The sequence below is a fragment of the Macaca mulatta genome, chromosome 1, assembly GCF_049350105.2.
Source record: "Macaca mulatta isolate MMU2019108-1 chromosome 1, T2T-MMU8v2.0, whole genome shotgun sequence".
In the NCBI taxonomy this organism is placed as follows: domain Eukaryota; kingdom Metazoa; phylum Chordata; class Mammalia; order Primates; family Cercopithecidae; genus Macaca; species Macaca mulatta.
In genome coordinates, this window is record NC_133406.1 from 102,216,519 (window position 1) to 102,360,697 (window position 144,179).

The window sequence follows — 144,179 nt, forward strand, 5'->3', positions numbered from 1 at the left end:
GTGGAATTGGCAAAGTGATATTTGGAAGCCCATAGAGGGCTATGGTGAAAAAGGAAATATCCTCAGATGAAATCTGGAAAGAAGCTTTCTGAGAAACTGCTTAGTGTTCTTTTAATTCATCTCACAGAGTTACATCTGTATTTCGTGGATCTCTTTGCTAGCCTTATTTCTGTGGAATCTGAGAACAGATATTTCGGATCCCTTTGAAGACTATAGGGCCAAAGGAAATATCCTCCGATAACAAAGAGAAAGAAGCTTTCTGAGAAACTTCTTTGTGTTCTGTGAAATCATCTCACAGAGTTACAGCTTTCCCCTCAAGAAGCCTTTCGCTAAGACAGTTCTTGTGGAATTGGCAAAGTGATATTTGGAAGCCCATAGAGGGCTCTGGTGAAAAAGGAAATATCCTCAGATGAAATCTGGAAAGAAGCTTTCTGAGAAACTGCTCTGTGATGTGTGACTTCCACTCAGAGAGTTACATGTGTATTTCGTGGATCTCTTTGCTAGCCTTCTTTCTGTGGAATCTGAGAACAGATATTTCGGATCCCTTTGAAGACTATAGGGCCAAAGGAAATATCCTCCGATAACAAAGAGAAAGAAGCTTTCTGAGAAAGTTCCTTGTGTTCTGTGAAATCATCTCACAGAGTTACAGCTTTCCCCTCAAGAAGCCTTTCGCTAAGACAGTTCTTGTGGAAGTGGCAAAGTGATATTTGGAAGCCCATAGAGGGCTATGGTGAAAAAGGAAATATCCTCAGATGAAATCTGGAAAGAAGCTTTCTGAGAAGCTGCTCTGTGATATGTGACTTCCACTCACAGAGTTACATCGGTATTTCGTGGATCTCTTTGCTAGCCTTATTTCTGTGGAATCTGAGAACAGATATTTCGGATCCCTTTGAAGACTATAGGGCCAAAGGAAATATCCTCCGATAACAAAGAGAAAGAAGCTTTCTCAGAAACTTCTTTGTGTTCTGTGAAATCATCTCACAGAGTTACAGCTTTCCCTTCAAGAAGCCTTTCGCTAAGACAGTTCTTGTGGAATTGGCAAAGTGATATTTGGAAGCCCATAGAGGGCTATGGTGAAAAAGGAAATATCCTCAGATGAAATCTGGAAAGAAGCTTTCTGAGAAACTGCTTAGTGTTCTGTTAATTCATCTCACAGAGTTACATCTGTATTTCGTGGATCTCTTTGCTAGCCTTATTTCTGTGGAATCTGAGAACAGATATTTCGGATCCCTTTGAAGACTATAGGGCCAAAGGAAATATCCTCCGATAACAAAGAGAAAGAAGCTTTCTGAGAAACTTCTTTGTGTTCTGTGAAATCATCTCACAGAGTTACAGCTTTCCCCTCAAAAAGCCTTTCGCTAAGACAGTCTTGTGGAATTGGCAAAGTGATATTTGGAAGCACATAGTGGGCTATGTTGAAAACGGAAATATCCTCAGAAGAAATCTGGAAAGAAGCTTTCTGAGAAACTGCTCGGTGATGTGTGACTTCCACTCACAGAGTTACATCTGTATTTCGTGGATCTCTTTGCTAGCCTTATTTCTGTGGAATCTGAGAACAGATATTTCGGATCCCTTTGAAGACTATAGGGCCAAAGGAAATATCCTCCGATAACAAAGGGAAAGAAGCTTTCTGAGAAACTTCTTTGTGTTCTGTGAAATCATCTCACAGAGTTACAGCTTTCCCCTCAAGAAGCCTTTCGCTAAGACAGTTCTTGTGGAATTGGCAAAGTGATATTTGGAAGCCCATAGAGGGCTATGGTGAAAAAGGAAATATCCTCAGATGAAATCTGTAAAGAAGCTTTCTGAGAAACTGCTTAGTGTTCTGTAAATTCATCTCACAGAGTTACATCTGTATTTCGTGGATCTCTTTGCTAGCCTTATTTCTGTGGAATCTGAGAACAGATATTTCGGATCCCTTTGAAGTCTATAGTGCCAAAGGAAATATCCTCCGATAACAAAGAGAAAGAAGCTTTCTGAGAAACTTCTTTGTGTTCTGTGAAATCATCTCACAGAATTTCAGCTTTCCCCTGAAGAAGCCTTTCGCTAAGACAGTCTTGTGCAATTGGCAAAGTGATATTTGGAACCCCATAGAGGGCTATGGAGAAAAAGGAAATATCCTCAGATGATATCTGGAAAAAAGCTTTCTGAGAAACTGCTTAGTGTTCTGTTAATTCATCTCACAGAGTTACATCTGTATTTCGTGGATCTCTTTGCTAGCCTTATTTCTGTGGAATCTGAGAACAGATATTTCGGATCCCTTTGAAGACTATAGGGCCAAAGGAAATATCCTCCGATAACAAAGAGAAAGAAGCTTTCTGAGAAACTTCTTTGTGTTCTGTGAAATCATCTCACAGAGTTACAGCTTTCCCCTCAAGAAGCCTTTCGCTAAGACAGTTCTTGTGGAATTGGCAAAGTGATATTTGGAAGCCCGTAGAGGACTATGGTGAAAAAGGAAATATTGTCAGATGAAATCTAGAAAGAAGCTTTCTGAGAAGCTGCTCTGTGATATGTGACTTCCACTCACAGAGTTACATGTGTATTTCGTGGATCTCTTTGCTAGCCTTATTTCTGTGGAATCTGAGAACAGATATTTCGGATCCCTTTGAAGACTATAGGGCCAAAGGAAATATCCTCCGATAACAAAGGGAAAGAAGCTTTCTGAGAAACTTCTTTGTGTTCTGTGAAATCATCTCACAGAGTTACAGCTTTCCCCTCAAGAAGCCTTTCGCTAAGACAGTTCTTGTGGAATTGGCAAAGTGATATTTGGAAGCCCATAGAGGGCTATGGTGAAAAAGGAAATATCCTCAGATGAAATCTGGAAAGAAGCTTTCTGAGAAACTGCTTAGTGTTCTGTTAATTCATCTCACAGAGTTACATCTGTATTTCGTGGATCTCTTTGCTAGCCTTATTTCTGTGGAATCTGAGAACAGATATTTCGGATCCCTTTGAAGACTATAGGGCCAAAGGAAATATCCTCCGATAACAAAGAGAAAGAAGCTTTCTGAGAAACTTCTTTGTGTTCTGTGAAATCATCTCACAGAGTTACAGCTTTCCCCTCAAGAAGCCTTTCGCTAAGACAGTTCTTGTGGAATTGGCAAAGTGATATTTGGAAGCCCATAGAGGGCTATGGTGAAAAAGGAAATATCCTCAGATGAAATCTGGAAAGAAGCTTTCTGAGAAACTGCTTAGTGTTCTGTAAATTCATCTCACAGAGTTACATCTGTATTTCGTGGATCTCTTTGCTAGCCTAATTTCTGTGGAATCTGAGAACAGATATTTCGGATCCCTTTGAAGACTATAGTGCCAAAGGAAATATCCTCCGATAACAAAGAGAAAGAAGCTTTCTGAGAAACTTCTTTGTGTTCTGTGAAATCATCTCACAGAATTTCAGCTTTCCCCTGAAGAAGCCTTTCGCTAAGACAGTCTTGTGCAATTGGCAAAGTGATATTTGGAACCCCATAGAGGGCTATGGAGAAAAAGGAAATATCCTCAGATGAAATCTGGAAAGAAGCTTTCTGAGAAACTGCTTAGTGTTCTGTTAATTCATCTCACAGAGTTACATCTGTATTTCGTGGATCTGTTTGCTAGCCTTATTTCTGTGGAATCTGAGAACAGATATTTCGGATCCCTTTGAAGACTATAGGGCCAAAGGAAATATCCTCCGATAACAAAGAGAAAGAAGCTTTCTGAGAAACTTCTTTGTGTTCTGTGAAATCATCTCACAGAGTTACAGCTTTCCCCTCAAGAAGCCTTTCGCTAAGACAGTTCTTGTGGAATTGGCAAAGTGATATTTGGAAGCCCGTAGAGGGCTATGGTGAAAAAGGAAATATTGTCAGATGAAATCTAGAAAGAAGCTTTCTGAGAAGCTGCTCTGTGATATGTGACTTCCACTCACAGAGTTACATCGGTATTTCGTGGATCTCTTTGCTAGCCTTATTTCTGTGGAATCTGAGAACAGATATTTCGGATCCCTTTGAAGACTATAGGGCCAAAGGAAATATCCTCCTATAACAAAGGGAAAGAAGCTTTCTGAGAAACTTCTTTGTGTTCTGTGAAATCATCTCACAGAGTTACAGCTTTCCCCTCAAGAAGCCTTTCGCTAAGACAGTTCTTGTGGAATTGGCAAAGTGATATTTGGAAGCCCATAGAGGGCTATGGTGAAAAAGGAAATATCCTCAGATGAAATCTGGAAAGAAGCTTTCTGAGAAACTGCTTAGTGTTCTGTTAATTCATCTCACAGAGTTACATCTGTATTTCGTGGATATCTTTGCTAGCCTTATTTCTGTGGAATCTGAGAACAGATATTTCTGATCCCTTTGAAGACTATAGGGCCAAAGGAAATATCCTCCGATAACAAAGAGAAAGAAGCTTTCTGAGAAACTTCTTTGTGTTCTGTGAAATCATCTCACAGAGTTACAGCTTTCCCCTCAAGAAGCCTTTCGCTAAGACAGTTCTTGTGGAATTGGCAAAGTGATATTTGGAAGCCCATAGAGGGCTATGGTGAAAAAGGAAATATCCTCAGATGAAATCTGGAAAGAAGCTTTCTGAGAAACTGCTTAGTGTTCTGTTAATTCATCTCACAGAGTTACATGTGTATTTCGTGGATCTCTTTGCTAGCCTTCTTTCTGTGGAATCTGAGAACAGATATTTCGGATCCCTTTGAAGACTATACGGCCAAAGGAAATATCCTCCGATAACAAAGAGAAAGAAGCTTTCTGAGAAAGTTCTTTGTGTTCTGTGAAATCATCTCACAGAGTTACAGCTTTCCCCTCAAGAAGCCTTTCGCTAAGACAGTTCTTGTGGAAGTGGCAAAGTGATATTTGGAAGCCCATAGAGGGCTATGGTGAAAAAGGAAATATCCTCAGATGAAATCTGGAAAGAAGCTTTCTGAGAAGCTGCTCTGTGATATGTGACTTCCACTCACAGAGTTACATCGGTATTTCGTGGATCTCTTTGCTAGCCTTATTTCTGTGGAATCTGAGAACAGATATTTCGGATCCCTTTGAAGACTATAGGGCCAAAGGAAATATCCTCCGATAACAAAGAGAAAGAAGCTTTCTCAGAAACTTCTTTGTGTTCTGTGAAATCATCTCACAGAGTTACAGCTTTCCCTTCAAGAAGCCTTTCGCTAAGACAGTTCTTGTGGAATTGGCAAAGTGATATTTGGAAGCCCATAGAGGGCTATGGTGAAAAAGGAAATATCCTCAGATGAAATCTGGAAAGAAGCTTTCTGAGAAACTGCTTAGTGTTCTGTTAATTCATCTCACAGAGTTACATCTGTATTTCGTGGATCTCTTTGTTAACCTTATTTCTGTGGAATCTGAGAACAGATATTTCGGATCCCTTTGAAGACTATAGGGCCAAAGGAAATATCCTCCGATAACAAAGAGAAAGAAGCTTTCTGAGAAACTTCTTTGTGTTCTGTGAAATCATCTCACAGAGAAACAGCTTTCCCCTCAAGAAGCCTTTCGCTAAGACAGTTCTTGTGGAATTGGCAAAGTGATATTTGGAAGCCCATAGAGGGCTATGGTGAAAAAGGAAATATCCTCAGATGAAATCTGGAAAGAAGCTTTCTGAGAAACTGCTTAGTGTTCTGTAAATTCACCTCACAGAGTTACATCTGTATTTCGTGGATCTCTTTGCTAGCCTTATTTTTGTGGAATCTGAGAACAGATATTTCGAATCCCTTTGAAGACTATAGGGCCAAAGGAAATATCCTCCGATAACAAAGGGAAAGAAGCTTTCTGAGAAACTTCTTTGTGTTCTGTGAAATCATCTCACAGAGTTACAGCTTTCCCCTCAAGAAACCTTTCGCTAAGACAGTCTTGTGGAATTGGCAAAGTGATATTTGGAAGCACATAGTGGGCTATGTTGAAAACGGAAATATCCTCAGAAGAAATCTGGAAAGAAGCTTTCTGAGAAACTGCTCGGTGATGTGTGACTTCCACTCACAGAGTTACATCTGTATTTCGTGGATCTCTTTGCTAGCCTTATTTTGTGGAATCTGAGAACAGATATTTCGGATCCCTTTGAAGACTTTAGGGCCAAAGGAAATATCCTCCGATAACAAAGGGAAAGAAGCTTTCTGAGAAACTTCTTTGTGTTCTGTGAAATCATCTCACAGAGTTACAGCTTTCCCCTCAAGAAGCCTTTCGCTAAGACAGTTCTTGTGGAATTGGCAAAGTGATATTTGGAAGCCCATAGAGGGCTATGGTGATAAAGGAAATATCCTCAGATGAAATCTGGAAAGAAGCTTTCTGAGAAACTGCTTAGTGTTCTGTTAATTCATCTCACAGAGTTACATCTGTATTTCGTGGATCTCTTTGCTAGCCTTATTTCTGTGGAATCTGAGAACAGATATTTCGGATCCCTTTGAAGACTATAGGGCCAAAGGAAATATCCTCCGATAACAAAGAGAAAGAAGCTTTCTGAGAAACTTCTTTGTGTTCTGTGAAATCATCTCACAGAGTTACAGCTTTCCCCTCAAGAAGCCTTTCGCTAAGACAGTTCTTGTGGAATTGGCAAAGTGATATTTGGAAGCCCATAGAGGGCTATGGTGAAAAAGGAAATATCCTCAGATTAAATCTGGAAAGAAGCTTTCTGAGAAACTGCTCTGTGATGTGTGACTTCCACTCACAGAGTTACATGTGTATTTCGTGGATCTCTTTGCTAGCCTTCTTTCTGTGGAATCTGAGAGCAGATATTTCGGATCCCTTTGAAGACTATAGGGCCAAAGGAAATATCCTCCGATAACAAAGAGAAAGAAGCTTTCTGAGAAACTTCTTTGTGTTCTGTGAAATCATCTCACAGAGTTACAGCTTTCCCCTCAAGAAGCCTTTCGCTAAGACAGTTCTTGTGGAATTGGCAAAGTGATATTTGGAAGCCCATAGAGGGCTATGGTGAAAAAGGAAATATCCTCAGATGAAATCTGGAAAGAAGCTTTCTGAGAAACTGCTTAGTGTTCTGTAAATTCATCTCACAGAGTTACATCTGTATTTCGTGGATCTCTTTGCTAGCCTTATTTCTGTGGAATCTGAGAACAGATATTTCGGATCCCTTTGAAGACTATAGTGCCAAAGGAAATATCCTCCGATAACAAAGAGAAAGAAGCTTTCTGAGAAACTTCTTTGTGTTCTGTGAAATCATCTCACAGAATTACAGCTTTCCCGTGAAGAAGACTTTCGCTAAGACAGTCTTGTGCAATTGGCAAAGTGATATTTGGAACCCCATAGAGGGCTATGGAGAAAAAGGAAATATCCTCAGATGAAATCTGGAAAGAAGCTTTCTGAGAAACTGCTTAGTGTTCTGTTAATTCATCTCACAGAGTTACATCTGTATTTCGTGGATCTCTTTGCTAGCCTTATTTCTGTGGAATCTGAGAACAGATATTTCGGATCCCTTTGAAGACTATAGGGCCAAAGGAAATATCCTCCGATAACAAAGAGAAAGAAGCTTTCTGAGAAACTTCTTTGTGTTCTGTGAAATCATCTCACAGAGTTACAGCTTTCCCCTCAAGAAGCCTTTCGCTAAGACAGTTCTTGTGGAATTGGCAAAGTGATATTTGGAAGCCCGTAGAGGGCTATGGTGAAAAAGGAAATATTCTCAGATGAAATCTAGAAAGAAGCTTTCTGAGAAGCTGCTCTGTGATATGTGACTTCCACTCACAGAGTTACATCTGTATTTCGTGGATCTCTTTGCTAGCCTTATTTCTGTGGAATCTGAGAACAGATATTTCGGATCCCTTTGAAGACTATAGGGCCAAAGGAAATATCCTCCGATAACAAAGAGAAAGAAGCTTTCTGAGAAACTTCTTTGTGTTCTGTGAAATCATCTCACAGAGTTACAGCTTTCCCCTCAAGAAGCCTTTCGCTAAGACAGTTCTTGTGGAATTGGCAAAGTGATATTTGGAAGCCCATAGAGGGCTATGGTGAAAAAGGAAATATCCTCAGATGAAATCTGGAAAGAAGCTTTCTGAGAAACTGCTTAGTGTTCTGTTAATTCATCTCACAGAGTTACATCTGTATTTCGTGGATCTCTTTGCTAGCCTTATTTCTGTGGAATCTGAGAACAGATATTTCGGATCCCTTTGAGGACTATAGGGCCAAAGGAAATATACTCCGATAACAAAGAGAAAGAAGCTTTCTGAGAAACTTCTTTGTGTTCTGTGAAATCATCTCACAGAGTTACAGCTTTCCCCTCCAGAAGCCTTTCGCTACGACAGTTCTTGAGGAATTGACAAAGTGATATTTGGAAGCCCTTAGAGGGCTATGGTGAAAAAGGAAATATCCTCAGATGAAATCTGGAAAGAAGCTTTCTGAGAAACTGCTTAGTGTTCTGATAATTCATCTCACAGAGTTACATCGGTATTTCGTGGATCTCTTTGCTAGCCTTATTTCTGTGGAATCTGAGAACAGATATTTCGGATCCCTTTGAAGACTATAGGGCCAAAGGAAATATCCTCCGATAACAAAGAGAAAGAACCTTGCTGAGAAAGTTCTTTGTGTTCTGTGAAATCATCTCACACAGTTACAGCTTTCCCCTCAAGAAGCCTTTCGCTAAGACAGTTCTTGTGGAATTGGCAAAGTGATATTTGGAAGCCCATAGAGGGCTATGGTGAAGAAGTAAATATCCTCAGATGAAATCTGGAAAGAAGCTTTCTGAGAAACTGCTTAGTGTTCTGTAAATTCATCTCACAGAGTTACATCTGTATTTCGTGGATCTCTTTGCTAGCCTTATTTCTGTGGAATCTGAGAACAGATATTTCGGATCCCTTTGAAGACTATAGGGCCAAAGGAAATATCCTCCGATAACAAAGAGAAAGAAGCTTTCTGAGAAACTTCTTTGTGTTCTGTGAAATCATCTCACAGAGTTACAGCTTTCCCCTCAAGAAGTCTTTCGCTAAGACACTTCTTGTGGAATTGGCAAAGTGATATTTGGAAGCCCATAGAGGGCTATGGTGAAAAAGGAAATATCCTCAGATGAAATCTGGAAAGAAGCTTTCTGAGAAACTGCTTAGTGTTCTGTAAATTCATCTCACAGAGTTACAACTGTATTTCGTGGATCTCTTTGCTAGCCTTATTTCTGTGGAATCTGAGAACAGATATTTCGGATCCCTTTGAAGACTATAGTGCCAAAGGAAATATCCTCCGATAACAAAGAGAAAGAAGCTTTCTGAGAATCTTCTTTGTGTTCTGTGAAATCATCTCACAGAGTTACAGCTTTCCCCTCAAGAAGCCTTTCGCTAAGACAGTTCTTGTGGAATTGGCAAAGTGATATTTGGAAGCCCTTAGAGGGCTAAGGTGAAAAAGGAAATATCCTCAGATGAAATCTGGAAAGAAGCTTTCTGAGAAACTGCTTAGTGTTCTGTTAATTCATCTCACAGAGTTACATCTGTATTTCGTGGATCTCTTTGCTAGCCTTATTTCTGTGGAATCTGAGAACAGATATTTCGGATCCCTTTGAAGACTATAGGGCCACAGGAAATATCCTCCGATAACAAAGAGAAAGAAGCTTTCTGAGAAACTTCTTTGTGTTCTGTGAAATCATCTCACAGAGTTACAGCTTTCCCCTCAAGAAGCCTTTCGCTAAGACAGTTCTTGTGGAATTGGCAAAGTGATATTTGGAAGCCCATAGAGGGCTATGGTGAAAAAGGAAATATCCTCAGATGAAATCTGGAAAGAAGCTTTCTGAGAAACTGCTCTGTGATGTGTGACTTCCACTCACAGAGTTATATGTGTATTTCGTGGATCTCTTTGCTAGCCTTATTTCTGTGGAATCTGAGAACAGATATTTCGGATCCCTTTGAAGACTATAGGGCCAAAGGAATTATCCTCCGATAACAAAGAGAAAGAAGCTTTCTGAGAAACTTCTTTGTGTTCTGTGAAATCATCTCACAGAGTTACAGCTTTCCCCTCAAGAAGCCTTTCGCTAAGACAGTTCTTGTGGAATTGGCAAAGTGATATTTGGAAGCCCATAGAGGGCTATGGTGAAAAAGGAAATATCCTCAGTTGAAATCTGGAAAGAAGCTTTCTGAGAAACTGCTTAGTGTTCTGTAAATTCATCTCACAGAGTTACAACTGTATTTCGTGGATCGCTTTGCTAGCCTTATTTCTGTGGAATCTGAGAACAGATATTTCGGATCCCTTTGAAGACTATAGGGCCAAAGGAAATATCCTCCGATAACAAAGAGAAAGAAGCTTTCTGAGAAACGTCTTTGTTTTCTGTGAAATCATCTCACAGAGTTACAGCTTTCCCCTCAAGAAGCCTTTCGCTAAGACAGTTCTTGTGGAATTGGCAAAGTGATATTTGGAAGCCCTTAGAGGGCTATGTTGAAAAAGGAAATATCCTCAGATGAAATCTGGAAAGAAGCTTTCTGAGAAACTGCTTAGTGTTCTGTTAATTCATCTCACAGAGTTACATCTGTATTTCGTGGATATCTTTGCTAGCCTTATTTCTGTGGAATCTGAGAACAGATATTTCTGATCCCTTTGAAGACTATAGGGCCAAAGGAAATATCCTCCGATAACAAAGAGAAAGAAGCTTTCTGAGAAACTTCTTTGTGTTCTGTGAAATCATCTCACAGAGTTACAGCTTTCCCCTCAAGAAGCCTTTCGCTAAGACAGTTCTTGTGGAATTGGCAAAGTGATATTTGGAAGCCCATAGAGGGCTATGGTGAAAAAGGAAATATCCTCAGATGAAATCTGGAAAGAAGCTTTCTGAGAAATTGCTTAGTGTTCTGTTAATTCATCTCACAGAGTTACATGTGTATTTCGTGGATCTCTTTGCTAGCCTTCTTTCTGTGGAATCTGAGAACAGATATTTCGGATCCCTTTGAAGACTATACGGCCAAAGGAAATATCCTCCGATAACAAAGAAAAAGAAGCTTTCTGAGAAAGTTCTTTGTGTTCTGTGAAATCATCTCACAGCGTTACAGCTTTCCCCTCAAGAAGCCTTTCGCTAAGACAGTTCTTGTGGAAGTGGCAATGTGATATTTGGAAGCCCATAGAGGGCTATGGTGAAAAAGGAAATATCCTCAGATGAAATCTGGAAAGAAGCTTTCTGAGAAGCTGCTCTGTGATATGTGACTTCCACTCACAGAGTTACATCGGAATTTCGTGGATCTCTTTGCTAGCCTTATTTCTGTGGAATCTGAGAACAGATATTTCGGATCCCTTTGAAGACTATAGGGCCAAAGGAAATATCCTCCGATAACAAAGAGAAAGAAACTTTCTCAGAAACTTCTTTGTGTTCTGTGAAATCATCTCACAGAGTTACAGCTTTCCCTTCAAGAAGCCTTTCGCTAAGACAGTTCTTGTGGAATTGGCAAAGTGATATTTGGAAGCCCATAGAGGGCTATGGTGAAAAAGTAAATATCCTCAGATGAAATCTGGAAAGAAGCTTTCTGAGAAACTGCTTAGTGTTCTGTTAATTCATCTCACAGAGTTACATCTGTATTTCGTGGATCTCTTTGTTAACCTTATTTCTGTGGAATCTGAGAACAGATATTTCGGATCCCTTTGAAGACTATAGGGCCAAAGGAAATATCCTCCGATAACAAAGAGAAAGAAGCTTTCTGAGAAACTTCTTTGTGTTCTGTGAAATCATCTCACAGAGTAACAGCTTTCCCCTCAAGAAGCCTTTCGCTAAGACAGTTCTTGTGGAATTGGCAAAGTGATATTTGGAAGCCCATAGAGGGCTATGGTGAAAAAGGAAATATCCTCAGATGAAATCTGGAAAGAAGCTTTCTGAGAAACTGCTTAGTGTTCTGTAAATTCACCTCACAGAGTTACATCTGTATTTCGTGGATCTCTGTGCTAGCCTTATTTCTGTGGAATCTGAGAACAGATATTTCGGATCCCTTTGAAGACTATAGTGCCAAAGGAAATATCCTCCGATAACAAAGAGAAAGAAGCTTTCTGAGAAACTTCTTCGTGTTCTGTGAAATCATCTCACAGAGTTACAGCTTTCCCCTCAAGAAGCCTTTCGCTAAGACAGTCTTGTGGAATTGGCAAAGTGATATTTGGAAGCACATAGAGGGCTATGGTGAAAACGGAAATATCCTCAGAAGAAATCTGGAAAGAAGCTTTCTGAGAAACTGCTCTGTGATGTGTGACTTCCACTCACAGAGTTACATCTGTATTTCGTGGATCTCTTTGCTAGCCTTATTTTTGTGGAATCTGAGAACAGATATTTCGAATCACTTTGAAGACTATAGGGCCAAAGGAAATATCCTCCGATAACAAAGGGAAAGAAGCTTTCTGAGAAACTTCTTTGTGTTCTGTGAAATCATCTCACAGAGTTACAGCTTTCCCCTCAAGAAGCCTTTCGCTAAGACAGTCTTGTGGAATTGGCAAAGTGATATTTGGAAGCACATAGTGGGCTATGTTGAAAACGGAAATATCCTCAGAAGAAATCTGGAAAGAAGCTTTCTGAGAAACTGCTCGGTGATGTGTGACTTCCACTCACAGAGTTACATCTGTATTTCGTGGATCTCTTTGCTAGCCTTATTTTGTGGAATCTGAGAACAGATATTTCGGATCCCTTTGAAGACTTTAGGGCCAAAGGAAATATCCTCCGATAACAAAGGGAAAGAAGCTTTCTGAGAAACTTCTTTGTGTTCTGTGAAATCATCTCACAGAGTTACAGCTTTCCCCTCAAGAAGCCTTTCGCTAAGACAGTTCTTGTGGAATTGGCAAAGTGATATTTGGAAGCCCATAGAGGGCTATGGTGAAAAAGGAAATATCCTCAGATGAAATCTGGAAAGAAGCTTTCTGAGAAACTGCTTAGTGTTCTGTTAATTCATCTCACAGAGTTACATCTGTATTTCGTGGATCTCTTTGCTAGCCTTATTTCTGTGGAATCTGAGAACAGAGATTTCGGATCCCTTTGAAGACTATAGGGCCAAAGGAAATATCCTCCGATAACAAAGAGAAAGAAGCTTTCTGAGAAACTTCTTTGTGTTCTGTGAAATCATCTCACAGAGTTACAGCTTTCCCCTCAAGAAGCCTTTCGCTAAGACAGTTCTTGTGGAATTGGCAAAGTGATATTTGGAAGCCCATAGAGGGCTATGGTGAAAAAGGAAATATCCTCAGATTAAATCTGGAAAGAAGCTTTCTGAGAAACTGCTCTGTGATGTGTGACTTCCACTCACAGAGTTACATGTGTATTTCGTGGATCTCTTTGCTAGCCTTCTTTCTGTGGAATCTGAGAGCAGATATTTCGGATCCCTTTGAAGACTATAGGGCCAAAGGAAATATCCTCCGATAACAAAGAGAAAGAAGCTTTCTGAGAAACTTCTTTGTGTTCTGTGAAATCATCTCACAGAGTTACAGCTTTCCCCTCAAGAAGCCTTTCGCTAAGACAGTTCTTGTGGAATTGGCAAAGTGATATTTGGAAGCCCATAGAGGGCTATGGTGAAAAAGGAAATATCCTCAGATGAAATCTGGAAAGAAGCTTTCTGAGAAACTGCTTAGTGTTCTGTAAATTCATCTCACAGAGTTACATCTGTATTTCGTGGATCTCTTTGCTAGCCTTATTTCTGTGGAATCTGAGAACAGATATTTCGGATCCCTTTGAAGACTATAGTGCCAAAGGAAATATCCTCCGATAACAAAGAGAAAGAAGCTTTCTGAGAAACTTCTTTGTGTTCTGTGAAATCATCTCACAGAATTACAGCTTTCCCGTGAAGAAGACTTTCGCTAAGACAGTCTTGTGCAATTGGCAAAGTGATATTTGGAACCCCATAGAGGGCTATGGAGAAAAAGGAAATATCCTCAGATGAAATCTGGAAAGAAGCTTTCTGAGAAACTGCTTAGTGTTCTGTTAATTCATCTCACAGAGTTACATCTGTATTTCGTGGATCTCTTTGCTAGCCTTATTTCTGTGGAATCTGAGAACAGATATTTCGGATCCCTTTGAAGACTATAGGGCCAAAGGAAATATCCTCCGATAACAAAGAGAAAGAAGCTTTCTGAGAAACTTCTTTGTGTTCTGTGAAATCATCTCACAGAGTTACAGCTTTCCCCTCAAGAAGCCTTTCGCTAAGACAGTTCTTGTGGAATTGGCAAAGTGATATTTGGAAGCCCGTAGAGGGCTATGGTGAAAAAGGAAATATTCTCAGATGAAATCTAGAAAGAAGCTTTCTGAGAAGCTGCTCTGTGATATGTGACTTCCACTCACAGAGTTACATCTGTATTTCGTGGATCTCTTTGCTAGCCTTATTTCTGTGGAATCTGAGAACAGATATTTCGGATCCCTTTGAAGACTATAGGGCCAAAGGAAATATCCTCCGATAACAAAGAGAAAGAAGCTTTCTGAGAAACTTCTTTGTGTTCTGTGAAATCATCTCACAGAGTTACAGCTTTCCCCTCAAGAAGCCTTTCGCTAAGACAGTTCTTGTGGAATTGGCAAAGTGATATTTGGAAGCCCATAGAGGGCTATGGTGAAAAAGGAAATATCCTCAGATGAAATCTGGAAAGAAGCTTTCTGAGAAACTGCTTAGTGTTCTGTTAATTCATCTCACAGAGTTACATCTGTATTTCGTGGATCTCTTTGCTAGCCTTATTTCTGTGGAATCTGAGAACAGATATTTCGGATCCCTTTGAGGACTATAGGGCCAAAGGAAATATACTCCGATAACAAAGAGAAAGAAGCTTTCTGAGAAACTTCTTTGTGTTCTGTGAAATCATCTCACAGAGTTACAGCTTTCCCCTCAAGAAGCCTTTCGCTACGACAGTTCTTGAGGAATTGACAAAGTGATATTTGGAAGCCCTTAGAGGGCTATGGTGAAAAAGGAAATATCCTCAGATGAAATCTGGAAAGAAGCTTTCTGAGAAACTGCTTAGTGTTCTGATAATTCATCTCACAGAGTTACATGTGTATTTCGTGGATCTCTTTGCTAGCCTTACTTCTGTGGAATCTGAGAACAGATATTTCGGATCCCTTTGAAGACTATAGGACCAAAGGAAATATCCTCCGATAACAAAGAGAAAGAACCTTGCTGAGAAAGTTCTTTGTGTTCTGTGAAATCATCTCACACAGTTACAGCTTTCCCCTCAAGAAGCCTTTCGCTAAGACAGTTCTTGTGGAATTGGCAAAGTGATATTTGGAAGCCCATAGAGGGCTATGGTGAAGAAGTAAATATCCTCAGATGAAATCTGGAAAGAAGCTTTCTGAGAAACTGCTTAGTGTTCTGTAAATTCATCTCACAGAGTTACATCTGTATTTCGTGGATCTCTTTGCTAGCCTTATTTCTGTGGAATCTGAGAACAGATATTTCGGATCCCTTTGAGGACTATAGGGCCAAAGGAAATATACTCCGATAACAAAGAGAAAGAAGCTTTCTGAGAAACTTCTTTGTGTTCTGTGAAATCATCTCACAGAGTTACAGCTTTCCCCTCAAGAAGCCTTTCGCTAAGACAGTTCTTGAGGAATTGACAAAGTGATAATTGGAAGCCCTTAGAGGGCTATGGTGAAAAAGGAAATATCCTCAGATGAAATCTGGAAAGAAGCTTTCTGAGAAACTGCTTAGTGTTCTGATAATTCATCTCACAGAGTTACATCGGTATTTCGTGGATCTCTTTGCTAGCCTTATTTCTGTGGAATCTGAGAACAGATATTTCGGATCCCTTTGAAGACTATAGGGCCAAAGGAAATATCCTCCGATAACAAAGAGAAAGAACCTTGCTGAGAAAGTTCTTTGTGTTCTGTGAAATCATCTCACACAGTTACAGCTTTCCCCTCAAGAAGCCTTTCGCTAAGACAGTTCTTGTGGAATTGGCAAAGTGATATTTGGAAGCCCATAGAGGGCTATGGTGAAGAAGTAAATATCCTCAGATGAAATCTGGAAAGAAGCTTTCTGAGAAACTGCTTAGTGTTCTGTAAATTCATCTCACAGAGTTACATCTGTATTTCGTGGATCTCTTTGCTAGCCTTATTTCTGTGGAATCTGAGAACAGATATTTCGGATCCCTTTGAAGACTATAGGGCCAAAGGAAATATCCTCCGATAACAAAGAGAAAGAAGCTTTCTGAGAAACTTCTTTGTGTTCTGTGAAATCATCTCACAGAGTTACAGCATTCCCCTCAAGAAGTCTTTCGCTAAGACACTTCTTGTGGAATTGGCAAAGTGATATTTGGAAGCCCATAGAGGGCTATGGTGAAAAAGGAAATATCCTCAGATGAAATCTGGAAAGAAGCTTTCTGAGAAACTGCTTAGTGGTCTGTAAATTCATCTCACAGAGTTACAAGTGTATTTCGTGGATCTCTTTGCTAGCCTTATTTCTGTGGAATCTGAGAACAGATATTTCGGATCCCTTTGAAGACTATAGGGACAAAGGAAATATCCTCCGATAACAAAGAGAAAGAAGCTTTCTGAGAAACTTCTTTGTGTTCTGTGAAATCATCTCACAGAGTTACAGCTTTCCCCTCAAGAAGCCTTTCGCTAAGACAGTTCTTGTGGAATTGGCAAAGTGATATTTGGAAGCCCTTAGAGGGCTAAGGTGAAAAAGGAAATATCCTCAGATGAAATCTGGAAAGAAGCTTTCTGAGAAACTGCTTAGTGTTCTGTTAATTCATCTCACAGAGTTACATCTGTATTTCGTGGATCTCTTTGCTAGCCTTATTTCTGTGGAATCTGAGAACAGATATTTCGGATCCCTTTGAAGACTATAGGGCCAAAGGAAATATCCTCCGATAACAAAGAGAAAGAAGCTTTCTGAGAAACTTCTTTGTGTTCTGTGAAATCATCTCACAGAGTTACAGCTTTCCCCTCAAGAAGCCTTTCGCTAAGACAGTTCTTGTGGAATTGGCAAAGTGATATTTGGAAGCCCATAGAGGGCTATGGTGAAAAAGGAAATATCCTCAGATGAAATCTGGAAAGAAGCTTTCTGAGAAACTGCTCTGTGATGTGTGACTTCCACTCACAGAGTTATATGTGTATTTCGTGGATCTCTTTGCTAGCCTTATTTCTGTGGAATCTGAGAACAGATATTTCGGATCCCTTTGAAGACTATAGGGCCAAAGGAAATATCCTCCGATAACAAAGAGAAAGAAGCTTTCTGAGAAACTTCTTTGTGTTCTGTGAAATCATCTCACAGAGTTACAGCTTTCCCCTCAAGAAGCCTTTCGCTAAGACAGTTCTTGTGGAATTGGCAAAGTGATATTTGGAAGCCCTTAGAGGGCTATGGTGAAAAAGGAAATATCCTCAGTTGAAATCTGGAAAGAAGCTTTCTGAGAACCTGCTTAGTGTTCTGTAAATTCATCTCACAGAGTTACAACTGTATTTCGTGGATCGCTTTGCTAGCCTTATTTCTGTGGAATCTGAGAACAGATATTTCGGATCCCTTTGAAGACTATAGGGCCAAAGGAAATATCCTCCGATAACAAAGAGAAAGAAGCTTTCTGAGAAACTTCTTTGTTTTCTGTGAAATCATCTCACAGAGTTACAGCTTTCCCCTCAAGAAGCCTTTCGCTAAGACAGTTCTTGTGGAATTGGCAAAGTGATATTTGGAAGCCCTTAGAGGGCTATATTGAAAAAGGAAATATCCTCAGATGAAATCTGGAAAGAAGGTTTCTGAGAAACTGCTTAGTGTTTTGTTAATTCATCTCACAGAGTTACATCTGTATTTCGTGGATCTCTTTGCTAGCCTTATTTCTGTGGAATCTGAGAACAGATATTTCGGATCCCTTGGAAGACTATAGGGCCAAAGGAAATATCCTCCGATAACAAAGAGAAAGAAGCTTTCTGAGAAACTTCTTTGTGTTCTGTGAAATCATCTCACAGAGTTACAGCTTTCCCCTCAAGAAGCCTTTCGCTAAGACAGTTCTTGTGGAATTGGCAAAGTGATATTTGGAAGCCCATAGAGGGCTATGGTGAAAAAGGAAATATCCTCAGATGAAATCTGGAAAGAAGCTTTCTGAGAAACTGCTCTGTGATGTGTGACTTCCACTCACAGAGTTACATGTGTATTTCGTGGATCTCTTTGCTAGCCTTATTTCTGTGGAATCTGAGAACAGATATTTCGGATCCCTTTGAAGACTATAGGGCCAAAGGAAATATCCTCCGATAACAAAGAGAAAGAAGCTTTCTGAGAAAGTTCTTTGTGTTCTGTGAAATCATCTCACAGAGTTACAGCTTTCCCCTCAAGAAGCCTTTCGCTAAGACAGTTCTTGTGGAATTGGCAAAGTGATATTTGGAAGCCCACAGAGGGCTATGGTGAAAAAGGAAATATCCTCAGATGAAATCTGGAAAGAAGCTTTCTGAGAAACTGCTTAGTGTTCTGTAAATTCATCTCACAGAGTTACATCTGTATTTCGTGGATCTCTTTGCTAGCCTTATTTCTGTGGAATCTGAGAACAGATATTTCGGATCCCTTTGAAGACTATAGGGCCAAAGGAAATATCCTCCGATAACAAAGAGAAAGAAGCTTTCTGAGAAACTTCTTTGTGTTCTGTGAAATCATCTCACAGAGTTACAGCTTTCCCCTCAAGAAGCCTTTCGCTAAGACAGTTCTTGTGGAATTGGCAAAGTGATATTTGGAAGCCCATAGAGGGCTATGGTGAAAAAGGAAATATCCTCAGATGAAATCTGGAAAGAAGCTTTCTGAGAAACTGCTTAGTGTTCTGTTAATTCATCTCACAGAGTTACATCTGTATTTCGTGGATCTCTTTGCTAGCCTTATTTCTGTGGAATCTGAGAACAGATATTTCGGATCCCTTTGAAGACTATAGGGCCAAAGGAAATATCCTCCGATAACAAAGAGAAAGAAGCTTTCTGAGAAAGATCTTTGTGTTCTGTGAAATCATCTCACAGAGTTTCAGCTTTCCCCTCAAGAAGCCTTTCGCTAAGACAGTTCTTGTGGAATTGGCAAAGTGATATTTGGAAGCCCAAAGAGGGCTATGGTGAAAAAGGAAATATCCTCAGATGAAATCTGGAAAGAAGCTTTCTGAGAAACTGCTTAGTGTTCTGTTAATTCATCTCACAGAGTTACATCTGTATTTCGTGGATCTCTTTGCTAGCCTTATTTCTGTGGAATCTCAGAACAGATATTTCGGATCCCTTTGAAGACTATAGGGCCAAAGGAAATATCCTCCGATAACAAAGAGAAAGAAGCTTTCTGAGAAACTTCTTTGTGTTCTGTGAAATCATCTCACAGAGTTACAGCTTTCCCCTCAAGAAGCCTTTCGCTAAGACAGTTCTTGTGGAATTGGCAAAGTGATATTTGGAAGCCCATAGAGGGCTATGGTGAAAAAGGAAATATCATCAGATGAAATCTGGAAAGAAGCTTTCTGAGAAACTGCTTAGTGTTCTGTTAATTCATCTCACAGAGTTACATCTGTATTTCGTGGATCTCTTTGCTAGCCTTATTTCTGTGGAATCTGAGAACAGATATTTCGGATCCCTTTGAAGACTATAGGGCCAAAGGAAATATCCTCCGATAACAAAGAGAAAGAAGCTTTCTGAGAAACTTCTTTGTGTTCTGTGAAATCATCTCACAGAGTTACAGCTTTCCCCTCAAGAAGCCTTTCGCTAAGACAGTCTTGTGGAATTGGCAAAGTGATATTTGGAAGTACATAGTGGGCTATGTTGAAAACGGAAATATCCTCAGAAGAAATCTGGAAAGAAGCTTTCTGAGAAACTGCTCGGTGATGTGTGACTTCCACTCACAGAGTTACATCTGTATTTCGTGGATATCTTTGCTAGCCTTATTTCTGTGGAATCTGAGAACAGATATTTCGGATCCCTTTGAAGACTATAGGGCCAAAGGAAATATCCTCCGATAAAAAAGGGAAAGAAGCTTTCTGAGAAACTTCTTTGTGTTCTGTGAAATCATCTCACAGAGTTACAGCTTTCCCCTCAAGAAGCCTTTCGCTAAGACAGTTCTTGTGGAATTGGCAAAGTGATATTTGGAAGCCCATAGAGGGCTATGGTGAAAAAGGAAATATCCTCAGATGAAATCTGGAAAGAAGCTTTCTGAGAAACTGCTTAGTGTTCTGTTAATTCATCTCACAGAGTTACATCTGTATTTCGTGGATCTCTTTGCTAGCCTTATTTCTGTGGAATCTGAGAACAGATATTTCGGATCCCTTTGAAGACTATAGGGACAAAGGAAATATCCTCCGATAACAAAGAGAAAGAAGCTTTCTGAGAAACTTCTTTGTTTTCTGTGAAATCATCTCACAGAGTTACAGCTTTCCCCTCAAGAAGCCTTTCGCTAAGACAGTTCTTGTGGAATTGGCAAAGTGATATTTGGAAGCCCATAGAGGGCTATGGTGAAAAAGGAAATATCCTCAGATGAAATCTGGAAAGAAGCTTTCTGAGAAACTGCTTAGTGTTCTGTAAATTCATCTCACAGAGTTACATCTGTATTTCGTGGATCTCTTTGCTAGCCTTATTTCTGTGGAATCTGAGAACAGATATTTCGGATCCCTTTGAAGACTATAGTGCCAAAGGAAATATCCTCCGATAACAAAGAGAAAGAAGCTTTCTGAGAAACTTCTTTGTGTTCTGTGAAATCATCTCACAGAATTTCAGCTTTCCCCTGAAGAAGCCTTTCGCTAAGACAGTCTTGTGCAATTGGCAAAGTGATATTTGGAACCCCATAGAGGGCTATGGAGAAAAAGGAAATATCCTCAGATGAAATCTGGAAAGAAGCTTTCTGAGAAACTGCTTAGTGTTCTGTTAATTCATCTCACAGAGTTACATCTGTATTTCGTGGATCTCTTTGCTAGCCTTATTTCTGTGGAATCTGAGAACAGATATTTCGGATCCCTTTGAAGACTATAGGGCCAAAGGAAATATCCTCCGATAACAAAGAGAAAGAAGCTTTCTCAGAAACTTCTTTGTGTTCTGTGAAATCATCTCACAGAGTTACAGCTTTCCCTTCAAGAAGCCTTTCGCTAAGACAGTTCTTGTGGAATTGGCAAAGTGATATTTGGAAGCCCTTAGAGGGCTATGGTGAAAAAGGAAATATCCTCAGATGAAATCTGGAAAGAAGCTTTCTGAAAAACTGCTTAGTGTTCTGTTAATTCATCTCACAGAGTTACATCTGTATTTCGTGGATCTCTTTGCTAGCCTTATTTCTGTGGAATCTGAGAACAGATATTTCGGATCCCTTTGAAGACTATAGGGCCAAAGGAAATATCCTCCGATAACAAAGAGAAAGAAGCTTTCTGAGAAACTTCTTTGTGTTCTGTGAAATCATCTCACAGAGTTACAGCTTTCCCCTCAAGAAGCCTTTCGCTAAGACAGTCTTGTGGAATTGGCAAAGTGATATTTGGAAGCACATAGTGGGCTATGTTGAAAACGGAAATATCCTCAGAAGAAATCTGGAAAGAAGCTTTCTGAGAAACTGCTCGGTGATGTGTGACTTCCACTCACAGAGTTACATCTGTATTTCGTGGATCTCTTTGCTAGCCTTATTTCTGTGGAATCTGAGAACAGATATTTCGGATCCCTTTGAAGACTATAGGGCCAAAGGAAATATCCTCCGATAACAAAGGGAAAGAAGCTTTCTGAGAAACTTCTTTGTGTTCTGTGAAATCATCTCACAGAGTTACAGCTTTCCCCTCAAGAAGCCTTTCGCTAAGACAGTTCTTGTGGAATTGGCAAAGTGATATTTGGAAGCCCATAGAGGGCTATGGTGAAAAAGGAAATATCCTCAGATGAAATCTGGAAAGAAGCTTTCTGAGAAACTGCTTAGTGTTCTGTTAATTCATCTCACAGAGTTACATCTGTATTTCGTGGATCTCTTTGCTAGCCTTATTTCTGTGGAATCTGAGAACAGATATTTCGGATCCCTTTGAAGACTATAGGGCCAAAGGAAATATCCTCCGATAACAAAGAGAAAGAAGCTTTCTGAGAAACTTCTTTGTGTTCTGTGAAATCATCTCACAGAGTTACAGCTTTCCCCTCAAGAAGCCTTTCGCTAAGACAGTTCTTGTGGAATTGGCAAAGTGATATTTGGAAGCCCATAGAGGGCTATGGTGAAAAAGGAAATATCCTCAGATGAAATCTGGAAAGAAGCTTTCTGAGAAACTGCTTAGTGTTCTGTAAATTCATCTCACAGAGTTACATCTGTATTTCGTGGATCTCTTTGCTAGCCTTATTTCTGTGGAATCTGAGAACAGATATTTCGGATCCCTTTGAAGACTATAGTGCCAAAGGAAATATCCTCCGATAACAAAGAGAAAGAAGCTTTCTGAGAAACTTCTTTGTGTTCTGTGAAATCATCTCACAGAATTTCAGCTTTCCCCTGAAGAAGCCTTTCGCTAAGACAGTGTTGTACAATTGGCAAAGTGATATTTGGAACCCCATAGAGGGCTATGGAGAAAAAGGAAATATCCTCAGATGAAATCTGGAAAGAAGCTTTCTGAGAAACTGCTTAGTGTTCTGTTAATTCATCTCACAGAGTTACATCTGTATTTCGTGGATCTCTTTGCTAGCCTTATTTCTGTGGAATCTGAGAACAGATATTTCGGATCCCTTTGAAGACTATAGGGCCAAAGGAAATATCCTCCGATAACAAAGAGAAAGAAGCTTTCTGAGAAACTTCTTTGTGTTCTGTGAAATCATCTCACAGAGTTACAGCTTTCCCCTCAAGAAGCCTTTCGCTAAGACAGTTCTTGTGGAATTGGCAAAGTGATATTTGGAAGCCCGTAGAGGGCTATGGTGAAAAAGGAAATATTGTCAGATGAAATCTAGAAAGAAGCTTTCTGAGAAGCTGTTCTGTGATATGTGACTTCCACTCACAGAGTTACATCTGTATTTCGTGGATCTCTTTGCTAGCCTTATTTCTGTGGAATCTGAGAACAGATATTTCGGATCCCTTTGAAGACTATAGGGCCAAAGGAAATATCCTCCGATAACAAAGGGAAAGAAGCTTTCTGAGAAACTTCTTTGTGTTCTGTGAAATCATCTCACAGAGTTACAGCTTTCCCCTCAAGAAGCCTTTCGCTAAGACAGTTCTTGTGGAATTGGCAAAGTGATATTTGGAAGCCCATAGAGGGCTATGGTGAAAAAGGAAATATCCTCAGATGAAATCTGGAAAGAAGCTTTCTGAGAAACTGCTTAGTGTTCTGTTAATTCATCTCACAGAGTTACATCTGTATTTCGTGGATCTCTTTGCTAGCCTTATTTCTGTGGAATCTGAGAACAGATATTTCTGATCCCTTTGAAGACTATAGGGCCAAAGGAAATATCCTCCGATAACAAAGAGAAAGAAGCTTTCTGAGAAACTTCTTTGTGTTCTGTGAAATCATCTCACAGAGTAACAGCTTTCCCCTCAAGAAGCCTTTCGCTAAGACAGTTCTTGTGGAATTGGCAAAGTGATATTTGGAAGCCCATAGAGGGCTAGGGTGAAAAAGGAAATATCCTCAGATGAAATCTGGAAAGAAGCTTTCTGAGAAACTGCTTAGTGTTCTGTAAATTCACCTCACAGAGTTACATCTGTATTTCGTGTATCTCTGTGCTAGCCTTATTTCTGTGGAATCTGAGAACAGATATTTCGGATCCCTTTGAAGACTATAGTGCCAAAGGAAATATCCTCCGATAACAAAGAGAAAGAAGCTTTCTGAGAAACTTCTTCGTGTTCTGTGAAATCATCTCACAGAGTTACAGCTTTCCCCTCAAGAAGCCTTTCGCTAAGACAGTCTTGTGGAATTGGCAAAGTGATATTTGGAAGCACCTAGAGGGCTATGGTGAAAACGGAAATATCCTCGGAAGAAATCTGGAAAGAAGCTTTCTGAGAAACTGCTCTGTGATGTGTGACTTCCACTCACAGAGTTACATCTGTATTTCGTGGATCTCTTTGCTAGCCTTATTTTTGTGGAATCTGAGAACAGATATTTCGAATCCCTTTGAAGACTATAGGGCCAAAGGAAATATCCACCGATAACAAAGGGAAAGAAGCTTTCTGAGAAACTTCTTTGTGTTCTGTGAAATCATCTCACAGAGTTACAGCTTTCCCCTCAAGAAGCCTTTCGCTAAGACAGTCTTGTGGAATTGGCAAAGTGATATTTGGAAGCACATAGTGGGCTATGTTGAAAACGGAAATATCCTCAGAAGAAATCTGGAAAGAAGCTTTCTGAGAAACTGCTCGGTGATGTGTGACTTCCACTCACAGAGTTACATCTGTATTTCGTGGATCTCTTTGCTAGCCTTATTTTGTGGAATCTGAGAACAGATATTTCGGATCCCTTTGAAGACTTTAGGGCCAAAGGAAATATCCTCCGATAACAAAGGGAAAGAAGCTTTCTGAGAAACTTCTTTGTGTTCTGTGAAATCATCTCACAGAGTTACAGCTTTCCCCTCAAGAAGCCTTTCGCTAAGACAGTTCTTGTGGAATTGGCAAAGTGATATTTGGAAGCCCATAGAGGGCTATGGTGAAAAAGGAAATATCCTCAGATGAAATCTGGAAAGAAGCTTTCTGAGAAACTGCTTAGTGTTCTGTTAATTCATCTCACAGAGTTACATCTGTATTTCGTGGATCTCTTTGCTAGCCTTATTTCTGTGGAATCTGAGAACAGATATTTCGGATCCCTTTGAAGACTATAGGGCCAAAGGAAATATCCTCCGATAACAAAGAGAAAGAAGCTTTCTGAGAAACTTCTTTGTGTTCTGTGAAATCATCTCACAGAGTTACAGCTTTCCCCTCAAGAAGCCTTTCGCTAAGACAGTTCTTGTGGAATTGGCAAAGTGATATTTGGAAGCCCATAGAGGGCTATGGTGAAAAAGGAAATATCCTGAGATTAAATCTGGAAAGAAGCTTTCTGAGAAACTGCTCAGTGATGTGTGACTTCCACTCACAGAGTTACATGTGTATTTCGTGGATCTCTTTGCTAGCCTTCTTTCTGTGGAATCTGAGAGCAGATATTTCGGATCCCTTTGAAGACTATAGGGCCAAAGGAAATATCCTCCGATAACAAAGAGAAAGAAGCTTTCTGAGAAACTTCTTTGTGTTCTGTGAAATCATCTCACAGAGTTACAGCTTTCCCCTCAAGAAGCCTTTCGCTAAGACAGTTCTTGTGGAATTGGCAAAGTGATATTTGGAAGCCCATAGAGGGCTATGGTGAAAAAGGAAATATCCTCAGATGAAATCTGGAAAGAAGCTTTCTGAGAAACTGCTTAGTGTTCTGTAAATTCATCTCACAGAGTTACATCTGTATTTCGTGGATCTCTTTGCTAGCCTTATTTCTGTGGAATCTGAGAACAGATATTTCGGATCCCTTTGAAGACTATAGTGCCAAAGGAAATATCCTCCGATAACAAAGAGAAAGAAGCTTTCTGAGAAACTTCTTTGTGTTCTGTGAAATCATCTCACAGAATTACAGCTTTCCCCTGAAGAAGACTTTCGCTAAGACAGTCTTGTGCAATTGGCAAAGTGATATTTGGAACCCCATAGAGGGCTATGGAGAAAAAGGAAATATCCTCAGATGAAATCTGGAAAGAAGCTTTCTGAGAAACTGCTTAGTGTTCTGTTAATTCATCTCACAGAGTTACATCTGTATTTCGTGGATCTCTTTGCTAGCCTTATTTCTGTGGAATCTGAGAACAGATATTTCGGATCCCTTTGAAGACTATGGGGCCAAAGGAAATATCCTCTGATAACAAAGAGAAAGAAGCTTTCTGAGAAACTTCTTTGTGTTCTGTGAAATCATCTCACAGAGTTACAGCTTTCCCCTCAAGAAGCCTTTCGCTAAGACAGTTCTTGTGGAATTGGCAAAGTGATATTTGGAAGCCCGTAGAGGGCTATGGTGAAAAAGGAAATATTGTCAGATGAAATCTAGAAAGAAGCTTTCTGAGAAGCTGTTCTGTGATATGTGACTTCCACTCACAGAGTTACATCTGTATTTCGTGGATCTCTTTGCTAGCCTTATTTCTGTGGAATCTGAGAACAGATATTTCGGATCCCTTTGAAGACTATAGGGCCAAAGGAAATATCCTCCGATAACAAAGGGAAAGAAGCTTTCTGAGAAACTTCTTTGTGTTCTGTGAAATCATCTCACAGAGTTACAGCTTTCCCCTCAAGAAGCCTTTCGCTAAGACAGTTCTTGTGGAATTGGCAAAGTGATATTTGGAAGCCCATAGAGGGCTATGGTGAAAAAGGAAATATCCTCAGATGAAATCTGGAAAGAAGCTTTCTGAGAAACTGCTTAGTGTTCTGTTAATTCATCTCACAGAGTTACATCTGTATTTCGTGGATCTCTTTGCTAGCCTTATTTCTGTGGAATCTGAGAACAGATATTTCTGATCCCTTTGAAGACTATAGGGCCAAAGGAAATATCCTCCGATAACAAAGAGAAAGAAGCTTTCTGAGAAACTTCTTTGTGTTCTGTGAAATCATCTCACAGAGTAACAGCTTTCCCCTCAAGAAGCCTTTCGCTAAGACAGTTCTTGTGGAATTGGCAAAGTGATATTTGGAAGCCCATAGAGGGCTAGGGTGAAAAAGGAAATATCCTCAGATGAAATCTGGAAAGAAGCTTTCTGAGAAACTGCTTAGTGTTCTGTAAATTCACCTCACAGAGTTACATCTGTATTTCGTGTATCTCTGTGCTAGCCTTATTTCTGTGGAATCTGAGAACAGATATTTCGGATCCCTTTGAAGACTATAGTGCCAAAGGAAATATCCTCCGATAACAAAGAGAAAGAAGCTTTCTGAGAAACTTCTTCGTGTTCTGTGAAATCATCTCACAGAGTTACAGCTTTCCCCTCAAGAAGCCTTTCGCTAAGACAGTCTTGTGGAATTGGCAAAGTGATATTTGGAAGCACCTAGAGGGCTATGGTGAAAACGGAAATATCCTCGGAAGAAATCTCGAAAGAAGCTTTCTGAGAAACTGCTCTGTGATGTGTGACTTCCACTCACAGAGTTACATCTGTATTTCGTGGATCTCTTTGCTAGCCTTATTTTTGTGGAATCTGAGAACAGATATTTCGAATCCCTTTGAAGACTATAGGGCCAAAGGAAATATCCACCGATAACAAAGGGAAAGAAGCTTTCTGAGAAACTTCTTTGTGTTCTGTGAAATCATCTCACAGAGTTACAGCTTTCCCCTCAAGAAGCCTTTCGCTAAGACAGTCTTGTGGAATTGGCAAAGTGATATTTGGAAGCACATAGTGGGCTATGTTGAAAACGGAAATATCCTCAGAAGAAATCTGGAAAGAAGCTTTCTGAGAAACTGCTCGGTGATGTGTGACTTCCACTCACAGAGTTACATCTGTATTTCGTGGATCTCTTTGCTAGCCTTATTTTGTGGAATCTGAGAACAGATATTTCGGATCCCTTTGAAGACTTTAGGGCCAAAGGAAATATCCTCCGATAACAAAGGGAAAGAAGCTTTCTGAGAAACTTCTTTGTGTTCTGTGAAATCATCTCACAGAGTTACAGCTTTCCCCTCAAGAAGCCTTTCGCTAAGACAGTTCTTGTGGAATTGGCAAAGTGATATTTGGAAGCCCATAGAGGGCTATGGTGAAAAAGGAAATATCCTCAGATGAAATCTGGAAAGAAGCTTTCTGAGAAACTGCTTAGTGTTCTGTTAATTCATCTCACAGAGTTACATCTGTATTTCGTGGATCTCTTTGCTAGCCTTATTTCTGTGGAATCTGAGAACAGATATTTCGGATCCCTTTGAAGACTATAGGGCCAAAGGAAATATCCTCCGATAACAAAGAGAAAGAAGCTTTCTGAGAAACTTCTTTGTGTTCTGTGAAATCATCTCACAGAGTTACAGCTTTCCCCTCAAGAAGCCTTTCGCTAAGACAGTTCTTGTGGAATTGGCAAAGTGATATTTGGAAGCCCATAGAGGGCTATGGTGAAAAAGGAAATATCCTGAGATTAAATCTGGAAAGAAGCTTTCTGAGAAACTGCTCAGTGATGTGTGACTTCCACTCACAGAGTTACATGTGTATTTCGTGGATCTCTTTGCTAGCCTTCTTTCTGTGGAATCTGAGAGCAGATATTTCGGATCCCTTTGAAGACTATAGGGCCAAAGGAAATATCCTCCGATAACAAAGAGAAAGAAGCTTTCTGAGAAACTTCTTTGTGTTCTGTGAAATCATCTCACAGAGTTACAGCTTTCCCCTCAAGAAGCCTTTCGCTAAGACAGTTCTTGTGGAATTGGCAAAGTGATATTTGGAAGCCCATAGAGGGCTATGGTGAAAAAGGAAATATCCTCAGATGAAATCTGGAAAGAAGCTTTCTGAGAAACTGCTTAGTGTTCTGTAAATTCATCTCACAGAGTTACATCTGTATTTCGTGGATCTCTTTGCTAGCCTTATTTCTGTGGAATCTGAGAACAGATATTTCGGATCCCTTTGAAGACTATAGTGCCAAAGGAAATATCCTCCGATAACAAAGAGAAAGAAGCTTTCTGAGAAACTTCTTTGTGTTCTGTGAAATCATCTCACAGAATTACAGCTTTCCCCTGAAGAAGACTTTCGCTAAGACAGTCTTGTGCAATTGGCAAAGTGATATTTGGAACCCCATAGAGGGCTATGGAGAAAAAGGAAATATCCTCAGATGAAATCTGGAAAGAAGCTTTCTGAGAAACTGCTTAGTGTTCTGTTAATTCATCTCACAGAGTTACATCTGTATTTCGTGGATCTCTTTGCTAGCCTTATTTCTGTGGAATCTGAGAACAGATATTTCGGATCCCTTTGAAGACTATGGGGCCAAAGGAAATATCCTCTGATAACAAAGAGAAAGAAGCTTTCTGAGAAACTTCTTTGTGTTCTGTGAAATCATCTCACAGAGTTACAGCTTTCCCCTCAAGAAGCCTTTCGCTAAGACAGTTCTTGTGGAATTGGCAAAGTGATATTTGGAAGCCCGTAGAGGGCTATGGTGAAAAAGGAAATATTCTCAGATGAAATCTAGAAAGAAGCTTTCTGAGAAGCTGCTCTGTGATATGTGACTTCCACTCACAGAGTTACATCTGTATTTCGTGGATCTCTTTGCTAGCCTTATTTCTGTGGAATCTGAGAACAGATATTTCGGATCCCTTTGAAGACTATAGGGCCAAAGGAAATATCCTCCGATAACAAAGAGAAAGAAGCTTTCTGAGAAACTTCTTTGTGTTCTGTGAAATCATCTCACAGAGTTACAGCTTTCCCCTCAAGAAGCCTTTCGCTAAGACAGTTCTTGTGGAATTGGCAAAGTGATATTTGGAAGCCCATAGAGGGCTATGGTGAAAAAGGAAATATCCTCAGATGAAATCTGGAAAGAAGCTTTCTGAGAAACTGCTCTGTGATGTGTGACTTCCACTCACAGAGTTACATGTGTATTTCGTGGAACTCTTTGCTAGCCTTCTTTCTGTGGAATCTGAGAACAGATATTTCGGATCCCTTTGAAGACTATAGGGCCAAAGGAAATATCCTCCGATAACAAAGAGAAAGAAGCTTTCTAAGAAAGTTCTTTGTGTTCTGTGAAATCATCTCACAGAGTTACAGCTTTCCCCTCAAGAAGCCTTTCGCTAAGACAGTTCTTGTGGAAGTGGCAAAGTGATATTTGGAAGCCCATAGAGGGCTATGGTGAAAAAGGAAATATCCTCAGATGAAATCTGGAAAGAAGCTTTCTGAGAAACTGCTTAGTGTTCTGTTAATTCATCTCACAGAGTTACATGTGTATTTCGTGGATCTCTTTGCTAGCCTTATTTCTGTGGAATCTGAGAACAGATATTTCGGATCCCTTTGAAGACTATAGGGCCAAAGGAAATATCCTCCGATAACAAAGAGAAAGAAGCTTTCTGAGAAACTTCTTTGTGTTCTGTGAAATCATCTCACAGAGTTACAGCTTTCCCCTCAAGAAGCCTTTCGCTAAGACAGTTCTTGTGGAATTGGCAAAGTGATATTTGGAAGCCCATAGAGGGCTATGGTGAAAAAGGAAATATTCTCAGATGAAATCTGGAAAGAAGCTTTCTGAGAAGCTGCTCTGTGATATGTGACTTCTACTCACAGAGTTACATCGGTATTTCGTGGATCTCTTTGCTAGCCTTATTTCTGTGGAATCTGAGAACAGATATTTCGGATCCCTTTGAAGACTATAGGGACAAAGGAAATATCCTCCGATAACAAAGGGAAAGAAGCTTTCTGAGAAACTTCTTTGTGTTCTGTGAAATCATCTCACAGAGTTACAGCTTTCCCCTCAAGAAGCCTTTCGCTAAGACAGTTCTTGTGGAATTGGCAAAGTGATATTTGGAACCCCATAGAGGGCTATGGTGAAAAAGGAAATATCCTCAGATGAAATCTGGAAAGAAGCTTTCTGAGAAACTGCTTAGTGTTCTGTTAATTCATCTCACAGAGTTACATCTGTATTTCGTGGATCTCTTTGCTAGCCTTATTTCTGTGGAATCTGAGAACAGATATTTCGGATCCCTTTGAAGACTATAGGGCCAAAGGAAATATCCTCCGATAACAAAGAGAAAGAAGCTTTCTGAGAAACTTCTTTGTGTTCTGTGAAATCATCTCACAGAGTTACAGCTTTCCCCTCAAGAAGCCTTTCGCTAAGACAGTCTTGTGGAATTGGCAAAGTGATATTTGGAAGCACATAGTGGGCTATGTTGAAAACGGAAATATCCTCAGAAGAAATCTGGAAAGAAGCTTTCTGAGAAACTGCTCGGTGATGTGTGCCTTCCACTCACAGAATTTCATCTGTATTTCGTGGATCTCTTTGCTAGCCTTATTTCTGTGGAATCTGAGAACAGATATTTCGGATCCCTTTGAAGACTATAGGGCCAAAGGAAATATCCTCCGATAACAAAGGGAAAGAAGCTTTCTGAGAAACTTCTTTGTGTTCTGTGAAATCATCTCACAGAGTTACAGCTTTCCCCTCAAGAAGCCTTTCGCTAAGACAGTTCTTGTGGAATTGGCAAAGTGATATTTGGAAGCCCATAGAGGGCTATGGTGAAAAAGGAAATATCCTCAGATGAAATCTGGAAAGAAGCTTTCTGAGAAACTGCTTAGTGTTCTGTTAATTCATCTCACAGAGTTACATCTGTATTTCGTGGATCTCTTTGCTAGCCTTATTTCTGTGGAATCTGAGAACAGATATTTCGGATCCCTTTGAAGACTATAGGGCCAAAGGAAATATCCTCCGATAACAAAGAGAAAGAAGCTTTCTGAGAAACTTCTTTGTGTTCTGTGAAATCATCTCACAGAGTTACAGCTTTCCCCTCAAGAAGCCTTTCGCTAAGACAGTTCTTGTGGAATTGGCAAAGTGATATTTGGAAGCCCATAGAGGGCTATGGTGAAAAAGGAAATATCCTCAGATGAAATCTGGAAAGAAGCTTTCTGAGAAACTGCTCTGTGATGTGTGACTTCCACTCACAGAATTACATGTGTATTTCGTGGATCTCTTTGCTAGCCTTCTTTCTGTGGAATCTGAGAGCAGATATTTCGGATCCCTTTGAAGACTATAGGGCCAAAGGAAATATCCTCCGATAACAAAGAGAAAGAAGCTTTCTGAGAAACTTCTTTGTGTTCTGTGAAATCATCTCACAGAGTTACAGCTTTCCCCTCAAGAAGCCTTTCGCTAAGACAGTTCTTGTGGAATTGGCAAAGTGATATTTGGAAACCCATAGAGGGCTATGGTGAAAAAGGAAATATCCTCAGATGAAATCTGGAAAGAAGCTTTCTGAGAAACTGCTTAGTGTTCTGTAAATTCATCTCACAGAGTTACATCTGTATTTCGTGGATCTCTTTGCTAGCCTTATTTCTGTGGAATCTGAGAACAGATATTTCGGATCTCTTTGAAGACTATAGGGCCAAAGGAAATATCCTCCGATAACAAAGAGAAAGAAGCTTTCTGAGAAACTTCTTTGTGTTCTGTGAAATCATCTCACAGAGTTACAGCTTTCCCCTCAAGAAGCCTTTCGCTAAGACAGTTCTTGTGGAATTGGCAAAGTGATATTTGGAAGCCCGTAGAGGGCTATGGTGAAAAAGGAAATATTCTCAGATGAAATCTAGAAAGAAGCTTTCTGAGAAGCTGCTCTGTGATATGTGACTTCCACTCACAGAGTTACATCTGTATTTCGTGGATCTCTTTGCTAGCCTTATTTCTGTGGAATCTGAGAACAGATATTTCGGATCCCTTTGAAGACTATAGGGCCAAAGGAAATATCCTCCGATAACAAAGGGAAAGAAGCTTTCTGAGAAACTTCTTTGTGTTCTGTGAAATCATCTCACAGAGTTACAGCTTTCCCCTCAAGAAGCCTTTCGCTAAGACAGTTCTTGTGGAATTGGCAAAGTGATATTTGGAAGCCCATAGAGGGCTATGGTGAAAAAGGAAATATCCACAGATGAAATCTGGAAAGAAGCTTTCTGAGAAACTGCTTAGTGTTCTGTTAATTCATCTCACAGAGTTACATCTGTATTTCGTGGATATCTTTGCTAGCCTTATTTCTGTGGAATCTGAGAACAGATATTTCGGATCCCTTTGAATACTATACGGCCAAAGGAAATATCCTCCGATAACAAAGAGAAAGAAGCTTTCTGAGAAAGTTCTTTGTGTTCTGTGAAATCATCTCACAGAGTTACAGCTTTCCCCTCAAGAAGCCTTTCGCTAAGACAGTTCTTGTGGAAGTGGCAAAGTGATATTTGGAAGCCCATAGAGGGCTATGGTGAAAAAGGAAATATCCTCAGATGAAATCTGGAAAGAAGCTTTCTGAGAAGCTGCTCTGTGATATGTGACTTCCACTCACAGAGTTACATCGGTATTTCGTGGATCTCTTTGCTAGCCTTATTTCTGTGGAATCTGAGAACAGATATTTCGGATCCCTTTGAAGACTATAGGGCCAAAGGAAATATCCTCCGATAACAAAGAGAAGGAAGCTTTCTCAGAAACTTCTTTGTGTTCTGTGAAATCATCTCACAGAGTTACAGGTTTCCCTTCAAGAAGCCTTTCGCTAAGACAGTTCTTGTGGAATTGGCAAAGTGATATTTGGAAGCCCATAGAGGGCTATGGTGAAAAAGGAAATATCCTCAGATGAAATCTGGAAAGAAGCTTTCTGAGAAACTGCTTAGTGTTCTGTTAATTCATCTCACAGAGTTACATCTGTATTTCGTGGATCTCTTTGTTAACCTTATTTCTGTGGAATCTGAGAACAGATATTTCGGATCCCTTTGAAGACTATAGGGCCAAAGGAAATATCCTCCGATAACAAAGAGAAAGAAGCTTTCTGAGAAACTTCTTTGTGTTCTGTGAAATCATCTCACAGAGTAACAGCTTTCCCCTCAAGAAGCCTTTCGCTAAGACAGTTCTTGTGGAATTGGCAAAGTGATATTTGGAAGCCCATAGAGGGCTATGGTGAAAAAGGAAATATCCTCAGATGAAATCTGGAAAGAAGCTTTCTGAGAAACTGCTTAGTGTTCTGTAAATTCACCTCACAGAGTTACATCTGTATTTCGTGGATCTCTGTGCTAGCCTTATTTCTGTGGAATCTGAGAACAGATATTTCGGATCCCTTTGAAGACTATAGTGCCAAAGGAAATATCCTCCGATAACAAAGAGAAAGAAGCTTTCTGAGAAACTTCTTCGTGTTCTGTGAAATCATCTCACAGAGTTACAGCTTTCCCCTCAAGAAGCCTTTCGCTAAGACAGTCTTGTGGAATTGGCAAAGTGATATTTGGAAGCACATAGAGGGCTATGGTGAAAACGGAAATATCCTCAGAAGAAATCTGGAAAGAAGCTTTCTGAGAAACTGCTCTGTGATGTGTGACTTCCACTCACAGAGTTACATCTGTATTTCGTGGATCTCTTTGCTAGCCTTATTTTTGTGGAATCTGAGAACAGATATTTCGAATCCCTTTGAAGACTATAGGGCCAAAGGAAATATCCTCCGATAACAAAGGGAAAGAAGCTTTCTGAGAAACTTCTTTGTGTTCTGTGAAATCATCTCACAGAGTTACAGCTTTCCCCTCAAGAAGCCTTTCGCTAAGACAGTCTTGTGGAATTGGCAAAGTGATATTTGGAAGCACATAGTGGGCTATGTTGAAAACGGAAATATCCTCAGAAGAAATCTGGAAAGAAGCTTTCTGAGAAACTGCTCGGTGATGTGTGACTTCCACTCACAGAGTTACATCTGTATTTCGTGGATCTCTTTGCTAGCCTTATTTCTGTGGAATCTGAGAACAGATATTTCGGATCCCTTTGAAGACTATAGGGCCAAAGGAAATATCCTCCGATAACAAAGGGAAAGAAGCTTTCTGAGAAACTTCTTTGTGTTCTGTGAAATCATCTCACAGAGTTACAGCTTTCCCCTCAAGAAGCCTTTCGCTAAGACAGTTCTTGTGGAATTGGCAAAGTGATATTTGGAAGCCCATAGAGGGCTATGGTGAAAAAGGAAATATCCTCAGATGAAATCTGGAAAGAAGCTTTCTGAGAAACTGCTTAGTGTTCTGTTAATTCATCTCACAGAGTTACATCTGTATTTCGTGGATATCTTTGCTAGCCTTATTTCTGTGGAATCTGAGAACAGATATTTCTGATCCCTTTGAAGACTATAGGGCCAAAGGAAATATCCTCCGATAACAAAGAGAAAGAAGCTTTCTGAGAAACTTCTTTGTGTTCTGTGAAATCATCTCACAGAGTTACAGCTTTCCCCTCAAGAAGCCTTTCGCTAAGACAGTTCTTGTGGAATTGGCAAAGTGATATTTGGAAGCCCATAGAGGGCTATGGTGAAAAAGGAAATATCCTCAGATGAAATCTGGAAAGAAGCTTTCTGAGAAACTGCTTAGTGTTCTGTTAATTCATCTCACAGAGTTACATGTGTATTTCGTGGATCTCTTTGCTAGCCTTCTTTCTGTGGAATCTGAGAACAGATATTTCGGATCCCTTTGAAGACTATACGGCCAAAGGAAATATCCTCCGATAACAAAGAGAAAGAAGCTTTCTGAGAAAGTTCTTTGTGTTCTGTGAAATCATCTCACAGAGTTACAGCTTTCCCCTCAAGAAGCCTTTCGCTAAGACAGTTCTTGTGGAAGTGGCAAAGTGATATTTGGAAGCCCATAGAGGGCTATGGTGAAAAAGGAAATATCCTCAGATGAAATCTGGAAAGAAGCTTTCTGAGAAGCTGCTCTGTGATATGTGACTTCCACTCACAGAGTTACATCGGTATTTCGTGGATCTCTTTGCTAGCCTTATTTCTGTGGAATCTGAGAACAGATATTTCGGATCCCTTTGAAGACTATAGGGCCAAAGGAAATATCCTCCGATAACAAAGAGAAAGAAGCTTTCTCAGAAACTTCTTTGTGTTCTGTGAAATCATCTCACAGAGTTACAGCTTTCCCTTCAAGAAGCCTTTCGCTAAGACAGTTCTTGTGGAATTGGCAAAGTGATATTTGGAAGCCCATAGAGGGCTATGGTGAAAAAGGAAATATCCTCAGATGAAATCTGGAAAGAAGCTTTCTGAGAAACTGCTTAGTGTTCTGTTAATTCATCTCACAGAGTTACATCTGTATTTCGTGGATCTCTTTGTTAACCTTATTTCTGTGGAATCTGAGAACAGATATTTCGGATCCCTTTGAAGACTATAGGGCCAAAGGAAATATCCTCCGATAACAAAGAGAAAGAAGCTTTCTGAGAAACTTCTTTGTGTTCTGTGAAATCATCTCACAGAGTAACAGCTTTCCCCTCAAGAAGCCTTTCGCTGAGACAGTTCTTGTGGAATTGGCAAAGTGATATTTGGAAGCCCATAGAGGGCTATGGTGAAAAAGGAAATATCCTCAGATGAAATCTGGAAAGAAGCTTTCTGAGAAACTGCTTAGTGTTCTGTAAATTCACCTCACAGACTTACATCTGTATTTCGTGGATCTCTGTGCTAGCCTTATTTCTGTGGAATCTGAGAACAGATATTTCGGATCCCTTTGAAGACTATAGTGCCAAAGGAAATATCCTCCGATAACAAAGAGAAAGAAGCTTTCTGAGAAACTTCTTCGTGTTCTGTGAAATCATCTCACAGAGTTACAGCTTTCCCATCAAGAAGCCTTTCGCTAAGACAGTCTTGTGGAATTGGCAAAGTGATATTTGGAAGCACATAGAGGGCTATGGTGAAAACGGAAATATCCTCAGAAGAAATCTGGAAAGAAGCTTTCTGAGAAACTGCTCTGTGATGTGTGACTTCCACTCACAGAGTTACATCTGTATTTCGTGGATCTCTTTGCTAGCCTTATTTTTGTGGAATCTGAGAACAGATATTTCGAATCCCTTTGAAGACTATAGGGCCAAAGGAAATATCCTCCGATAACAAAGGGAAAGAAGCTTTCTGAGAAACTTCTTTGTGTTCTGTGAAATCATCTCACAGAGTTACAGCTTTCCCCTCAAGAAGCCTTTCGCTAAGACAGTCTTGTGGAATTGGCAAAGTGATATTTGGAAGCACATAGTGGGCTATGTTGAAAACGGAAATATCCTCAGAAGAAATCTGGAAAGAAGCTTTCTGAGAAACTGCTCGGTGATGTGTGACTTCCACTCACAGAGTTACATCTGTATTTCGTGGATCTCTTTGCTAGCCTTATTTTGTGAAATCTGAGAACAGATATTTCGGATCCCTTTGAAGACTTTAGGGCCAAAGGAAATATCCTCCGATAACAAAGGGAAAGAAGCTTTCTCAGAAACTTCTTTGTGTTCTGTGAAATCATCTCACAGAGTTACAGCTTTCCCCTCAAGAAGCCTTTCGCTAAGACAGTTCTTGTGGAATTGGCAAAGTGATATTTGGAAGCCCATAGAGGGCTATGGTGAAAAAGGAAATATCCTCAGATGAAATCTGGAAAGAAGCTTTCTGAGAAACTGCTTAGTGTTCTGTTAATTCATCTCACAGAGTTACATCTGTATTTCGTGGATCTCTTTGCTAGCCTTATTTCTGTGGAATCTGAGAACAGATATTTCGGATCCCTTTGAAGACTATAGGGCCAAAGGAAATATCCTCCGATAACAAAGAGAAAGAAGCTTTCTGAGAAACTTCTTTGTGTTCTGTGAAATCATCTCACAGAGTTACAGCTTTCCCCTCAAGAAGCCTTTCGCTAAGACAGTTCTTGTGGAATTGGCAAAGTGATATTTGGAAGCCCATAGAGGGCTATGGTGAAAAAGGAAATATCCTCAGATTAAATCTGGAAAGAAGCTTTCTGAGAAACTGCTCTGTGATGTGTGACTTCCACTCACAGAGTTACATGTGTATTTCGTGGATCTCTTTGCTAGCCTTCTTTCTGTGGAATCTGAGAGCAGATATTTCGGATCCCTTTGAAGACTATAGGGCCAAAGGAAATATCCTCCGATAACAAAGAGAAAGAAGCTTTCTGAGAAACTTCTTTGTGTTCTGTGAAATCATCTCACAGAGTTACAGCTTTCCCCTCAAGAAGCCTTTCGCTAAGACAGTTCTTGTGGAATTGGCAAAGTGATATTTGGAAACCCATAGAGGGCTATGGTGAAAAAGGAAATATCCTCAGATGAAATCTGGAAAGAAGCTTTCTGAGAAACTGCTTAGTGTTCTGTAAATTCATCTCACAGAGTTACATCTGTATTTCGTGGATCTCTTTGCTAGCCTTATTTCTGTGGAATCTGAGAACAGATATTTCGGATCCCTTTGAAGACTATAGTGCCAAAGGAAATATCCTCCGATAACAAAGAGAAAGAAGCTTTCTGAGAAACTTCTTTGTGTTCTGTGAAATCATCTCACAGAATTACAGCTTTCCCCTGAAGAAGACTTTCGCTAAGACAGTCTTGTGCAATTGGCAAAGTGATATTTGGAACCCCATAGAGGGCTATGGAGAAAAAGGAAATATCCTCAGATGAAATCTGGAAAGAAGCTTTCTGAGAAACTGCTTAGTGTTCTGTTAATTCATCTCACAGAGTTACATCTGTATTTCGTGGATCTCTTTGCTAGCCTTATTTCTGTGGAATCTGAGAACAGATATTTCGGATCCCTTTGAAGACTATAGGGCCAAAGGAAATATCCTCCGATAACAAAGAGAAAGAAGCTTTCTGAGAAAGTTCTTTGTGTTCTGTGAAATCATCTCACAGAGTTACAGCTTTCCCCTCAAGAAGCCTTTCGCTAAGACAGTTCTTGTGGAATTGGCAAAGTGATATTTGGAAGCCCGTAGAGGGCTATGGTGAAAAAGGAAATATTCTCAGATGAAATCTAGAAAGAAGCTTTCTGAGAAGCTGCTCTGTGATATGTGACTTCCACTCACAGAGTTACATCTGTATTTCGTGGATCTCTTTGCTAGCCTTATTTCTGTGGAATCTGAGAACAGATATTTCGGATCCCTTTGAAGACTATAGGGCCAAAGGAAATATCCTCCGATAACAAAGAGAAAGAAGCTTTCTGAGAAACTTCTTTGTGTTCTGTGAAATCATCTCACAGAGTTACAGCTTTCCCCTCAAGAAGCCTTTCGCTAAGACAGTTCTTGTGGAATTGGCAAAGTGATATTTGGAAGCCCATAGAGGGCTATGGTGAAAAAGGAAATATCCTCAGATCAAATCTGGAAAGAAGCTTTCTGAGAAACTGCTTAGTGTTCTGATAATTCATCTCACAGAGTTACATCGGTATTTCGTGGATCTCTTTGCTAGCCTTATTTCTGTGGAATCTGAGAACAGATATTTCGGATCCCTTTGAAGACTATAGGGCCAAAGGAAATATCCTCCGATAACAAAGAGAAAGAACCTTGCTGAGAAAGTTCTTTGTGTTCTGTGAAATCATCTCACACAGTTACAGCTTTCCCCTCAAGAAGCCTTTCGCTAAGACAGTTCTTGTGGAATTGGCAAAGTGATATTTGGAAGCCCATAGAGGGCTATGGTGAAGAAGTAAATATCCTCAGATGAAATCTGGAAAGAAGCTTTCTGAGAAACTGCTTAGTGTTCTGTAAATTCATCTCACAGAGTTACATCTGTATTTCGTGGATCTCTTTGCTAGCCTTATTTCTGTGGAATCTGAGAACAGATATTTCGGATCCCTTTGAGGACTATAGGGCCAAAGGAAATATACTCCGATAACAAAGAGAAAGAAGCTTTCTGAGAAACTTCTTTGTGTTCTGTGAAATCATCTCACAGAGTTACAGCTTTCCCCTCAAGAAGCCTTTCGCTAAGACAGTTCTTGAGGAATTGACAAAGTGATATTTGGAAGCCCTTAGAGGGCTATGGTGAAAAAGGAAATATCCTCAGATGAAATCTGGAAAGAAGCTTTCTGAGAAACTGCTTAGTGTTCTGATAATTCATCTCACAGAGTTACATCGGTATTTCGTGGATCTCTTTGCTAGCCTTATTTCTGTGGAATCTGAGAACAGATATTTCGGATCCCTTTGAAGACTATAGGGCCAAAGGAAATATCCTCCGATAACAAAGAGAAAGAACCTTGCTGAGAAAGTTCTTTGTGTTCTGTGAAATCATCTCACACAGTTACAGCTTTCCCCTCAAGAAGCCTTTCGCTAAGACAGTTCTTGTGGAATTGGCAAAGTGATATTTGGAAGCCCATAGAGGGCTATGGTGAAGAAGTAAATATCCTCAGATGAAATCTGGAAAGAAGCTTTCTGAGAAACTGCTTAGTGTTCTGTAAATTCATCTCACAGAGTTACATCTGTATTTCGTGGATCTCTTTGCTAGCCTTATTTCTGTGGAATCTGAGAACAGATATTTCGGATCCCTTTGAAGACTATAGGGCCAAAGGAAATATCCTCCGATAACAAAGAGAAAGAAGCTTTCTGAGAAACTTCTTTGTGTTCTGTGAAATCATCTCACAGAGTTACAGCTTTCCCCTCAAGAAGTCTTTCGCTAAGACACTTCTTGTGGAATTGGCAAAGTGATATTTGGAAGCCCATAGAGGGCTATGGTGAAAAAGGAAATATCCTCAGATGAAATCTGGAAAGAAGCTTTCTGAGAAACTGTTTAGTGTTCCGTAAATTCATCTCACAGAGTTACAATTGTATTTCGTGGATCTCTTTGCTAGCCTTATTTCTGTGGAATCTGAGAACAGATATTTCGGATCCCTTTGAAGACTATAGGGCCAAAGGAAATATCCTCCGATAACAAAGAGAAAGAAGCTTTCTGAGAAACTTCTTTGTGTTCTGTGAAATCATCTCACAGAGTTACAGCTTTCCCCTCAAGAAGCCTTTCGCTAAGACAGTTCTTGTGGAATTGGCAAAGTGATATTTGGAAGCCCTTAGAGGGCTAAGGTGAAAAAGGAAATATCCTCAGATGAAATCTGGAAAGAAGCTTTCTGAGAAACTGCTTAGTGTTCTGTTAATTCATCTCACAGAGTTACATCTGTATTTCGTGGATCTCTTTGCTAGCCTTATTTCTGTGGAATCTGAGAACAGATATTTCGGATCCCTTTGAAGACTATAGGGCCAAAGGAAATATCCTCCGATAACAAAGAGAAAGAAGCTTTCTGAGAAACTTCTTTGTGTTCTGTGAAATCATCTCACAGAGTTACAGCTTTCCCCTCAAGAAGCCTTTCGCTAAGACAGTTCTTGTGGAATTGGCAAAGTGATATTTGGAAGCCCTTAGAGGGCTAAGGTGAAAAAGGAAATATCCTCAGATGAAATCTGGAAAGAAGCTTTCTGAGAAACTGCTCTGTGATGTGTGACTTCCACTCACAGAGTTATATGTGTATTTCGTGGATCTCTTTGCTAGCCTTATTTCTGTGGAATCTGAGAACAGATATTTCGGATCCCTTTGAAGACTATAGGGCCAAAGGAAATATCCTCCGATAACAAAGAGAAAGAAGCTTTCTGAGAAACTTCTTTGTGTTCTGTGAAATCATCTCACAGAGTTACAGCTTTCCCCTCAAGAAGCCTTTCGCTAAGACAGTTCTTGTGGAATTGGCAAAGTGATATTTGGAAGCCCATAGAGGGCTATGGTGAAAAAGGAAATATCCTCAGTTGAAATCTGGAAAGAAGCTTTCTGAGAAACTGCTTAGTGTTCTGTAAATTCATCTCACAGAGTTACAACTGTATTTCGTGGATCGCTTTGCTAGCCTTATTTCTGTGGAATCTGAGAACAGATATTTCGGATCCCTTTGAAGACTATAGGGCCAAAGGAAATATCCTCCGATAACAAAGAGAAAGAAGCTTTCTGAGAAACTTCTTTGTTTTCTGTGAAATCATCTCACAGAGTTACAGCTTTCCCCTCAAGAAGCCTTTCGCTAAGACAGTTCTTGTGGAATTGGCAAAGTGATATTTGGAAGCCCTTAGAGGGCTATGTTGAAAAAGGAAATATCCTCAGATGAAATCTGGAAAGAAGCTTTCTGAGAAACTGCTTAGTGTTCTGTTAATTCATCTCACAGAGTTACATCTGTATTTCGTGGATCTCTTTGCTAGCCTTATTTCTGTGGAATCTGAGAACAGATATTTCGGATCCCTTTGAAGACTATAGGGCCAAAGGAAATATCCTCCGATAACAAAGAGAAAGAAGCTTTCTGAGAAACTTCTTTGTGTTCTGTGAAATCATCTCACAGAGTTACAGCTTTCCCCTCAAGAAGCCTTTCGCTAAGACAGTTCTTGTGGAATTGGCAAAGTGATATTTGGAAGCCCATAGAGGGCTATGGTGAAAAAGGAAATATCCTCAGATGAAATCTGGAAAGAAGCTTTCTGAGAAACTGCTCTGTGATGTGTGACTTCCACTCACAGAGTTACATGTGTATTTCGTGGATCTCTTTGCTAGCCTTATTTCTGTGGAATCTGAGAACAGATATTTCGGATCCCTTTGAAGACTATAGGGCCAAAGGAAATATCCTCCGATAACAAAGAGAAAGAAGCTTTCTGAGAAAGTTCTTTGTGTTCTGTGAAATCATCTCACAGAGTTACAGCTTTCCCCTCAAGAAGCCTTTCGCTAAGACAGTTCTTGTGGAATTGGCAAAGTGATATTTGGAAGCCCATAGAGGGCTATGGTGAAAAAGGAAATATCCTCAGATGAAATCTGGAAAGAAGCTTTCTGAGAAACTGCTTAGTGTTCTGTAAATTCATCTCACAGAGTTACATCTGTATTTCGTGGATCTCTTTGCTAGCCTTATTTCTGTGGAATCTGAGAACAGATATTTCGGATCCCTTTGAAGACTATAGGGCCAAAGGAAATATCCTCCGATAACAAAGAGAAAGAAGCTTTCTGAGAAACTTCTTTGTGTTCTGTGAAATCATCTCACAGAGTTACAGCTTTCCCCTCAAGAAGCCTTTCGCTAAGACAGTTCTTGTGGAATTGGCAAAGTGATATTTGGAAGCCCATAGAGGGCTATGGTGAAAAAGGAAATATCCTCAGATGAAATCTGGAAAGAAGCTTTCTGAGAAACTGCTTAGTGTTCTGTTAATTCATCTCACAGAGTTACATCTGTATTTCGTGGATCTCTTTGCTAGCCTTATTTCTGTGGAATCTGAGAACAGATATTTCGGATCCCTTTGAAGACTATAGGGCCAAAGGAAATATCCTCCGATAACAAAGAGAAAGAAGCTTTCTGAGAAAGTTCTTTGTGTTCTGTGAAATCATCTCACAGAGTTTCAGCTTTTCCCTCAAGAAGCCTTTCGCTAAGACAGTTCTTGTGGAATTGGCAAAGTGATATTTGGAAGCCCAAAGAGGGCTATGGTGAAAAAGGAAATATCCTCAGATGAAATCTGGAAAGAAGCTTTCTGAGAAACTGCTTAGTGTTCTGTTAATTCATCTCACAGAGTTACATCTGTATTTCGTGGATCTCTTTGCTAGCCTTATTTCTGTGGAATCTGAGAACAGATATTTCGGATCCCTTTGAAGACTATAGGGCCAAAGGAAATATCCTCCGATAACAAAGAGAAAGAAGCTTTCTGAGAAACTTCTTTGTGTTCTGTGAAATCATCTCACAGAGTTACAGCTTTCCCCTCAAGAAGCCTTTCGCTAAGACAGTTCTTGTGGAATTGGCAAAGTGATATTTGGAAGCCCATAGAGGGCTATGGTGAAAAAGGAAATATCATCAGATGAAATCTGGAAAGAAGCTTTCTGAGAAACTGCTTAGTGTTCTGTTAATTCATCTCACAGAGTTACATCTGTATTTCGTGGATCTCTTTGCTAGCCTTATTTCTGTGGAATCTGAGAACAGATATTTCGGATCCCTTTGAAGACTATAGGGCCAAAGGAAATATCCTCCGATAACAAAGAGAAAGAAGCTTTCTGAGAAACTTCTTTGTGTTCTGTGAAATCATCTCACAGAGTTACAGCTTTCCCCTCAAGAAGCCTTTCGCTAAGACAGTCTTGTGGAATTGGCAAAGTGATATTTGGAAGCACATAGTGGGCTATGTTGAAAACGGAAATATCCTGAGAAGAAATCTGGAAAGAAGCTTTCTGAGAAACTGCTCGGTGATGTGTGACTTCCACTCACAGAGTTACATCTGTATTTCGTGGATATCTTTGCTAGCCTTATTTCTGTGGAATCTGAGAACAGATATTTCGGATCCCTTTGAAGACTATAGGGCCAAAGGAAATATCCTCCGATAACAAAGGGAAAGAAGCTTTCTGAGAAACTTCTTTGTGTTCTGTGAAATCATCTCACAGAGTTACAGCTTTCCCCTCAAGAAGCCTTTCGCTAAGACAGTTCTTGTGGAGTTGGCAAAGTGATATTTGGAAGCCCATAGAGGGCTATGGTGAAAAAGGAAATATCCTCAGATGAAATCTGGAAAGAAGCTTTCTGAGAAACTGCTTAGTGTTCTGTTAATTCATCTCACAGAGTTACATCTGTATTTCGTGGATCTCTTTGCTAGCCTTATTTCTGTGGAATCTGAGAACAGATATTTCGGATCCCTTTGAAGACTATAGTGCCAAAGGAAATATCCTCCGATAACAAAGAGAAAGAAGCTTTCTGAGAAACTTCTTTGTGTTCTGTGAAATCATCTCACAGAATTTCAGCTTTCCCCTGAAGAAGCCTTTCGCTAAGACAGTCTTGTGCAATTGGCAAAGTGATATTTGGAACCCCATAGAGGGCTATGGAGAAAAAGGAAATATCCTCAGATGAAATCTGGAAAGAAGCTTTCTGAGAAACTGCTTAGTGTTCTGTTAATTCATCTCACAGAGTTACATCTGTATTTCGTGGATCTCTTTGCTAGCCTTATTTCTGTGGAATCTGAGAACAGATATTTCGGATCCCTTTGAAGACTATAGGGCCAAAGGAAATATCCTCCGATAACAAAGAGAAAGAAGCTTTCTGAGAAACTTCTTTGTGTTCTGTGAAATCATCTCACAGAGTTACAGCTTTCCCCTCAAGAAGCCTTTCGCTAAGACAGTTCTTGTGGAATTGGCAAAGTGATATTTGGAAGCCCGTAGAGGGCTATGGTGAAAAAGGAAATATTCTCAGATGAAATCTAGAAAGAAGCTTTCTGAGAAGCTGCTCTGTGATATGTGACTTCCACAAACAGAGTTACATCTGTATTTCGTGGATCTCTTTGCTAGCCTTATTTCTGTGGAATCTGAGAACAGATATTTCGGATCCCTTTGAAGACTATAGGGCCAAAGGAAATATCCTCCGATAACAAAGGGAAAGAAGCTTTCTGAGAAACTTCTTTGTGTTCTGTGAAATCATCTCACAGAGTTACAGCTTTCCCCTCAAGAAGCCTTTCGCTAAGACAGTTCTTGTGGAATTGGCAAAGTGATATTTGGAAGCCCATAGAGGGCTCTGGTGAAAAAGGAAATATCCTCAGATGAAATCTGGAAAGAAGCTTTCTGAGAAACTGCTCTGTGATGTGTGACTTCCACTCACAGAGTTACATGTGTATTTCGTGGATCTCTTTGCTAGCCTTCTTTCTGTGGAATCTGAGAACAGATATTTCGGATCCCTTTGAAGACTATAGGGCCAAAGGAAATATCCTCCGATAACAAAGAGAAAGAAGCTTTCTGAGAAAGTTCCTTGTGTTCTGTGAAATCATCTCACAGAGTTACAGCTTTCCCCTCAAGAAGCCTTTCGCTAAGACAGTTCTTGTGGAAGTGGCAAAGTGATATTTGGAAGCCCATAGAGGGCTATGGTGAAAAAGGAAATATCCTCAGATGAAATCTGGAAAGAAGCTTTCTGAGAAGCTGCTCTGTGATATGTGACTTCCACTCACAGAGTTACATCGGTATTTCGTGGATCTCTTTGCTAGCCTTATTTCTGTGGAATCTGAGAACAGATATTTCGGATCCCTTTGAAGACTATAGGGCCAAAGGAAATATCCTCCGATAACAAAGAGAAAGAAGATTTCTCAGAAACTTCTTTGTGTTCTGTGAAATCATCTCACAGAGTTACAGCTTTCCCTTCAAGAAGCCTTTCGCTAAGACAGTTCTTGTGGAATTGGCAAAGTGATATTTGGAAGCCCATAGAGGGCTATGGTGAAAAAGGAAATATCCTCAGATGAAATCTGGAAGGAAGCTTTCTGAGAAACTGCTTAGTGTTCTGTTAATTCATCTCACAGAGTTACATCTGTATTTCGTGGATCTCTTTGCTAGCCTTATTTCTGTGGAATCTGAGAACAGATATTTCGGATCCCTTTGAAGACTATAGGGCCAAAGGAAATATCCTCCGATAACAAAGAGAAAGAAGCTTTCTGAGAAACTTCTTTGTGTTCTGTGAAATCATCTCACAGAGTTACAGCTTTCCCCTCAAGAAGCCTTTCGCTAAGACAGTCTTGTGGAATTGGCAAAATGATATTTGGAAGCACATAGTGGGCTATGTTGAAAACGGAAATATCCTCAGAAGAAATCTGGAAAGAAGCTTTCTGAGAAACTGCTCGGTGATGTGTGACTTCCACTCACAGAGTTACATCTGTATTTCGTGGATCTCTTTGCTAGTCTTATTTCTGTGGAATCTGAGAACAGAGATTTCGGATCCCTTTGAAGACTATAGGGCCAAAGGAAATATCCTCCGATAACAAAGGGAAAGAAGCTTTCTGAGAAACTTCTTTGTGTTCTGTGAAATCATCTCACAGAGTTACAGCTTTCCCCTCAAGAAGCCTTTCGCTAAGACAGTTCTTGTGGAATTGGCAAAGTGATATTTGGAAGCCCATAGAGAGCTATGGTGAAAAATGAAATATCCTCAGATGAAATCTGGAAAGAAGCTTTCTGAGAAACTGCTTAGTGTTCTGTTAATTCATCTCACAGAGTTACATCTGTATTTCGTGGATCTCTTTGCTAGCCTTATTTCTGTGGAATCTGAGAACAGATATTTCGGATCCCTTTGAAGACTATAGGGCCAAAGGAAATATCCTCCGATAACAAAGAGAAAGAAGCTTTCTGAGAAACTTCTTTGTGTTCTGTGAAATCATCTCACAGAGTTACAGCTTTCCCCTCAAGAAGCCTTTCGCTAAGACAGTTCTTTTGGAATTGGCAAAGTGATATTTGGAAGCCCATAGAGGGCTATGGTGAAAAAGGAAATATCCTCAGATGAAATCTGGAAAGAAGCTTTCTGAGAAACTGCTTAGTGTTCTGTAAATTCATCTCACAGAGTTACATCTGTATTTCGTGGATCTCTTTGCTAGCCTTATTTCTGTGGAATCTGAGAACAGATATTTCGGATCCCTTTGAAGACTATAGTGCCAAAGGAAATATCCTCCGATAACAAAGAGAAAGATGCTTTCTGAGAAACTTCTTTGTGTTCTGTGAAATCATCTCACAGAATTTCAGCTTTCCCCTGAAGAAGCCTTTCGCTAATACAGTCTTGTGCAATTGGCAAAGTGATATTTGGAACCCCATAGAGGGCTATGGAGAAAAAGGAAATATCCTCAGATGAAATCTGGAAAGAAGCTTTCTGAGAAACTGCTTAGTGTTCTGTTAATTCATCTCACAGAGTTACATCTGTATTTCGTGGATCTCTTTGCTAGCCTTATTTCTGTGGAATCTGAGAACAGATATTTCGGATCCCTTTGAAGACTATAGGGCCAAAGGAAATATCCTCCGATAACAAAGAGAAAGAAGCTTTCTGAGAAACTTCTTTGTGTTCTGTGAAATCATCTCACAGAGTTACAGCTTTCCCCTCAAGAAGCCTTTCGCTAAGACAGTTCTTGTGGAATTGGCAAAGTGATATTTGGAAGCCCGTAGAGGGCTATGGTGAAAAAGGAAATATTGTCAGATGAAATCTGGAAAGAAGCTTTCTGAGAAGCTGCTCTGTGATATGTGACTTCCACTCACAGAGTTACATCTGTATTTCGTGGATCTCTTTGCTAGCCTTATTTCTGTGGAATCTGAGAACAGATATTTCTGATCCCTTTGAAGACTATAGGGCCAAAGGAAATATCCTCCGATAACAAAGAGAAAGAAGCTTTCTGAGAAACTTCTTTGTGTTCTGTGAAATCATCTCACAGAGTTACAGCTTTCCCCTCAAGAAGCCTTTCGCTAAGACAGTTCTTGTGGAATTGGCAAAGTGATATTTGGAAGCACATAGAGGGCTATGGTGAAAAAGGAAATATCCTCAGATGAAATCTGGAAAGAAGCTTTCTGAGAAACTGCTTAGTGTTCTGTTAATTCATCTCACAGAGTTACATGTGTATTTCGTGGATCTCTTTGCTAGCCTTCTTTCTGTGGAATCTGAGAACAGATATTTCGGATCCCTTTGAAGACTATACGGCTAAAGGAAATATCCTCCGATAACAAAGAGAAAGAAGCTTTCTGAGAAAGTTCTTTGTGTTCTGTGAAATCATCTCACAGAGTTACAGCTTTCCCCTCAAGAAGCCTTTCGCTACGACAGTTCTTGTGGAATTGGCAAAGTGATATTTGGAAGCCCATAGAGGGCTATGGTGAAAAAGGAAATATCCTCTGATGAAATCTGGAAAGAAGCTTTCTGAGAAGCTGCTCTGTGATATGTGACTTCCACTCACAGAGTTACATCGGTATTTCGTGGATCTCTTTGCTAGCCTTATTTCTGTGGAATCTGAGAACAGATATTTCGGATCCCTTTGAAGACTATAGGGCCAAAGGAAATATCCTCCGATAACAAAGAGAAAGAAGCTTTCTGAGAAACTTCTTTGTGTTCTGTGAAATCATCTCACAGAGTAACAGCTTTCCCCTCAAGAAGCCTTTCGCTAAGACAGTTCTTGTGGAATTGGCAAAGTGATATTTGGAAGCCCATAGAGGGCTAGGGTGAAAAAGGAAATATCCTCAGATGAAATCTGGAAAGAAGCTTTCTGAGAAACTGCTTAGTGTTCTGTAAATTCACCTCACAGAGTTACATCTGTATTTCGTGGATCTCTGTGCTAGCCTTATTTCTGTGGAATCTGAGAACAGATATTTCGGATCCCTTTGAAGACTATAGTGCCAAAGGAAATATCCTCCGATAACAAAGAGAAAGAAGCTTTCTGAGAAACTTCTTCGTGTTCTGTGAAATCATCTCACAGAGTTACAGCTTTCCCCTCAAGAAGCCTTTCGCTAAGACAGTCTTGTGGAATTGGCAAAGTGATATTTGGAAGCACATAGAGGGCTATGGTGAAAACGGAAATATCCTCAGAAGAAATCTGGAAAGAAGCTTTCTGAGAAACTGCTCTGTGATGTGTGACTTCCACTCACAGAGTTACATCTGTATTTCGTGGATCTCTTTGCTAGCCTTATTTTTGTGGAATCTGAGAACAGATATTTCGAATCCCTTTGAAGACTATAGGGCCAAAGGAAATATCCTCCGAAAACAAAGGGAAAGAAGCTTTCTGAGAAACTTCTTTGTGTTCTGTGAAATCATCTCACAGAGTTACAGCTTTCCCCTCAAGAAGCCTTTCGCTAAGACAGTTCTTGTGGAATTGGCAAAGTGATATTTGGAAGCCCATAGAGGGCTATGGTGAAAAAGGAAATATCCTCAGATGAAATCTGGAAAGAAGCTTTCTGAGAAACTGCTTAGTGTTCTGTTAATTCATCTCACAGAGTTACATCTGTATTTCGTGGATCTCTTTGCTAGCCTTATTTCTGTGGAATCTGAGAACAGATATTTCGGATCCCTTTGAAGACTATAGGGCCAAAGGAAATATCCTCCGATAACAAAGAGAAAGAAGCTTTCTGAGAAACTTCTTTGTGTTCTGTGAAATCATCTCACAGAGTTACAGCTTTCCCCTCAAGAAGCCTTTCGCTAAGACAGTTCTTGTGGAATTGGCAAAGTGATATTTGGAAGCCCATAGAGGGCTATGGTGAAAAAGGAAATATCCTCAGATTAAATCTGGAAAGAAGCTTTCTGAGAAACTGCTCTGTGATGTGTGACTTCCACTCACAGAGTTACATGTGTATTTCGTGGATCTCTTTGCTAGCCTTCTTTCTGTGGAATCTGAGAGCAGATATTTCGGATCCCTTTGAAGACTATAGGGCCAAAGGAAATATCCTCCGATAACAAAGAGAAAGAAGCTTTCTGAGAAACTTCTTTGTGTTCTGTGAAATCATCTCACAGAGTTACAGCTTTCCCCTCAAGAAGCCTTTCGCTAAGACAGTTCTTGTGGAATTGGCAAGGTGATATTTGGAAGCCCATAGAGGGCTATGGTGAAAAAGGAAATATCCTCAGATGAAATCTGGAAAGAAGCTTTCTGAGAAACTGCTTAGTGTTCTGTAAATTCATCTCACAGAGTTACATCTGTATTTCGTGGATCTCTTTGCTAGCCTTATTTCTGTGGAATCTGAGAACAGATATTTCGGATCCCTTTGAAGACTATAGTGCCAAAGGAAATATCCTCCGATAACAAAGAGAAAGAAGCTTTCTGAGAAACTTCTTTGTGTTCTGTGAAATCATCTCACAGAATTACAGCTTTCCCCTGAAGAAGACTTTCGCTAAGACAGTCTTGTGCAATTGGCAAAGTGATATTTGGAACCCCATAGAGGGCTATGGAGAAAAAGGAAATATCCTCAGATGAAATCTGGAAAGAAGCTTTCTGAGAAACTGCTTAGTGTTCTGTTAATTCATCTCACAGAGTTACATCTGTATTTCGTGGATCTCTTTGCTAGCCTTATTTCTGTGGAATCTGAGAACAGATATTTCGGATCCCTTTGAAGACTATAGGGCCAAAGGAAATATCCTCCGATAACAAAGAGAAAGAAGCTTTCTGAGAAACTTCTTTGTGTTCTGTGAAATCATCTCACAGAGTTACAGCTTTCCCCTCAAGAAGCCTTTCGCTAAGACAGTTCTTGTGGAATTGGCAAAGTGATATTTGGAAGCCCGTAGAGGGCTATGGTGAAAAAGGAAATATTCTCAGATGAAATCTAGAAAGAAGCTTTCTGAGAAGCTGCTCTGTGATATGTGACTTACACTCACAGAGTTACATCTGTATTTCGTGGATCTCTTTGCTAGCCTTATTTCTGTGGAATCTGAGAACAGATATTTCGGATCCCTTTGAAGACTATAGGGCCAAAGGAAATATCCTCCGATAACAAAGAGAAAGAAGCTTTCTGAGAAACTTCTTTGTGTTCTGTGAAATCATCTCACAGAGTTACAGCTTTCCCCTCAAGAAGCCTTTCGCTAAGACAGTTCTTGTGGAATTGGCAAAGTGATATTTGGAAGCCCATAGAGGGCTATGGTGAAAAAGGAAATATCCTCAGATGAAATCTGGAAAGAAGCTTTCTGAGAAACTGCTCTGTGATGTGTGACTTCCACTCACAGAGTTACATGTGTATTTCGTGGATCTCTTTGCTAGCCTTCTTTCTGTGGAATCTGAGAACAGATATTTCGGATCCCTTTGAAGACTATAGGGCCAAAGGAAATATCCTCCGATAACAAAGAGAAAGAAGCTTTCTAAGAAAGTTCTTTGTGTTCTGTGAAATCATCTCACAGAGTTACAGCTTTCCCCTCAAGAAGCCTTTCGCTAAGACAGTTCTTGTGGAAGTAGCAAAGTGATATTTGGAAGCCCATAGAGGGCTATGGTGAAAAAGGAAATATCCTCAGATGAAATCTGGAAAGAAGCTTTCTGAGAAACTGCTTAGTGTTCTGTTAATTCATCTCACAGAGTTACATGTGTATTTCGTGGATCTCTTTGCTAGCCTTATTTCTGTGGAATCTGAGAACAGATATTTCGGATCCCTTTGAAGACTATAGGGCCAAAGGAAATATCCTCCGATAACAAAGAGAAAGAAGCTTTCTGAGAAACTTCTTTGTGTTCTGTGAAATCATCTCACAGAGTTACAGCTTTCCCCTCAAGAAGCCTTTCGCTAAGACAGTTCTTGTGGAATTGGCAAAGTGATATTTGGAAGCCCATAGAGGGCTATGGTGAAAAAGGAAATATTCTCAGATGAAATCTGGAAAGAAGCTTTCTGAGAAGCTGCTCTGTGATATGTGACTTCCACTCACAGAGTTACATCGGTATTTCGTGGATCTCTTTGCTAGCCTTATTTCTGTGGAATCTGAGAACAGATATTTCGGATCCCTTTGAAGACTATAGGGACAAAGGAAATATCCTCCGATAACAAAGGGAAAGAAGCTTTCTGAGAAACTTCTTTTTGTTCTGTGAAATCATCTCACAGAGTTACAGCTTTCCCCTCAAGAAGCCTTTCGCTAAGACAGTTCTTGTGGAATTGGCAAAGTGATATTTGGAAGCCCATAGAGGGCTATGGTGAAAAAGGAAATATCCTCAGATGAAATCTGGAAAGAAGCTTTCTGAGAAACTGCTTAGTGTTCTGTTAATTCATCTCACAGAGTTACATCTGTATTTCGTGGATCTCTTTGCTAGCCTTATTTCTGTGGAATCTGAGAACAGATATTTCGGATCCCTTTGAAGACTATAGGGCCAAAGGAAATATCCTCCGATAACAAAGAGAAAGAAGCTTTCTGAGAAACTTCTTTGTGTTCTGTGAAATCATCTCACAGAGTTACAGCTTTCCCCTCAAGAAGCCTTTCGCTAAGACAGTCTTGTGGAATTGGCAAGGTGATATTTGGAAGCACATAGAGGGCTATGGTGAAAACGGAAATATCCTCAGAAGAAATCTGGAAAGAAGCTTTCTGAGAAACTGCTCTGTGATGTGTGACTTCCACTCACAGAGTTACATCTGTATTTCGTGGATCTCTTTGCTAGGCTTATTTTTGTGGAATCTGAGAACAGATATTTCGGATCCCTTTGAAGACTATAGGGCCAAAGGAAATATCCTCCGATAACAAAGGGAAAGAAGCTTTCTGAGAAACTTCTTTGTGTTCTGTGAAATCATCTCACAGAGTTACAGCTTTCCCCTCAAGAAGCCTTTCTCTAAGGCAGTCTTGTGGAATTGGCAAAGTGATATTTGGAAGCACATAGTGGGCTATGTTGAAAACGGAAATATCCTCAGAAGATCTGGAAAGAAGCTTTCTGAGAAACTGCTCGGTGATGTGTGACTTCCACTCACAGAGTTACATCTGTATTTCGTGGATCTCTTTGCTAGGCTTATTTCTGTGGAATCTGAGAACAGATATTTCGGATCCCTTTGAAGACTATAGGGCCAAAGGAAATATCCTCCGATAACAAAGGGAAAGAAGCTTTCTGAGAAACTTCTTTGTGTTCTGTGAAATCATCTCACAGAGTTACAGCTTTCCCCTCAAGAAGCCTTTCGCTAAGACAGTTCTTGTGGAATTGGCAAAGTGATATTTGGAAGCCCATAGAGGGCTATGGTGAAAAAGGAAATATCCTCAGATGAAATCTGGAAAGAAGCTTTCTGAGAAACTGCTTAGTGTTCTGTTAATTCATCTCACAGAGTTACATCTGTATTTCGTGGATCTCTTTGCTAGCCTTATTTCTGTGGAATCTGAGAACAGATATTTCGGATCCCTTTGAAGACTATAGGGCCAAAGGAAATATCCTCCGATAACAAAGAGAAAGAAGCTTTCTGAGAAACTTCTTTGTGTTCTGTGAAATCATCTCACAGAGTTACAGCTTTCCCCTCAAGAAGCCTTTCGCTAAGACAGTTCTTGTGGAATTGGCAAAGTGATATTTGGAAGCCCATAGAGGGCTATGGTGAAAAAGGAAATATCCTCAGATGAAATCTGGAAAGAAGCTTTCTGAGAAACTGCTTAGTGTTCTGTAAATTCATCTCACAGAGTTACATCTGTATTTCGTGGATCTCTTTGCTAGCCTTATTTCTGTGGAATCTGAGAACAGATATTTCGGATCCCTTTGAAGACTATAGTGCCAAAGGAAATATCCTCCGATAACAAAGAGAAAGAAGCTTTCTGAGAAACTTCTTTGTGTTCTGTGAAATCATCTCACAGAATTTCAGCTTTCCCCTGAAGAAGCCTTTCGCTAAGACAGTCTTGTGCAATTGGCAAAGTGATATTTGGAACCCCATAGAGGGCTATGGAGAAAAAGGAAATATCCTCAGATGAAATCTGGAAAGAAGCTTTCTGAGAAACTGCTTAGTGTTCTGTTAATTCATCTCACAGAGTTACATCTGTATTTCGTGGATCTCTTTGCTAGCCTTATTTCTGTGGAATCTGAGAACAGATATTTCGGATCCCTTTGAAGACTATAGGGCCAAAGGAAATATCCTCCGATAACAAAGAGAAAGAAGCTTTCTGAGAAACTTCTTTGTGTTCTGTGAAATCATCTCACAGAGTTACAGCTTTCCCCTCAAGAAGCCTTTCGCTAAGACAGTTCTTGTGGAATTGGCAAAGTGATATTTGGAAGCCCGTAGAGGGCTACGGTGAAAAAGGAAATATTCTCAGATGAAATCTAGAAAGAAGCTTTCTGAGAAGCTGCTCTGTGATATGTGACTTCCACTCACAGAGTTACATCTGTATTTCGTGGATCTCTTTGCTAGCCTTATTTCTGTGGAATCTGAGAACAGATATTTCGGATCCCTTTGAAGACTATAGGGCCAAAGGAAATATCCTCCGATAACAAAGGGAAAGAAGCTTTCTGAGAAACTTCTTTGTGTTCTGTGAAATCATCTCACAGAGTTACAGCTTTCCCCTCAAGAAGCCTTTCGCTAAGACAGTTCTTGTGGAATTGGCAAAGTGATATTTGGAAGCCCATAGAGGGCTATGGTGAAAAAGGAAATATCCTCAGATGAAATCTGGAAAGAAGCTTTCTGAGAAACTGCTTAGTGTTCTGTTAATTCATCTCACAGAGTTACATCTGTATTTCGTGGATCTCTTTGCTAGCCTTATTTCTGTGGAATCTGAGAACAGATATTTCGGATCCCTTTGAAGACTATAGGGCCAAAGGAAATATCCTCCGATAACAAAGAGAAAGAAGCTTTCTGAGAAACTTCTTTGTGTTCTGTGAAATCATCTCACAGAGTTACAGCTTTCCCATCAAGAAGCCTTTCGCTAAGACAGTCTTGTGGAATTGGCAAAGTGATATTTGGAAGCACATAGAGGGCTATGGTGAAAACGGAAATATCCTCAGAAGAAATCTGGAAAGAAGCTTTCTGAGAAACTGCTCTGTGATGTGTGACTTCCACTCACAGAGTTACATCTGTATTTCGTGGATCTCTTTGCTAGCCTTATTTCTGTGGAATCTGAGAACAGATATTTCGGATCCCTTTGAAGACTATAGGGCCAAAGGAAATATCCTCCGATAACAAAGGGAAAGAAGCTTTCTGAGAAACTTCTTTGTGTTCTGTGAAATCATCTCACAGAGTTACAGCTTTCCCCTCAAGAAGCCTTTCGCTAAGACAGTCTTGTGGAATTGGCAAAGTGATATTTGGAATCACATAATGGGCTATGTTGAAAACGGAAATATCCTCAGAAGAAATCTGGAAAGAAGCTTTCTGAGAAACTGCTCGGTGATGTGTGACTTCCACTCACAGAGTTACATCTGTATTTCGTGGATCTGTTTGCTAGCCTTATTTCTGTGGAATCTGAGAACAGATATTTCGGATCCCTTTGAAGACTATAGGGCCAAAGGAAATATCCTCCGATAACAAAGGGAAAGAAGCTTTCTGAGAAACTTCTTTGTGTTCTGTGAAATCATCTCACAGAGTTACAGCTTTCCCCTCAAGAAGCCTTTCGCTAAGACAGTTCTTGTGGAATTGGCAAAGTGATATTTGGAAGCCCATAGAGGGCTATGGTGAAAAAGGAAATATCCTCAGATGAAATCTGGAAAGAAGCTTTCTGAGAAACTGCTTAATGTTCTGTTAATTCATCTCACAGAGTTACATCTGTATTTCCTGGATCTCTTTGCTAGCCTTATTTTTGTGGAATCTGAGAACAGATATTTCGGATCCCTTTGAAGACTATAGGGCCAAAGGAAATATCCTCCGATAACAAAGAGAAAGAAGCTTTCTGAGAAACTTCTTTGTGTTCTGTGAAATCATCTCACAGAGTTACAGCTTTCCCCTCAAGAAGCCTTTCGCTAAGACAGTTCTTGTGGAATTGGCAAAGTGATATTTGGAAGCCCATAGAGGGCTATGGTGAAAAAGGAAATATCCTCAGATGAAATCTGGAAAGAAGCTTTCTGAGAAACTGCTCTGTGATGTGTGACTTCCACTCACAGAGTTACATGTGTATTTCGTGGATCTCTTTGCTAGCCTTCTTTCTGTGGAATCTGAGAACAGATATTTCGGATCCCTTTGAAGACTATAGGGCCAAAGGAAATATCCTCCGATAACAAAGAGAAAGAAGCTTTCTGAGAAAGTTCTTTGTGTTCTGTGAAATCATCTCACAGAGTTACAGCTTTCCCCTCAAGAAGCCTTTCGCTAAGACAGTTCTTGTGGAAGTGGCAAAGTGATATTTGGAAGCCCATAGAGGGCTATGGTGAAAAAGGAAATATCCTCAGATGAAATCTGGAAAGAAGCTTTCTGAGAAACTGCTTAGTGTTCTGTTAATTCATCTCACAGAGTTACATCTGTATTTCGTGGATCTCTTTGCTAGCCTTATTTCTGTGGAATCTGAGAACAGATATTTCGGATCCCTTTGAAGACTATAGGGCCAAAGGAAATATCCTCCGATAACAAAGAGAAAGAAGCTTTCTGAGAAACTTCTTTGTGTTCTGTGAAATCATCTCACAGAGTTACAGCTTTCCCCTCAAGAAGCCTTTCGCTAAGACAGTTCTTGTGGAATTGGCAAAGTGATATTTGGAAGCCCATAGAGAGCGATGGTGAAAAAGGAAATATTCTCAGATGAAATCTGGAAAGAAGCTTTCTGAGAAGCTGCTCTGTGATATGTGACTTCCACTCACAGAGTTACATCGGTATTTCGTGGATCTCTTTGCTAGCCTTATTTCTGTGGAATCTGAGAACAGATATTTCGGATCCCTTTGAAGACTATAGGGCCAAAGGAAATATCCTCCGATAACAAAGCGAAAGAAGCTTTCTCAGAAACTTCTTTGTGTTCTGTGAAATCATCTCACAGAGTTACAGCTTTCCCTTCAAGAAGCCTTTCGCTAAGACAGTTCTTGTGGAATTGGCAAAGTGATATTTGGAAGCCAATAGAGGGCTATGGTGAAAAAGGAAATATCCTCAGATGAAATCTGGAAAGAAGCTTTCTGAGAAACTGCTTAGTGTTCTGTTAATTCATCTCACAGAGTTACATCTGTATTTCGTGGATCTCTTTGCTAACCTTATTTCTGTGGAATCTGAGAACAGATATTTCGGATCCCTTTGAAGACTATAGGGCCAAAGGAAATATCCTCCGATAACAAAGAGAAAGAAGCTTTCTGAGAAACTTCTTTGTGTTCTGTGAAATCATCTCACAGAGTTACAGCTTTCCCCTCAAGAAGCCTTTCGCTAAGACAGTTCTTGTGGAATTGGCAAAGTGATATTTGGAAGCCCATAGAGGGCTATGGTGAAAAAGGAAATATCCTCAGATGAAATCTGGAAAGAAGCTTTCTGAGAAACTGCTTAGTGTTCTGTTAATTCATCTCACAGAGTTACATCTGTATTTCGTGGATCTCTTTGCTAGCCTTATTTCTGTGGAATCTGAGAACAGATATTTCGGATCCCTTTGAAGACTATAGGGCCAAAGGAAATATCCTCCGATAACAAAGAGAAAGAAGCTTTCTGAGAAACTTCTTTGTGTTCTGTGAAATCATCTCACAGAGTTACAGCTTTCCCATCAAGAAGCCTTTCGCTAAGACAGTCTTGTGGAATTGGCAAAGTGATATTTGGAAGCACATAGAGGGCTATGGTGAAAACGGAAATATCCTCAGAAGAAATCTGGAAAGAAGCTTTCTGAGAAACTGCTCTGTGATGTGTGACTTCCACTCACAGAGTTACATCTGTATTTCGTGGATCTCTTTGCTAGCCTTATTTCTGTGGAATCTGAGAACAGATATTTCGGATCCCTTTGAAGACTATAGGGCCAAAGGAAATATCCTCCGATAACAAAGGGAAAGAAGCTTTCTGAGAAACTTCTTTGTGTTCTGTGAAATCATCTCACAGAGTTACAGCTTTCCCCTCAAGAAGCCTTTCGCTAAGACAGTCTTGTGGAATTGGCAAAGTGATATTTGGAATCACATAATGGGCTATGTTGAAAACGGAAATATCCTCAGAAGAAATCTGGAAAGAAGCTTTCTGAGAAACTGCTCGGTGATGTGTGACTTCCACTCACAGAGTTACATCTGTATTTCGTGGATCTGTTTGCTAGCCTTATTTCTGTGGAATCTGAGAACAGATATTTCGGATCCCTTTGAAGACTATAGGGCCAAAGGAAATATCCTCCGATAACAAAGGGAAAGAAGCTTTCTGAGAAACTTCTTTGTGTTCTGTGAAATCATCTCACAGAGTTACAGCATTCCCCTCAAGAAGCCTTTCGCTAAGACAGTTCTTGTGGAATTGGCAAAGTGATATTTGGAAGCCCATAGAGGGCTATGGTGAAAAAGGAAATATCCTCAGATGAAATCTGGAAAGAAGCTTTCTGAGAAACTGCTTAATGTTCTGTTAATTCATCTCACAGAGTTACATCTGTATTTCCTGGATCTCTTTGCTAGCCTTATTTTTGTGGAATCTGAGAACAGATATTTCGGATCCCTTTGAAGACTATAGGGCCAAAGGAAATATCCTCCGATAACAAAGAGAAAGAAGCTTTCTGAGAAACTTCTTTGTGTTCTGTGAAATCATCTCACAGAGTTACAGCTTTCCCCTCAAGAAGCCTTTCGCTAAGACAGTTCTTGTGGAATTGGCAAAGTGATATTTGGAAGCCCATAGAGGGCTATGGTGAAAAAGGAAATATCCTCAGATGAAATCTGGAAAGAAGCTTTCTGAGAAACTGCTCTGTGATGTGTGACTTCCACTCACAGAGTTACATGTGTATTTCGTGGATCTCTTTGCTAGCCTTCTTTCTGTGGAATCTGAGAACAGATATTTCGGATCCCTTTGAAGACTATAGGGCCAAAGGAAATATCCTCCGATAACAAAGAGAAAGAAGCTTTCTGAGAAAGTTCTTTGTGTTCTGTGAAATCATCTCACAGAGTTACAGCTTTCCCCTCAAGAAGCCTTTCGCTAAGACAGTTCTTGTGGAAGTGGCAAAGTGATATTTGGAAGCCCATAGAGGGCTATGGTGAAAAAGGAAATATCCTCAGATGAAATCTGGAAAGAAGCTTTCTGAGAAACTGCTTAGTGTTCTGTTAATTCATCTCACAGAGTTACATCTGTATTTCGTGGATCTCTTTGCTAGCCTTATTTCTGTGGAATCTGAGAACAGATATTTCGGATCCCTTTGAAGACTATAGGGCCAAAGGAAATATCCTCCGATAACAAAGAGAAAGAAGCTTTCTGAGAAACTTCTTTGTGTTCTGTGAAATCATCTCACAGAGTTACAGCTTTCCCCTCAAGAAGCCTTTCGCTAAGACAGTTCTTGTGGAATTGGCAAAGTGATATTTGGAAGCCCATAGAGAGCGATGGTGAAAAAGGAAATATTCTCAGATGAAATCTGGAAAGAAGCTTTCTGAGAAGCTGCTCTGTGATATGTGACTTCCACTCACAGAGTTACATCGGTATTTCGTGGATCTCTTTGCTAGCCTAATTTCTGTGGAATCTGAGAACAGATATTTCGGATCCCTTTGAAGACTATAGGGCCAAAGGAAATATCCTCCGATAACAAAGCGAAAGAAGCTTTCTCAGAAACTTCTTTGTGTTCTGTGAAATCATCTCACAGAGTTACAGCTTTCCCTTCAAGAAGCCTTTCGCTAAGACAGTTCTTGTGGAATTGGCAAAGTGATATTTGGAAGCCCATAGAGGGCTATGGTGAAAAAGGAAATATCCTCAGATGAAATCTGGAAAGAAGCTTTCTGAGAAACTGCTTAGTGTTCTGTTAATTCATCTCACAGAGTTACATCTGTATTTCGTGGATCTCTTTGCTAACCTTATTTCTGTGGAATCTGAGAACAGATATTTCGGATCCCTTTGAAGACTATAGGGCCAAAGGAAATATCCTCCGATAACAAAGAGAAAGAAGCTTTCTGAGAAACTTCTTTGTGTTCTGTGAAATCATCTCACAGAGTAACAGCTTTCCCCTCAAGAAGCCTTTCGCTAAGACAGTTCTTGTGGAATTGGCAAAGTGAAATTTGGAAGCCCATAGAGGGCTATGGTGAAAAAGGAAATATCCTCAGATGAAATCTGGAAAGAAGCTTTCTGAGAAACTGCTTAGTGTTCTGTAAATTCACGTGACAGAGTTACATCTGTATTTCGTGGATCTCTTTGCTAGCCTTATTTCTGTGGAATCTGAGAACAGATATTTCGGATCCCTTTGAAGACTATAGTGCCAAAGGAAATATCCTCCGATAACAAAGAGAAAGAAGCTTTCTGAGAAACTTCTTCGTGTTCTGTGAAATCACCTCACAGAGTTACAGCTTTCTCCTCAAGAAGCCTTTCGCTAAGACAGTCTTGTGGAATTGGCAAAGTGATATTTGGAAGCACATAGTGGGCTATGTTGAAAACGGAAATATCCTCAGAAGAAATCTGGAAAGAAGCTTTCTGAGAAACTGCTCTGTGATGTGTGTCTTCAACTCACAGAGTTACATCTGTATTTCGTGGATCTCTTTGCTAGCCTTATTTTTGTGGAATCTGAGAACAGATATTTCGGATCCCTTTGAAGACTATAGGGCCAAAGGAAATATCCTCCGATAACAAAGGGAAAGAAGCTTTCTGAGAAACTTCTTTGTGTTCTGTGAAATCATCTCACAGAGTTACAGCTTTCCCCTCAAGAAGCCTTTCGCTAAGACAGTCTTGTGGAATTGGCAAAGTGATATTTGGAAGCACATAGTGGGCTATGTTGAAAACGGAAATATCCTCAGAAGAAATCTGGAAAGAAGCTTTCTGAGAAACTGCTCGGTGATGTGTGACTTCCTCTCACAGAATTACATCTGTATTTCGTGGATCTCTTTGCTAGCCTTATTTCTGTGGAATCTGAGAACAGATATTTCGGATCCCTTTGAAGACTATAGGGCCAAAGGAAATATCCTCCGATAACAAAGGGAAAGAAGCTTTCTGAGAAACTTCTTTGTGTTCTGTGAAATCATCTCACAGAGTTACAGCTTTCCCCTCAAGAAGCCTTTCGCTAAGACAGTTCTTGTGGAATTGGCAAAGTGATATTTGGAAGCCCATAGAGGGCTATGGTGAAAAAGGAAATATCCTCAGATGAAATCTGGAAAGAAGCTTTCTGAGAAACTGCTTAGTGTTCTGTTAATTCATCTCACAGAGTTACATCTGTATTTCGTGGATCTCTTTGCTAGTCTTATTTCTGTGGAATCTGAGAACAGATATTTCGGATCCCTTTGAAGACTATAGGGCCAAAGGAAATATCCTCCGATAACAAAGAGAAAGAAGCTTTCTGAGAAACTTCTTTGTGTTCTGTGAAATCATCTCACAGAGTTACAGCTTTCCCCTAAAGAAGCCTTTCGCTAAGACAGTTATTGTGGAATTGGCAAAGTGATATTTGGAAGCCCATAGAGGGCTATGGTGAAAAAGGAAATATCCTCAGGAGAAATCTGGAAAGAAGCTTTCTGAGAAACTGCTTAGTGTTCTGTAAATTCATCTCACAGAGTTACATCTGTATTTCGTGGATCTCTTTGCTAGCCTTATTTCTGTGGAATCTGAGAACAGATATTTCGGATCCCTTTGAAGACTATAGTGCCAAAAGAAATATCCTCCGATAACAAAGAGAAAGAAGCTTTCTGAGAAACTTCTTTGTGTTCTGTGAAATCATCTCACAGAATTACAGCTTTCCCCTGAAGAAGACTTTCGCTAAGACAGTCTTGTGCAATTGGCAAAGTGATATTTGGAACCCCATAGAGGGCTATGGAGAAAAAGGAAATATCCTCAGATGAAATCTGGAAAGAAGCTTTCTGAGAAACTGCTTAGTGTTCTGTTAATTCATCTCACAGAGTTACATCTGTATTTCGTGGATCTCTTTGCTAGCCTTATTTCTGTGGAATCTGAGAACATATATTTCGGATCCCTTTGAAGACTATAGGGCCAAAGGAAATATCCTCCGATAACAAAGAGAAAGAAGCTTTCTGAGAAACTTCTTTGTGTTCTGTGAAATCATCTCACAGAGTTACAGCTTTCCCCTCAAGAAGCCTTTCGCTAAGACAGTTCTTGTGGAATTGGCAAAGTGATATTTGGAAGCCCGTAGAGGGCTACGGTGAAAAAGGAAATATTCTCAGATGAAAACTAGAAAGAAGCTTTCTGAGAAGCTGCTCTGTGATATGTGACTTCCACTCACAGAGTTACATCTGTATTTCGTGGATCTCTTTGCTAGCCTTATTTCTGTGGAATCTGAGAACAGATATTTCGGATCCCTTTGAAGACTATAGGGCCAAAGGAAATATCCTCCGATAACAAAGAGAAAGAAGCTTTCTGAGAAACTTCTTTGTGTTCTGTGAAATCATCTCACAGAGTTACAGCTTTCCCCTCAAGAAGCCTTTCGCTAAGACAGTTCTTGTGGAATTGGCAAAGTGATATTTGGAAGCCCATAGAGGGCTATGGTGAAAAAGGAAATATCCTCAGATGAAATCTGGAAAGAAGCTTTCTGAGAAACTGCTCTGTGATGTGTGACTTCCACTCACAGAGTTACATGTGTATTTCGTGGATCTCTTTGCTAGCCTTCTTTCTGTGGAATCTGAGAACAGATATTTCGGATCCCTTTGAAGACTATAGGGCCAAAGGAAATATCCTCCGATAACAAAGAGAAAGAAGCTTTCTGAGAAAGTTCTTTGTGTTCTGTGAAATCATCTCACAGAGTTACAGCTTTCCCCTCAAGAAGCCTTTCGCTAAGACAGTTCTTGTGGAAGTGGCAAAGTGATATTTGGAAGCCCATAGAGGGCTATGGTGAAAAAGGAATTATTCTCAGATGAAATCTGGAAAGAAGCTTTCTGAGAAGCTGCTCTGTGATATGTGACTTCCACTCACAGAGTTACATCGGTATTTCGTGGATCTCTTTGCTAGCCTTATTTCTGTGGAATCTGAGAACAGATATTTCGGATCCCTTTGAAGACTATAGGGACAAAGGAAATATCCTCCGATAACAAAGGGAAAGAAGCTTTCTGAGAAACTTCTCTGTGTTCTGTGAAATCATCTCACAGAGTTACAGCTTTCCCCTCAAGAAGCCTTTCGCTAAGACAGTTCTTGTGGAATTGGCAAAGTGATATTTGGAAGCACATAGAGGGCTATGGTGAAAAAGGAAATATCCTCAGATGAAATCTGGAAAGAAGCTTTCTGAGAAACTGCTTAGTGTTCTGTTAATTCATCTCACAGAGTTACATCTGTATTTCGTGGATCTCTTTGCTAGCCTTATTTCTGTGGAATCTGAGAACAGATATTTCGGATCCCTTTGAAGACTATAGGGCCAAAGGAAATATCCTCCGATAACAAAGAGAAAGAAGCTTTCTGAGAAACTTCTTTGTGTTCTGTGAAATCATCTCACAGAGTTACAGCTTTCCCCTCAAGAAGCCTTTCGCTAAGACAGTCTTGTGGAATTGGCAAAGTGATATTTGGAAGCACATAGTGGGCTATGTTGAAAACGGAAATATCCTCAGAAGAAATCTGGAAAGAAGCTTTCTGAGAAACTGCTCGGTGATGTGTGACTTCCACTCACAGAGTTACATCTGTATTTCGTGGATCTCTTTGCTAGCCTTATTTCTGTGGAATCTGAGAACAGATATTTCGGATACCTTTGAAGACTATAGGGCCAAAGGAAATATCCTCCGATAACAAAGGGAAAGAAGCTTTCTGAGAAACTTCTTTGTGTTCTGTGAAATCATCTCACAGAGTTACAGCTTTCCCCTCAAGAAGCCTTTCGCTAAGACAGTTCTTGTGGAATTGGCAAAGTGATATTTGGAAGCCCATAGAGGGCTATGGTGAAAAAGGAAATATCCTCAGATGAAATCTGGAAAGAAGCTTTCTGAGAAACTGCTTAGTATTCTGTTAATTCATCTCACAGAGTTACATCTGTATTTCGTGGATCTCTTTGCTAGCCTTATTTCTGTGGAATCTGAGAACAGATATTTCGGATCCCTTTGAAGACTATAGGGCCAAAGGAAATATCCTCCGATAACAAAGAGAAAGAAGCTTTCTGAGAAACTTCTTTGTGTTCTGTGAAATCATCTCACAGAGTTACAGCTTTCCCCTCAAGAAGCCTTTCGCTAAGACAGTTCTTGTGGAATTGGCAAAGTGATATTTGGAAGCCCATAGAGGGCTATGTTGAAAAAGGAAATATCCTCAGATGAAATCTGGAAAGAAGCTTTCTGAGAAACTGCTTAGTGTTCTGTAAATTCATCTCACAGAGTTACATCTGTATTTCGTGGATCTCTTTGCTAGCCTTATTTCTGTGGAATCTGAGAACAGATATTTCGGATCCCTTTGAAGACTATAGTGCCAAAGGAAATATCCTCCGATAACAAAGAGAAAGAAGCCTTCTGAGAAACTTCTTTGTGTTCTGTGAAATCATCTCACAGAATTTCAGCTTTCCCCTGAAGAAGCCTTTCGCTAAGACAGTCTTGTGCAATTGGCAAAGTGATATTTGGAACCCCATAGAGGGCTATGGAGAAAAAGGAAATATCCTCAGATGAAATCTGGAAAGAAGCTTTCTGAGAAACTGCTTAGTGTTCTGTTAATTCATCTCACAGAGTTACATCTGTATTTCGTGGATCTCTTTGCTAGCCTTATTTCTGTGGAATCTGAGAACAGATATTTCGGATCCCTTTGAAGACTATAGGGCCAAAGGAAATATCCTCCGATAACAAAGAGAAAGAAGCTTTCTGAGAAACTTCTTTGTGTTCTGTGAAATCATCTCACAGAGTTACAGCTTTCCCCTCAAGAAGCCTTTCGCTAAGACAGTTCTTGTGGAATTGGCAAAGTGATATTTGGAAGCCCATAGAGGGCTATGTTGAAAAAGGAAATATCCTCAGATGAAATCTGGAAAGAAGCTTTCTGAGAAACTGCTTAGTGTTCTGTAAATTCATCTCACAGAGTTACATCTGTATTTCGTGAATCTCTTTGCTAGCCTTATTTCTGTGGAATCTGAGAACAGATATTTCGGATCCCTTTGAAGACTATAGTGCCAAAGGAAATATCCTCCGATAACAAAGAGAAAGAAGCCTTCTGAGAAACTTCTTTGTGTTCTGTGAAATCATCTCACAGAATTTCAGCTTTCCCCTGAAGAAGCCTTTCGCTAAGACAGTCTTGTGCAATTGGCAAAGTGATACTTGGAACCCCATAGAGGGCTATGGAGAAAAAGGAAATATCCTCAGATGAAATCTGGAAAGAAGCTTTCTGAGAAACTGCTTAGTGTTCTGTTAATTCATCTCACAGAGTTACATCTGTATTTCGTGGATCTCTTTGCTAGCCTTATTTCTGTGGAATCTGAGAACAGATATTTCGGATCCCTTTGAAGACTATAGGGCCAAAGGAAATATCCTCTGATAACAAAGAGAAAGAAGCTTTCTGAGAAATTTCTTTGTGTTCTGTGAAATCATCTCACAGAGTTACAGCTTTCCCCTCAAGAAGCCTTTCGCTAAGACAGTTCTTGTGGAATTGGCAAAGTGATATTTGGAAGCCCGTAGAGGGCTATGGTGAAAAAGGAAATATTCTCAGATGAAATCTAGAAAGAAGCTTTCTGAGAAGCTGCTCTGTGATATGTGACTTCCACTCACAGAGTTTCATCTGTATTTCGTGGATCTCTTTGCTAGCCTTATTTCTGTGGAATCTGAGAACAGATATTTCGGATCCCTTTGAAGACTATAGGGCCAAAGGAAATATCCTCCGATAACAAAGAGAAAGAAGCTTTCTCAGAAACTTCTTTGTGTTCTGTGAAATCATCTCACAGAGTTACAGCTTTCCCCTCAAGAAGCCTTTCGCTAAGACAGTTCTTGTGGAATTGGCAAAGTGATATTTGGAAGCCCATAGAGGGCTATGGTGAAAAAGGAAATATTCTCAGATGAAATCTGGAAAGAAGCTTTCTGAGAAGCTGCTCTGTGATATGTGACTTCCACTCACAGAGTTACATCGGTATTTCGTGGATCTCTTTGCTAGCCTTATTTCTGTGGAATCTGAGAACAGATATTTCGGATCCCTTTGAAGACTATAGGGACAAAGGAAATATCCTCCGATAACAAAGAGAAAGAAGCTTTCTCAGAAACTTCTTTGTGTTCTGTGAAATCATCTCACAGAGTTACAGCTTTCCCTTCAAGAAGCCTTTCGCTAAGACAGTTCTTGTGGAATTGGCAAAGTGATATTTGGAAGCCCATAGAGTGCTATGGTGAAAAAGGAAATATCCTCAGATGAAATGTGGAAAGAAGCTTTCTGAGAAACTGCTTAGTGTTCTGTTAATTCATCTCACAGAGTTACATCTGTATTTCGTGGATCTCTTTGCTAACCTTATTTCTGTGGAATCTGAGAACAGATATTTCGGATCCCTTTGAAGACTATAGGGCCAAAGGAAATATCCTCCGATGACAAAGAGAAAGAAGCTTTCTGAGAAACTTCTTTGTGTTCTGTGAAATCATCTCACAGAGTAACAGCTTTCCCCTCAAGAAGCCTTTCGCTAAGACAGTTCTTGTGGAATTGGCAAAGTGATATTTGGAAGCCCATAGAGGGCTATGGTGAAAAAGGAAATATCCTCAGATGAAATCTGGAAAGAAGCTTTCTGAGAAACTGCTTAGTGTTCTGTAAATTCACCTCACAGAGTTACATCTGTATTTCGTGGATCTCTTTGCTAGCCTTATTTCTGTGGAATCTGAGAACAGATATTTCGGATCCCTTTGAAGACTATAGTGCCAAAGGAAATATCCTCGGATAACAAAGAGAAAGAAGCTTTCTGAGAAACTTCTTCGTGTTCTGTGAAATCATCTCACAGAGTTACAGCTTTCCACTGAAGAAGACTTTCGCTAAGACAGTCTTGTGGAATTGGCAAAGTGATATTTGGAAGCACATAGAGGTCTATGGTGAAAACGGAAATATCCTCAGAAGAAATCTGGAAAGAAGCTTTCTGAGAAACTGCTCTGTGATGTGTGACTTCCACTCACAGAGTTACATCTGTATTTCGTGGATCTCTTTGCTAGCCTTATTTTTGTGGAATCTGAGAACAGATATTTCGGATCCCTTTGAAGACTATAGGGCCAAAGAAAATATCCTCCGATAACAAAGGGAAAGAAGCTTTCTGAGAAACTTCTTTGTGTTCTGTGAAATCATCTCAGAGTTACAGCTTTCCCCTCAAGAAGCCTTTCGCTAAGACAGTTCTTGTGGAATTGGCAAAGTGATATTTGGAAGCCCATAGAGGGCTATGGTGAAAAAGGAAATATCCTCAGATGAAATCTGGAAAGAAGCTTTCTGAGAAACTGCTTAGTGTTCTGTTAATTCATCTCACAGAGTTACATCTGTATTTCGTGGATCTCTTTGCTAGCCTTATTTCTGTGGAATCTGAGAACAGATATTTCGGATCCCTTTGAAGACTATAGGGCCAAAGGAAATATCCTCCGATAACAAAGAGAAAGAAGCTTTCTCAGAAACTTCTTTGTGTTCTGTGAAATCATCTCACAGAGTTACAGCTTTCCCCTCAAGAAGCCTTTCGCTAAGACAGTCTTGTGGAATTGGCAAAGTGATATTTGGAATCACATAATGGGCTATGTTGAAAACGGAAATATCCTCAGAAGAAATCTGGAAAGAAGCTTTCTGAGAAACTGCTCGGTGATGTGTGACTTCCACTCACAGAGTTACATCTGTATTTCGTGGATCTCTTTGCTAGCCTTATTTCTGTGGAATCTGAGAACAGATATTTCGGATCCCTTTGAAGACTATAGGGCCAAAGGAAATATCCTCCGATAACAAAGGGAAAGAAGCTTTCTGAGAAACTTCTTTGTGTTCTGTGAAATCATCTCACAGAGTTACAGCTTTCCCCTCAAGAAGCCTTTCGCTAAGACAGTTCTTGTGGAATTGGCAAAGTGATATTTGGAAGCCCATAGAGGGCTATGGTGAAAAAGGAAATATCCTCAGATGAAATCTGGAAAGAAGCTTTCTGAGAAACTGCTTAATGTTCTGTTAATTCATCTCACAGAGTTACATCTGTATTTCCTGGATCTCTTTGCTAGCCTTATTTCTGTGGAATCTGAGAACAGATATTTCGGATCCCTTTGAAGACTATAGGGCCAAAGGAAATATCCTCCGATAACAAATAGAAAGAAGCTTTCTGAGAAACTTCTTTGTGTTCTGTGAAATCATCTCACAGAGTTACAGCTTTCCCCTCAAGAAGCCTTTCGCTAAGACAGTTCTTGTGGAATTGGCAAAGTGATATTTGGAAGCCCATAGAGGGCTATGGTGAAAAAGGAAATATCCTCAGATGAAATCTGGAAAGAAGCTTTCTGAGAAACTGCTCTGTGATGTGTGACTTCCACTCACAGAGTTACATGTGTATTTCGTGGATCTCTTTGCTAGCCTTCTTTCTGTGGAATCTGAGAACAGATATTTCGGATCCCTTTGAAGACTATAGGGCCAAAGGAAATATCCTCCGATAACAAAGAGAAAGAAGCTTTCTGAGAAACTTCTTTGTGTTCTGTGAAATCATCTCACACAGTTACAGCTTTCCCCTCAAGAAGCCTTTCGCTAAGACAGTTCTTGTGGAAGTGGCAAAGTGATATTTGGAAGCCCATAGAGGGCTATGGCGAAAAAGGAAATATCCTCAGATGAAATCTGGAAAGAAGCTTTCTGAGAAACTGCTTAGTGTTCTGTTAATTCATCTCACAGAGTTACATCTGTATTTCGTGGATCTCTTTGCTAGCCTTATTTCTGTGGAATCTGAGAACAGATATTTCGGATCCCTTTGAAGACTATAGGGCCAAAGGAAATATCCTCCGATAACAAAGAGAAAGAAGCTTTCTCAGAAACTTCTTTGTGTTCTGTGAAATCATCTCACAGAGTTACAGCTTTCCCCTCAAGAAGCCTTTCGCTAAGACAGTCTTGTGGAATTGGCAAAGTGATATTTGGAATCACATAATGGGCTATGTTGAAAACGGAAATATCCTCAGAAGAAATCTGGAAAGAAGCTTTCTGAGAAACTGCTCGGTGATGTGTGACTTCCACTCACAGAGTTACATCTGTATTTCGTGGATCTCTTTGCTAGCCTTATTTCTGTGGAATCTGAGAACAGATATTTCGGATCCCTTTGAAGACTATAGGGCCAAAGGAAATATCCTCCGATAACAAAGGGAAAGAAGCTTTCTGAGAAACTTCTTTGTGTTCTGTGAAATCATCTCACAGAGTTACAGCTTTCCCCTCAAGAAGCCTTTCGCTAAGACAGTTCCTGTGGAATTGGCAAAGTGATATTTGGAAGCCCATAGAGGGCTATGGTGAAAAAGGAAATATCCTCAGATGAAATCTGGAAAGAAGCTTTCTGAGAAACTGCTTAATGTTCTGTTAATTCATCTCACAGAGTTACATCTGTATTTCGTGGATCTCTTTGCTAGCCTTATTTCTGTGGAATCTGAGAACAGATATTTCGGATCCCTTTGAAGACTATAGGGCCAAAGGAAATATCCTCCGATAACAAAGAGAAAGAAGCTTTCTGAGAAACTTCTTTGTGTTCTGTGAAATCATCTCACAGAGTTACAGCTTTCCCCTCAAGAAGCCTTTCGCTAAGACAGTTCTTGTGGAATTGGCAAAGTGATATTTGGAAGCCCATAGAGGGCTATGGTGAAAAAGGAAATATCCTCAGATGAAATCTGGAAAGAAGCTTTCTCAGAAACTGCTCTGTGATGTGTGACTTCCACTCACAGAGTTACATGTGTATTTCGTGGATCTCTTTGCTAGCCTTCTTTCTGTGGAATCTGAGAACAGATATTTCGGATCCCTTTGAAGACTATAGGGCCAAAGGAAATATCCTCCGATAACAAAGAGAAAGAAGCTTTCTGAGAAAGTTCTTTGTGTTCTGTGAAATCATCTCACAGAGTTACAGCTTTCCCCTCAAGAAGCCTTTCGCTAAGACAGTTCTTTTGGAAGTGGCAAAGTGATATTTGGAAGCCCATAGAGGGCTATGGTGAAAAAGGAAATATCCTCAGATGAAATCTGGAAAGAAGCTTTCTGAGAAACTGCTTAGTTTTCTGTTAATTCATCTCACAGAGTTACATCTGTATTTCGTGGATCTCTTTGCTAGCCTTATTTCTGTGGAATCTGAGAACAGATATTTCGGATCCCTTTGAAGACTATAGGGCCAAAGGAAATATCCTCCGATAACAAAGAGAAAGAAGCTTTCTGAGAAACTTCTTTGTGTTCTGTGAAATCATCTCACAGAGTTACAGCTTTCCCCTCAAGAAGCCTTTCGCTAAGACAGTTCTTGTGGAATTGGCAAAGTGATATTTGGAAGCCCATAGAGGGCTATGGTGAAAAAGGAAATATTCTCAGATGAAATCTGGAAAGAAGCTTTCTGAGAAGCTGCTCTGTGATATGTGACTTCCACTCACAGAGTTACATCGGTATTTCGTGGATCTCTTTGCTAGCCTTATTTCTGTGGAATCTGAGAACAGATATTTCGGATCCCTTTGAAGACTATAGGGCCAAAGGAAATATCCTCCGATAACAAAGAGAAAGAAGCTTTCTCAGAAACTTCTTTGTGTTCTGTGAAATCATCTCACAGAGTTACAGCTTTCCCTTCAAGAAGCCTTTCGCTAAGACAGTTCTTGTGGAATTGGCAAAGTGATATTTGGAAGCCCATAGAGGGCTATGGTGAAAAAGGAAATATCCTCAGATGAAATCTGGAAAGAAGCTTTCTGAGAAACTGCTTAGTGTTCTGTTAATTCATCTCACAGAGTTACATCTGTATTTCGTGGATCTCTTTGCTAACCTTATTTCTGTGGAATCTGAGAACAGATATTTCGGATCCCTTTGAAGACTATAGGGCCAAAGGAAATATCCTCCGATAACAAAGAGAAAGAAGCTTTCTGAGAAACTTCTTTGTGTTCTGTGAAATCATCTCACAGAGTAACAGCTTTCCCCTCAAGAAGCCTTTCGCTAAGACAGTTCTTGTGGAATTGGCAAAGTGATATTTGGAAGCCCATAGAGGGCTATGGTGAAAAAGGAAATATCCTCAGATGAAATCTGGAAAGAAGCTTTCTGAGAAACTGCTTAGTGTTCTGTAAATTCACCTCACAGAGTTACATCTGTATTTCGTGGATCTCTTTGCTAGCCTTATTTCTGTGGAATCTGAGAACAGATATTTCGGATCCCTTTGAAGACTATAGTGCCAAAGGAAATATCCTCCGATAACAAAGAGAAAGAAGCTTTCTGAGAAACTTCTTCGTGTTCTGTGAAATCATCTCACAGAGTTACAGCTTTCTCCTCAAGAAGCCTTTCGCTAAGACAGTCTTGTGGAATTGGCAAAGTGATATTTGGAAGCACATAGAGGGCTATGGTGAAAACGGAAATATCCTCAGAAGAAATCTGGAAAGAAGCTTTCTGAGAAACTGCTCTGTGATGTGTGACTTCCACTCACAGAGTTACATCTGTATTTCGTGGATCTCTTTGCTAGCCTTATTTTTGTGGAATCTGAGAACAGATATTTCGGATCCCTTTGAAGACTATAGGGCCAAAGGAAATATCCTCCGATAACAAAGGGAAAGAAGCTTTGTGAGAAACTTCTTTGTGTTCTGTGAAATCATCTCACAGAGTTACAGCTTTCCCCTCAAGAAGCCTTTCGCTAAGACAGTCTTGTGGAATTGGCAAAGTGATATTTGGAAGCACATAGTGGGCTATGTTGAAAACGGAAATATCCTCAGAAGAAATCTGGAAAGAAGCTTTCTGAGAAACTGCTCGGTGATGTGTGACTTCCACTCACAGAATTACATCTGTATTTCGTGGATCTCTTTGCTAGCCTTATTTCTGTGGAATCTGAGAACAGATATTTCGGATCCCTTTGAAGACTATAGGGCCAAAGGAAATATCCTCCGATAACAAAGGGAAAGAAGCTTTCTGAGAAACTTCTTTGTGTTCTGTGAAATCATCTCACAGAGTTACAGCTTTCCCCTCAAGAAGCCTTTCGCTAAGACAGTTCTTGTGGAATTGGCAAAGTGATATTTGGAAGCCCATAGAGGGCTATGGTGAAAAAGGAAATATCCTCAGATGAAATCTGGAAAGAAGCTTTCTGAGAAACTGCTTAGTGTTCTGTTAATTCATCTCACAGAGTTACATCTGTATTTCGTGGATCTCTTTGCTAGTCTTATTTCTGTGGAATCTGAGAACAGATATTTCGGATCCCTTTGAAGACTATAGGGCCAAAGGAAATATCCTCCGATAACAAAGAGAAAGAAGCTTTCTGAGAAACTTCTTTGTGTTCTGTGAAATCATCTCACAGAGTTACAGCTTTCCCCTCAAGAAGCCTTTCGCTAAGACAGTTCTTGTGGAATTGGCAAAGTGATATTTGGAAGCCCATAGAGGGCTATGGTGAAAAAGGAAATATCCTCAGATGAAATCTGGAAAGAAGCTTTCTGAGAAACTGCTTAGTGTTCTGTAAATTCATCTCACAGAGTTACATCTGTATTTCGTGGATCTCTTTGCTAGCCTTATTTCTGTGGAATCTGAGAACAGATATTTCGGATCCCTTTGAAGACTATAGTGCCAAAAGAAATATCCTCTGATAACAAAGAGAAAGAAGCTTTCTGAGAAACTTCTTTGTGTTCTGTGAAATCATCTCACAGAATTACAGCTTTCCCCTGAAGAAGACTTTCGCTAAGACAGTCTTGTGCAATTGGCAAAGTGATATTTGGAACCCCATAGAGGGCTATGGAGAAAAAGGAAATATCCTCAGATGAAATCTGGAAAGAAGCTTTCTGAGAAACTGCTTAGTGTTCTGTTAATTCATCTCACAGAGTTACATCTGTATTTCGTGGATCTCTTTGCTAGCCTTATTTCTGTGGAATCTGAGAACATATATTTCGGATCCCTTTGAAGACTATAGGGCCAAAGGAAATATCCTCCGATAACAAAGAGAAAGAAGCTTTCTGAGAAACTTCTTTGTGTTCTGTGAAATCATCTCACAGAGTTACAGCTTTCCCCTCAAGAAGCCTTTCGCTAAGACAGTTCTTGTGGAATTGGCAAAGTGATATTTGGAAGCCCGTAGAGGGCTATGGTGAAAAAGGAAATATTCTCAGATGAAAACTAGAAAGAAGCTTTCTGAGAAGCTGCTCTGTGATATGTGACTTCCACTCACAGAGTTACATCTGTATTTCGTGGATCTCTTTGCTAGCCTTATTTCTGTGGAATCTGAGAACAGATATTTCGGATCCCTTTGAAGACTATAGGGCCAAAGGAAATATCCTCCGATAACAAAGAGAAAGAAGCTTTCTGAGAAACTTCTTTGTGTTCTGTGAAATCATCTCACAGAGTTACAGCTTTCCCCTCAAGAAGCCTTTCGCTAAGACAGTTCTTGTGGAATTGGCAAAGTGATATTTGGAAGCCCATAGAGGGCTATGGTGAAAAAGGAAATATCCTCAGATGAAATCTGAAAGAAGCTTTCTAAGAAACTGCTTAGTGTTCTGTAAATTCACCTCACAGAGTTACATCTGTATTTCGTGGATCTCTTTGCTAGCCTTATTTCTGTGGAATCTGAGAACAGATATTTCGGATCCCTTTGAAGACTATAGTGCCAAAGGAAATATCCTCGGATAACAAAGAGAAAGAAGCTTTCTGAGAAACTTCTTCGTGTTCTGTGAAATCATCTCACAGAGATACAGCTTTCCACTCAAGAAGACTTTCGCTAAGACAGTCTTGTGGAATTGGGAAAGTGATATTTGGAAGCACATAGAGGGCTATGGTGAAAACGGAAATATCCTCAGAAGAAATCTGGAAAGAAGCTTTCTGAGAAACTGCTCTGTGATGTGTGACTTCCACTCACAGAGTTACATCTGTATTTCGTGGATCTCTTTGCTAGCCTTATTTTTGTGGAATCTGAGAACAGATATTTCGGATCCCTTTGAAGACTATAGGGCCAAAGAAAATATCCTCCGATAACAAAGGGAAAGAAGCTTTCTGAGAAACTTCTTTGTGTTCTGTGAAATCATCTCAGAGTTACAGCTTTCCCCTCAAGAAGCCTTTCGCTAAGACAGTTCTTGTGGAATTGGCAAAGTGATATTTGGAAGCCCATAGAGGGCTATGGTGAAAAAGGAAATATCCTCAGATGAAATCTGGAAAGAAGCTTTCTGAGAAACTGCTTAGTGTTCTGTTAATTCATCTCACAGAGTTACATCTGTATTTCGTGGATCTCTTTGCTAGCCTTATTTCTGTGGAATCTGAGAACAGATATTTCGGATCCCTTTGAAGACTATAGGGCCAAAGGAAATATCCTCCGATAACAAAGAGAAAGAAGCTTTCTCAGAAACTTCTTTGTGTTCTGTGAAATCATCTCACAGAGTTACAGCTTTCCCTTCAAGAAGCCTTTCGCTAAGACAGTTCTTGTGGAATTGGCAAAGTGATATTTGGAAGCCCATAGAGGGCTATGGTAAAAAAGGAAATATCCTCAGATGAAATCTGGAAAGAAGCTTTCTGAGAAACTGCTTAGTGTTCTGTTAATTCATCTCACAGAGTTACATCTGTATTTCGTGGATCTCTTTGCTAACCTTATTTCTGTGGAATCTGAGAACAGATATTTCGGATCCCTTTGAAGACTATAGGGCCAAAGGAAATATCCTCCGATAACAAAGAGAAAGAAGCTTTCTGAGAAACTTCTTTGTGTTCTGTGAAATCATCTCACAGAGTAACAGCTTTCCCCTCAAGAAGCCTTTCGCTAAGACAGTTCTTGTGGAATTGGCAAAGTGATATTTGGAAGCCCATAGAGGGCTATGGTGAAAAAGGAAATATCCTCAGATGAAATCTGGAAAGAAGCTTTCTGAGAAACTGCTTAGTGTTCTGTAAATTCACCTCACAGAGTTACATCTGTATTTCGTGGATCTCTTTGCTAGCCTTATTTCTGTGGAATCTGAGAACAGATATTTCGGATCCCTTTGAAGAGTATAGTGCCAAAGGAAATATCCTCCGATAATAAAGAGAAAGAAGCTTTCTGAGAAACTTCTTCGTGTTCTGTGAAATCATCTCACAGAGTTACAGCTTTCTCCTCAAGAAGCCTTTCGCTAAGACAGTCTTGTGGAATTGGCAAAGTGATATTTGGAAGCACATAGAGGGCTATGGTGAAAACGGAAATATCCTCAGAAGAAATCTGGAAAGAAGCTTTCTGAGAAACTGCTCTGTGATGTGTGACTTCCACTCACAGAGTTACATCTGTATTTCGTGGATCTCTTTGCTAGCCTTATTTTTGTGGAATCTGAGAAAAGATATTTCGGATCACTTTGAAGACTATAGGGCCAAAGGAAATATCCTCCGATAACAAAGGGAAAGAAGCTTTCTGAGAAACTTCTTTGTGTTCTGTGAAATCATCTCACAGAGTTACAGCTTTCCCCTCAAGAAGCCTTTCGCTAAGACAGTCTTGTGGAATTGGCAAAGTGATATTTGGAAGCACATAGTGGGCTATGTTGAAAACGGAAATATCCTCAGAAGAAATCTGGAAAGAAGCTTTCTGAGAAACTGCTCTGTGATGTGTGACTTCCACTCACAGAATTACATCTGTATTTCGTGGATCTCTTTGCTAGCCTTATTTCTGTGGAATCTGAGAACAGATATTTCGGATCCCTTTGAAGACTATAGGGCCAAAGGAAATATCCTACGATAACAAAGGGAAAGAAGCTTTCTGAGAAACTTCTTTGTGTTCTGTGAAATCATCTCACAGAGTTACAGCTTTCCCCTCAAGAAGCCTTTCGCTAAGACAGTTCTTGTGGAATTGGCAAAGTGATATTTGGAAGCCCATAGAGGGCTATGGTGAAAAAGGAAATATCCTCAGATGAAATCTGGAAAGAAGCTTTCTGAGAAACTGCTTAGTGTTCTGTTAATTCATCTCACAGAGTTACATCTGTATTTCGTGGATCTCTTTGCTAGTCTTATTTCTGTGGAATCTGAGAACAGATATTTCGGATCCCTTTGAAGACTATAGGGCCAAAGGAAATATCCTCCGATAACAAAGAGAAAGAAGCTTTCTGAGAAACTTCTTTGTGTTCTGTGAAATCATCTCACAGAGTTACAGCTTTCCCCTCAAGAAGCCTTTCGCTAAGACAGTTCTTGTGGAATTGGCAAAGTGATATTTGGAAGCCCATAGAGGGCTATGGTGAAAAAGGAAATATCCTCAGATGAAATCTGGAAAGAAGCTATCTGAGAAACTGCTTGGTGTTCTGTTAATTCATCTCACAGAGTTACATCTGTATTTCGTGGATCTCTTTGCTAGCCTTATTTCTGTGGAATCTGAGAACAGATATTTCGGATCCCTTTGAAGACTATAGTGCCAAAAGAAATATCCTCTGATAACAAAGAGAAAGAAGCTTTCTGAGAAACTTCTTTGTGTTCTGTGAAATCATCTCACAGAATTACAGCTTTCCCCTGAAGAAGACTTTCGCTAAGACAGTCTTGTGCAATTGGCAAAGTGATATTTGGAACCCCATAGAGGGCTATGGAGAAAAAGGAAATATCCTCAGATGAAATCTGGAAAGAAGCTTTCCGAGAAACTGCTTAGTGTTCTGTTAATTCATCTCACAGAGTTACATCTGTATTTCGTGGATCTCTTTGCTAGCCTTATTTCTGTGGAATCTGAGAACATATATTTCGGATCCCTTTGAAGACTATAGGGCCAAAGGAAATATCCTCCGATAAGAAAGAGAAAGAAGCTTTCTGAGAAACTTCTTTGTGTTCTGTGAAATCATCTCACAGAGTTACAGCTTTCCCCTCAAGAAGCCTTTCGCTAAGACAGTTCTTGTGGAATTGGCAAAGTGATATTTGGAAGCCCGTAGAGGGCTATGGTGAAAAAGGAAATATTCTCAGATGAAATCTAGAAAGAAGCTTTCTGAGAATCTGCTCTGTGATATGTGACTTCCACTCACAGAGTTACATCTGTATTTCGTGGATCTCTTTGCTAGCCTTATTTCTGTGGAATCTGAGAACAGATATTTCGGATCCCTTTGAAGACTATAGGGCCAAAGGAAATATCCTCCGATAACAAAGAGAAAGAAGCTTTCTGAGAAACTTCTTTGTGTTCTGTGAAATCATCTCACAGAGTTACAGCTTTCCCCTCAAGAAGCCTTTCGCTAAGACAGTTCTTGTGGAATTGGCAAAGTGATATTTGGAAGCCCATAGAGGGCTATGGTGAAAAAGGAAATATCCTCAGATGAAATCTGGAAAGAAGCTTTCTGAGAAACTGCTCTGTGATGTGTGACTTCCACTCACAGAGTTACATGTGTATTTCGTGGATCTCTTTGCTAGCCTTCTTTCTGTGGAATCTGAGAACAGATATTTCGGATCCCTTTGAAGACTATAGGGCCAAAGGAAATATCCTCCGATAACAAAGAGAAAGAAGCTTTCTGAGAAAGTTCTTTGTGTTCTGTGAAATCATCTCACAGAGTTACAGCTTTCCCCTCAAGAAGCCTTTCGCTAAGACAGGTCTTGTGGAATTGGCAAAGTGATATTTGGAAGCCCATAGAGGGCTATGGTGAAAAAGGAAATATCCTCAGATGAAATCTGGAAAGAAGCTTTCTGAGAAACTGCTTAGTGTTCTGTTAATTCATCTCACAGAGTTACATCTGTATTTCGTGGATCTCTTTGCTAGCCTTATTTCTGTGGAATCTGAGAACAGATATTTCGGATCCCTTTGAAGACTATAGGGCCAAAGGAAATATCCTCCGATAACAAAGAGAAAGAAGCTTTCTCAGAAACTTCTTTGTGTTCTGTGAAATCATCTCACAGAGTTACAGCTTTCCCTTCAAGAAGCCTTTCGCTAAGACAGTTCTTGTGGAATTGGCAAAGTGATATTTGGAAGCCCATAGAGGGCTATGGTGAAAAAGGAAATATCCTCAGATGAAATCTGGAAAGAAGCTTTCTGAGAAACTGCTTAGTGTTCTGTTAATTCATCTCACAGAGTTACATCTGTATTTCGTGGATCTCTTTGCTAACCTTATTTCTGTGGAATCTGAGAACAGATATTTCGGATCCCTTTGAAGACTATAGGGCCAAAGGAAATATCCTCCGATAACAAAGAGAAAGAAGCTTTCTGAGAAACTTCTTTGTGTTCTGTGAAATCATCTCACAGAGTAACAGCTTTCCCCTCAAAAAGCCTTTCGCTAAGACAGTTCTTGTGGAATTGGCAAAGTGATATTTTTAAGCCCATAGAGGGCTATGGTGAAAAAGGAAATATCCTCAGATGAAATCTGGAAAGAAGCTTTCTGAGAAACTGCTTAGTGTTCTGTAAATTCACCTCACAGAGTTACATCTGTATTTCGTGGATCTCTTTGCTAGCCTTATTTCTGTGGAATCTGAGAACAGATATTTCGGATCCCTTTGAAGACTATAGTGCCAAAGGAAATATCCTCCGATAACAAAGAGAAAGAAGCTTTCTGAGAAACTTCTTCGTGTTCTTTGAAATCATCTCACAGAGTTACAGCTTTCTCCTCAAGAAGCCTTTCGCTAAGACAGTCTTGTGGAATTGGCAAAGTGATATTTGGAAGCACATAGAGGGCTATGGTGAAAACGGAAATATCCTCAGAAGAAATCTGGAAAGAAGCTTTCTGAGAAACTGCTCTGTGATGTGTGACTTCCACTCACAGAGTTACATCTGTATTTCGTGGATCTCTTTGCTAGCCTTATTTTTGTGGAATCTGAGAACAGATATTTCGGATCCCTTTGAAGACTATAGGGCCAAAGGAAATATCCTCCGATAACAAAGGGAAAGAAGCTTTCTGAGAAACTTCTTTGTGTTCTGTGAAATCATCTCACAGAGTTACAGCTTTCCCCTCAAGAAGCCTTTCGCTAAGACAGTCTTGTGGAATTGGCAAAGTGATATTTGGAAGCACATAGTGGGCTATGTTGAAAACGGAAATATCCTCAGAAGAAATCTGGAAAGAAGCTTTCTGAGAAACTGCTCGGTGATGTGTGACTTCCACTCACAGAATTACATCTGTATTTCGTGGATCTCTTTGCTAGCCTTATTTCTGTGGAATCTGAGAACAGATATTTCGGATCCCTTTGAAGACTATAGGGCCAAAGGAAATATCCTCCGATAACAAAGGGAAAGAAGCTTTCTGAGAAACTTCTTTGTGTTCTGTGAAATCATCTCACAGAGTTACAGCTTTCCCCTCAAGAAGCCTTTCGCTAAGACAGTTCTTGTGGAATTGGCAAAGTGATATTTGGAAGCCCATAGAGGGCTATGGTGAAAAAGGAAATATCCTCAGATGAAATCTGGAAAGAAGCTTTCTGAGAAACTGCTTAGTGTTCTGTTAATTCATCTCACAGAGTTACATCTGTATTTCGTGGATCTCTTTGCTAGTCTTATTTCTGTGGAATCTGAGAACAGATATTTCGGATCCCTTTGAAGACTATAGGGCCAAAGGAAATATCCTCCGATAACAAAGAGAAAGAAGCTTTCTGAGAAACTTCTTTGTGTTCTGTGAAATCATCTCACAGAGTTACAGCTTTCCCCTCAAGAAGCCTTTCGCTAAGACAGTTCTTGTGGAATTGGCAAAGTGATATTTGGAAGCCCATAGAGGGCTATGGTGAAAAAGGAAATATCCTCAGATGAAATCTGGAAAGAAGCTATCTGAGAAACTGCTTGGTGTTCTGTTAATTCATCTCACAGAGTTACATCTGTATTTCGTGGATCTCTTTGCTAGCCTTATTTCTGTGGAATCTGAGAACAGATATTTCGGATCCCTTTGAAGACTATAGTGCCAAAAGAAATATCCTCTGATAACAAAGAGAAAGAAGCTTTCTGAGAAACTTCTTTGTGTTCTGTGAAATCATCTCACAGAATTACAGCTTTCCCCTGAAGAAGACTTTCGCTAAGACAGTCTTGTGCAATTGGCAAAGTGATATTTGGAACCCCATAGAGGGCTATGGAGAAAAAGGAAATATCCTCAGATGAAATCTGGAAAGAAGCTTTCTGAGAAACTGCTTAGTGTTCTGTTAATTCATCTCACAGAGTTACATCTGTATTTCGTGGATCTCTTTGCTAGCCTTATTTCTGTGGAATCTGAGAACATATATTTCGGATCCCTTTGAAGACTATAGGGTCAAAGGAAATATCCTCCGATAAGAAAGAGAAAGAAGCTTTCTGAGAAACTTCTTTGTGTTCTGTGAAATCATCTCACAGAGTTACAGCTTTCCCCTCAAGAAGCCTTTCGCTAAGACAGTTCTTGTGGAATTGGCAAAGTGATATTTGGAAGCCCGTAGAGGGCTATGGTGAAAAAGGAAATATTCTCAGATGAAATCTAGAAAGAAGCTTTCTGAGAATCTGCTCTGTGATATGTGACTTCCACTCACAGAGTTACATCTGTATTTCGTGGATCTCTTTGCTAGCCTTATTTCTGTGGAATCTGAGAACAGATATTTCGGATCCCTTTGAAGACTATAGGGCCAAAGGAAATATCCTCCGATAACAAAGAGAAAGAAGCTTTCTGAGAAACTTCTTTGTGTTCTGTGAAATCATCTCACAGAGTTACAGCTTTCCCCTCAAGAAGCCTTTCGCTAAGACAGTTCTTGTGGAATTGGCAAAGTGATATTTGGAAGCCCATAGAGGGCTATGGTGAAAAAGGAAATATCCTCAGATGAAATCTGGAAAGAAGCTTTCTGAGAAACTGCTCTGTGATGTGTGACTTCCACTCACAGAGTTACATGTGTATTTCGTGGATCTCTTTGCTAGCCTTCTTTCTGTGGAATCTGAGAACAGATATTTCGGATCCCTTTGAAGACTATAGGGCCAAAGGAAATATCCTCCGATAACAAAGAGAAAGAAGCTTTCTGAGAAAGTTCTTTGTGTTCTGTGAAATCATCTCACAGAGTTACAGCTTCACCCTCAAGAAGCCTTTCGCTAAGACAGGTCTTGTGGAATTGGCAAAGTGATATTTGGAAGCCCATAGAGGGCTATGGTGAAAAAGGAAATATCCTCAGATGAAATCTGGAAAGAAGCTTTCTGAGAAACTGCTTAGTGTTCTGTTAATTCATCTCACAGAGTTACATCTGTATTTCGTGGATCTCTTTGCTAGCCTTATTTCTGTGGAATCTGAGAACAGATATTTCGGATCCCTTTGAAGACTATAGGGCCAAAGGAAATATCCTCCGATAACAAAGAGAAAGAAGCTTTCTCAGAAACTTCTTTGTGTTCTGTGAAATCATCTCACAGAGTTACAGCTTTCCCTTCAAGAAGCCTTTCGCTAAGACAGTTCTTGTGGAATTGGCAAAGTGATATTTGGAAGCCCATAGAGGGCTATGGTGAAAAAGGAAATATCCTCAGATGAAATCTGGAAAGAAGCTTTCTGAGAAACTGCTTAGTGTTCTGTTAATTCATCTCACAGAGTTACATCTGTATTTCGTGGATCTCTTTGCTAACCTTATTTCTGTGGAATCTGAGAACAGATATTTCGGATCCCTTTGAAGACTATAGGGCCAAAGGAAATATCCTCCGATAACAAAGAGAAAGAAGCTTTCTGAGAAACTTCTTTGTGTTCTGTGAAATCATCTCACAGAGTAACAGCTTTCCCCTCAAAAAGCCTTTCGCTAAGACAGTTCTTGTGGAATTGGCAAAGTGATATTTTTAAGCCCATAGAGGGCTATGGTGAAAAAGGAAATATCCTCAGATGAAATCTGGAAAGAAGCTTTCTGAGAAACTGCTTAGTGTTCTGTAAATTCACCTCACAGAGTTACATCTGTATTTCGTGGATCTCTTTGCTAGCCTTATTTCTGTGGAATCTGAGAACAGATATTTCGGATCCCTTTGAAGACTATAGTGCCAAAGGAAATATCCTCCGATAACAAAGAGAAAGAAGCTTTCTGAGAAACTTCTTCGTGTTCTTTGAAATCATCTCACAGAGTTATAGCTTTCTCCTCAAGAAGCCTTTCGCTAAGACAGTCTTGTGGAATTGGCAAAGTGATATTTGGAAGCACATAGAGGGCTATGGTGAAAACGGAAATATCCTCAGAAGAAATCTGGAAAGAAGCTTTCTGAGAAACTGCTCTGTGATGTGTGACTTCCACTCACAGAGTTACATCTGTATTTCGTGGATCTCTTTGCTAGCCTTATTTTTGTGGAATCTGAGAACAGATATTTCGGATCCCTTTGAAGACTATAGGGCCAAAGGAAATATCCTCCGATAACAAAGGGAAAGAAGCTTTCTGAGAAACTTCTTTGTGTTCTGTGAAATCATCTCACAGAGTTACAGCTTTCCCCTCAAGAAGCCTTTCGCTAAGACAGTCTTGTGGAATTGGCAAAGTGATATTTGGAAGCACATAGTGGGCTATGTTGAAAACGGAAATATCCTCAGAAGAAATCTGGAAAGAAGCTTTCTGAGAAACTGCTCGGTGATGTGTGACTTCCACTCACAGAATTACATCTGTATTTCGTGGATCTCTTTGCTAGCCTTATTTCTGTGGAATCTGAGAACAGATATTTCGGATCCCTTTGAAGACTATAGGGCCAAAGGAAATATCCTCCGATAACAAAGGGAAAGAAGCTTTCTGAGAAACTTCTTTGTGTTCTGTGAAATCATCTCACAGAGTTACAGCTTTCCCCTCAAGAAGCCTTTCGCTAAGACAGTTCTTGTGGAATTGGCAAAGTGATATTTGGAAGCCCATAGAGGGCTATGGTGAAAAAGGAAATATCCTCAGATGAAATCTGGAAAGAAGCTTTCTGAGAAACTGCTTAGTGTTCTGTTAATTCATCTCACAGAGTTACATCTGTATTTCGTGGATCTCTTTGCTAGTCTTATTTCTGTGGAATCTGAGAACAGATATTTCGGATCCCTTTGAAGACTATAGGGCCAAAGGAAATATCCTCCGATAACAAAGAGAAAGAAGCTTTCTGAGAAACTTCTTTGTGTTCTGTGAAATCATCTCACGGAGTTACAGCTTTCCCCTCAAGAAGCCTGTCGCTAAGACAGTTCTTGTGGAATTGGCAAAGTGATATTTGGAAGCCCATAGAGGGCTATGGTGAAAAAGGAAATATCCTCAGATGAAATCTGGAAAGAAGCTTTCTGAGAAACTGCTTAGTGTTCTGTTAATTCATCTCACAGAGTTACATCTGTATTTCGTGGATGTCTTTGCTAGCCTTATTTCTGTGGAATCTGTGAACAGATATTTCGGATCCCTTTGAAGACTATAGTGCCAAAAGAAATATCCTCCGATAACAAAGAGAAAGAAGCTTTCTGAGAAACTTCTTTGTGTTCTGTGAAATCATCTCACAGAATTACAGCTTTCCCCTGAAGAAGACTTTCGCTAAGACAGTCTTGTGCAATTGGCAAAGTGATATTTGGAACCCCATAGAGGGCTATGGAGAAAAAGGAAATATCCTCAGATGAAATCTGGAAAGAAGCTTTCTGAGAAACTGCTTAGTGTTCTGTTAATTCATCTCACAGAGTTACATCTGTATTTCGTGGATCTCTTTGCTAGCCTTATTTCTGTGGAATCTGAGAACAGATATTTCGGATCCCTTTGAAGACTATAGGGCCAAAGGAAATATCCTCCGATAACAAAGAGAAAGAAGCTTTCTGAGAAACTTCTTTGTGTTCTGTGAAATCATCTCACAGAGTTACAGCTTTCCCCTCAAGAAGCCTTTCGCTAAGACAGTTCTTGTGGAATTGGCAAAGTGATATTTGGAAGCCCGTAGAGGGCTATGCTGAAAAAGGAAATATTCTCAGATGAAATCTAGAAAGAAGCTTTCTGAGAAGCTGCTCTGTGATATGTGACTTCCATTCACAGAGTTACATCTGTATTTCGTGGATCTCTTTGCTAGCCTTATTTCTGTGGAATCTGAGAACAGATATTTCGGATCCCTTTGAAGACTATAGGGCCAAAGGAAATATCCTCCGATAACAAAGAGAAAGAAGCTTTCTGAGAAACTTCTTTGTGTTCTGTGAAATCATCTCACAGAGTTACAGCTTTCCCCTCAAGAAGCCTTTCGCTAAGACAGTTCTTGTGGAATTGGCAAAGTGATATTTGGAAGCCCATAGAGGGCTATGGTGAAAAAGGAAATATCCTCAGATTAAATCTGGAAAGAAGCTTTCTGAGAAACTGCTCTGTGATGTGTGACTTCCACTCACAGAGTTACATGTGTATTTCGTGGATCTCTTTGCTAGCCTTCTTTCTGTGGAATGTGAGAACAGATATTTCGGATCCCTTTGAAGACTATAGGGCCAAAGGAAATATCCTCCGATAACAAAGAGAAAGAAGCTTTCTGAGAAAGTTCTTTGTGTTCTGTGAAATCATCTCACAGAGTTACAGCTTTCCCCTCAAGAAGCCTTTCGCTAAGACAGTTCTTGTGGAAGTGGCAAAGTGATATTTGGAAGCCCATAGAGGGCTATGGTGAAAAAGGAAATATTCTCAGATGAAATCTGGAAACAAGCTTTCTGAGAAGCTGCTCTGTGATATGTGACTTCCACTCACAGAGTTACATGGGTATTTCGTGGATCTCTTTGCTAGCCTTATTTCTGTGGAATCTCAGAACAGATATTTCGGATCCCTTTGAAGACTATAGGGACAAAGGAAATATCCTCCGATAACAAAGGGAAAGAAGCTTTCTGGGAAACTTCTTTGTGTTCTGTGAAATCATCTCACAGAGTTACAGCTTTCCCCTCAAGAAGCCTTTCGCTAAGACAGTTCTTGTGGAATTGGCAAAGTGATATTTGGAAGCCCATAGAGGGCTATGGTGAAAAAGGAAATATCCTCAGATGAAATCTGGAAAGAAGCTTTCTGAGAAACTGCTTAGTGTTCTGTTAATTCATCTCACAGAGTTACATGTGTATTTCGTGGATCTCTTTGCTAGCCTTCTTTCTGTGGAATCTGAGAACAGATATTTCGGATCCCTTTGAAGACTATAGGGCCAAAGGAAATATCCTCCGATAACAAAGAGAAAGAAGCTTTCTGAGAAACTTCTTTGTGTTCTGTGACATCATCTCACAGAGTTACAGCTTTCCCCTCAAGAAGCCTTTCGCTAAGACAGTTCTTGTGGAATTGGCAAAGTGATATTTGGAAGCCCATAGAGGGCTATGGTGAAAAAGGAAATATCCTCAGATGAAATCTGGAAAGAAGCTTTCTGAGAAACTGCTTAGTGTTCTGTAAATTCATCTCACAGAGTTACATCTGTATTTCGTGGATCTCTTTGCTAGCCTTATTTCTGTGGAATCTGAGAACAGATATTTCGGATCCCTTTGAAGACTATAGTGCCAAAAGAAATATCCTCCGATAACAAAGAGAAAGAAGCTTTCTGAGAAACTTCTTTGTGTTCTGTGAAATCATCTCACAGAAATACAGCTTTCCCCTGAAGAAGACTTTCGCTAAGACAGTCTTGTGCAATTGGCAAAGTGATATTTGGAACCCCATAGAGGGCTATGGAGAAAAAGGAAATATCCTCAGATGAAATCTGGAAAGAAGCTTTCTGAGAAACTGCTTAGTGTTCTGTTAATTCATCTCACAGAGTTACATCTGTATTTCGTGGATCTCTTTGCTAGCCTTATTTCTGTGGAATCTGAGAACATATATTTCGGATCCCTTTGAAGACTATAGGGCCAAAGGAAATATCCTCCGATAACAAAGAGAAAGAAGCTTTCTGAGAAACTTCTTTGTGTTCTGTGAAATCATCTCACAGAGTTACAGCTTTCCCCTCAAGAAGCCTTTCGCTAAGACAGTTCTTGTGGAATTGGCAAAGTGATATTTGGAAGCCCGTAGAGGGCTATGGTGAAAAAGGAAATATTCTCAGATGAAAACTAGAAAGAAGCTTTCTGAGAAGCTGCTCTGTGATATGTGACTTCCACTCACAGAGTTACATCTGTATTTCGTGGATCTCTTTGCTAGCCTTATTTCTGTGGAATCTGAGAACAGATATTTCGGATCCCTTTGAAGACTATAGGGCCAAAGGAAATATCCTCCGATAACAAAGAGAAAGAAGCTTTCTGAGAAACTTCTTTGTGTTCTGTGAAATCATCTCACAGAGTTACAGCTTTCCCCTCAAGAAGCCTTTCGCTAAGACAGTTCTTGTGGAATTGGCAAAGTGATATTTGGAAGCCCATAGAGGGCTATGGTGAAAAAGGAAATATCCTCAGATGAAATCTGAAAGAAGCTTTCTAAGAAACTGCTTAGTGTTCTGTAAATTCACCTCACAGAGTTACATCTCTATTTCGTGGATCTCTTTGCTAGCCTTATTTCTGTGGAATCTGAGAACAGATATTTCGGATCCCTTTGAAGACTATAGTGCCAAAGGAAATATCCTCGGATAACAAAGAGAAAGAAGCTTTCTGAGAAACTTCTTCGTGTTCTGTGAAATCATCTCACAGAGATACAGCTTTCCACTCAAGAAGACTTTCGCTAAGACAGTCTTGTGGAATTGGGAAAGTGATATTTGGAAGCACATAGAGGGCTATGGTGAAAACGGAAATATCCTCAGAAGAAATCTGGAAAGAAGCTTTCTGAGAAACTGCTCTGTGATGTGTGACTTCCACTCACAGAGTTACATCTGTATTTCGTGGATCTCTTTGCTAGCCTTATTTTTGTGGAATCTGAGAACAGATATTTCGGATCCCTTTGAAGACTATAGGGCCAAAGAAAATATCCTCCGATAACAAAGGGAAAGAAGCTTTCTGAGAAACTTCTTTGTGTTCTGTGAAATCATCTCAGAGTTACAGCTTTCCCCTCAAGAAGCCTTTCGCTAAGACAGTTCTTGTGGAATTGGCAAAGTGATATTTGGAAGCCCATAGAGGGCTATGGTGAAAAAGGAAATATCCTCAGATGAAATCTGGAAAGAAGCTTTCTGAGAAACTGCTTAGTGTTCTGTTAATTCATCTCACAGAGTTACATCTGTATTTCGTGGATCTCTTTGCTAGCCTTATTTCTGTGGAATCTGAGAACAGATATTTCGGATCCCTTTGAAGACTATAGGGCCAAAGGAAATATCCTCCGATAACAAAGAGAAAGAAGCTTTCTCAGAAACTTCTTTGTGTTCTGTGAAATCATCTCACAGAGTTACAGCTTTCCCTTCAAGAAGCCTTTCGCTAAGACAGTTCTTGTGGAATTGGCAAAGTGATATTTGGAAGCCCATAGAGGGCTATGGTAAAAAAGGAAATATCCTCAGATGAAATCTGGAAAGAAGCTTTCTGAGAAACTGCTTAGTGTTCTGTTAATTCATCTCACAGAGTTACATCTGTATTTCGTGGATCTCTTTGCTAGCCTTATTTCTGTGGAATCTGAGAACATATATTTCGGATCCCTTTGAAGACTATAGGGCCAAAGGAAATATCCTCCGATAACAAAGAGAAAGAAGCTTTCTGAGAAACTTCTTTGTGTTCTGTGAAATCATCTCACAGAGTTACAGCTTTCCCCTCAAGAAGCCTTTCGCTAAGACAGTTCTTGTGGAATTGGCAAAGTGATATTTGGAAGCCCGTAGAGGGCTATGGTGAAAAAGGAAATATTCTCAGATGAAAACTAGAAAGAAGCTTTCTGAGAAGCTGCTCTGTGATATGTGACTTCCACTCACAGAGTTACATCTGTATTTCGTGGATCTCTTTGCTAGCCTTATTTCTGTGGAATCTGAGAACAGATATTTCGGATCCCTTTGAAGACTATAGGGCCAAAGGAAATATCCTCCGATAACAAAGAGAAAGAAGCTTTCTGAGAAACTTCTTTGTGTTCTGTGAAATCATCTCACAGAGTTACAGCTTTCCCCTCAAGAAGCCTTTCGCTAAGACAGTTCTTGTGGAATTGGCAAAGTGATATTTGGAAGCCCATAGAGGGCTATGGTGAAAAAGGAAATATCCTCAGATGAAATCTGAAAGAAGCTTTCTAAGAAACTGCTTAGTGTTCTGTAAATTCACCTCACAGAGTTACATCTGTATTTCGTGGATCTCTTTGCTAGCCTTATTTCTGTGGAATCTGAGAACAGATATTTCGGATCCCTTTGAAGACTATAGTGCCAAAGGAAATATCCTCGGATAACAAAGAGAAAGAAGCTTTCTGAGAAACTTCTTCGTGTTCTGTGAAATCATCTCACAGAGATACAGCTTTCCACTCAAGAAGACTTTCGCTAAGACAGTCTTGTGGAATTGGGAAAGTGATATTTGGAAGCACATAGAGGGCTATGGTGAAAACGGAAATATCCTCAGAAGAAATCTGGAAAGAAGCTTTCTGAGAAACTGCTCTGTGATGTGTGACTTCCACTCACAGAGTTACATCTGTATTTCGTGGATCTCTTTGCTAGCCTTATTTTTGTGGAATCTGAGAACAGATATTTCGGATCCCTTTGAAGACTATAGGGCCAAAGAAAATATCCTCCGATAACAAAGGGAAAGAAGCTTTCTGAGAAACTTCTTTGTGTTCTGTGAAATCATCTCAGAGTTACAGCTTTCCCCTCAAGAAGCCTTTCGCTAAGACAGTTCTTGTGGAATTGGCAAAGTGATATTTGGAAGCCCATAGAGGGCTATGGTGAAAAAGGAAATATCCTCAGATGAAATCTGGAAAGAAGCTTTCTGAGAAACTGCTTAGTGTTCTGTTAATTCATCTCACAGAGTTACATCTGTATTTCGTGGATCTCTTTGCTAGCCTTATTTCTGTGGAATCTGAGAACAGATATTTCGGATCCCTTTGAAGACTATAGGGCCAAAGGAAATATCCTCCGATAACAAAGAGAAAGAAGCTTTCTCAGAAACTTCTTTGTGTTCTGTGAAATCATCTCACAGAGTTACAGCTTTCCCTTCAAGAAGCCTTTCGCTAAGACAGTTCTTGTGGAATTGGCAAAGTGATATTTGGAAGCCCATAGAGGGCTATGGTAAAAAAGGAAATATCCTCAGATGAAATCTGGAAAGAAGCTTTCTGAGAAACTGCTTAGTGTTCTGTTAATTCATCTCACAGAGTTACATCTGTATTTCGTGGATCTCTTTGCTAACCTTATTTCTGTGGAATCTGAGAACAGATATTTCGGATCCCTTTGAAGACTATAGGGCCAAAGGAAATATCCTCCGATAACAAAGAGAAAGAAGCTTTCTGAGAAACTTCTTTGTGTTCTGTGAAATCATCTCACAGAGTAACAGCTTTCCCCTCAAGAAGCCTTTCGCTAAGACAGTTCTTGTGGAATTGGCAAAGTGATATTTGGAAGCCCATAGAGGGCTATGGTGAAAAAGGAAATATCCTCAGATGAAATCTGGAAAGAAGCTTTCTGAGAAACTGCTTAGTGTTCTGTAAATTCACCTCACAGAGTTACATCTGTATTTCGTGGATCTCTTTGCTAGCCTTATTTCTGTGGAATCTGAGAACAGATATTTCGGATCCCTTTGAAGACTATAGTGCCAAAGGAAATATCCTCCGATAATAAAGAGAAAGAAGCTTTCTGAGAAACTTCTTCGTGTTCTGTGAAATCATCTCACAGAGTTACAGCTTTCTCCTCAAGAAGCCTTTCGCTAAGACAGTCTTGTGGAATTGGCAAAGTGATATTTGGAAGCACATAGAGGGCTATGGTGAAAACGGAAATATCCTCAGAAGAAATCTGGAAAGAAGCTTTCTGAGAAACTGCTCTGTGATGTGTGACTTCCACTCACAGAGTTACATCTGTATTTCGTGGATCTCTTTGCTAGCCTTATTTTTGTGGAATCTGAGAAAAGATATTTCGGATCACTTTGAAGACTATAGGGCCAAAGGAAATATCCTCCGATAACAAAGGGAAAGAAGCTTTCTGAGAAACTTCTTTGTGTTCTGTGAAATCATCTCACAGAGTTACAGCTTTCCCCTCAAGAAGCCTTTCGCTAAAACAGTCTTGTGGAATTGGCAAAGTGATATTTGGAAGCACATAGTGGGCTATGTTGAAAACGGAAATATCCTCAGAAGAAATCTGGAAAGAAGCTTTCTGAGAAACTGCTCTGTGATGTGTGACTTCCACTCACAGAATTACATCTGTATTTCGTGGATCTCTTTGCTAGCCTTATTTCTGTGGAATCTGAGAACAGATATTTCGGATCCCTTTGAAGACTATAGGGCCAAAGGAAATATCCTACGATAACAAAGGGAAAGAAGCTTTCTGAGAAACTTCTTTGTGTTCTGTGAAATCATCTCACAGAGTTACAGCTTTCCCCTCAAGAAGCCTTTCGCTAAGACAGTTCTTGTGGAATTGGCAAAGTGATATTTGGAAGCCCCTAGAGGGCTATGGTGAAAAAGGAAATATCCTCAGATGAAATCTGGAAAGAAGCTTTCTGAGAAACTGCTTAGTGTTCTGTTAATTCATCTCACAGAGTTACATCTGTATTTCGTGGATCTCTTTGCTAGTCTTATTTCTGTGGAATCTGAGAACAGATATTTCGGATCCCTTTGAAGACTATAGGGCCAAAGGAAATATCCTCCGATAACAAAGAGAAAGAAGCTTTCTGAGAAACTTCTTTGTGTTCTGTGAAATCATCTCACAGAGTTACAGCTTTCCCCTCAAGAAGCCTTTCGCTAAGACAGTTCTTGTGGAATTGGCAAAGTGATATTTGGAAGCCCATAGAGGGCTATGGTGAAAAAGGAAATATCCTCAGATGAAATCTGGAAAGAAGCTATCTGAGAAACTGCTTGGTGTTCTGTTAATTCATCTCACAGAGTTACATCTGTATTTCGTGGATCTCTTTGCTAGCCTTATTTCTGTGGAATCTGAGAACAGATATTTCGGATCCCTTTGAAGACTATAGTGCCAAAAGAAATATCCTCTGATAACAAAGAGAAAGAAGCTTTCTGAGAAACTTCTTTGTGTTCTGTGAAATCATCTCACAGAATTACAGCTTTCCCCTGAAGAAGACTTTCGCTAAGACAGTCTTGTGCAATTGGCAAAGTGATATTTGGAACCCCATAGAGGGCTATGGAGAAAAAGGAAATATCCTCAGATGAAATCTGGAAAGAAGCTTTCTGAGAAACTGCTTAGTGTTCTGTTAATTCATCTCACAGAGTTACATCTGTATTTCGTGGATCTCTTTGCTAGCCTTATTTCTGTGGAATCTGAGAACATATATTTCGGATCCCTTTGAAGACTATAGGGCCAAAGGAAATATCCTCCGATAAGAAAGAGAAAGAAGCTTTCTGAGAAACTTCTTTGTGTTCTGTGAAATCATCTCACAGAGTTACAGCTTTCCCCTCAAGAAGCCTTTCGCTAAGACAGTTCTTGTGGAATTGGCAAAGTGATATTTGGAAGCCCGTAGAGGGCTATGGTGAAAAAGGAAATATTCTCAGATGAAATCTAGAAAGAAGCTTTCTGAGAATCTGCTCTGTGATATGTGACTTCCACTCACAGAGTTACATCTGTATTTCGTGGATCTCTTTGCTAGCCTTATTTCTGTGGAATCTGAGAACAGATATTTCGGATCCCTTTGAAGACTATAGGGCCAAAGGAAATATCCTCCGATAACAAAGAGAAAGAAGCTTTCTGAGAAACTTCTTTGTGTTCTGTGAAATCATCTCACAGAGTTACAGCTTTCCCCTCAAGAAGCCTTTCGCTAAGACAGTTCTTGTGGAATTGGCAAAGTGATATTTGGAAGCCCATAGAGGGCTATGGTGAAAAAGGAAATATCCTCAGATGAAATCTGGAAAGAAGCTTTCTGAGAAACTGCTCTGTGATGTGTGACTTCCACTCACAGAGTTACATGTGTATTTCGTGGATCTCTTTGCTAGCCTTCTTTCTGTGGAATCTGAGAACAGATATTTCGGATCCCTTTGAAGACTATAGGGCCAAAGGAAATATCCTCCGATAACAAAGAGAAAGAAGCTTTCTGAGAAAGTTCTTTGTGTTCTGTGAAATCATCTCACAGAGTTACAGCTTTCCCCTCAAGAAGCCTTTCGCTAAGACAGGTCTTGTGGAATTGGCAAAGTGATATTTGGAAGCCCATAGAGGGCTATGGTGAAAAAGGAAATATCCTCAGATGAAATCTGGAAAGAAGCTTTCTGAGAAACTGCTTAGTGTTCTGTTAATTCATCTCACAGAGTTACATCTGTATTTCGTGGATCTCTTTGCTAGCCTTATTTCTGTGGAATCTGAGAACAGATATTTCGGATCCCTTTGAAGACTATAGGGCCAAAGGAAATATCCTCCGATAACAAAGAGAAAGAAGCTTTCTCAGAAACTTCTTTGTGTTCTGTGAAATCATCTCACAGAGTTACAGCTTTCCCTTCAAGAAGCCTTTCGCTAAGACAGTTCTTGTGGAATTGGCAAAGTGATATTTGGAAGCCCATAGAGGGCTATGGTGAAAAAGGAAATATCCTCAGATGAAATCTGGAAAGAAGCTTTCTGAGAAACTGCTTAGTGTTCTGTTAATTCATCTCACAGAGTTACATCTGTATTTCGTGGATCTCTTTGCTAACCTTATTTCTGTGGAATCTGAGAACAGATATTTCGGATCCCTTTGAAGACTATAGGGCCAAAGGAAATATCCTCCGATAACAAAGAGAAAGAAGCTTTCTGAGAAACTTCTTTGTGTTCTGTGAAATCATCTCACAGAGTAACAGCTTTCCCCTCAAAAAGCCTTTCGCTAAGACAGTTCTTGTGGAATTGGCAAAGTGATATTTTTAAGCCCATAGAGGGCTATGGTGAAAAAGGAAATATCCTCAGATGAAATCTGGAAAGAAGCTTTCTGAGAAACTGCTTAGTGTTCTGTAAATTCACCTCACAGAGTTACATCTGTATTTCGTGGATCTCTTTGCTAGCCTTATTTCTGTGGAATCTGAGAACAGATATTTCGGATCCCTTTGAAGACTATAGTGCCAAAGGAAATATCCTCCGATAACAAAGAGAAAGAAGCTTTCTGAGAAACTTCTTCGTGTTCTTTGAAATCATCTCACAGAGTTACAGCTTTCTCCTCAAGAAGCCTTTCGCTAAGACAGTCTTGTGGAATTGGCAAAGTGATATTTGGAAGCACATAGAGGGCTATGGTGAAAACGGAAATATCCTCAGAAGAAATCTGGAAAGAAGCTTTCTGAGAAACTGCTCTGTGATGTGTGACTTCCACTCACAGAGTTACATCTGTATTTCGTGGATCTCTTTGCTAGCCTTATTTTTGTGGAATCTGAGAACAGATATTTCGGATCCCTTTGAAGACTATAGGGCCAAAGGAAATATCCTCCGATAACAAAGGGAAAGAAGCTTTCTGAGAAACTTCTTTGTGTTCTGTGAAATCATCTCACAGAGTTACAGCTTTCCCCTCAAGAAGCCTTTCGCTAAGACAGTCTTGTGGAATTGGCAAAGTGATATTTGGAAGCACATAGTGGGCTATGTTGAAAACGGAAATATCCTCAGAAGAAATCTGGAAAGAAGCTTTCTGAGAAACTGCTCGGTGATGTGTGACTTCCACTCACAGAATTACATCTGTATTTCGTGGATCTCTTTGCTAGCCTTATTTCTGTGGAATCTGAGAACAGATATTTCGGATCCCTTTGAAGACTATAGGGCCAAAGGAAATATCCTCCGATAACAAAGGGAAAGAAGCTTTCTGAGAAACTTCTTTGTGTTCTGTGAAATCATCTCACAGAGTTACAGCTTTCCCCTCAAGAAGCCTTTCGCTAAGACAGTTCTTGTGGAATTGGCAAAGTGATATTTGGAAGCCCATAGAGGGCTATGGTGAAAAAGGAAATATCCTCAGATGAAATCTGGAAAGAAGCTTTCTGAGAAACTGCTTAGTGTTCTGTTAATTCATCTCACAGAGTTACATCTGTATTTCGTGGATCTCTTTGCTAGTCTTATTTCTGTGGAATCTGAGAACAGATATTTCGGATCCCTTTGAAGACTATAGGGCCAAAGGAAATATCCTCCGATAACAAAGAGAAAGAAGCTTTCTGAGAAACTTCTTTGTGTTCTGTGAAATCATCTCACGGAGTTACAGCTTTCCCCTCAAGAAGCCTGTCGCTAAGACAGTTCTTGTGGAATTGGCAAAGTGATATTTGGAAGCCCATAGAGGGCTATGGTGAAAAAGGAAATATCCTCAGATGAAATCTGGAAAGAAGCTTTCTGAGAAACTGCTTAGTGTTCTGTTAATTCATCTCACAGAGTTACATCTGTATTTCGTGGATCTCTTTGCTAGCCTTATTTCTGTGGAATCTGTGAACAGATATTTCGGATCCCTTTGAAGACTATAGTGCCAAAAGAAATATCCTCCGATAACAAAGAGAAAGAAGCTTTCTGAGAAACTTCTTTGTGTTCTGTGAAATCATCTCACAGAATTACAGCTTTCCCCTGAAGAAGACTTTCGCTAAGACAGTCTTGTGCAATTGGCAAAGTGATATTTGGAACCCCATAGAGGGCTATGGAGAAAAAGGAAATATCCTCAGATGAAATCTGGAAAGAAGCTTTCTGAGAAACTGCTTAGTGTTCTGTTAATTCATCTCACAGAGTTACATCTGTATTTCGTGGATCTCTTTGCTAGCCTTATTTCTGTGGAATCTGAGAACAGATATTTCGGATCCCTTTGAAGACTATAGGGCCAAAGGAAATATCCTCCGATAACAAAGAGAAAGAAGCTTTCTGAGAAACTTCTTTGTGTTCTGTGAAATCATCTCACAGAGTTACAGCTTTCCCCTCAAGAAGCCTTTCGCTAAGACAGTTCTTGTGGAATTGGCAAAGTGATATTTGGAAGCCCGTAGAGGGCTATGCTGAAAAAGGAAATATTCTCAGATGAAATCTAGAAAGAAGCTTTCTGAGAAGCTGCTCTGTGATATGTGACTTCCATTCACAGAGTTACATCTGTATTTCGTGGATCTCTTTGCTAGCCTTATTTCTGTGGAATCTGAGAACAGATATTTCGGATCCCTTTGAAGACTATAGGGCCAAAGGAAATATCCTCCGATAACAAAGAGAAAGAAGCTTTCTGAGAAACTTCTTTGTGTTCTGTGAAATCATCTCACAGAGTTACAGCTTTCCCCTCAAGAAGCCTTTCGCTAAGACAGTTCTTGTGGAATTGGCAAAGTGATATTTGGAAGCCCATAGAGGGCTATGGTGAAAAAGGAAATATCCTCAGATTAAATCTGGAAAGAAGCTTTCTGAGAAACTGCTCTGTGATGTGTGACTTCCACTCACAGAGTTACATGTGTATTTCGTGGATCTCTTTGCTAGCCTTCTTTCTGTGGAATGTGAGAACAGATATTTCGGATCCCTTTGAAGACTATAGGGCCAAAGGAAATATCCTCCGATAACAAAGAGAAAGAAGCTTTCTGAGAAAGTTCTTTGTGTTCTGTGAAATCATCTCACAGAGTTACAGCTTTCCCCTCAAGAAGCCTTTCGCTAAGACAGTTCTTGTGGAAGTGGCAAAGTGATATTTGGAAGCCCATAGAGGGCTATGGTGAAAAAGGAAATATTCTCAGATGAAATCTGGAAACAAGCTTTCTGAGAAGCTGCTCTGTGATATGTGACTTCCACTCACAGAGTTACATGGGTATTTCGTGGATCTCTTTGCTAGCCTTATTTCTGTGGAATCTGAGAACAGATATTTCGGATCCCTTTGAAGACTATAGGGACAAAGGAAATATCCTCCGATAACAAAGGGAAAGAAGCTTTCTGGGAAACTTCTTTGTGTTCTGTGAAATCATCTCACAGAGTTACAGCTTTCCCCTCAAGAAGCCTTTCGCTAAGACAGTTCTTGTGGAATTGGCAAAGTGATATTTGGAAGCCCATAGAGGGCTATGGTGAAAAAGGAAATATCCTCAGATGAAATCTGGAAAGAAGCTTTCTGAGAAACTGCTTAGTGTTCTGTTAATTCATCTCACAGAGTTACATGTGTATTTCGTGGATCTCTTTGCTAGCCTTCTTTCTGTGGAATCTGAGAACAGATATTTCGGATCCCTTTGAAGACTATAGGGCCAAAGGAAATATCCTCCGATAACAAAGAGAAAGAAGCTTTCTGAGAAACTTCTTTGTGTTCTGTGAAATCATCTCACAGAGTTACAGCTTTCCCCTCAAGAAGCCTTTCGCTAAGACAGTTCTTGTGGAATTGGCAAAGTGATATTTGGAAGCCCATAGAGGGCTATGGTGAAAAAGGAAATATCCTCAGATGAAATCTGGAAAGAAGCTTTCTGAGAAACTGCTTAGTGTTCTGTAAATTCATCTCACAGAGTTACATCTGTATTTCGTGGATCTCTTTGCTAGCCTTATTTCTGTGGAATCTGAGAACAGATATTTCGGATCCCTTTGAAGACTATAGTGCCAAAGGAAATATCCTCCGATAAGAAAGAGAAAGAAGCCTTCTGAGAAACTTCTTTGTGTTCTGTGAAATCATCTCACAGAATTTCAGCTTTCCCCTGAAGAAGCCTTTCGCTAAGACAGTCTTGTGCAATTGGCAAAGTGATATTTGGAACCCCATAGAGGGCTATGGAGAAAAAGGAAATATCCTCAGATGAAATCTGGAAAGAAGCTTTCTGAGAAACTGCTTAGTGTTCTGTTAATTCATCTCACAGAGTTACATCTGTATTTCGTGGATCTCTTTGCTAGCCTTATTTCTGTGGAATCTGAGAACATATATTTCGGATCCCTTTGAAGACTATAGGGCCAAAGGAAATATCCTCCGATAACAAAGAGAAAGAAGCTTTCTGAGAAATTTCTTTGTGTTCTGTGAAATCATCTCACAGAGTTACAGCTTTCCCCTCAAGAAGCCTTTCGCTAAGACAGTTCTTGTGGAATTGGCAAAGTGATATTTGGAAGCCCGTAGAGGGCTATGGTGAAAAAGGAAATATTCTCAGATGAAATCTAGAAAGAAGCTTTCTGAGAAGCTGCTCTGTGATATGTGACTTCCACTCACAGAGTTACATCTGTATTTCGTGGATCTCTTTGCTAGCCTTATTTCTGTGGAATCTGAGAACAGATATTTCGGATCCCTTTGAAGACTATAGGGCCAAAGGAAATATCCTCCGATAACAAAGAGAAAGAAGCTTTCTGAGAAACTTCTTTGTGTTCTGTGAAATCATCTCACAGAGTTACAGATTTCCCCTCAAGAAACCTTTCGCTAAGACAGTTCTTGTGGAATTGGCAAAGTGATATTTGGAAGCCCATAGAGGGCTATGGTGAAAAAGGAAATATTCTCAGATGAAATCTGGAAAGAAGCTTTCTGAGAAGCTGCTCTGTGATATGTGACTTCCACTCACAGAGTTACATCGGTATTTCGTGGATCTCTTTGCTAGCCTTATTTCTGTGGAATCTGAGAACAGATATTTCGGATCCCTTTGAAGACTATAGGGACAAAGGAAATATCCTCCGATAACAAAGAGAAAGAAGCTTTCTCAGAAACTTCTTTGTGTTCTGTGAAATCATCTCACAGAGTTACAGCTTTCCCTTCAAGAAGCCTTTCGCTAAGACAGTTCTTGTGGAATTGGCAAAGTGATATTTGGAAGCCCATGGAGTGCTATGGTGAAAAAGGAAATATCCTCAGATGAAATCTGGAAAGAAGCTTTCTGAGAAACTGCTTAGTGTTCTGTTAATTCATCTCACAGAGTTACATCTGTATTTCGTGGATCTCTTTGCTAACCTTATTTCTGTGGAATCTGAGAACAGATATTTCGGATCCCTTTGAAGACTATAGGGCCAAAGGAAATATCCTCCGATAACAAAGAGAAAGAAGCTTTCTGAGAAAGTTCTTTGTGTTCTGTGAAATCATCTCACAGAGTAACAGCTTTCCCCTCAAGAAGCCTTTCGCTAACACAGTTCTTGTGGAATTGGCAAAGTGATATTTGGAAGCCCATAGAGGGCTATGGTGAAAAAGGAAATATCCTCAGATGAAATCTGGAAAGAAGCTTTCTGAGAAACTGCTTAGTGTTCTGTAAATTCACCTCACAGAGTTACATCTGTATTTCGTGGATCTCTTTGCTAGCCTTATTTCTGTGGAATCTGAGAACAGATATTTCGGATCCCTTTGAAGACTATAGTGCCAAAGGAAATATCCTCGGATAACAAAGAGAAAGAAGCTTTCTGAGAAACTTCTTCGTGTTCTGTGAAATCATCTCACAGAGTTACAGCTTTCCACTCAAGAAGACGTTCGCTAAGACAGTCTTGTGGAATTGGCAAAGTGATATTTGGAAGCACATAGAGGGCTATGGTGAAAACGGAAATATCCTCAGAAGAAATCTGGAAAGAAGCTTTCTGAGAAACTGCTCTGTGATGTGTGACTTCCACTCACAGAGTTACATCTGTATTTCGTGGATCTCTTTGCTAGCCTTATTTTTGTGGAATCTGAGAACAGATATTTCGGATCCCTTTGAAGACTATAGGGCCAAAGAAAATATCCTCCGATAACAAAGGGAAAGAAGCTTTCTGAGAAACTTCTTTGTGTTCTGTGAAATCATCTCAGAGTTACAGCGTTCCCCTCAAGAAGCCTTTCGCTAAGACAGTTCTTGTGGAATTGGCAAAGTGATATTTGGAAGCCCATAGAGGGCTATGGTGAAGAAGTAAATATCCTCAGATTAAATCTGGAAAGAAGCTTTCTGAGAAACTGCTTAGTGTTCTGTAAATTCATCTCACAGAGTTACATCTGTATTTCGTGGATCTCTTTGCTAGCCTTATTTCTGTGGAATCTGAGAACAGATATTTCGGATCCCTTTGAAGACTATAGGGCCAAAGGAAATATCCTCCGATAACAAAGAGAAAGAAGCTTTCTGAGAAATTTCTTTGTGTTCTGTGAAATCATCTCACAGAGTTACAGCTTTCCCCTCAAGAAGTCTTTCGCTAAGACACTTCTTGTGGAATTGGCAAAGTGATATTTGGAAGCCCATAGAGGGCTATGGTGAAAAAGGAAATATCCTCAGATGAAATCTGGAAAGAAGCTTTCTGAGAAACTGCTTAGTGTTCTGTAAATTCATCTCACAGAGTTACAACTGTGTTTCGTGGATCTCTTTGCTAGCCTTATTTCTGTGGAATCTGAGAACAGATATTTCGGATCCCTTTGAAGACTATAGGGCCAAAGGAAATATCCTCCGATAACAAAGAGAAAGAAGCTTTCTGAGAAACTTCTTTGTGTTCTGTGAAATCATCTCACAGAGTTACAGCTTTCCCCTCAAGAAGCCTTTCGCTAAGACAGTTCTTGTGGAATTGGCAAAGTGATATTTGGAAGCCCTTAGAGGGCTAAGGTGAAAAAGGAAATATCCTCAGATGAAATCTGGAAAGAAGCTTTCTGAGAACCTGCTTAGTGTTCTGTTAATTCATCTCACAGAGTTACATCTGTATTTCGTGGATCTCTTTGCTAGCCTTATTTCTGTGGAATCTGAGAACAGATATTTCGGATCCCTTTGAAGACTATAGGGCCACAGGAAATATCCTCCGATAACAAAGAGAAAGAAGCTTTCTGAGAAACTTCTTTGTGTTCTGTGAAATCATCTCACAGAGTTACAGCTTTCCCCTCAAGAAGCCTTTCGCTAAGACAGTTCTTGTGGAATTGGCAAAGTGATATTTGGAAGCCCATAGAGGGCTATGGTGAAAAAGGAAATATCCTCAGATGAAATCTGGAAAGAAGCTTTCTGAGAAACTGCTCTGTGATGTGTGACTTCCACTCACAGAGTTATATGTGTATTTCGTGGATCTCTTTACTAGCCTTATTTCTGTGGAATCTGAGAACAGATATTTCGGATCCCTTTGAAGACTATAGGGCCAAAGGAAATATCCTCCGATAACAAAGAGAAAGAAGCTTTCTGAGAAACTTCTTTGTGTTCTGTGAAATCATCTCACAGAGTTACAGCTTTCCCCTCAAGAAGCCTTCCGCTAAGACAGTTCTTGTGGAATTGGCAAAGTGATATTTGGAAGCCCATAGAGGGCTAGGGTGAAAAAGGAAATATCCTCAGATGAAATCTGGAAAGAAGCTTTCTGAGAAACTGCTTAGTGTTCTGTTAATTCATCTCACAGAGTTACATCTGTATTTCGTGGATCTCTTTGCTAGCCTTATTTCTGTGGAATCTGATAACAGATATTTCGGATCCCTTTGAAGACTATAGGGCCAAAGGAAATATCCTCCGATAACAAAGAGAAAGAAGCTTTCTGATAAACTTCTTTGTGTTCTGTGAAATCATCTCACAGAGTTACAGCTTTCCCCTCAAGAAGCCTTTCGCTAAGACAGTTCTTGTGGAATTGGCAAAGTGATATTTGGAAGCCCATAGAGGGCTATGGTGAAAAAGGAAATATCCTCAGATGAAATCTGGAAAGAAGCTTTCTGAGAAACTGCTTAGTGTTCTGTAAATTCATCTCACAGAGTTACAACTGTATTTCGTGGATCTCTTTGCTAGCCTTATTTCTGTCGAATCTGAGAACAGATATTTCGGATCCCTTTGAAGACTATAGGGCCAAAGGAAATATCCTCCGATAACAAAGAGAAAGAAGCTTTCTGAGAAACTTCTTTGTGTTCTGTGAAATCATCTCACAGAGTTACAGCTTTCCCCTCAAGAAGCCTTTCGCTAAGACAGTTCCTGTGGAATTGGCAAAGTGATATTTGGAAGCACATAGAGGGCTATGGTGAAAAAGGAAATATCCTCAGAAGAAATCTGGAAAGAAGCTTTCTGAGAAACTGCTCTGTGATGTGTGACTTCCACTCACAGAGTTACATCTGTATTTCGTGGATCTCTTTGCTAGCCTTATTTCTGTGGAATCTGAGAACAGATATTTCGGATCCCTTTGAAGACTATAGGGCCAAAGGAAATATCCTCCGATAACAAAGAGAAAGAAGCTTTCTGAGAAACTTCTTTGTGTTCTGTGAAATCATCTCACAGAGTTACAGCTTTCCCCTCAAGAAGCCTTTCGCTAAGACATTTCTTGTGGAATTGGCAAAGTGATATTTGGAAGCCCATAGAGGGCTGGGGGTGAAAAAGGAAATATCCTCAGATGAAATCTGGAAAGAAGCTTTCTGAGAAACTGCTTAGTGTTCTGTTAATTCATCTCACAGAGTTACATCTGTATTTCGTGGATCTCTTTGCTAACCTTATTTCTGTGGAATCTGAGAACAGATATTTCGGATCCCTTTGAAGACTATAGGGCCAAAGGAAATATCCTCCGATAACAAAGAGAAAGAAGCTTTCTGAGAAACTTCTTTGTGTTCTGTGAAATCATCTCACAGAGTAACAGCTTTCCCCTCAAGAAGCCTTTCGCTAAGACAGTTCTTGTGGAATTGGCAAAGTGATATTTGGAAGCCCATAGAGGGCTATGGTGAAAAAGGAAATATCCTCAGATGAAATCTGGAAAGAAGCTTTCTGAGAAACTGCTTAGTGTTCTGTAAATTCACCTCACAGAGTTACATCTGTATTTCGTGGATCTCTTTGCTAGCCTTATTTCTGTGGAATCTGAGAACAGATATTTCGGATCCCTTTGAAGACTATTGTGCCAAAGGAAATATCCTCCGATAACAAAGAGAAAGAAGCTTTCTGAGAAACTTCTTCGTGTTCTGTGAAATCATCTCACAGAGTTACAGCTTTCTCCTCAAGAAGCCTTTCGCTAAGACAGTCTTGTGGAATTGGCAAAGTGATATTTGGAAGCACATAGAGGGCTATGGTGAAAACGGAAATATCCTCAGAAGAAATCTGGAAAGAAGCTTTCTGAGAAACTGCTCTGTGATGTGTGACTTCCACTCACAGAGTTACATCTGTATTTCGTGGATCTCTTTGCTAGCCTTATTTTTGTGGAATCTGAGAACAGATATTTCGGATCCCTTTGAAGACTATAGGGCCAAAGGAAATATCCTCCGATAACAAAGGGAAAGAAGCTTCCTGAGAAACTTCTTTGTGTTCTGTGAAATCATCTCACAGAGTTACAGCTTTCCCCTCAAGAAGCCTTTCGCTAAGACAGTCTTGTGGAATTGGCAAAGTGATATTTGGAAGCACATAGTGGGCTATGTTGAAAACGGAAATATCCTCAGATTAAATCTGGAAAGAAGCTTTCTGAGAAACTGCTCGGTGATGTGTGACTTCCACTCACAGAATTACATCTGTATTTCGTGGATCTCTTTGCTAGCCTTATTTCTGTGGAATCTGAGAACAGATATTTCGGATCCCTTTGAAGACTATAGGGCCAAAGGAAATATCCTCCGATAACAAAGGGAAAGAAGCTTTCTGAGAAACTTCTTTGTGTTCTGTGAAATCATCTCACAGAGTTACAGCTTTCCCCTCAAGAAGCCTTTCGCTAAGACAGTTCTTGTGGAATTGGCAAAGTGATATTTGGAAGCCCATAGAGGGCTATGGTGAAAAAGGAAATATCCTCAGATGAAATCTGGAAAGAAGCTTTCTGAGAAACTGCTTAGTGTTCTGTTAATTCATCTCACAGAGTTACATCTGTATTTCGTGGATCTCTTTGCTAGTCTTATTTCTGTGGAATCTGAGAACAGATATTTCGGATCCCTTTGAAGACTATAGGGCCAAAGGAAATATCCTCCGATAACAAAGAGAAAGAAGCTTTCTGAGAAACTTCTTTGTGTTCTGTGAAATCATCTCACAGAGTTACAGCTTTCCCCTCAAGAAGCCTTTCGCTAAGACAGTTCTTGTGGAATTGGCAAAGTGATATTTGGAAGCCCATAGAGGGCTATGGTGAAAAAGGAAATATCCTCAGATGAAATCTGGAAAGAAGCTTTCTGAGAAACTGCTTAGTGTTCTGTAAATTCATCTCACAGAGTTACATCTGTATTTCGTGGATCTCTTTGCTAGCCTTATTTCTGTGGAATCTGAGAACAGATATTTCGGATCCCTTTGAAGACTATAGTGCCAAAAGAAATATCCTCCGATAACAAAGAGAAAGAAGCTTTCTGAGAAACTTCTTTGTGTTCTGTGAAATCATCTCACAGAATTACAGCTTTCCCCTGAAGAAGACTTTCGCTAAGACAGTCTTGTGCAATTGGCAAAGTGATATTTGGAACCCCATAGAGGGCTATGGAGAAAAAGGAAATATCCTCAGATGAAATCTGGAAAGAAGCTTTCTGAGAAACTGCTTAGTGTTCTGTTAATTCATCTCACAGAGTTACATCTGTATTTCGTGGATCTCTTTGCTAGCCTTATTTCTGTGGAATCTGAGAACATATATTTCGGATCCCTTTGAAGACTATAGGGCCAAAGGAAATATCCTCCGATAACAAAGAGAAAGAAGCTTTCTGAGAAACTTCTTTGTGTTCTGTGAAATCATCTCACAGAGTTACAGCTTTCCCCTCAAGAAGCCTTTCGCTAAGACAGTTCTTGTGGAATTGGCAAAGTGATATTTGGAAGCCCGTAGAGGGCTATGGTGAAAAAGGAAATATTCTCAGATGAAAACTAGAAAGAAGCTTTCTGAGAAGCTGCTCTGTGATATGTGACTTCCACTCACAGAGTTACATCTGTATTTCGTGGATCTCTTTGCAAGCCTTATTTCTGTGGAATCTGAGAACAGATATTTCGGATCCCTTTGAAGACTATAGGGCCAAAGGAAATATCCTCCGATAACAAAGAGAAAGAAGCTTTCTGAGAAACTTCTTTGTGTTCTGTGAAATCATCTCACAGAGTTACAGCTTTCCCCTCAAGAAGCCTTTCGCTAAGACAGTTCTTGTGGAATTGGCAAAGTGATATTTGGAAGCCCATAGAGGGCTATGGTGAAAAAGGAAATATCCTCAGATGAAATCTGGAAAGAAGCTTTCTAAGAAACTGCTTAGTGTTCTGTAAATTCATCTCACAGAGTTACATCTGTATTTCGTGGATCTCTTTGCTAGCCTTATTTCTGTGGAATCTGAGAACAGATATTTCGGATCCCTTTGAAGACTATAGTGCCAAAGGAAATATCCTCGGATAACAAAGAGAAAGAAGCTTTCTGAGAAACTTCTTCGTGTTCTGTGAAATCATCACACAGAGATACAGCTTTCCACTCAAGAAGACTTTCGCTAAGACAGTCTTGTGGAATTGGCAAAGTGATATTTGGAAGCACATAGAGGGCTATGGTGAAAACGGAAATATCCTCAGAAGAAATCTGGAAAGAAGCTTTCTGAGAAACTGCTCTGTGATGTGTGACTTCCACTCACAGAGTTACATCTGTATTTCGTGGATCTCTTTGCTAGCCTTATTTTTGTGGAATCTGAGAACAGATATTTCGGATCCCTTTGAAGACTATAGGGCCAAAGAAAATATCCTCCGATAACAAAGGGAAAGAAGCTTTCTGAGAAACTTCTTTGTGTTCTGTGAAATCATCTCAGAGTTACAGCTTTCCCCTCAAGAAGCCTTTCGCTAAGACAGTTCTTGTGGAATTGGCAAAGTGATATTTGGAAGCCCATAGAGGGCTATGGTGAAAAAGGAAATATCCTCAGATGAAATCTGGAAAGAAGCTTTCTGAGAAACTGCTTAGTGTTCTGTTAATTCATCTCACAGAGTTACATCTGTATTTCGTGGATCTCTTTGCTAGCCTTATTTCTGTGGAATCTGAGAACAGATATTTCGGATCCCTTTGAAGACTATAGGGCCAAAGGAAATATCCTCCGATAACAAAGAGAAAGAAGCTTTCTCAGAAACTTCTTTGTGTTCTGTGAAATCATCTCACAGAGTTACAGCTTTCCCTTCAAGAAGCCTTTCGCTAAGACAGTTCTTGTGGAATTGGCAAAGTGATATTTGGAAGCCCATAGAGGGCTATGGTAAAAAAGGAAATATCCTCAGATGAAATCTGGAAAGAAGCTTTCTGAGAAACTGCTTAGTGTTCTGTTAATTCATCTCACAGAGTTACATCTGTATTTCGTGGATCTCTTTGCTAACCTTATTTCTGTGGAATCTGAGAACAGATATTTCGGATCCCTTTGAAGACTATAGGGCCAAAGGAAATATCCTCCGATAACAAAGAGAAAGAAGCTTTCTGAGAAACTTCTTTGTGTTCTGTGAAATCATCTCACAGAGTAACAGCTTTCCCCTCAAGAAGCCTTTCGCTAAGACAGTTCTTGTGGAATTGGCAAAGTGATATTTGGAAGCCCATAGAGGGCTATGGTGAAAAAGGAAATATCCTCAGATGAAATCTGGAAAGAAGCTTTCTGAGAAACTGCTTAGTGTTCTGTAAATTCACCTCACAGAGTTACATCTGTATTTCGTGGATCTCTTTGCTAGCCTTATTTCTGTGGAATCTGAGAACAGATATTTCGGATCCCTTTGAAGACTATAGTGCCAAAGGAAATATCCTCCGATAATAAAGAGAAAGAAGCTTTCTGAGAAACTTCTTCGTGTTCTGTGAAATCATCTCACAGAGTTACAGCTTTCTCCTCAAGAAGCCTTTCGCTAAGACAGTCTTGTGGAATTGGCAAAGTGATATTTGGAAGCACATAGAGGGCTATGGTGAAAACGGAAATATCCTCAGAAGAAATCTGGAAAGAAGCTTTCTGAGAAACTGCTCTGTGATGTGTGACTTCCACTCACAGAGTTACATCTGTATTTCGTGGATCTCTTTGCTAGCCTTATTTTTGTGGAATCTGAGAACAGATATTTCGGATCCCTTTGAAGACTATAGGGCCAAAGGAAATATCCTCCGGGAACAAAGGGAAAGAAGCTTTCTGAGAAACTTCTTTGTGTTCTGTGAAATCATCTCACAGAGTTACAGCTTTCCCTTCAAGAAGCCTTTCGCTAAGACAGTCTTGTGGAATTGGCAAAGTGATATTTGGAAGCACATAGTGGGCTATGTTGGAAACGGAAATATCCTCAGAAGAAATCTGGAAAGAAGCTTTCTGAGAAACTGCTCGGTGATGTGTGACTTCCACTCACAGAATTACATCTGTATTTCGTGGATCTCTTTGCTAGCCTTATTTCTGTGGAATCTGAGAACAGATATTTCGGATCCCTTTGAAGACTATAGGGCCAAAGGAAATATCCTCCGATAACAAAGGGAAAGAAGCTTTCTGAGAAACTTCTTTGTGTTCTGTGAAATCATCTCACAGAGTTACAGCTTTCCCCTCAAGAAGCCTTTCGCTAAGACAGTTCTTGTGGAATTGGCAAAGTGATATTTGAAAGCCCATAGAGGGCTATGGTGAAAAAGGAAATATCCTCAGATGATATCTGGAAAGAAGCTTTCTGAGAAACTGCTCTGTGATGTGTGACTTCCACTCACAGAGTTACATGTGTATTTCGTGGATCTCTTTGCTAGCCTTCTTTCTGTGGAATCTGAGAACAGATATTTCGGATCCCTTTGAAGACTATAGGGCCAAAGGAAATATCCTCCGATAACAAAGAGAAAGAAGCTTTCTGAGAAAGTTCTTTGTGTTCTGTGAAATCATCTCACAGAGTTACAGCTTTCCCCTCAAGAAGCCTTTCGCTAAGACAGGTCTTGTGGAATTGGCAAAGTGATATTTGGAAGCCCATAGAGGGCTATGGTGAAAAAGGAAATATCCTCAGATGAAATCTGGAAAGAAGCTTTCTGAGAAACTGCTTAGTGTTCTGTTAATTCATCTCACAGAGTTACATCTGTATTTCGTGGATCTCTTTGCTAGCCTTATTTCTGTGGAATCTGAGAACAGATATTTCGGATCCCTTTGAAGACTATAGGGCCAAAGGAAATATCCTCCGATAACAAAGAGAAAGAAGCTTTCTCAGAAACTTCTTTGTGTTCTGTGAAATCATCTCACAGAGTTACAGCTTTCCCTTCAAGAAGCCTTTCGCTAAGACAGTTCTTGTGGAATTGGCAAAGTGATATTTGGAAGCCGATAGAGGGCTATGGTGAAAAAGGAAATATCCTCAGATGAAATCTGGAAAGAAGCTTTCTGAGAAACTGCTTAGTGTTCTGTTAATTCATCTCACAGAGTTACATCTGTATTTCGTGGATCTCTTTGCTAACCTTATTTCTGTGGAATCTGAGAACAGATATTTCGGATCCCTTTGAAGACTATAGGGCCAAAGGAAATATCCTCCGATAACAAAGAGAAAGAAGCTTTCTGAGAAACTTCTTTGTGTTCTGTGAAATCATCTCACAGAGTAACAGCTTTCCCCTCAAAAAGCCTTTCGCTAAGACAGTTCTTGTGGAATTGGCAAAGTGATATTTTTAAGCCCATAGAGGGCTACGGTGAAAAAGGAAATATCCTCAGATGAAATCTGGAAAGAAGCTTTCTGAGAAACTGCTTAGTGTTCTGTAAATTCACCTCACAGAGTTACATCTGTATTTCGTGGATCTCTTTGCTAGCCTTATTTCTGTGGAATCTGAGAACAGATATTTCGGATCCCTTTGAAGACTATAGTGCCAAAGGAAATATCCTCCGATAACAAAGAGAAAGAAGCTTTCTGAGAAACTTCTTCGTGTTCTTTGAAATCATCTCACAGAGTTACAGCTTTCTCCTCAAGAAGCCTTTCGCTAAGACAGTCTTGTGGAATTGGCAAAGTGATATTTGGAAGCACATAGAGGGCTATGGTGAAAACGGAAATATCCTCAGAAGAAATCTGGAAAGAAGCTTTCTGAGAAACTGCTCTGTGATGTGTGACTTCCACTCACAGAGTTACATCTGTATTTCGTGGATCTCTTTGCTAGCCTTATTTTTGTGGAATCTGAGAACAGATATTTCGGATCCCTTTGAAGACTATAGGGCCAAAGGAAATATCCTCCGATAACAAAGGGAAAGAAGCTTTCTGAGAAACTTCTTTGTGTTCTGTGAAATCATCTCACAGAGTTACAGCTTTCCCTTCAAGAAGCCTTTCGCTAAGACAGTCTTGTGGAATTGGCAAAGTGATATTTGGAAGCACATAGTGGGCTATGTTGAAAACGGAAATATCCTCAGAAGAAATCTGGAAAGAAGCTTTCTGAGAAACTGCTCGGTGATGTGTGACTTCCACTCACAGAATTACATCTGTATTTCGTGGATCTCTTTGCTAGCCTTATTTCTGTGGAATCTGAGAACAGATATTTCGGATCCCTTTGAAGACTATAGGGCCAAAGGAAATATCCTCCGATAACAAAGGGAAAGAAGCTTTCTGAGAAACTTCTTTGTGTTCTGTGAAATCATCTCACAGAGTTACAGCTTTCCCCTCAAGAAGCCTTTCGCTAAGACAGTTCTTGTGGAATTGGCAAAGTGATATTTGGAAGCCCATAGAGGGCTATGGTGAAAAAGGAAATATCCTCAGATGAAATCTGGAAAGAAGCTTTCTGAGAAACTGCTTAGTGTTCTGTTAATTCATCTCACAGAGTTACATCTGTATTTCGTGGATCTCTTTGCTAGTCTTATTTCTGTGGAATCTGAGAACAGATATTTCGGATCCCTTTGAAGACTATAGGGCCAAAGGAAATATCCTCCGATAACAAAGAGAAAGAAGCTTTCTGAGAAAGTTCTTTGTGTTCTGTGAAATCATCTCACGGAGTTACAGCTTTCCCCTCAAGAAGCCTTTCGCTAAGACAGTTCTTGTGGAATTGGCAAAGTCATATTTGGAAGCCCATAGAGGGCTATGGTGAAAAAGGAAATATCCTCAGATGAAATCTGGAAAGAAGCTTTCTGAGAAACTGCTTAGTGTTCTGTTAATTCATCTCACAGAGTTACATCTGTATTTCGTGGATCTCTTTGCTAGCCTTATTTCTGTGGAATCTGTGAACAGATATTTCGGATCCCTTTGAAGACTATAGTGCCAAAAGAAATATCCTCCGATAACAAAGAGAAAGAAGCTTTCTGAGAAACTTCTTTGTGTTCTGTGAAATCATCTCACAGAATTACAGCTTTCCCCTGAAGAAGACTTTCGCTAAGACAGTCTTGTGCAATTGGCAAAGTGATATTTGGAACCCCATAGAGGGCTATGGAGAAAAAGGAAATATCCTCAGATGAAATCTGGAAAGAAGCTTTCTGAGAAACTGCTTAGTGTTCTGTTAATTCATCTCACAGAGTTACATCTGTATTTCGTGGATCTCTTTGCTAGCCTTATTTCTGTGGAATCTGAGAACAGATATTTCGGATCCCTTTGAAGACTATAGGGCCAAAGGAAATATCCTCCGATAACAAAGAGAAAGAAGCTTTCTGAGAAACTTCTTTGTGTTCTGTGAAATCATCTCACAGAGTTACAGCTTTCCCCCCAAGAAGCCTTTCGCTAAGACAGTTCTTGTGGAATTGGCAAAGTGATATTTGGAAGCCCGTAGAGGGCTATGGTGAAAAAGGAAATATTCTCAGATGAAATCTAGAAAGAAGCTTTCTGAGAAGCTGCTCTGTGATATGTGACTTCCATTCACAGAGTTACATCTGTATTTCGTGGATCTCTTTGCTAGCCTTATTTCTGTGGAATCTGAGAACAGATATTTCGGATCCCTTTGAAGACTATAGGGCCAAAGGAAATATCCTCCGATAACAAAGAGAAAGAAGCTTTCTGAGAAACTTCTTTGTGTTCTGTGAAATCATCTCAGAGTTACAGCTTTCCCCTCAAGAAGCCTTTCGCTAAGACAGTTCTTGTGGAATTGGCAAAGTGATATTTGGAAGCCCATAGAGGGCTATGGTGAAAAAGGAAATATCCTCAGATTAAATCTTGAAAGAAGCTTTCTGAGAAACTGCTCTGTGATGTGTGACTTCCACTCACAGAGTTACATGTGTATTTCGTGGATCTCTTTGCTAGCCTTCTTTCTGTGGAATGTGAGAACAGATATTTCGGATCCCTTTGAAGACTATAGGGCCAAAGGAAATATCCTCCGATAACAAAGAGAAAGAAGCTTTCTGAGAAAGTTCTTTGTGTTCTGTGAAATCATCTCACAGAGTTACAGCTTTCCCCTCAAGAAGCCTTTCGCTAAGACAGTTCTTGTGGAAGTGGCAAAGTGATATTTGGAAGCCCATAGAGGGCTATGGTGAAAAAGGAAATATTCTCAGATGAAATCTGGAAACAAGCTTTCTGAGAAGCTGCTCTGTGATATGTGACTTCCACTCACAGAGTTACATCGGTATTTCGTGGATCTCTTTGCTAGCCTTATTTCTGTGGAATCTGAGAACAGATATTTCGGATCCCTTTGAAGACTATAGGGACAAAGGAAATATCCTCCGATAACAAAGGGAAAGAAGCTTTCTGGGAAACTTCTTTGTGTTCTGTGAAATCATCTCACAGAGTTACAGCTTTCCCCTCAAGAAGCCTTTCGCTAAGACAGTTCTTGTGGAATTGGCAAAGTGATATTTGGAAGCCCATAGAGGGCTATGGTGAAAAAGGAAATATCCTCAGATGAAATCTGGAAAGAAGCTTTCTGAGAAACTGCTTAGTGTTCTGTTACTTCATCTCACAGAGTTACATGTGTATTTCGTGGATCTCTTTGCTAGCCTTCTTTCTGTGGAATCTGAGAACAGATATTTCGGATCCCTTTGAAGACTATAGGGCCAAAGGAAATATCCTCCGATAACAAAGAGAAAGAAGCTTTCTGAGAAACTTCTTTGTGTTCTGTGAAATCATCTCACAGAGTTACAGCTTTCCCCTCAAGAAGCCTTTCGCTAAGACAGTTCTTGTGGAATTGGCAAAGTGATATTTGGAAGCCCATAGAGGGCTATGGTGAAAAAGGAAATATCCTCAGATGAAATCTGGAAAGAAGCTTTCTGAGAAACTGCTTAGTGTTCTGTAAATTCATCTCACAGAGTTACATCTGTATTTCGTGGATCTCTTTGCTAGCCTTATTTCTGTGGAATCTGAGAACAGATATTTCGGATCCCTTTGAAGACTATAGTGCCAAAGGAAATATCCTCCGATAAGAAAGAGAAAGAAGCCTTCTGAGAAACTTCTTTGTGTTCTGTGAAATCATCTCACAGAATTTCAGCTTTCCCCTGAAGAAGCCTTTCGCTAAGACAGTCTTGTGCAATTGGCAAAGTGATATTTGGAACCCCATAGAGGGCTATGGAGAAAAAGGAAATATCCTCAGATGAAATCTGGAAAGAAGCTTTCTGAGAAACTGCTTAGTGTTCTGTTAATTCATCTCACAGAGTTACATCTGTATTTCGTGGATCTCTTTGCTAGCCTTATTTCTGTGGAATCTGAGAACAGATATTTCGGATCCCTTTGAAGACTATAGGGCCAAAGGAAATATCCTCCGATAACAAAGAGAAAGAAGCTTTCTGAGAAATTTCTTTGTGTTCTGTGAAATCATCTCACAGAGTTACAGCTTTCCCCTCAAGAAGCCTTTCGCTAAGACAGTTCTTGTGGAATTGGCAAAGTGATATTTGGAAGCCCGTAGAGGGCTATGGTGAAAAAGGAAATATTCTCAGATGAAATCTAGAAAGAAGCTTTCTGAGAAGCTGCTCTGTGATATGTGACTTCCATTCACAGAGTTACATCTGTATTTCGTGGATCTCTTTGCTAGCCTTATTTCTGTGGAATCTGAGAACAGATATTTCGGATCCCTTTGAAGACTATAGGGCCAAAGGAAATATCCTCCGATAACAAAGAGAAAGAAGCTTTCTGAGAAACTTCTTTGTGTTCTGTGAAATCATCTCAGAGTTACAGCTTTCCCCTCAAGAAGCCTTTCGCTAAGACAGTTCTTGTGGAATTGGCAAAGTGATATTTGGAAGCCCATAGAGGGCTATGGTGAAAAAGGAAATATCCTCAGATTAAATCTTGAAAGAAGCTTTCTGAGAAACTGCTCTGTGATGTGTGACTTCCACTCACAGAGTTACATGTGTATTTCGTGGATCTCTTTGCTAGCCTTCTTTCTGTGGAATGTGAGAACAGATATTTCGGATCCCTTTGAAGACTATAGGGCCAAAGGAAATATCCTCCGATAACAAAGAGAAAGAAGCTTTCTGAGAAAGTTCTTTGTGTTCTGTGAAATCATCTCACAGAGTTACAGCTTTCCCCTCAAGAAGCCTTTCGCTAAGACAGTTCTTGTGGAAGTGGCAAAGTGATATTTGGAAGCCCATAGAGGGCTATGGTGAAAAAGGAAATATTCTCAGATGAAATCTGGAAACAAGCTTTCTGAGAAGCTGCTCTGTGATATGTGACTTCCACTCACAGAGTTACATCGGTATTTCGTGGATCTCTTTGCTAGCCTTATTTCTGTGGAATCTGAGAACAGATATTTCGGATCCCTTTGAAGACTATAGGGACAAAGGAAATATCCTCCGATAACAAAGGGAAAGAAGCTTTCTGGGAAACTTCTTTGTGTTCTGTGAAATCATCTCACAGAGTTACAGCTTTCCCCTCAAGAAGCCTTTCGCTAAGACAGTTCTTGTGGAATTGGCAAAGTGATATTTGGAAGCCCATAGAGGGCTATGGTGAAAAAGGAAATATCCTCAGATGAAATCTGGAAAGAAGCTTTCTGAGAAACTGCTTAGTGTTCTGTTACTTCATCTCACAGAGTTACATGTGTATTTCGTGGATCTCTTTGCTAGCCTTCTTTCTGTGGAATCTGAGAACAGATATTTCGGATCCCTTTGAAGACTATAGGGCCAAAGGAAATATCCTCCGATAACAAAGAGAAAGAAGCTTTCTGAGAAACTTCTTTGTGTTCTGTGAAATCATCTCACAGAGTTACAGCTTTCCCCTCAAGAAGCCTTTCGCTAAGACAGTTCTTGTGGAATTGGCAAAGTGATATTTGGAAGCCCATAGAGGGCTATGGTGAAAAAGGAAATATCCTCAGATGAAATCTGGAAAGAAGCTTTCTGAGAAACTGCTTAGTGTTCTGTAAATTCATCTCACAGAGTTACATCTGTATTTCGTGGATCTCTTTGCTAGCCTTATTTCTGTGGAATCTGAGAACAGATATTTCGGATCCCTTTGAAGACTATAGTGCCAAAGGAAATATCCTCCGATAAGAAAGAGAAAGAAGCCTTCTGAGAAACTTCTTTGTGTTCTGTGAAATCATCTCACAGAATTTCAGCTTTCCCCTGAAGAAGCCTTTCGCTAAGACAGTCTTGTGCAATTGGCAAAGTGATATTTGGAACCCCATAGAGGGCTATGGAGAAAAAGGAAATATCCTCAGATGAAATCTGGAAAGAAGCTTTCTGAGAAACTGCTTAGTGTTCTGTTAATTCATCTCACAGAGTTACATCTGTATTTCGTGGATCTCTTTGCTAGCCTTATTTCTGTGGAATCTGAGAACAGATATTTCGGATCCCTTTGAAGACTATAGGGCCAAAGGAAATATCCTCCGATAACAAAGAGAAAGAAGCTTTCTGAGAAATTTCTTTGTGTTCTGTGAAATCATCTCACAGAGTTACAGCTTTCCCCTCAAGAAGCCTTTCGCTAAGACAGTTCTTGTGGAATTGGCAAAGTGATATTTGGAAGCCCGTAGAGGGCTATGGTGAAAAAGGAAATATTCTCAGATGAAATCTAGAAAGAAGCTTTCTGAGAAGCTGCTCTGTGATATGTGACTTCCACTCACAGAGTTACATCTGTATTTCGTGGATCTCTTTGCTAGCCTTATTTCTGTGGAATCTGAGAACAGATATTTCGGATCCCTTGGAAGACTATAGGGCCAAAGGAAATATCCTCCGATAACAAAGAGAAAGAAGCTTTCTGAGAAACTTCTTTGTGTTCTGTGAAATCATCTCACAGAGTTACAGCTTTCCCCTCAAGAAGCCTTTCGCTAAGACAGTTCTTGTGGAATTGGCAAAGTGATATTTGGAAGCCCATAGAGGGCTATGGTGAAAAAGGAAATATTCTCAGATGAAATCTGGAAAGAAGCTTTCTGAGAAGCTGCTCTGTGATATGTGAATTCCACTCACAGAGTTACATCTGTGTTTCGTGGATCTCTTTGCTAACCTTATTTCTGTGGAATCTGAGAACAGATATTTCGGATCCCTTTGAAGACTATAGGGCCAAAGGAAATATCCTCCGATAACAAAGAGAAAGAAGCTTTCTGAGAAACTTCTTTGTGTTCTGTGAAATCATCTCACAGAGTAACAGCTTTCCCCTCAAGAAGCCTTTCGCTAAGACAGTTCTTGTGGAATTGGCAAAGTGATATTTGGAAGCCCATAGAGGGCTATGGTGAAAAAGGAAATATCCTCAGATGAAATCTGGAAAGAAGCTTTCTGAGAAACTGCTTAGTGTTCTGTAAATTCACCTCACAGAGTTACATCTGTATTTCGTGGATCTCTTTGCTAGCCTTATTTCTGTGGAATCTGAGAACAGATATTTCGGATCCCTTTGAAGACTATAGTGCCAAAGGAAATATCCTCGGATAACAAAGAGAAAGAAGCTTTCTGAGAAACTTCTTCGTGTTCTGTGAAATCATCTCACAGAGTTACAGCTTTCCACTCAAGAAGACTTTCGCTAAGACAGTCTTGTGGAATTGGCAAAGTGATATTTGGAAGCACATAGAGGGCTATGGTGAAAACGGAAATATCCTCAGATGAAATCTGGAAAGAAGCTTTCTGAGAAACTGCTCTGTGATGTGTGACTTCCACTCACAGAGTTACATCTGTATTTCGTGGATCTCTTTGCTAGCCTTATTTTTGTGGAATCTGAGAATAGATATTTCGGATCCCTTTGAAGACTATAGGGCCAAAGAAAATATCCTCCGATAACAAAGGGAAAGAAGCTTTCTGAGAAACTTCTTTGTGTTCTGTGAAATCATCTCAGAGTTACAGCTTTCCCCTCAAGAAGCCTTTCGCTAAGACAGTTCTTGTGGAATTGGCAAAGTGATATTTGGAAGCCCATAGAGGGCTATGGTGAAAAAGGAAATATCCTCAGATGAAATCTGGAAAGAAGCTTTCTGAGAAACTGCTTAGTGTTCTGTTAATTCATCTCACAGAGTTACATCTGTATTTCGTGGATCTCTTTGCTAGCCTTATTTCTGTGGAATCTGAGAACAGATATTTCGGATCCCTTTGAGGACTATAGGGCCAAAGGAAATATCCTCCGATAACAAAGAGAAAGAAGCTTTCTGAGAAACTTCTTTGTGTTCTGTGAAATCATCTCACAGAGTTACAGCTTTCCCCTCAAGAAGACTTTCGCTACGACAGTTCTTGTGGAATTGACAAAGTGATATTTGGAAGCCCATAGAGGGCTATGGTGAAAAAGGAAATATCCTCAGATGAAATCTGGAAAGAAGCTTTCTGAGAAACTGCTTAGTATTCTGATAATTCATCTCACAGAGTTACATCGGTATTTCGTGGATCTCTTTGCTAGCCTTATTTCTGTGGAATCTGAGAACAGATATTTCGGATCCCTTTGAAGACTATAGGGCCAAAGGAAATATCCTCCGATAATAAAGAGAAAGAAGCTTGCTGAGAAAGTTCTTTGTGTTCTGTGAAATCATCTCACACAGTTACAGCTTTCCCCTCAAGAAGCCTTTCGCTAAGACAGTTCTTGTGGAATTGGCAAAGTGATATTTGGAAGCCCATAGAGGGCTATGGTGAAGAAGTAAATATCCTCAGATTAAATCTGGAAAGAAGCTTTCTGAGAAACTGCTTAGTGTTCTGTAAATTCATCTCACAGAGTTACATCTGTATTTCGTGGATCTCTTTGCTAGCCTTATTTCTGTGGAATCTGAGAACAGATATTTCGGATCCCTTTGAAGACTATAGGGCCAAAGGAAATATCCTCCGATAACAAAGAGAAAGAAGCTTTCTGAGAAATTTCTTTGTGTTCTGTGAAATCATCTCACAGAGTTACAGCTTTCCCCTCAAGAAGCCTTTCGCTAAGACAGTTCTTGTGGAATTGGCAAAGTGATATTTGGAAGCCCATAGAGGGCTATGGTGAAAAAGGAAATATCCTCAGATGAAATCTGGAAAGAAGCATTCTGAGAAACTGCTTAGTGTTCTGTAAATTCATCTCACAGAGTTACAACTGTATTTCGTGGATCTCTTTGCTAGCCTTATTTCTGTGGAATCTGAGAAGAGATATTTCGGATCCCTTTGAAGACTATAGGGCCAAAGGAAATATCCTCCGATAACAAAGAGAAAGAAGCTTTCTGAGAAACTTCTTTGTGTTCTGTGAAATCATCTCACAGAGTTACAGCTTTCCCCTCAAGAAGCCTTTCGCTAAGACAGTTCTTGTGGAATTGGCAAGTGATATTTGGAAGCCCTTAGAGGGCTAAGGTGAAAAAGGAAATATCCTCAGATGAAATCTGGAAAGAAGCTTTCTGAGAACCTGCTTAGTGTTCTGTTAATTCATCTCACAGAGTTACATCTGTATTTCGTGGATCTCTTTGCTAGCCTTATTTCTGTGGAATCTGAGAACAGATATTTCGGATCCCTTTGAAGACTATAGGGCCACAGGAAATATCCTCCGATAACAAAGAGAAAGAAGCTTTCTGAGAAACTTCTTTGTGTTCTGTGAAATCATCTCACAGAGTAACAGCTTTCCCCTCAAGAAGCCTTTCGCTAAGACAGTTCTTGTGGAATTGGCAAAGTGATATTTGGAAGCCCATAGAGGGCTATGGTGAAAAAGGAAATATCCTCAGATGAAATCTGGAAAGAAGCTTTCTGAGAAACTGCTCTGTGATGTGTGACTTCCACTCACAGAGTTATATGTGTATTTCGTGGATCTCTTTACTAGCCTTATTTCTGTGGAATCTGAGAACAGATATTTCGGATCCCTTTGAAGACTATAGGGCCAAAGGAAATATCCTCCGATAACAAAGAGAAAGAAGCTTTCTGAGAAACTTCTTTGTGTTCTGTGAAATCATCTCACAGAGTTACAGCTTTCCCCTCAAGAAGCCTTCCGCTAAGACAGTTCTTGTGGAATTGGCAAAGTGATATTTGGAAGCCCATAGAGGGCTAGGGTGAAAAAGGAAATATCCTCAGATGAAATCTGGAAAGAAGCTTTCTGAGAAACTGCTTAGTGTTCTGTTAATTCATCTCACAGAGTTACATGTGTATTTCGTGGATCTCTTTGCTAGCCTTATTTCTGTCGAATCTGAGAACAGATATTTCGGATCCCTTTGAAGACTATAGGGCCAAAGGAAATATCCTCCGATAACAAAGAGAAAGAAGCTTTCTGAGACACTTCTTTGTGTTCTGTGAAATCATCTCACAGAGTTACAGCTTTCCCCTCAAGAAGCCTTTCGCTAAGACAGTTCCTGTGGAATTGGCAAAGTGATATTTGGAAGCCCATAGAGGGCTATGGTGAAAAAGGAAATATCCTCAGAAGAAATCTGGAAAGAAGCTTTCTGAGAAACTGCTCTGTGATGTGTGACTTCCACTCACAGAGTTACATCTGTATTTCGTGGATCTCTTTGCTAGCCTTATTTCTGTGGAATCTGAGAACAGATATTTCGGATCCCTTTGAAGACTATAGGGCCAAAGGAAATATCCTCCGATAACAAAGAGAAAGAAGCTTTCTGAGAAACTTCTTTGTGTTCTGTGAAATCATCTCACAGAGTTACAGCTTTCCCCTCAAGAAGCCTTTCGCTAAGACAGTTCTTGTGGAATTGGCAAAGTGATATTTGGAAGCCCATAGAGGGCTATGGTGAAAAAGGAAATATCCTCAGTTGAAATCTGGAAAGAAGCTTTCTGAGAAACTGCTTAGTGTTCTGTAAATTCATCTCACAGAGTTACAACTGTATTTCGTGGATCGCTTTGCTAGCCTTATTTCTGTGGAATCTGAGAACAGATATTTCGGATCCCTTTGAAGACTATAGGGCCAAAGGAAATATCCTCCGATAACAAAGAGAAAGAAGCTTTCTGAGAAACTTCTTTGTGTTCTGTGAAATCATCTCACAGAGTTACAGCTTTCCCCTCAAGAAGCCTTTTGCTAAGACAGTTCTTGTGGAATTGGCAAAGTGATATTTGGAAGCCCTTAGAGGGCTATGGTGAAAAAGGAAATATCCTCAGATGAAATCTGGAAAGAAGCTTTCTGAGAAACTGCTTAGTGTTCTGTTAATTCATCTCACAGAGTTACATCTGTATTTCGTGGATCTCTTTGCTAGCCTTATTTCTGTGGAATCTGAGAACAGATATTTCGGATCCCTTTGAAGACTATAGGGCCAAAGGAAATATCCTCCGATAACAAAGAGAAAGAAGCTTTCTGAGAAACTTCTTTGTGTTCTGTGAAATCATCTCACAGAGTTACAGCTTTCCCCTCAAGAAGCCTTTCGCTAAGACAGTTCTTGTGGAATTGGCAAAGTGATATTTGGAAGCCCATAGAGGGCTATGGTGAAAAAGGAAATATCCTCATATGAAATCTGGAAAGAAGCTTCCTGAGAAACTGCTCTGTGATGTGTGACTTCCACTCACAGAGTTACATGTGTATTTCGTGGATCTCTTTGCTAGCCTTATTTCTGTGGAATCTGAGAACAGATATTTCGGATCCCTTTGAAGACTATAGGGCCAAAGGAAATATCCTCCGATAACAAAGAGAAAGAAGCTTTCTGAGAAAGTTCTTTGTGTTCTGTGAAATCATCTCACAGAGTTACAGCTTTCCCCTCAAGAAGCCTTTCGCTAAGACAGTTCTTGTGGAATTGGCAAAGTGATATTTGGAAGCCCATAGAGGGCTATGGTGAAAAAGGAAATATCCTCAGATGAAATCTGGAAAGAAGCTTTCTGAGAAACTGCTTAGTGTTCTGTTAATTCATCTCACAGAGTTACATCTGTATTTCGTGGATCTCTTTTCTAGCCTTATTTCTGTGGAATCTGAGAACAGATATTTCGGATCCCTTTGAAGACTATAGGGCCAAAGGAAATATCCTCCGATAACAAAGACAAAGAAGCTTTCTGAGAAACTTCTTTGTGTTCTGTGAAATCATCTCACAGAGTTACAGCTTTCCCCTCAAGAAGCCTTTCGCTAAGACAGTTCTTGTGGAATTGGCAAAGTGATATTTGGAAGCCCATAGAGGGCTATGGTGAAAAAGGAAATATCCTCAGATGAAATCTGGAAAGAAGCTTTCTGAGAAACTGCTTAGTGTTCTGTTAATTCATCTCACAGAGTTACATCTGTATTTCGTGGATCTCTTTGCTAGCCTTATTTCTGTGGAATATGAGAACAAATATTTCGGATCCCTTTGAAGACTATAGGGCCAAAGGAAATATCCTCCGATAACAAAGAGAAAGAAGCTTTCTGAGAAACTTCTTTGTGTTCTGTGAAATCATCTCACAGAGTTACAGGTTTCCCCTCAAGAAGCCTTTCGCTAAGACCGTCTTGTGGAATTGGCAAAGTGATATTTGGAAGCACATAGTGGGCTATGTTGAAAACGGAAATATCCTCAGAAGAAATCTGGAAAGAAGCTTTCTGAGAAACTGCTCGGTGATGTGTGACTTCCACACACAGAGTTACATCTGTATTTCGTGGATCTCTTTGCTAGCCTTATTTCTGTGGAATCTGAGAACAGATATTTCGGATCCCTTTGAAGACTATAGGGCCAAAGGAAATATCCTCCGATAACAAAGGGAAAGAAGCTTTCTGAGAAACTTCTTTGTGTTCTGTGAAATCATCTCACAGAGTTACAGCTTTCCCCTCAAGAAGACTTTCGCTAAGACAGTTCTTGTGGAATTGGCAAAGTGATATTCGGAAGCCCATAGAGGGCTATGGTGAAAAAGGAAATATCCTCAGATGAAATCTGGAAAGAAGCTTTCTGAGAAACTGCTTAGTGTTCTGTTAATTCATCTCACAGAGTTACATCTGTATTTCGTGGATCTCTTTGCTAGCCTTATTTCTGTGGAATCTGAGAACAGATATTTCGGATCCCTTTGAAGACTATAGGGCCAAAGGAAATATCCTCCGATAACAAAGAGAAAGAAGCTTTCTGAGAAACTTCTTTGTGTTCTGTGAAATCATCTCACAGAGTTACAGCTTTCCCCTCAAGAAGCCTTTCGCTAAGACAGTTCTTGTGGAATTGGCAAAGTGATATTTGGAAGCCCATAGAGGACTATGGTGAAAAAGGAAATATACTCAGATGAAATCTGGAAAGAAGCTTTCTGAGAAACTGCTTAGTGTTCTGTAAATTCATCTCACAGAGTTACATCTGTATTTCGTGGATCTCTTTGCTAGCCTTATTTCTGTGGAATCTGAGAACAGATATTTCGGATCCCTTTGAAGACTATAGTGCCAAAGGAAATATCCTCCGATAACAAAGAGAAAGAAGCTTTCTGAGAAACTTCTTTGTGTTCTGTGAAATCATCTCACAGAATTACAGCTTTCCCCTGAAGAAGCCTTTCGCTAAGACAGTCTTGTGCAATTGGCAAAGTGATATTTGGAACCCCATAGAGGGCTATGGAGAAAAAGGAAATATCCTCAGATGAAATCTGGAAAGAAGCTTTCTGAGAAACTGCTTAGTGTTCTCTTAATTCATCTCACAGAGTTACATCTGTATTTCGTGGATCTCTTTGCTAGCCTTATTTCTGTGGAATCTGAGAACAGATATTTCGGATCCCTTTGAAGACTATAGGGCCAAAGGAAATATCCTCCGATAACAAAGAGAAAGAAGCTTTCTGAGAAACTTCTTTGTGTTCTGTGAAATCATCTCACAGAGTTACAGCTTTCCCCTCAAGAAGCCTTTCGCTAAGACAGTTCTTGTGGAATTGGCAAAGTGATATTTGGAAGCCCGTAGAGGGCTATGGTGAAAAAGGAAATATACTCAGATGAAACCTAGAAAGAAGCTTTCTGAGAAGCTGCTCTGTGATATGTGACTTCCACTCACAGAGTTACATCTGTATTTCGTGGATCTCTTTGCTAGCCTTATTTCTGTGGAATCTGAGAACAGATATTTCGGATCCCTTTGAAGACTATAGGGCCAAAGGAAATATCCTCCGATAACAAAGGGAAAGAAGCTTTCTGAGAAACCTCTTTGTGTTCTGTGAAATCATCTCACAGAGTTACAGCTTTCCCCTCAAGAAGCCTTTCGCTAAGACAGTTCTTGTGGAATTGGCAAAGTGATATTTGGTTGCCCATAGAGGGCTATGGTGAAAAAGGAAATATCCTCAGATGAAATCTGGAAAGAAGCTTTCTGAGAAACTGCTTAGTGTTCTGTTAATTCATCTCACAGAGTTACATCTGTATTTCGTGGATCTCTTTGCTAGCCTTATTTCTGTGGAATCTGAGAACAGATATTTCGGATCCCTTTGAAGACTATAGGGCCAAAGGAAATATCCTCCGATAACAAAGAGAAAGAAGCTTTCTGAGAAACTTCTTTGTGTTCTGTGAAATCATCTCACAGAGTTACAGCTTTCCCCTCAAGAAGCCTTTCGCTAAGACAGTTCTTGTGGAATTGGCAAAGTGATATTTGGAAGCCCATAGAGGGCTATGGTGAAAAAGGAAATATCCTCAGATGAAATCTGGAAAGAAGCTTTCTGAGAAACTGCTCTGTGATGTGTGACTTCCACTCACAGAGTTACATGTGTATTTCGTGGATCTCTTTGCTAGCCTTATTTCTGTGGAATCTGAGAACAGATATTTCGGATCCCTTTGAAGACTATAGGGCCAAAGGAAATATCCTCCGATAACAAAGAGAAAGAAGCTTTCTGAGAAACTTCTTTGTGTTCTGTGAAATCATCTCACAGAGTTACAGCTTTCCCCTCAAGAAGCCTTTCGCTAAGACAGTTCTTGTGGAAGTGGCAAAGTGATATTTGGAAGCCCATAGAGGGCTATGGTGAAAAAGGAAATATCCTCAGATGAAATCTGGAAAGAAGCTTTCTGAGAAACTGCTTAGTGTTCTGTTAATTCATCTCACAGAGTTACATCTGTATTTCGTGGATCTCTTTGCTAGCCTTATTTCTGTGGAATCTGAGAACAGATATTTCGGATCCCTTTGAAGACTATAGGGCCAAAGGAAATATCCTCCGATAACAAAGAGAAAGAAGCTTTCTGAGAAACTTCTTTGTGTTCTGTGAAATCATCTCACAGAGTTACAGCTTTCCCCTCAAGAATCCTTTCGCTAAGACAGTTCTTGTGGAATTGGCAAAGTGATATTTGGAAGCCCATAGAGGGCTATGGTGAAAAAGGAAATATTCTCAGATGATATCTGGAAAGAAGCTTTCTGAGAAGCTGCTCTGTGATATGTGACTTCCACTCACAGAGTTACATCGGTATTTCGTGGATCTCTTTGCTAGCCTTATTTCTGTGGAATCTGAGAACAGATATTTCGGATCCCTTTGAAGACTATAGGGCCAAAGGAAATATCCTCCGATAACAAAGCGAAAGAAGCTTTCTCAGAAACTTCTTTGTGTTCTGTGAAATCATCTCACAGAGTTACAGCTTTCCCTTCAAGAAGCCTTTCGCTAAGACAGTTCTTGTGGAATTGGCAAAGTGATATTTGGAAGCCCATAGAGGGCTATGGTGAAAAAGGAAATATCCTCTGATGAAATCTGGAAAGAAGCTTTCTGAGAAACTGCTTAGTGTTCTGTTAATTCATCTCACAGAGTTACATCTGTATTTCGTGGATCTCTTTGCTAACCTTATTTCTGTGGAATCTGAGAACAGATATTTCGGATCCCTTTGAAGACTATAGGGCCAAAGGAAATATCCTCCGATAACAAAGAGAAAGAAGCTTTCTGAGAAACTTCTTTGTGTTCTGTGAAATCATCTCACAGAGTAACAGCTTTCCCCTCAAGAAGCCTTTCGCTAAGACAGTTCTTGTGGAATTGGCAAAGTGATATTTGGAAGCCCAGAGAGGGCTATGGTGAAAAAGGAAATATCCTCAGATGAAATCTGGAAAGAAGCTTTCTGAGAAACTGCTTAGTGTTCTGTAAATTCACCTCACAGAGTTACATCGGTATTTCGTGGATCTCTTTGCTAGCCTTATTTCTGTGGAATCTGAGAACAGATATTTCGGATCCCTTTGAAGACTATAGTGCCAAAGGAAATATCCTCCGATAACAAAGAGAAAGAAGCTTTCTGAGAAACTTCTTCGTGTTCTGCGAAATCATCTCACAGAGTTACAGCTTTCCCCTCAAGAAGCCTTTCGCTAAGACAGTCTTGTGGAATTGGCAAAGTGATATTTGGAAGCACATAGAGGGCTATGGTGAAAACGGAAATATCCTCAGAAGAAATCTGGAAAGAAGCTTTCTGAGAAACTGCTCTGTGATGTGTGACTTCCACTCACAGAGTTACATCTGTATTTCGTGGATCTCTTTGCTAGCCTTATTTTTGTGGAATCTGAGAACAGATATTTCGGATCCCTTTGAAGACTATAGGGCCAAAGGAAATATCCTCCGATAACAAAGGGAAAGAAGCTTTCTGAGAAACTTCTTTGTGTTCTGTGAAATCATCTCACAGAGTTACAGCTTTCCCCTCAAGAAGCCTTTCGCTAAGACAGTTCTTGTGGAATTGGCAAAGTGATATTTGGAAGCCCATAGAGGGCTATGGTGAAAAAGGAAATATCCTCAGATGAAATCTGGAAAGAAGCTTTCTGAGAAACTGCTTAGTGTTCTGTTAATTCATCTCACAGAGTTACATCTGTATTTCGTGGATCTCTTTGCTAGCCTTATTTCTGTGGAATCTGAGAACAGATATTTCGGATCCCTTTGAAGACTATAGGGCCAAAGGAAATATCCTCCGATAACAAAGAGAAAGAAGCTTTCTGAGAAACTTCTTTGTGTTCTGTGAAATCATCTCACAGAGTTACAGCTTTCCCCTCAAGAAGCCTTTCGCTAAGACAGTTCTTGTGGAATTGGCAAAGTGATATTTGGAAGCCCATAGAGGGCTATGGTGAAAAAGGAAATATCCTCAGATGAAATCTGGAAAGAAGCTTTCTGAGAAACTGCTTAGTGTTCTGTTAATTCATCTCACAGAGTTACATCTGTATTTCTTGGATCTCTTTGCTAGCCTTATTTCTGTGGAATCTGAGAACAGATATTTCGGATCCCTTTGAAGACTATAGGGCCAAAGGAAATATCCTCCGATAACAAAGAGAAAGAAGCTTTCTGAGAAACTTCTTTGTGTTCTGTGAAATCATCTCACAGAGTTACAGCTTTCCCCTCAAGAAGCCTTTCGCTAAGACAGTCTTGTGGAATTGGCAAAGTGATATTTGGAAGCTCATAGTGGGCTATGTTGAAAACGGAAATATCCTCAGAAGAAATCTGGAAAGAAGCTTTCTGAGAAACTGCTCGGTGATGTGTGACTTCCACTCACAGAGTTACATCTGTATTTCGTGGATCTCTTTGCTAGCCTTATTTCTGTGGAATCTGAGAACAGATATTTCGGATCCCTTTGAAGACTATAGGGCCAAAGGAAATATCCTCCGATAACAAAGGGAAAGAAGCTTTCTGAGAAACTTCTTTGTGTTCTGTGAAATCATCTCACAGAGTTACAGCTTTCCCCTCAAGAAGCCTTTCGCTAAGACAGTTCTTGTGGAATTGGCAAAGTGATATTTGGAAGCCCATAGAGGGCTATGGTGAAAAAGGAAATATCCTCAGATGAAATCTGGAAAGAAGCTTTCTGAGAAACTGCTTAGTGTTCTGTTAATTCATCTCACAGAGTTACATCTGTATTTCGTGGATCTCTTTGCTAGCCTTATTTCTGTGGAATCTGAGAACAGATATTTCGGATCCCTTTGAAGACTATAGGGCCAAAGGAAATATCCTCCGATAACAAAGAGAAAGAAGCTTTCTGAGAAACTTCTTTGTGTTCTGTGAAATCATCTCACAGAGTTACAGCTTTCCCCTCAAGAAGCCTTTCGCTAAGACAGTTCTTGTGGAATTGGCAAAGTGATATTTGGAAGCCCATAGAGGGCTATGGTGAAAAAGGAAATATCCTCAGATGAAATCTGGAAAGAAGCTTTCTGAGAAACTGCTTAGTGTTCTGTAAATTCATCTCACAGAGTTACATCTGTATTTCGTGGATCTCTTTGCTAGCCTTATTTCTGTGGAATCTGAGAACAGATATTTCGGATCCCTTTGAAGACTATAGTGCCAAAGGAAATATCCTCCGATAACAAAGAGAAAGAAGCTTTCTGAGAAACTTCTTTGTGTTCTGTGAAATCATCTCACAGAATTACAGCTTTCCCCTGAAGAAGCCTTTCGCGAAGACAGTCTTGTGCAATTGGCAAAGTGATATTTCGAACCCCATAGAGGGCTATGGAGAAAAAGGAAATATCCTCAGATGAAATCTGGAAAGAAGCTTTCTGAGAAACTGCTTAGTGTTCTGTTAATTCATCTCACAGAGTTACATCGGTATTTCGTGGATCTCTTTGCTAGCCTTATTTCTGTGGAATCTGAGAACAGATATTTCGGATCCCTTTGAAGACTATAGGGCCAAAGGAAATATCCTCCGATAACAAAGAGAAAGAAGCTTTCTGAGAAACTTCTTTGTGTTCTGTGAAATCATCTCACAGAGTTACAGCTTTCCCCTCAAGAAGCCTTTCGCTAAGACAGTTCTTGTGGAATTGGCAAAGTGATATTTGGAAGCCCATAGAGGGCTATGGTGAAAAAGGAAATATCCTCAGATGAAATCTGGAAAGAAGCTTTCTGAGAAACTGCTATGTGATGTGTGACTTCCACTCACAGAGTTACATGTGTATTTCGTGGATCTCTTTGCTAGCCTTCTTTCTGTGGAATCTGAGAACAGATATTTCGGATCCCTTTGAAGACTATAGGGCCAAAGGAAATATCCTCCGATAACAAAGAGAAAGAAGCTTTCTGAGAAAGTTCTTTGTGTTCTGTGAAATCATCTCACAGAGTTACAGCTTTCCCCTCAAGAAGCCTTTCGCTAAGACAGTTCTTGTGGAAGTGGCAAAGTGATATTTGGAAGCCCATAGAGGGCTATGGTGAAAAAGGAAATATCCTCAGATGAAATCTGGAAAGAAGCTTTCTGAGAGACTGCTTAGTGTTCTGTTAATTCATCTCACAGAGTTACATCTGTATTTCGTGGATCTCTTTGCTAGCCTTATTTCTGTGGAATCTGAGAACAGATATTTCGGATCCCTTTGAAGACTATAGGGCCAAAGGAAATATCCTCCGATAACAAAGAGAAAGAAGCTTTCTGAGAAACTTCTTTGTGTTCTGTGAAATCATCTCACAGAGTTACAGCTTTCCCCTCAAGAAGCCTTTCGCTAAGACAGTTCTTGTGGAATTGGCAAAGTGATATTTGGAAGCCCATAGAGGGCTATGGTGAAAAGGAAATATTCTCAGATGAAATCTGGAAAGAAGCTTTCTGAGAAGCTGCTCTGTGATATGTGACTTCCACTCACAGAGTTACATCGGTATTTCGTGGATCTCTTTGCTAGCCTTATTTCTGTGGAATCTGAGAACAGATATTTCGGATCCCTTTGAAGACTATAGGGCCAAAGGAAATATCCTCCGATAACAAAGAGAAAGAAGCTTTCTCAGAAACTTCTTTGTGTTCTGTGAAATCATCTCACAGAGTTACAGCTTTCCCTTCAAGAAGCCTTTCGCTAAGACAGTTCTTGTGGAATTGGCAAAGTGATATTTGGAAGCCCATAGAGGGCTATGGTGAAAAAGGAAATATCCTCAGATGAAATCTGGAAAGAAGCTTTCTGAGAAACTGCTTAGTGTTCTGTTAATTCATCTCACAGAGTTACATCTGTATTTCGTGGATCTCTTTGCTAACCTTATTTCTGTGGAATCTGAGAACAGATATTTCGGATCCCTTTGAAGACTATAGGGCCAAAGGAAATATCCTCCGATAACAAAGAGAAAGAAGCTTTCTGAGAAACTTCTTTGTGTTCTGTGAAATCATCTCACAGAGTAACAGCTTTCCCCTCAAGAAGCCTTTCGCTAAGACAGTTCTTGTGGAATTGGCAAAGTGATATTTGGAAGCCCATAGAGGGCTATGGTGAAAAAGGAAATATCCTCAGATGAAATCTGGAAAGAAGCTTTCTGAGAAACTGCTTAGTGTTCTGTAAATTCACCTCACAGAGTTACATCTGTATTTCGTGGATCTCTTTGCTAGCCTTATTTCTGTGGAATCTGAGAACAGATATTTCGGATCCCTTTGAAGACTATAGTGCCAAAGGAAATATCCTCCGATAACAAAGAGAAAGAAGCTTTCTGAGAAACTTCTTCGTGTTCTGTGAAATCATCTCACAGAGTTACAGCTTTCCCCTCAAGAAGCCTTTCGCTAAGACAGTCTTGTGGAATTGGCAAAGTGATATTTGGAAGCACATAGAGGGCTATGGTGAAAACGGAAATATCCTCAGAAGAAATCTGGAAAGAAGCTTTCTGAGAAACTGCTCTGTGAAGTGTGACTTCCACTCACAGAGTTACATCTGTATTTCGTGGATCTCTTTGCTAGCCTTATTTTTGTGGAATCTGAGAACAGATATTTCGGATCCCTTTGAAGACTATAGGGCCAAAGGAAATATCCTCCGATAACAAAGAGAAAGAAGCTTTCTGAGAAACTTCTTTGCGTTCTGTGAAATCATCTCACAGAGTTACAGCTTTCCCCTCAAGAAGCCTTTCGCTAAGACAGTTCTTGTGGAATTGGCAAAGTGATATTTGGAAGCCCATAGAGGGCTATGGTGAAAAAGGAAATATGCTCAGATGAAATCTGGAAAGAAGCTTTCTGAGAAACTGCTTAGTGTTCTGTTAATTCATCTCACAGAGTTACATCAGTATTTCGTGGATCTCTTTGCTAGCCTTATTTCTGTGGAATCTGAGAACAGATATTTCGGATCCCTTAGAATACTATAGGGCCAAAGGAAATATCCTCCGATAACAAAGAGAAAGATGCTTTCTGAGAAACTTCTTTGTGTTCCGTGAAATCATCTCACAGAGCTACAGCTTTCCCCTGAAGAGGCCTTTCGCTAAGACAATTCTTGTGGAATTGGCAAAGTGATATTTGGAAGCCCATAGAGGGCTATGGTGAAAAAGGAAATATCCTCAGATGAAATCTGGAAAGAAGCTTTCTGAGAAACAGCTCTGTGATGTGTGACTTCCACTCACAGAGTTACATCTGTATTTCGTGGATCTCTTTGCTAGCCTTATTTCTGTGGAATCTGAGAACAGATATTTCGGATCCCTTTGAAGAATACAGAGCCAAAGGAAATATCCTCCGATAACAAAGAGAAAGAAGCTTTCTGAGAAACTTCTTTGTGTTCTGTGAAATCATCTCACAGAGTTACATCTTTCCCCTCAAGAAGCCTTTCGCTAAGACAGTTCTTGTGGAATTGGCAAAGTGATATTTGGAAGCCCATAGAGGGCTATGGTGAAAAAGGAAATATCCTCAGATGAAATCTAGAAAGAAGCTTTCTGAGAAACTGCTTAGAGTTCTCTAAATTCATCTTACAGAGTTACATCTGTATTTCGTGGATCTCTTTGCTAGCCTTATTTCTGTGGAATCTGAGAACAGATATTTCGGATCCCTTTGAAGACTATAGTGCCAAAGGAAATATCCTCCGATAACAAAGAGAAAGAAGCTTTCAGAGAAACTTCTTCGTGTTCTCTGAAATCATCTCACAGAGTTACAGCTTTCCCCTCAAGAAGCCTTTCGCTAAGACAGTCTTGTGGAATTGGCAAAGTGATATTTGGAAGCCCATAGAGGGCTATGGTGAAAACGGAAATATCCTCAGAAGAAATCTGGAAAGAAGCTTTCTGAGAAACTGCTCTGTGAAGTGTTACTTCCACTCACAGAGTTACATCTGTATTTCGTGGATCTCTTTGCTAGCCTTATTTCTGTGGAATCTGAGAACAGATATTTCGGATCCCTTTGAAGACTATAGGGCCAAAGGAAATATCCTCCGATAACAAAGAGAAAGAAGCTTTCTGAGAAACTTCTTTGTGTTCTGTGAAATCATCTCACAGAGTTACATCTTTCCCCTCAAAAAGCCTTTCGCTAAGACAGTTCTTGTGGAATTGGCAAAGTGATATTTGGAAGCCCGTAGAGGGCTACGGTGAAAAAGGAAATATCCTCAGATGAAATCTGGAAAGAAGCTTTCTGAGAAACTGCTCTGTGATATGTGACTTCCACTCACAGAGTTACATCGGTATTTCGTGGATCTCTTTGCTAGCCTTATTTCTGTGGAATCTGAGAACAGATATTTCGGATCCCTTTGAAGACTATAGGACCAAAGTAAATATCCTCCGATAACAAAGAGAAGGAAGCTTTCTGAGGAACTTCTTTGTGTTCTGTGAAATCATCTCACAGAGTTACAGCTTTCCCCTCAAGAAGCCTTTCGCTAAGACAGTTCTTGTGGAATTGGCAAAGTGATATTTGGAAGCCCATAGAGGGCTATGGTGAAAAAGGAAATATCCTCAGATGAAATCTGGAAAAAAGCTTTCTGAGAAACGGCTTAGTGTTCTGTTAATTCATCTCACAGAGTTACATCTTTATTTCGTGGATCTCTTTGCTAAACTTATTTCTTTGGAAACTGAGAACAGATATTTCGGATCCCTTTGAAGACTATAGGGCCAAAGGAAATATCCTCCGATAACAAAGGGAAAGAAGCTTTCTGAGAAACTTCTTTTTGTTCTGTGAAATCATCTCACAGAGTTACAGCTTTCCCCTCCAGAAGCCTTTCGCTAAGACAGTTCTTGTGGAATTGGCAAAGTGATATTTGGAAGCCCATAGAGGGCTATGGTGAAAAGGAAATATTCTCAGATGAAATCTGGAAAGAAGCTTTCTGAGAAGCTGCTCTGTGATATGTGACTTCCACTCACAGAGTTACATCGGTATTTCGTGGATCTCTTTGCTAGCCTTATTTCTGTGGAATCTGAGAACAGATATTTCGGATCCCTTTGAAGACTATAGGGCCAAAGGAAATATCCTCCGATAACAAAGAGAAAGAAGCTTTCTCAGAAACTTCTTTGTGTTCTGTGAAATCATCTCACAGAGTTACAGCTTTCCCTTCAAGAAGCCTTTCGCTAAGACAGTTCTTGTGGAATTGGCAAAGTGATATTTGGAAGCCCATAGAGGGCTATGGTGAAAAAGGAAATATCCTCAGATGAAATCTGGAAAGAAGCTTTCTGAGAAACTGCTTAGTGTTCTGTTAATTCATCTCACAGAGTTACATCTGTATTTCGTGGATCTCTTTGCTAACCTTATTTCTGTGGAATCTGAGAACAGATATTTCGGATCCCTTTGAAGACTATAGGGCCAAAGGAAATATCCTCCGATAACAAAGAGAAAGAAGCTTTCTGAGAAACTTCTTTGTGTTCTGTGAAATCATCTCACAGAGTTACAGCTTTCCCCTCAAGAAGCCTTTCGCTAAGACAGTTCTTGTGGAATTGGCAAAGTGATATTTGGAAGCCCATAGAGGGCTATGGTGAAAAAGGAAATATCCTCAGATGAAATCTGGAAAGAAGCTTTCTGAGAAACTGCTCTGTGATGTGTGACTTCCACTCACAGAGTTACATGTGTATTTCGTGGATCTCTTTGCTAGCCTTATTTCTGTGGAATCTGAGAACAGATATTTCGGATCCCTTTGAAGACTATAGGGCCAAAGGAAATATCCTCCGATAACAAAGACAAAGAAGCTTTCTGAGAAACTTCTTTGTGTTCTGTGAAATCATCTCACAGAGTTACAGCTTTCCCCTCAAGAAGCCTTTCGCTAAGACAGTTCTTGTGGAAGTGGCAAAGTGATATTTGGAAGCCCATAGAGGGCTATGGTGAAAAAGGAAATATCCTCAGATGAAATCTGGAAAGAAGCTTTCTGAGAAACTGCTTAGTGTTCTGTTAATTCATCTCACAGAGTTACATCTGTATTTCGTGGATCTCTTTGCTAGCCTTATTTCTGTGGAATCTGAGAACAGATATTTCGGATCCCTTTGAAGACTATAGGGCCAAAGGAAATATCCTCCGATAACAAAGAGAAAGAAGCTTTCTGAGAAACTTCTTTGTGTTCTGTGAAATCATCTCACAGAGTTACAGCTTTCCCCTCAAGAATCCTTTCGCTAAGACAGTTCTTGTGGAATTGGCAAAGTGATATTTGGAAGCCCATAGAGGGCTATGGTGAAAAAGGAAGTATTCTCAGATGATATCTGGAAAGAAGCTTTCTGAGAAGCTGCTCTGTGATATGTGACTTCCACTCACAGAGTTACATCGGTATTTCGTGGATCTCTTTGCTAGCCTTATTTCTGTGGAATCTGAGAACAGATATTTCGGATCCCTTTGAAGACTATAGGGCCAAAGGAAATATCCTCCGATAACAAAGCGAAAGAAGCTTTCTCAGAAACTTCTTTGTGTTCTGTGAAATCATCTCACAGAGTTACAGCTTTCCCTTCAAGAAGCCTTTCGCTAAAACAGTTCTTGTGGAATTGGCAAAGTGATATTTGGAAGCCCATAGAGGGCTATGGTGAAAAAGGAAATATCCTCTGATGAAATCTGGAAAGAAGCTTTCTGAGAAACTGCTTAGTGTTCTGTTAATTCATCTCACAGAGTTACATCTGTATTTCGTGGATCTCTTTGCTAACCTTATTTCTGTGGAATCTGAGAACAGATATTTCGTATCCCTTTGAAGACTATAGGGCCAAAGGAAATATCCTCCGATAACAAAGAGAAAGAAGCTTTCTGAGAAACTTCTTTGTGTTCTGTGAAATCATCTCACAGAGTAACAGCTTTCCCCTCAAGAAGCCTTTCGCTAAGACAGTTCTTGTGGAATTGGCAAAGTGATATTTGGAAGCCCAGAGAGGGCTATGGTGAAAAAGGAAATATCCTCAGATGAAATCTGGAAAGAAGCTTTCTGAGAAACTGCTTAGTGTTCTGTAAATTCACCTCACAGAGTTACATCGGTATTTCGTGGATCTCTTTGCTAGCCTTATTTCTGTGGAATCTGAGAACAGATATTTCGGATCCCTTTGAAGACTATAGTGCCAAAGGAAATATCCTCCGATAACAAAGAGAAAGAAGCTTTCTGAGAAACTTCTTCGTGTTCTGCGAAATCATCTCACAGAGTTACAGCTTTCCCCTCAAGAAGCCTTTCGCTAAGACAGTCTTGTGGAATTGGCAAAGTGATATTTGGAAGCACATAGAGGGCTATGGTGAAAACGGAAATATCCTCAGAAGAAATCTGGAAAGAAGCTTTCTGAGAAACTGCTCTGTGATGTGTGACTTCCACTCACAGAGTTACATCTGTATTTCGTGGATCTCTTTGCTAGCCTTATTTTTGTGGAATCTGAGAACAGATATTTCGGATCCCTTTGAAGACTATAGGGCCAAAGGAAATATCCTCCGATAACAAAGGGAAAGAAGCTTTCTGAGAAACTTCTTTGTGTTCTGTGAAATCATCTCACAGAGTTACAGCTTTCCCCTCAAGAAGCCTTTCGCTAAGACAGTTCTTGTGGAATTGGCAAAGTGATATTTGGAAGCCCATAGAGGGCTATGGTGAAAAAGGAAATATCCTCAGATGAAATCTGGAAAGAAGCTTTCTGAGAAACTGCTTAGTGTTCTGTTAATTCATCTCACAGAGTTACATCTGTATTTCGTGGATCTCTTTGCTAGCCTTATTTCTGTGGAATCTGAGAACAGATATTTCGGATCCCTTTGAAGACTATAGGGCCAAAGGAAATATCCTCCGATAACAAAGAGAAAGAAGCTTTCTGAGAAACTTCTTTGTGTTCTGTGAAATCATCTCACAGAGTTACAGCTTTCCCCTCAAGAAGCCTTTCGCTAAGACAGTTCTTGTGGAATTGGCAAAGTGATATTTGGAAGCCCATAGAGGGCTATGGTGAAAAAGGAAATATCCTCAGATGAAATCTGGAAAGAAGCTTTCTGAGAAACTGCTTAGTGTTCTGTTAATTCATCTCACAGAGTTACATCTGTATTTCTTGGATCTCTTTGCTAGCCTTATTTCTGTGGAATCTGAGAACAGATATTTCGGATCCCTTTGAAGACTATAGGGCCAAAGGAAATATCCTCCGATAACAAAGAGAAAGAAGCTTTCTGAGAAACTTCTTTGTGTTCTGTGAAATCATCTCACAGAGTTACAGCTTTCCCCTCAAGAAGCCTTTCGCTAAGACAGTCTTGTGGAATTGGCAAAGTGATATTTGGAAGCTCATAGTGGGCTATGTTGAAAACGGAAATATCCTCAGAAGAAATCTGGAAAGAAGCTTTCTGAGAAACTGCTCGGTGATGTGTGACTTCCACTCACAGAGTTACATCTGTATTTCGTGGATCTCTTTGCTAGCCTTATTTCTGTGGAATCTGAGAACAGATATTTCGGATCCCTTTGAAGACTATAGGGCCAAAGGAAATATCCTCCGATAACAAAGGGAAAGAAGCTTTCTGAGAAACTTCTTTGTGTTCTGTGAAATCATCTCACAGAGTTACAGCTTTCCCCTCAAGAAGCCTTTCGCTAAGACAGTTCTTGTGGAATTGGCAAAGTGATATTTGGAAGCCCATAGAGGGCTATGGTGAAAAAGGAAATATCCTCAGATGAAATCTGGAAAGAAGCTTTCTGAGAAACTGCTTAGTGTTCTGTTAATTCATCTCACAGAGTTACATCTGTATTTCGTGGATCTCTTTGCTAGCCTTATTTCTGTGGAATCTGAGAACAGATATTTCGGATCCCTTTGAAGACTATAGGGCCAAAGGAAATATCCTCCGATAACAAAGAGAAAGAAGCTTTCTGAGAAACTTCTTTGTGTTCTGTGAAATCATCTCACAGAGTTACAGCTTTCCCCTCAAGAAGCCTTTCGCTAAGACAGTTCTTGTGGAATTGGCAAAGTGATATTTGGAAGCCCATAGAGGGCTATGGTGAAAAAGGAAATATCCTCAGATGAAATCTGGAAAGAAGCTTTCTGAGAAACTGCTTAGTGTTCTGTAAATTCATCTCACAGAGTTACATCTGTATTTCGTGGATCTCTTTGCTAGCCTTATTTCTGTGGAATCTGAGAACAGATATTTCGGATCCCTTTGAAGACTATAGTGCCAAAGGAAATATCCTCCGATAACAAAGAGAAAGAAGCTTTCTGAGAAACTTCTTTGTGTTCTGTGAAATCATCTCACAGAATTACAGCTTTCCCCTGAAGAAGCCTTTCGCGAAGACAGTCTTGTGCAATTGGCAAAGTGATATTTCGAACCCCATAGAGGGCTATGGAGAAAAAGGAAATATCCTCAGATGAAATCTGGAAAGAAGCTTTCTGAGAAACTGCTTAGTGTTCTGTTAATTCATCTCACAGAGTTACATCGGTATTTCGTGGATCTCTTTGCTAGCCTTATTTCTGTGGAATCTGAGAACAGATATTTCGGATCCCTTTGAAGACTATAGGGCCAAAGGAAATATCCTCCGATAACAAAGAGAAAGAAGCTTTCTGAGAAACTTCTTTGTGTTCTGTGAAATCATCTCACAGAGTTACAGCTTTCCCCTCAAGAAGCCTTTCGCTAAGACAGTTCTTGTGGAATTGGCAAAGTGATATTTGGAAGCCCATAGAGGGCTATGGTGAAAAAGGAAATATCCTCAGATGAAATCTGGAAAGAAGCTTTCTGAGAAACTGCTCTGTGATGTGTGACTTCCACTCACAGAGTTACATGTGTATTTCGTGGATCTCTTTGCTAGCCTTCTTTCTGTGGAATCTGAGAACAGATATTTCGGATCCCTTTGAAGACTATAGGGCCAAAGGAAATATCCTCCGATAACAAAGAGAAAGAAGCTTTCTGAGAAAGTTCTTTGTGTTCTGTGAAATCATCTCACAGAGTTACAGCTTTCCCCTCAAGAAGCCTTTCGCTAAGACAGTTCTTGTGGAAGTGGCAAAGTGATATTTGGAAGCCCATAGAGGGCTATGGTGAAAAAGGAAATATCCTCAGATGAAATCTGGAAAGAAGCTTTCTGAGAGACTGCTTAGTGTTCTGTTAATTCATCTCACAGAGTTACATCTGTATTTCGTGGATCTCTTTGCTAGCCTTATTTCTGTGGAATCTGAGAACAGATATTTCGGATCCCTTTGAAGACTATAGGGCCAAAGGAAATATCCTCCGATAACAAAGAGAAAGAAGCTTTCTGAGAAACTTCTTTGTGTTCTGTGAAATCATCTCACAGAGTTACAGCTTTCCCCTCAAGAAGCCTTTCGCTAAGACAGTTCTTGTGGAATTGGCAAAGTGATATTTGGAAGCCCATAGAGGGCTATGGTGAAAAGGAAATATTCTCAGATGAAATCTGGAAAGAAGCTTTCTGAGAAGCTGCTCTGTGATATGTGACTTCCACTCACAGAGTTACATCGGTATTTCGTGGATCTCTTTGCTAGCCTTATTTCTGTGGAATCTGAGAACAGATATTTCGGATCCCTTTGAAGACTATAGGGCCAAAGGAAATATCCTCCGATAACAAAGAGAAAGAAGCTTTCTCAGAAACTTCTTTGTGTTCTGTGAAATCATCTCACAGAGTTACAGCTTTCCCTTCAAGAAGCCTTTCGCTAAGACAGTTCTTGTGGAATTGGCAAAGTGATATTTGGAAGCCCATAGAGGGCTATGGTGAAAAAGGAAATATCCTCAGATGAAATCTGGAAAGAAGCTTTCTGAGAAACTGCTTAGTGTTCTGTTAATTCATCTCACAGAGTTACATCTGTATTTCGTGGATCTCTTTGCTAACCTTATTTCTGTGGAATCTGAGAACAGATATTTCGGATCCCTTTGAAGACTATAGGGCCAAAGGAAATATCCTCCGATAACAAAGAGAAAGAAGCTTTCTGAGAAACTTCTTTGTGTTCTGTGAAATCATCTCACAGAGTAACAGCTTTCCCCTCAAGAAGCCTTTCGCTAAGACAGTTCTTGTGGAATTGGCAAAGTGATATTTGGAAGCCCATAGAGGGCTATGGTGAAAAAGGAAATATCCTCAGATGAAATCTGGAAAGAAGCTTTCTGAGAAACTGCTTAGTGTTCTGTAAATTCACCTCACAGAGTTACATCTGTATTTCGTGGATCTCTTTGCTAGCCTTATTTCTGTGGAATCTGAGAACAGATATTTCGGATCCCTTTGAAGACTATAGTGCCAAAGGAAATATCCTCCGATAACAAAGAGAAAGAAGCTTTCTGAGAAACTTCTTCGTGTTCTGTGAAATCATCTCACAGAGTTACAGCTTTCCCCTCAAGAAGCCTTTCGCTAAGACAGTCTTGTGGAATTGGCAAAGTGATATTTGGAAGCACATAGAGGGCTATGGTGAAAACGGAAATATCCTCAGAAGAAATCTGGAAAGAAGCTTTCTGAGAAACTGCTCTGTGAAGTGTGACTTCCACTCACAGAGTTACATCTGTATTTCGTGGATCTCTTTGCTAGCCTTATTTTTGTGGAATCTGAGAACAGATATTTCGGATCCCTTTGAAGACTATAGGGCCAAAGGAAATATCCTCCGATAACAAAGGGAAAGAAGCTTTCTGAGAAACTTCTTTGTGTTCTGTGAAATCATCTCACAGAGTTACAGCTTTCCCCTCAAGAAGCCTTTCGCTAAGACAGTTCTTGTGGAATTGGCAAAGTGATATTTGGAAGCCCATAGAGGGCTATGGTGAAAAAGGAAATATGCTCAGATGAAATCTGGAAAGAAGCTTTCTGAGAAACTGCTTAGTGTTCTGTTAATTCATCTCACAGAGTTACATCAGTATTTCGTGGATCTCTTTGCTAGCCTTATTTCTGTGGAATCTGAGAACAGATATTTCGGATCCCTTAGAATACTATAGGGCCAAAGGAAATATCCTCCGATAACAAAGAGAAAGATGCTTTCTGAGAAACTTCTTTGTGTTCCGTGAAATCATCTCACAGAGTTACAGCTTTCCCCTGAAGAGGCCTTTCGCTAAGACAATTCTTGTGGAATTGGCAAAGTGATATTTGGAAGCCCATAGAGGGCTATGGTGAAAAAGGAAATATCCTCAGATGAAATCTGGAAAGAAGCTTTCTGAGAAACAGCTCTGTGATGTGTGACTTCCACTCACAGAGTTACATCTGTATTTCGTGGATCTCTTTGCTAGCCTTATTTCTGTGGAATCTGAGAACAGATATTTCGGATCCCTTTGAAGAATACAGAGCCAAAGGAAATATCCTCCGATAACAAAGAGAAAGAAGCTTTCTGAGAAACTTCTTTGTGTTCTGTGAAATCATCTCACAGAGTTACATCTTTCCCCTCAAGAAGCCTTTCGCTAAGACAGTTCTTGTGGAATTGGCAAAGTGATATTTGGAAGCCCATAGAGGGCTATGGTGAAAAAGGAAATATCCTCAGATGAAATCTAGAAAGAAGCTTTCTGAGAAACTGCTTAGAGTTCTCTAAATTCATCTTACAGAGTTACATCTGTATTTCGTGGATCTCTTTGCTAGCCTTATTTCTGTGGAATCTGAGAACAGATATTTCGGATCCCTTTGAAGACTATAGTCCCAAAGGAAATATCCTCCGATAACAAAGAGAAAGAAGCTTTCAGAGAAACTTCTTCGTGTTCTCTGAAATCATCTCACAGAGTTACAGCTTTCCCCTCCAGAAGCCTTTCGCTAAGACAGTCTTGTGGAATTGGCAAAGTGATATTTGGAAGCCCATAGAGGGCTATGGTGAAAACGGAAATATCCTCAGAAGAAATCTGGAAAGAAGCTTTCTGAGAAACTGCTCTGTGAAGTGTTACTTCCACTCACAGAGTTACATCTGTATTTCGTGGATCTCTTTGCTAGCCTTATTTCTGTGGAATCTGAGAACAGATATTTCGGATCCCTTTGAAGACTATAGGGCCAAAGGAAATATCCTCCGATAACAAAGAGAAAGAAGCTTTCTGAGAAACTTCTTTGTGTTCTGTGAAATCATCTCACAGAGTTACATCTTTCCCCTCAAAAAGCCTTTCGCTAAGACAGTTCTTGTGGAATTGGCAAAGTGATATTTGGAAGCCCGTAGAGGGCTACGGTGAAAAAGGAAATATCCTCAGATGAAATCTGGAAAGAAGCTTTCTGAGAAACTGCTCTGTGATATGTGACTTCCACTCACAGAGTTACATCGGTATTTCGTGGATCTCTTTGCTAGCCTTATTTCTGTGGAATCTGAGAACAGATATTTCGGATCCCTTTGAAGACTATAGGACCAAAGTAAATATCCTCCGATAACAAAGAGAAGGAAGCTTTCTGAGGAACTTCTTTGTGTTCTGTGAAATCATCTCACAGAGTTACAGCTTTCCCCTCAAGAAGCCTTTCGCTAAGACAGTTCTTGTGGAATTGGCAAAGTGATATTTGGAAGCCCATAGAGGGCTATGGTGAAAAAGGAAATATCCTCAGATGAAATCTGGAAAAAAGCTTTCTGAGAAACGGCTTAGTGTTCTGTTAATTCATCTCACAGAGTTACATCTTTATTTCGTGGATCTCTTTGCTAAACTTATTTCTTTGGAAACTGAGAACAGATATTTCGGATCCCTTTGAAGACTATAGGGCCAAAGGAAATATCCTCCGATAACAAAGGGAAAGAAGCTTTCTGAGAAACTTCTTTTTGTTCTGTGAAATCATCTCACAGAGTTACAGCTTTCCCTTCCAGAAGCCTTTCGCTAAGACAGTTCTTGTGGAATTGGCAAAGTGATATTTGGAAGCCCATAGAGGGCTATGGTGAAAAGGAAATATTCTCAGATGAAATCTGGAAAGAAGCTTTCTGAGAAGCTGCTCTGTGATATGTGACTTCCACTCACAGAGTTACATCGGTATTTCGTGGATCTCTTTGCTAGCCTTATTTCTGTGGAATCTGAGAACAGATATTTCGGATCCCTTTGAAGACTATAGGGCCAAAGGAAATATCCTCCGATAACAAAGAGAAAGAAGCTTTCTCAGAAACTTCTTTGTGTTCTGTGAAATCATCTCACAGAGTTACAGCTTTCCCTTCAAGAAGCCTTTCGCTAAGACAGTTCTTGTGGAATTGGCAAAGTGATATTTGGAAGCCCATAGAGGGCTATGGTGAAAAAGGAAATATCCTCAGATGAAATCTGGAAAGAAGCTTTCTGAGAAACTGCTTAGTGTTCTGTTAATTCATCTCACAGAGTTACATCTGTATTTCGTGGATCTCTTTGCTAACCTTATTTCTGTGGAATCTGAGAACAGATATTTCGGATCCCTTTGAAGACTATAGGGCCAAAGGAAATATCCTCCGATAACAAAGAGAAAGAAGCTTTCTGAGAAACTTCTTTGTGTTCTGTGAAATCATCTCACAGAGTAACAGCTTTCCCCTCAAGAAGCCTTTCGCTAAGACAGTTCTTGTGGAATTGGCAAAGTGATATTTGGAAGCCCATAGAGGGCTATGGTGAAAAAGGAAATATCCTCAGATGAAATCTGGAAAGAAGCTTTCTGAGAAACTGCTTAGTGTTCTGTAAATTCACCTCACAGAGTTACATCTGTATTTCGTGGATCTCTTTGCTAGCCTTATTTCTGTGGAATCTGAGAACAGATATTTCGGATCCCTTTGAAGACTATAGTGCCAAAGGAAATATCCTCCGATAACAAAGAGAAAGAAGCTTTCTGAGAAACTTCTTCGTGTTCTGTGAAATCATCTCACAGAGTTACAGCTTTCCCCTCAAGAAGCCTTTCGCTAAGACAGTCTTGTGGAATTGGCAAAGTGATATTTGGAAGCACATAGAGGGCTATGGTGAAAACGGAAATATCCTCAGAAGAAATCTGGAAAGAAGCTTTCTGAGAAACTGCTCTGTGAAGTGTGACTTCCACTCACAGAGTTACATCTGTATTTCGTGGATCTCTTTGCTAGCCTTATTTTTGTGGAATCTGAGAACAGATATTTCGGATCCCTTTGAAGACTATAGGGCCAAAGGAAATATCCTCCGATAACAAAGGGAAAGAAGCTTTCTGAGAAACTTCTTTGTGTTCTGTGAAATCATCTCACAGAGTTACAGCTTTCCCCTCAAGAAGCCTTTCGCTAAGACAGTTCTTGTGGAATTGGCAAAGTGATATTTGGAAGCCCATAGAGGGCTATGGTGAAAAAGGAAATATGCTCAGATGAAATCTGGAAAGAAGCTTTCTGAGAAACTGCTTAGTGTTCTGTTAATTCATCTCACAGAGTTACATCAGTATTTCGTGGATCTCTTTGCTAGCCTTATTTCTGTGGAATCTGAGAACAGATATTTCGGATCCCTTAGAATACTATAGGGCCAAAGGAAATATCCTCCGATAACAAAGAGAAAGATGCTTTCTGAGAAACTTCTTTGTGTTCCGTGAAATCATCTCACAGAGTTACAGCTTTCCCCTGAAGAGGCCTTTCGCTAAGACAATTCTTGTGGAATTGGCAAAGTGATATTTGGAAGCCCATAGAGGGCTATGGTGAAAAAGGAAATATCCTCAGATGAAATCTGGAAAGAAGCTTTCTGAGAAACAGCTCTGTGATGTGTGACTTCCACTCACAGAGTTACATCTGTATTTCGTGGATCTCTTTGCTAGCCTTATTTCTGTGGAATCTGAGAACAGATATTTCGGATCCCTTTGAAGAATACAGAGCCAAAGGAAATATCCTCCGATAACAAAGAGAAAGAAGCTTTCTGAGAAACTTCTTTGTGTTCTGTGAAATCATCTCACAGAGTTACATCTTTCCCCTCAAGAAGCCTTTCGCTAAGACAGTTCTTGTGGAATTGGCAAAGTGATATTTGGAAGCCCATAGAGGGCTATGGTGAAAAAGGAAATATCCTCAGATGAAATCTAGAAAGAAGCTTTCTGAGAAACTGCTTAGAGTTCTCTAAATTCATCTTACAGAGTTACATCTGTATTTCGTGGATCTCTTTGCTAGCCTTATTTCTGTGGAATCTGAGAACAGATATTTCGGATCCCTTTGAAGACTATAGTGCCAAAGGAAATATCCTCCGATAACAAAGAGAAAGAAGCTTTCAGAGAAACTTCTTCGTGTTCTCTGAAATCATCTCACAGAGTTACAGCTTTCCCCTCAAGAAGCCTTTCGCTAAGACAGTCTTGTGGAATTGGCAAAGTGATATTTGGAAGCCCATAGAGGGCTATGGTGAAAACGGAAATATCCTCAGAAGGAATCTGGAAAGAAGCTTTCTGAGAAACTGCTCTGTGAAGTGTTACTTCCACTCACAGAGTTACATCTGTATTTCGTGGATCTCTTTGCTAGCCTTATTTCTGTGGAATCTGAGAACAGATATTTCGGATCCCTTTGAAGACTATAGGGCCAAAGGAAATATCCTCCGATAACAAAGAGAAAGAAGCTTTCTGAGAAACTTCTTTGTGTTCTGTGAAATCATCTCACAGAGTTACATCTTTCCCCTCAAAAAGCCTTTCGCTAAGACAGTTCTTGTGGAATTGGCAAAGTGATATTTGGAAGCCCGTAGAGGGCTACGGTGAAAAAGGAAATATCCTCAGATGAAATCTGGAAAGAAGCTTTCTGAGAAACTGCTCTGTGATATGTGACTTCCACTCACAGAGTTACATCGGTATTTCGTGGATCTCTTTGCTAGCCTTATTTCTGTGGAATCTGAGAACAGATATTTCGGATCCCTTTGAAGACTATAGGACCAAAGTAAATATCCTCCGATAACAAAGAGAAGGAAGCTTTCTGAGGAACTTCTTTGTGTTCTGTGAAATCATCTCACAGAGTTACAGCTTTCCCCTCAAGAAGCCTTTCGCTAAGACAGTTCTTGTGGAATTGGCAAAGTGATATTTGGAAGCCCATAGAGGGCTATGGTGAAAAAGGAAATATCCTCAGATGAAATCTGGAAAAAAGCTTTCTGAGAAACGGCTTAGTGTTCTGTTAATTCATCTCACAGAGTTACATCTTTATTTCGTGGATCTCTTTGCTAAACTTATTTCTTTGGAAACTGAGAACAGATATTTCGGATCCCTTTGAAGACTATAGGGCCAAAGGAAATATCCTCCGATAACAAAGGGAAAGAAGCTTTCTGAGAAACTTCTTTTTGTTCTGTGAAATCATCTCACAGAGTTACAGCTTTCCCCTCCAGAAGCCTTTCGCTAAGACAGTTCTTGTGGAATTGGCAAAGTGATATTTGGAAGCCCTTAGAGGGCTATGGAGAAAAAGGAAATATCCTCAGATGAAATCTGGAAAGAAGCTTTCTGAGAAACGGCTTAGTGTTCTGTTAATTCATCTCACAGAGTTACATCTGTATTTCGTGGATCTCTTTGCTAGCCATATTTCTGTGGAATCTGAGAACAGATATTTCGGATCCCTTTGAAGACTATAGAGCCAAAGGAAATATCCTGCGATAACAAAGAGAAAGAAGCTTTCTGAGAAACTTCTTTGTGTTCTGTGAAATCATCTCACAGAGTTACAACTTTCCCCTCAAGAAGCCTTTCGCTAAGACAGTTTTTGTGGAATTGGCAAAGTGATATTTGGAAGCCCGTAGAGGGCTATGGTGAAAAAGGAAATATCCTCAGATGAAATCTGGAAAGAAGCTTTCTGAGAAACTGCTCTGTGATGTGTGACTTCCACTCACAGAGTTACATCTGTATTTCGTTGATCTCTTTGCTAGCCTTATTTCTGTGGAATCTGAGAACAGATATTTCGAATGCCTTTGAAGACAATAGTTCCAAAGGAAATATCCTCCGATAACAAAGAGAAAGAAGCTTTCTGAGAAACTTCTTTGTGTTCTGTGAAATCATCTCACAGAGTTACAGCTTTCCCCTCAAGAAGCCTTTCGCTAAGACAGTTCTTGTGGAATTGGCAAAGTGATATTTGGAAGCCCGTAGTGGGCTATGGTGAAAAAGGAAATATCCTCAGATGAAATCTGGAAAGAAGCTTTCTGAGAAACTGCTCTGTGATGGGTGACTTCCACTCACAGAGTTACATCTGTATTTCGTGGATCTCTTTGCTAGCCTTATTTCTGTGGAATCTGAGAACAGATATTTCGGATCCCTTTGAAGACTATAGGGCCAAAGGAAATATCCTCCGATAACAAAGAGAAAGAAGCTTTCTGAGAAACTTCTTTGTGTTCTGTGAAATCATCTCACAGAGTTACAGCTTTCCCCTCAAGAAGCCTTTCGCTAAGACAGTTCTTGTGGAATTGGCAAAGTGATATTTGGAAGCCCATAGAGGGCTATGGTGAAAAAGGAAATATCCTCAGATGAAATCTGGAAAGAAGCTTTCTGAGAAACTGCTTAGTGTTCTGTTAATTCATCTCACAGAGTTACATCTGTATTTCGTGGATCTCTTTGCTAGCCTTATTTCTGTGGAATCTGAGAACAGATATTTCGGATCCCTTTGAAGACTACAGGGCCAAAGGAAATATCCTACAATAACAAAGAGAAAGAAGCTTTCTGAGAAACTTCTTTGTGTTCTGTGAAATCATCTCACAGAGTTACAGCTTTCCCCTCAAGAAGCCTTTCGCTAAGACAGTCTTGTGGAATTGGCAAAGTGATATTTGGAAGCACATAGAGGGCTATGGTGAAAACGGAAATATCCTCAGAAGAAATCTGGAAAGAAGCTTTCTGAGAAACTGCTCTGTGATGTGTGACTTCCACTCACAGAGTTACATCTGTATTTCGTGGATCTCTTTGCTAGCCTTATTTTTGTGGAATCTGAGAACAGATATTCGGATCCCTTTGAAGACTACAGGGCCAAAGGAAATATCCTACAATAACAAAGAGAAAGAAGCTTTCTGAGAAACTTCTTTGTGTTCTGTGAAATCATCTCACAGAGTTACAGCTTTCCCCTCAAGAAGCCTTTCGCTAAGACAGTCTTGTGGAATTGGCAAAGTGATATTTGGAAGCACATAGAGGGCTATGGTGAAAACGGAAATATCCTCAGAAGAAATCTGGAAAGAAGCTTTCTGAGAAACTGCTCTGTGATGTGTGACTTCCACTCACAGAGTTACATCTGTATTTCGTGGATCTCTTTGCTAGCCTTATTTTTGTGGAATCTGAGAACAGATATTTCGGATCCCTTTGAAGACTATAGGGCCAAAGGAAATATCCTCCGATAACAAAGGGAAAGAAGCTTTCTGAGAAACTTCTTTGTGTTCTGTGAAATCATCTCACAGAGTTACAGCTTTCCCCTCAAGAAGCCTTTCGCTAAGACAGTTCTTGTGGAATTGGCAAAGTGATATTTGGAAGCCCATAGAGGGCTATGGTGAAAAAGGAAATATCCTCAGATGAAATCTGGAAAGAAGCTTTCTGAGAAACTGCTTAGTGTTCTGTTAATTCATCTCACAGAGTTACATCAGTATTTCGTGGATCTCTTTGCTAGCCTTATTTCTGTGGAATCTGAGAACAGATATTTCGGATCCCTTAGAATACTATAGGGCCAAAGGAAATATCCTCCGATAACAAAGAGAAAGATGCTTTCTGAGAAACTTCTTTGTGTTCCGTGAAATCATCTCACAGAGTTACAGCTTTCCCCTGAAGAGGCCTTTCGCTAAGACAATTCTTGTGGAATTGGCAAAGTGATATTTGGAAGCCCATAGAGGGCTATGGTGAAAAAGCAAATATCCTCAGATGAAATCTGGAAAGAAGCTTTCTGAGAAACAGCTCTGTGATGTGTGACTTCCACTCACAGAGTTACATCTGTATTTCGTGGATCTCTTTGCTAGCCTTATTTCTGTGGAATCTGAGAACAGATATTTCGGATCCCTTTGAAGAATACAGAGCCAAAGGAAATATCCTCCGATAACAAAGAGAAAGAAGCTTTCTGAGAAACTTCTTTGTGTTCTGTGAAATCATCTCACAGAGTTACAGCTTTCCCCTCAAGAAGCCTTTCGCTAAGACAGTTCTTGTGGAATTGGCAAAGTGATATTTGGAAGCCCATAGAGGGCTATGGTGAAAAAGGAAATATCCTCAGATGAAATCTGGAAAGAAGCTTTCTGAGAAACTGCTTAGTATTCTGTAAATTCATCTTACAGAGTTACATCTGTATTTCGTGGATCTCTTTGCTAGCCTTATTTCTGTGGAATCTGAGAACAGATATTTCGGATCCCTTTGAAGACTATAGTGCCAAAGGAAATATCCTCCGATAACAAAGAGAAAGAAGCTTTCAGAGAAACTTCTTCGTGTTCTGTGAAATCATCTCACAGAGTTACAGCTTTCCCCTCAAGAAGCCTTTCGCTAAGACAGTCTTGTGGAATTGGCAAAGTGATATTTGGAAGCACATAGAGGGCTATGGTGAAAACGGAAATATCCTCAGAAGAAATCTGGAAAGAAGCTTTCTGAGAAACTGCTCTGTGATGTGTGACTTCCACTCACAGAGTTACATCTGTATTTCGTGGATCTCTTTGCTAGCCTTATTTCTGTGGAATCTGAGAACAGATATTTCGGATCCCTTTGAAGACTATAGGGCCAAAGGAAATATCCTCCGATAACAAAGAGAAA